The following is a 132,503-nucleotide window of genomic DNA, read 5'->3' on the forward strand; positions in this document are numbered from 1 at the left end:
TAACGGAATCCCTATTCATTTTGGAACTTTGTAGTTTTCCCCCACCAGTGGTAAGAGACTCAAAGATTGAATCAGCTCCTTGAAGTCTGAATTCTTATGCAAGTGTAAATGCTAAGATTAGCTAAGGTAGCAAAATAAAATAACTCTTGTTTTTCCCCACCAGTGGTAAGAGACAGAGTATAATATTAAAGCAAAATATTCCTTAATAAAAAAAAAGTGCGTGCGTCTGATTAAAAGAGCAGTTTGGCTAATCGAGCAACTGCAATAATTTCGGCGACGGTAAAAAATTAAAAAAAGTTCGTGCGTCTGATTAAAAGAGCAGTTTGGCTAATCGAGCAACTGCTGTAACTATCAAAGTTGTAGAGGAAGTAAAAGAGATATGGAATCAATGAATACCTATTCACGAACAATTGATCCAGTCTGCTCCAAATTTCGATCATGATTATTTCAGAAATAAAATACATGAAGAAGCATTAACGATAGTTGCCAAAGTTATAGCCACAGGAGAGTCAGAAAAAAAAAGCACTAGTAAGTCGGAGGCAAACAGGTCAGAGATAGTTGATGATAGCACAGGAAAGTCGCGCGGGAATGCGACCTCCAGTATTTTCCAAACAATAGTCACATAGAACGTCTAAATAATATGAATGATCTGAGCGTACTTATGGACCATAAGTTGAATTTAAACACCCATATATTCCCACCGCATTCAACCGACGCGTCCGCGAGCCGCCGTGTGCAGACGTGTTTTTTAATGCACTCAGCTAAATTTGGTGTAAAAAAAAAAGACCACGTTTGCAAAAATTGTGTAGGGCTCTCAGTCGCCTCATAGACGCCTATTTACATCAATATATTAAATAATAAGTTGCAACAACAAAGTGCGTAATTTTTGAAAAAGCAATGTTCACCAATTCTGGACCAAGCTCTCCCGATCCCCACCAGCAACAGCCACAAGAACTAATTGTACAACAACAACGTGAGCGTCGACTCTCGGTCCAACGCAACAACGCGCACTTTTCTGTAATGTCGCCGACCCCACTGAATGCTATCGTAAACAATAACACCGAAAGTGCAAGCCACTTAGCAATCAACAGCAATTTACCGTGAAGAGAGCAGTGTGCTTCTCCATCAATATCGACAACTGGGTCACCGATTGCACCGACTAGCACCGTCAGCTCGTTGACAGCAACTACTGCAACGTCTGCCGAAGTATTGACCTGCCTCAAGCCGTCAACGACAAGTCGCCCAGAGTCAGCCACAAGAATAAACGCAACGCCTTCTGTCCAAACTGGAATGGATAGATATATCAAAATAACTAAGCGGAAGCTAAGTTCGCAAAAGAAAAAAAATGGCAATACGCCGGAAATAACCAAACCAAATAAACGAATGGCACTGCTAACCGGGAATCATTTTAAAATTCTTGCCGATCAGCAATCATTCGTGGAGCCAACTGCAGCGCCCTGAAGCTAGTAGAAACAGCAGTACCAACTAAAAAGCAGTAAAGGGCTCCAGGTTGTGTTAAAGGGGATCGAGCCATCGGGTCCAACTCAAGAAATAGCAGACGCATTGGCCAAAAAAACTTTGCGGTTAAGTCTGTTGTCAACATCATCAACAGGAACAAAATCGCACAGCCGCTCTTTAAAATCGAGCTCCAACCAGATGCAAAGCGGTCGAATCCAAATGAAGTGCACCCAATCTACAACCTTCAGCTTCTCTTGCACAGAAGAATCACCGTAGAGGAGCCCCATAAAAGATACCAACCACCGCAGTGTAAAAACTGCCAGGAATACAACCTCACCTCTAACAATTGCAATCTTAGGTCAGTGTGTGTTGGCTGCGGCGAACATCATAAAGATGGCATTTGCACCAAGGACACAAACAACTTCGCACTAAGACTATACAGTAACTGTGAAGGGAACCAAACGGTCGACTACAGAGGATGTCCCGTCTTAAATCTTAAATCACACCTCAACGGGCGCAAACCCCCAGCTGGACCAAATATCACCTTCAACGCCTTCAAAACTACATCGAAGGTATTCTTCGCCAAGGCTGTTAGATCATCTAACATGCCTGCTACAACCAGTCCTAGTGTATCCTTCGCTAGTGTGCTCCGAACTGGACAGACGGAGCCCGCGAAGGAGACCCCGTCACTCCACCATCTGCAGAATCCGCAACCTAGCGCACCAGAACTTGGCCAGCAAACTCCAAGTGGCTTAGAGGCCCTATTGATCTCACTGAATCAAAACATGACCGCATTCATGGCGTTCATGCAAAACTGAATGCAGGACAGTTCCTGCATCAGTATGCGGAATCAAAACCTGCTTATCCAGAAGCTTATCGAGAATAATGTCTATGTCTTTGGAATGCTAACGGCATCTCCAAGCACAAAAATAAACTGCAACTATTCCTAGTGTTTAAGAATAAACATCGTGTTCATCTGAAATGGCTTCATGAAATCAGATTGAACAAAGAAAAATACAAAACTTAAAACAAAAATAAGTCATTCATATGTCAATTATTGCTTAATTCCAAAAACAAAACATGCATCCACACTCTGTGGAAAATACTTAAGATTGTAACAGCGGCGCGGTTTCAAGTAGCCGACGCTGAGCATGAAATATAAACAATTTTTAACCCCCGAAACGTGGGTCAGTAGAAAAAGTATTTTTAAGAACAATTGTCGCCTCTTAGAGTCTAAGAAATCATTTACATACACAAGACGTTCGTTAATAAAACCAGTTCATATTTTCAATTCAACGAATGAAGATTGGGTTATTTTCTTTCTAACGGAATCCCTATTCATTTTGGAACTTTGTAGTTTTCCCCCACCAGTGGTAAGAGACTCAAAGATTGAATCAGCTCCTTGAAGTCTGAATTCTTATGCAAGTGTAAATGCTAAGATTAGCTAAGGTAGCAAAATAAAATAACTCTTGTTTTTCCCCACCAGTGGTAAGAGACAGAGTATAATATTAAAGCAAAATATTCCTTAATAAAAAAAAGTGCGTGCGTCTGATTAAAAGAGCAGTTTGGCTAATCGAGCAACTGCAATAATTTCGGCGACGGTAAAAAATTAAAAAAAGTTCGTGCGTCTGATTAAAAGAGCAGTTTGGCTAATCGAGCAACTGCTGTAACTAGCAAAGTTGTAGAGGAAGTAAAAGAGATATGGAATCAATGAATACCTATTCACGAAAAATTGATCCAGTCTGCTCCAAATTTCGATCATGATTATTTCAGAAATAAAATACATGAAGAAGCATTAACGATAGTTGCCAAAGTAATAGCCACAGGAGAGTCAGAAAAAAAAGCACTAGTAAGTCGGAGGCAAACAGGTCAGAGATAGTTGATGATAGCACAGGAGAGTCGCGCGGGAATGCGACCTCCAGTATTTTCCAAACAATAGTCACATAGAACGTCTAAATAATATGAATGATCTGAGCGTACTTATGGACCATAAGTTGAATTTAAACACCCATATATTCCCACCGCATTCAACCGACGCGTCCGCGAGCCGCCGTGTGCAGACGTGTTTTTTAATGCACTCAGCTAAATTTGGTGTAAAAAAAAAAGACCACGTTTGCAAAAATTGTGTAGGGCTCTCAGTCGCCTCATAGACGCCTATTTACATCAATATATTAAATAATAAGTTGCAACAACAAAGTGCGTAATTTTTGAAAAAGCAATGTTCACCAATTCGGGACCAAGCTCTCCCGATCCACACCAGCAACAGCCACAAGAACTAATTGTACAACAACAACGTGAGCGTCGACTCTCGGTCCAACGCAACAACGCGCACTTTTCTGTAATGTCGCCGACCCCACTGAATGCTATCGTAAACAATAACACCGAAAGTGCAAGCCACTTAGCAATCAACAGCAATTTACCGTGAAGAGAGCAGTGTGCTTCTCCATCAATATCGACAACTGGGTCACCGATTGCACCGACTAGCACCGTCAGCTCGTTGACAGCAACTACTGCAACGTCTGCCGAAGTATTGACCTGCCTCAAGCCGTCAACGACAAGTCGCCCAGAGTCAGCCACAAGAATAAACGCAACGCCTTCTGTCCAAACTGGAATGGATAGATATATCAAAATAACTAAGCGGAAGCTAAGTTCGCAAAAGAAAAAAAATGGCAATACGCCGGAAATAACCAAACCAAATAAACGAATGGCACTGCTAACCGGGAATCATTTTAAAATTCTTGCCGATCAGCAATCATTCGTGGAGCCAACTGCAGCGCCCTGAAGCTAGTAGAAACAGCAGTACCAACTAAAAAGCAGTAAAGGGCTCCAGGTTGTGTTAAAGGGGATCGAGCCATCGGGTCCAACTCAAGAAATAGCAGACGCATTGGCCAAAAAAACTTTGCGGTTAAGTCTGTTGTCAACATCATCAACAGGAACAAAATCGCACAGCCGCTCTTTAAAATCGAGCTCCAACCAGATGCAAAGCTGTCGAAGCCAAATAAAGTGCACCCAATCTACAACCTTCAGCTTCTCTTGCACAGAAGAATCACCGTAGAGGAGCCCCATAAAAGATACCAACCACCGCAGTGTAAAAACTGCCAGGAATACAACCTCACCTCTAACAATTGCAATCTTAGGTCAGTGTGTGTTGGCTGCGGCGAACATCATAAAGATGGCATTTGCACCAAGGACACAAACAACTTCGCACTAAGACTATGCAGTAACTGTGAAGGGAACCACACGGTCGACTACAGAGGATGTCCCGTCTTAAATCTTAAATCACACCTCAACGGGCGCAAACCCCCAGCTGGACCAAATATCACCTTCAACGCCTTCAAAACTACATCGAAGGTATTCTTCGCCAAGGCTGTTAGATCATCTAACATGCCTGCTACAACCAGTCCTAGTGTATCCTTCGCTAGTGTGCTCCGAACTGAACAGACGGAGCCCGCGAAGGAGACTCCGTCACTCCACCATCTACAGAATCCGCAACCTAGCGCACCAGAACTTGGCCAGCAAACTCCAAGTGGCTTAGAGGCCCTATTGATCTCACTGAAACAAAACATGACCGCATTTATGGCGTTCATGCAAAACTGAATGCAGGAACTGATGCGGAATCAAAACCTGCTTATCCAGAAGCTTATCGAGAATAATGTCTATGTCTTTGGAATGCTAACGGCATCTCCAAGCACAAAAATAAACTGCAACTATTCCTAGTGTTTAAGAATAAACATCGTGTTCATCTGAAATGGCTTCATGAAATCAGATTGAACAAAGAAATATACAAAACTTAAAACAAAAATAAGTCATTCATATGTCAATTATTGCTTAATTCCAAAAACAAAACATGCATCCACACTCTGTGGAAAATACTTAAGATTGTAACAGCGGCGCGGTTTCAAGTAGCCGACGCTGAGCATGAAATATAAACAATTTTTAACCCCCGAAACGTGGGTCAGTAGAATAAGTATTTTTAAGAACAATTGTCGCCTCTTAGAGTCTAAGAAATCATTTACATACACAAGACGTTCGTTAATAAAACCAGTTCATATTTTCAATTCAACGAATGAAGATTGGGTTATTTTCTTTCTAACGGAATCCCTATTCATTTTGGTCCTTCGAGAAAAAAAGGAACTTTGTAGTTTTCCCCCACCAGTGGTAAGAGACTCAAAGATTGAATCAGCTCCTTGAAGTCTGAATTCTTATGCAAGTGTATTTGCTAAGATTAGCTAAGGTAGCAAAGTAAAATAACTCTTGTTTTTCCCCACCAGTGGTAAGAGACAGAGTATAATATTAAAGCAAAATATTCCTTAAATAAAAAAAAAGTGCGTGCGTCTGATTAAAAGAGCAGTTTGGCTAATCGAGCAACTGCAATAATTTCGGCGACGGTAAAAAATTAAAAAAAGTTCGTGCGTCTGATTAAAAGAGCAGTTTGGCTAATCGAGCAACTGCTGTAACTAGCAAAGTTGTAGAGGAAGTAAAAGAGATATGGAATCAATGAATACCTATTCACGAAAAATTGATCCAGTCTGCTCCAAATTTCGATCATGATTATTTCAGAAATAAAATACATGATAGAAAAAGCATTAACGAAACAGGTCAGAGATAGTTGATGATAACACAGGAAAGTCGCGCGGGAATGCGACCTCCAGTATTTTCCAAACAATAGTCACATAGAACGTCTAAATAATATGAATGATCTGAGCGTACTTATGGACCATAAGTTGAATTTAAACACCCATATATTCCCACCGCATTCAACCGACGCGTCCGCGAGCCGCCGTGTGCAGACGTGTTTTTTAATGCACTCAGCTAAATTTGGTGTAAAAAAAAAAGACCACGTTTGCAAAAATTGTGTAGGGCTCTCAATCGCCTCATAGACGCCTATTTACATCAATATATTAAATAATAAGTTGCAACAACAAAGTGCGTAATTTTTGAAAAAGCAATGTTCACCAATTCGGGACCAAGCTCTCCCGATCCCCACCAGCAACAGCCACAAGAACTAATTGTACAACAACAACGTGAGCGTCGACTCTCGGTCCAACGCAACAACGCGCACTTTTCTGTAATGTCGCCGACCCCACTGAATGCTATCGTAAACAATAACACCGAAAGTGCAAGCCACTTAGCAATCAACAGCAATTTACCGTGAAGAGAGCAGTGTGCTTCTCCATCAATATCGACAACTGGGTCACCGATTGCACCGACTAGCACCGTCAGCTCGTTGACAGCAACTACTGCAACGTCTGCCGAAGTATTGACCTGCCTCAAGCCGTCAACGACAAGTCGCCCAGAGTCAGCCACAAGAATAAACGCAACGCCTTCTGTCCAAACTGGAATGGATAGATATATCAAAATAACTAAGCGGAAGCTAAGTTCGCAAAAAAGAAAAAAATGGCAATACGCCGGAAATAACCAAACCAAATAAACGAATGGCACTGCTAACCGGGAATCATTTTAAAATTCTTGCCGATCAGCAATCATTCGTGGAGCCAACTGCAGCGCCCTGAAGCTAGTAGAAACAGCAGTACCAACTAAAAAGCAGTAAAGGGCTCCAGGTTGTGTTAAAGGGGATCGAGCCATCGGGTCCAACTCAAGAAATAGCAGACGCATTGGCCAAAAAAACTTTGCGGTTAAGTCTGTTGTCAACATCATCAACAGGAACAAAATCGCACAGCCGCTCTTTAAAATCGAGCTCCAACCAGATGCAAAGCTGTCGAAGCCAAATAAAGTGCACCCAATCTACAACCTTCAGCTTCTCTTGCACAGAAGAATCACCGTAGAGGAGCCCCATAAATGATACCAACCACCGCAGTGTAAAAACTGGCAGGAATACAACCTCACCTCTAACAATTGCAATCTTAGGTCAGTGTGTGTTGGCTGCGGCGAACATCATAAAGATGGCATTTGCACCAAGGACACAAACAACTTCGCACTAAGACTATACAGTAACTGTGAAGGGAACCAAACGGTCGACTACAGAGGATGTCCCGTCTTAAATCTTAAATCACACCTCAACGGGCGCAAACCCCCAGCTGGACCAAATATCACCTTCAACGCCTTCAAAACTACATCGAAGGTATTCTTCGCCAAGGCTGTTAGATCATCTAACATGCCTGCTACAACCAGTCCGAGTGTATCCTTCGCTAGTGTGCTCCGAACTGGACAGACGGAGCCCGCGAAGGAGACCCCGTCACTCCACCATCTGCAGAATCCGCAACCTAGCGCACCAGAACTTGGCCAGCAAACTCCAAGTGGCTTAGAGGCCCTATTGATCTCACTGAATCAAAACATGACCGCATTTATGGCGTTCATGCAAAACTGAATGCAGGAACTGATGCGGAATCAAAACCTGCTTATCCAGAAGCTTATCGAGAATAATGTCTATGTCTTTGGAATGCTAACGGCATCTCCAAGCACAAAAATAAACTGCAACTATTCCTAGTGTTTAAGAATAAACATCGTGTTCATCTGAAATGGCTTCATGAAATCAGATTGAACAAAGAAATATACAAAACTTAAAACAAAAATAAGTCATTCATATGTCAATTATTGCTTAATTCCAAAAACAAAACATGCATCCACACTCTGTGGAAAATACTTAAGATTGTAACAGCGGCGCGGTTTCAAGTAGCCGACGCTGAGCATGAAATATAAACAATTTTTAACCCCCGAAACGTGGGTCAGTAGAATAAGTATTTTTAAGAACAATTGTCGCCTCTTAGAGTCTAAGAAATCATTTACATACACAAGACGTTCGTTAATAAAACCAGTTCATATTTTCAATTCAACGAATGAAGATTGGGTTATTTTCTTTCTAACGGAATCCCTATTCATTTTGGAACTTTGTAGTTTTCCCCCACCAGTGGTAAGAGACTCAAAGATTGAATCAGCTCCTTGAAGTCTGAATTCTTATGCAAGTGTAAATGCTAAGATTAGCTAAGGTAGCAAAATAAAAATAACTCTTGTTTTTCCCCACCAGTGGTAAGAGACAGAGTATAATATTAAAGCAAAATATTCCTTAATAAAAAAAAAGTGCGTGCGTCTGATTAAAAGAGCAGTTTGGCTAATCGAGCAACTGCAATAATTTCGGCGACGGTAAAAAATTAAAAAAAGTTCGTGCGTCTGATTAAAAGAGCAGTTTGGCTAATCGAGCAACTGCTGTAACTAGCAAAGTTGTAGAGGAAGAGATATGGAATCAATGAATACCTATTCACGAAAAATTGATCCAGTCTGCTCCAAATTTCGATCATGATTATTTCAGAAATAAAATACATGAAGAAGCATTAACGATAGTTGCCAAAGTTATAGCCACAGGAGAGTCAGAAAAAAAAGCACTAGTAAGTCGGAGGCAAACAGGTCAGAGATAGTTGATGATAGCACAGGAGAGTCGCGTGGGAATGCGACCTCCAGTATTTTCCAAACAATAGTCACATAGAACGTCTAAATAATATGAATGATCTGAGCGTACTTATGGACCATAAGTTGAATTTAAACACCCATATATTCCCACCGCATTCAACCGACGCGTCCGCGAGCCGCCGTGTGCAGACGTGTTTTTTAATGCACTCAGCTAAATTTGGTGTAAAAAAAAAAAGACCACGTTTGCAAAAATTGTGTAGGGCTCTCAGTCGCCTCATAGACGCCTATTTACATCAATATATTAAATAATAAGTTGCAACAACAAAGTGCGTAATTTTTGAAAAAGCAATGTTCACCAATTCTGGACCAAGCTCTCCCGATCCCCACCAGCAACAGCCACAAGAACTAATTGTACAACAACAACGTGAGCGTCGACTCTCGGTCCAACGCAACAACGCGCACTTTTCTGTAATGTCGCCGACCCCACTGAATGCTATCGTAAACAATAACACCGAAAGTGCAAGCCACTTAGCAATCAAAAGCAATTTACCGTGAAGAGAGCAGTGTGCTTCTCCATCAATATCGACAACTGGGTCACCGATTGCACCGACTAGCACCGTCAGCTCGTTGACAGCAACTACTGCAACGTCTGCCGAAGTATTGACCTGCCTCAAGCCGTCAACGACAAGTCGCCCAGAGTCAGCCACAAGAATAAACGCAACGCCTTCTGTCCAAACTGGAATTGATAGATATATCAAAATAACTAAGCGGAAGCTAAGTTCGCAAAAGAAAAAAAATGGCAATACGCCGGAAATAACCAAACCAAATAAACGAATGGCACTGCTAACCGGGAATCATTTTAAAATTCTTGCCGATCAGCAATTATTCGTGGAGCCAACTGCAGCGCCCTGAAGCTAGTAGAAACAGCAGTACCAACTAAAAAGCAGTAAAGGGCTCCAGGTTGTGTTAAAGGGGATCGAGCCATCGGGTCCAACTCAAGAAATAGCAGACGCATTGGCCAAAAAAACTTTGCGGTTAAGTCTGTTGTCAACATCATCAACAGGAACAAAATCGCACAGCCGCTCTTTAAAATCGAGCTCCAACCAGATGCAAAGCGGTCGAAGCCAAATAAAGTGCACCCAATCTACAACCTTCAGCTTCTCTTGCACAGAAGAATCACCGTAGAGGAGCCCCATAAAAGATACCAACCACCGCAGTGTAAAAACTGCCAGGAATACAACCTCACCTCTAACAATTGCAATCTTAGGTCAGTGTGTGTTGGCTGCGGCGAACATCATAAAGATGGCATTTGCACCAAGGACACAAACAACTTCGCACTAAGACTATACAGTAACTGTGAAGGGAACCAAACGGTCGACTACAGAGGATGTCCCGTCTTAAATCTTAAATCACACCTCAACGGGCGCAAACCCCCAGCTGGACCAAATATCACCTTCAACGCCTTCAAAACTACATCGAAGGTATTCTTCGCCAAGGCTGTTAGATCATCTAACATGCCTGCTACAACCAGTCCTAGTGTATCCTTCGCTAGTGTGCTCCGAACTGGACAGACGGAGCCCGCGAAGGAGACCCCGTCACTCCACCATCTGCAGAATCCGCAACCTAGCGCACCAGAACTTGGCCAGCAAACTCCAAGTGGCTTAGAGGCCCTATTGATCTCACTGAATCAAAACATGACCGCATTTATGGCGTTCATGCAAAACTGAATGCAGGAACTGATGCGGAATCAAAACCTGCTTATCCAGAAGCTTATCGAGAATAATGTCTATGTCTTTGGAATGCTAACGGCATCTCCAAGCACAAAAATAAACTGCAACTATTCCTAGTGTTTAAGAATAAACATCGTGTTCATCTGAAATGGCTTCATGAAATCAGATTGAACAAAGAAATATACAAAACTTAAAACAAAAATAAGTCATTCATATGTCAATTATTGCTTAATTCCAAAAACAAAACATGCATCCACACTCTGTGGAAAATACTTAAGATTGTAACAGCGGCGCGGTTTCAAGTAGCCGACGCTGAGCATGAAATATAAACAATTTTTAACCGCCGAAACGTGGGTCAGTAGAATAAGTATTTTTAAGAACAATTGTCGCCTCTTAGAGTCTAAGAAATCATTTACATACACAAGACGTTCGTTAATAAAACCAGTTCATATTTTCAATTCAACGAATGAAGATTGGGTTATTTTCTTTCTAACGGAATCCCTATTCATTTTGGAACTTTGTAGTTTTCCCCCACCAGTGGTAAGAGACTCAAAGATTGAATCAGCTCCTTGAAGTCTGAATTCTTATGCAAGTGTAAATGCTAAGATTAGCTAAGGTAGCAAAATAAAATAACTCTTGTTTTCCCCCACCAGTGGTAAGAGACAGAGTATATATAAATAATAATAAAAGAGCAGTTTGGCTAATCGAGCAACTGCTGTAACTAGCAAAGTTGTAGAGGAAGTAAAAGAGATATGGAATCAATGAATACCTATTCACGAAAAATTGATCCAGTCTGCTCCAAACTTCGATCATGATTATTTCAGAAATAAAATACATGAAGAAGCATTAACGACAGTTGCCAAAGTAATAGCCACAGGAGAGTCAGAAAAAAAAAGCACTAGTAAGTCGGAGGCAAACAGGTCAGAGATAGTTGATGATAGCACAGGAGAGTCGCGCGGGAATGCGACCTCCAGTATTTTTCAAACAATAGTCACATAGAACGTCTAAATAATATGAATGATCTGAGCGTACTTATGGACCATAAGTTGAATTTAAACACCCATATATTCCCACCGCATTCAACCGACGCGTCCGCGAGCCGCCGTGTGCAGACGTGTTTTTTAATGCACTCAGCTAAATTTGGTGTAAAAAAAAAAAGACCACGTTTGCAAAAATTGTGTAGGGCTCTCAGTCGCCTCATAGACGCCTATTTACATCAATATATTAAATAATAAGTTGCAACAACAAAGTGCGTAATTTTTGAAAAAGCAATGTTCACCAATTCTGGACCAAGCTCTCCCGATCCCCACCAGCAACAGCCACAAGAACTAATTGTACAACAACAACGTGAGCGTCGACTCTCGGTCCAACGCAACAACGCGCACTTTTCTGTAATGTCGCCGACCCCACTGAATGCTATCGTAAACAATAACACCGAAAGTGCAAGCCACTTAGCAATCAACAGCAATTTACCGTGAAGAGAGCAGTGTGCTTCTCCATCAATATCGACAACTGGGTCACCGATTGCACCGACTAGCACCGTCAGCTCGTTGACAGCAACTACTGCAACGTCTGCCGAAGTATTGACCTGCCTCAAGCCGTCAACGACAAGTCGCCCAGAGTCAGCCACAAGAATAAACGCAACGCCTTCTGTCCAAACTGGAATGGATAGATATATCAAAATAACTAAGCGGAAGCTAAGATCGCAAAAAGAAAAAAAATGGCAATACGCCGGAAATAACCAAACCAAATAAACGAATGGCACTGCTAACCGGGAATCATTTTAAAATTCTTGCCGATCAGCAATCATTCGTGGAGCCAACTGCAGCGCCCTGAAGCTAGTCGAAACAGCAGTACCAACTAAAAAGCAGTAAAGGGCTCCAGGTTGTGTTAAAGGGGATCGAGCCATCGGGTCCAACTCAAGAAATAGCAGACGCATTGGCCAAAAAAACTTTGCGGTTAAGTCTGTTGTCAACATCATCAACAGGAACAAAATCGCACAGCCGCTCTTTAAAATCGAGCTCCAACCAGATGCAAAGCGGTCGAAGCCAAATAAAGTGCACCCAATCTACAACCTTCAGCTTCTCTTGCACAGAAGAATCACCGTAGAGGAGCCCCATAAAAGATACCAACCACCGCAGTGTAAAAACTGGCAGGAATACAACCTCACCTCTAACAATTGCAATCTTAGGTCAGTGTGTGTTGGCTGCGGCGAACATCATAAAGATGGCATTTGCACCAAGGACACAAACAACTTCGCACTAAGACTATGCAGTAACTGTGAAGGGAACCACACGGTCGACTACAGAGGATGTCCCGTCTTAAATCTTAAATCACACCTCAACGGGCGCAAACCCCCAGCTGGACCAAATATCACCTTCAACGCCTTCAAAACTACATCGAAGGTATTCTTCGCCAAGGCTGTTAGATCATCTAACATGCCTGCTACAACCAGTCCTAGTGTATCCTTCGCTAGTGTGCTCCGAACTGGACAGACGGAGCCCGCGAAGGAGACCCCGTCACTCCACCATCTACAGAATCCGCAACCTAGCGCACCAGAACTTGGCCAGCAAACTCCAAGTGGCTTAGAGGCCCTATTGATCTCACTGAATCAAAACATGACCGCATTTATGGCGTTCATGCAAAACTGAATGCAGGACAGTTCCTGCATCAGTATGCGGAATCAAAACCTGCTTATCCAGAAGCTTATCGAGAATAATGTCTATGTCTTTGGAATGCTAACGGCATCTCCAAGCACAAAAATAAACTGCAACTATTCCTAGTGTTTAAGAATAAACATCGTGTTCATCTGAAATGGCTTCATGAAATCAGATTGAACAAAGAAATATACAAAACTTAAAACAAAAATAAGTCATTCATATGTCAATTATTGCTTAATTCCAAAAACAAAACATGCATCCACACTCTGTGGAAAATACTTAAGATTGTAACAGCGGCGCGGTTTCAAGTAGCCGACGCTGAGCATGAAATATAAACAACCCCGAAACGTGGGTCAGTAGAATAAGTATTTTTAAGAACAATTGTCGCCTCTTAGAGTCTAAGAAATCATTTACATACACAAGACGTTCGTTAATAAAACCAGTTCATATTTTCAATTCAACGAATGAAGATTGGGTTATTTTCTTTCTAACGGAATCCCTATTCATTTTGGAACTTTGTAGTTTTCCCCCACCAGTGGTAAGAGACTCAAAGATTGAATCAGCTCCTTGAAGTCTGAATTCTTATGCAAGTGTAAATGCTAAGATTAGCTAAGGTAGCAAAATAAAATAACTCTTGTTTTCCCCCACCAGTGGTAAGAGACAGAGTATATATAAATAATAATAAAAGAGCAGTTTGGCTAATCGAGCAACTGCTGTAACTAGCAAAGTTGTAGAGGAAGTAAAAGAGATATGGAATCAATGAATACCTATTCACAAAAAATTGATCCAGTCTGCTCCAAACTTCGATCATGATTATTTCAGAAATAAAATACATGAAGAAGCACGACAGTTGCCAAAGTAATAGCCACAGGAGAGTCAGAAAAAAAAAGCACTAGTAAGTCGGAGGCAAACAGGTCAGAGATAGTTGATGATAGCACAGGAGAGTCGCGCGGGAATGCGACCTCCAGTATTTTTCAAACAATAGTCACATAGAACGTCTAAATAATATGAATGATCTGAGCGTACTTATGGACCATAAGTTGAATTTAAACACCCATATATTCCCACCGCATTCAACCGACGCGTCCGCGAGCCGCCGTGTGCAGACGTGTTTTTTAATGCACTCAGCTAAATTTGGTGTAAAAAAAAAAGACCACGTTTGCAAAAATTGTGTAGGGCTCTCAGTCGCCTCATAGACGCCTATTTACATCAATATATTAAATAATAAGTTGCAACAACAAAGTGCGTAATTTTTGAAAAAGCAATGTTCACCAATTCGGGACCAAGCTCTCCCGATCCCCACCAGCAACAGCCACAAGAACTAATTGTACAACAACAACGTGAGCGTCGACTCTCGGTCCAACGCAACAACGCGCACTTTTCTGTAATGTCGCCGACCCCACTGAATGCTATCGTAAACAATAACACCGAAAGTGCAAGCCACTTAGCAATCAACAGCAATTTACCGTGAAGAGAGCAGTGTGCTTCTCCATCAATATCGACAACTGGGTCACCGATTGCACCGACTAGCACCGTCAGCTCGTTGACAGCAACTACTGCAACGTCTGCCGAAGTATTGACCTGCCTCAAGCCGTCAACGACAAGTCGCCCAGAGTCAGCCACAAGAATAAACGCAACGCCTTCTGTCCAAACTGGAATGGATAGATATATCAAAATAACTAAGCGGAAGCTAAGTTCGCAAAAGAAAAAAAATGGCAATACGCCGGAAATAACCAAACCAAATAAACGAATGGCACTGCTAACCGGGAATCATTTTAAAATTCTTGCCGATCAGCAATCATTCGTGGAGCCAACTGCAGCGCCCTGAAGCTAGTAGAAACAGCAGTACCAACTAAAAAGCAGTAAAGGGCTCCAGGTTGTGTTAAAGGGGATCGAGCCATCGGGTCCAACTCAAGAAATAGCAGACGCATTGGCCAAAAAAACTTTGCGGTTAAGTCTGTTGTCAACATCATCAACAGGAACAAAATCGCACAGCCGCTCTTTAAAATCGAGCTCCAACCAGATGCAAAGCGGTCGAAGCCAAATAAAGTGCACCCAATCTACAACCTTCAGCTTCTCTTGCACAGAAGAATCACCGTAGAGGAGCCCCATAAAAGATACCAACCACCGCAGTGTAAAAACTGCCAGGAATACAACCTCACCTCTAACAATTGCAATCTTAGGTCAGTGTGTTGGCTGCGGCGAACATCATAAAGATGGCATTTGCACCAAGGACACAAACAACTTCGCACTAAGACTATGCAGTAACTGTGAAGGGAACCACACGGTCGACTACAGAGGATGTCCCGTCTTAAATCTTAAATCACACCTCAACGGGCGCAAACCCCCAGCTAAACCAAATATCACCTTCAACGCCTTCAAAACTACATCGAAGGTATTCTTCGCCAAGGCTGTTAGATCATCTAACCTGCCTGCTACAACCAGTCCTAGTGTATCCTTCGCTAGTGTGCTCCGAACTGGACAGACGGAGCCCGCGAAGGAGACTCCGTCACTCCACCATCTACAGAATCCGCAACCTAGCGCACCAGAACTTGGCCAGCAAACTCCAAGTGGCTTAGAGGCCCTATTGATCTCACTGAATCAAAACATGACCGCATTTATGGCGTTCATGCAAAACTGAATGCAGGACAGTTCCTGCATCAGTATGCGGAATCAAAACCTGCTTATCCAGAAGCTTATCGAGAATAATGTCTATGTCTTTGGAATGCTAACGGCATCTCCAAGCACAAAAATAAACTGCAACTATTCCTAGTGTTTAAGAATAAACATCGTGTTCATCTGAAATGGCTTCATGAAATCAGATTGAACAAAGAAATATACAAAACTTAAAACAAAAATAAGTCATTCATATGTCAATTATTGCTTAATTCCAAAAACAAAACATGCATCCACACTCTGTGGAAAATACTTAAGATTGTAACAGCGGCGCGGTTTCAAGTAGCCGACGCTGAGCATGAAATATAAACAATTTTTAACCCCCGAAACGTGGGTCAGTAGAATAAGTATTTTTAAGAACAATTGTCGCCTCTTAGAGTCTAAGAAATCATTTACATACACAAGACGTTCGTTAATAAAACCAGTTCATATTTTCAATTCAACGAATGAAGATTGGGTTATTTTCTTTCTAACGGAATCCCTATTCATTTTGGAACTTTGTAGTTTTCCCCCACCAGTGGTAAGAGACAGAGTATAATATTAAAGCAAAATATTCCTTAATAAAAAAAAAGTGCGTGCGTCTGATTAAAAGAGCAGTTTGGCTAATCGAGCAACTGTAATAATTTCGGCGACGGTAAAAAATTAAAAAAAGTTCGTGCGTCTGATTAAAAGAGCAGTTTGGCTAATCGAGCAACTGCTGTAACTAGCAAAGTTGTAGAGGAAGTAAAAGAGATATGGAATCAATGAATACCTATTCACGAAAAATTGATCCAGTCTGCTCCAAATTTCGATCATGATTATTTCAGAAAAAAAATACATGAAGAAGCATTAACGATAGTTGCCAAAGTTATAGCCACAGGAGAGTCAAAAAAAAGCACTAGTAAGTCGGAGGCAAACAGGTCAGAGATAGTTGATGATAGCACAGGAGAGTCGCGTGGGAATGCGACCTCCAGTATTTTCCAAACAATAGTCACATAGAACGTCTAAATAATATGAATGATCTGAGCGTACTTATGGACCATAAGTTGAATTTAAACACCCATATATTCCCACCGCATTTAAGCGACGCGTCCGCTCTCAGCTAAATTTGGTGTAAAAAAAAAAGACCACGTTTGCAAAAATTGTGTAGGGCTCTCAGTCGCCTCATAGACGCCTATTTACATCAACGCCTTCTGCCCAAACTGGAATGGATAGATATATCAAAATAACTAGGCGGAAGCTAAGTTCGCAAAAAAAAAAAAATGGCAATACGCCGGAAATAACCAAACCAAATAAACGAATGGCACTGCTAACCGGGAATCATTTTAAAATTCTTGCCGATCAGCAATCATAAAAACAGCAGTACCAACTAAAAAGCAGTAAAGGGCTCCAGGTTGTGTTAAAGGGGATCGAGCCATCGGGTCCAACTCAAGAAATAGCAGACGCATTGGCCAAAAAAACTTTGCGGTTAAGTCTGTTGTCAACATCATCAACAGGAACAAAATCGCACAACCGCTCTTTAAAATCGAGCTCCAACCAGATGCAAAGCGGTCGAAGCCAAATAAAGTGCACCCAATCTACAACCTTCAGCTTCTCTTGCACAGAAGAGTCACCGTAGAGGAGCCCCATAAAAGATACCAACCACCGCAGTGTAAAAACTGCCAGGAATACAACCTCACCTCTAACAATTGCAATCTTAGGTCAGTGTGTGTTGGCTGCGGCGAACATCATAAAGATGGCATTTGCACCAAGGACACAAACAACTTCGCACTAAGACTATACAGTAACTGTGAAGGGAACCACACGGTCGACTACAGAGGATGTCCCGTCTTAAATCTTAAATCACACCTCAACGGGCGCAAACCCCCAGCTGGACCAAATATCACCTTCAACGCCTTCAAAACTACATCGAAGGTATACTTCGCCAAGGCTGTTAGATCATCTAACATGCCTGCTACAACCAGTCCTAGTGTATCCTTCGCTAGTGTGCTCCGAACTGGACAGACGGAGCCCGCGAAGGAGACCCCGTCACTCCACCATCTACAGAATCCGCCACCTAGCGCACCAGAACTTGGCCAGCAAACTCCAAGTGGCTTAGAGGCCCTATTGATCTCACTGAATCAAAACATGACCGCATTTATGGCGTTCATGCAAAACTGAATGCAGGAACTGATGCGGAATCAAAACCTGCTTATCCAGAAGCTTATCGAGAATAATGTCTATGTCTTTGGAATGCTAACGGCATCTCCAAGCACAAAAATAAACTGCAACTATTCCTAGTGTTTAAGAATAAACATCGTGTTCATCTGAAATGGCTTCATGAAATCAGATTGAACAAAGAAATATACAAAACTTAAAACAAAAATAAGTCATTCATATGTCAATTATTGCTTAATTCCAAAAACAAAACATGCATCCACACTCTGTGGAAAATACTTAAGATTGTAACAGCGGCGCGGTTTCAAGTAGCCGACGCTGAGCATGAAATATAAAAAATTTTTAACCCCCGAAACGTGGGTCAGTAGAATAAGTATTTTTAAGAACAATTGTCGCCTCTTAGAGTCTAAGAAATCATTTACATACACAAGACGTTCGTTAATAAAACCAGTTCATATTTTCAATTCAACGAATGAAGATTGGGTTATTTTCTTTCTAACGGAATCCCTATTCATTTTGGAACTTTGTAGTTTTCCCCCACCAGTGGTAAGAGACTCAAAGATTGAATCAGCTCCTTGAAGTCTGAATTCTTATGCAAGTGTAAATGCTAAGATTAGCTAAGGTAGCAAAATAAAATAACTCTTGTTTTTCCCCACCAGTGGTAAGAGACAGAGTATATATAAATAATAATAAAAGAGCAGTTTGCGCTAATCGAGCAACTGCTGTAACTAGCAAAGTTGTAGAGGAAGTAAAAGAGAAAAATTGATCCAGTCTGCTCCAAACTTCGATCATGATTATTTCAGAAATAAAATACATGAAGAAGCATTAACGACAGTTGCCAAAGTAATAGCCACAGGAGAGTCAGAAAAAAAAGCACTAGTAAGTCGGAGGCAAACAGGTCAGAGATAGTTGATGATAGCACAGGAGAGTCGCGCGGGAATGCGACCTCCAGTATTTTTCAAACAATAGTCACATAGAACGTCTAAATAATATGAATGATCTGAGCGTACTTATGGACCATAAGTTGAATTTAAACACCCATATATTCCCACCGCATTCAACCGACGCGTCCGCGAGCCTCCGTGTGCAGACGTGTTTTTTAATGCACTCAGCTAAATTTGGTGTAAAAAAATTGTGTAGGGCTCTCAGTCGCCTCATAGACGCCTATTTACATCAATATATTAAATAATAAGTTGCAACAACAAAGTGCGTAATTTTTGAAAAAGCAATGTTCACCAATTCGGGACCAAGCTCTCCCGATCCCCACCAGCAACAGCCACAAGAACTAATTGTACAACAACAACGTGAGCGTCGACTCTCGGTCCAACGCAACAACGCGCACTTTTCTGTAATGTCGCCGACCCCACTGAATGCTATCGTAAACAATAACACCGAAAGTGCAAGCCACTTAGCAATCAACAGCAATTTACCGTGAAGAGAGCAGTGTGCTTCTCCATCAATATCGACAACTGGGTCACCGATTGCACCGACTAGCACCGTCAGCTCGTTGACAGCAACTACTGCAACGTCTGCCGAAGTATTGACCTGCCTCAAGCCGTCAACGACAAGTCGCCCAGAGTCAGCCACAAGAATAAACGCAACGCCTTCTGTCCAAACTGGAATGGATAGATATATCAAAATAACTAAGCGGAAGCTAAGTTCGCAAAAAAGAAAAAAATGGCAATACGCCGGAAATAACCAAACCAAATAAACGAATGGCACTGCTAACCGGGAATCATTTTAAAATTCTTGCCGATCAGCAATCATTCGTGGAGCCAACTGCAGCGCCTTGAAGCTAGTCGAAACAGCAGTACCAACTAAAAAGCAGTAAAGGGCTCCAGGTTGTGTTAAAGGGGATCGAGCCATCGGGTCCAACTCAAGAAATAGCAGACGCATTGGCCAAAAAAACTTTGCGGTTAAGTCTGTTGTCAACATCATCAACAGGAACAAAATCGCACAGCCGCTCTTTAAAATCGAGCTCCAACCAGATGCAAAGCGGTCGAAGCCAAATAAAGTGCACCCAATCTACAACCTTCAGCTTCTCTTGCACAGAAGAATCACCGTAGAGGAGCCCCATAAAAGATACCAACCACCGCAGTGTAAAAACTGCCAGGAATACAACCTCACCTCTAACAATTGCAATCTTAGGTCAGTGTGTGTTGGCTGCGGCGAACATCATAAAGATGGCATTTGCACCAAGGACACAAACAACTTCGCACTAAGACTATGCAGTAACTGTGAAGGGAACCACACGGTCGACTACAGAGGATGTCCCGTCTTAAATCTTAAATCACACCTCAACGGGCGCAAACCCCCAGCTAAACCAAATATCACCTTCAACGCCTTCAAAACTACATCGAAGGTATTCTTCGCCAAGGCTGTTAGATCATCTAACCTGCCTGCTACAACCAGTCCTAGTGTATCCTTCGCTAGTGTGCTCCGAACTGGACAGACGGAGCCCGCGAAGGAGACTCCGTCACTCCACCATCTACAGAATCCGCAACCTAGCGCACCAGAACTTGGCCAGCAAACTCCAAGTGGCTTAGAGGCCCTATTGATCTCACTGAATCAAAACATGACCGCATTTATGGCGTTCATGCAAAACTGAATGCAGGACAGTTCCTGCATCAGTATGCGGAATCAAAACCTGCTTATCCAGAAGCTTATCGAGAATAATGTCTATGTCTTTGGAATGCTAACGGCATCTCCAAGCACAAAAATAAACTGCAACTATTCCTAGTGTTTAAGAATAAACATCGTGTTCATCTGAAATGGCTTCATGAAATCAGATTGAACAAAGAAATATACAAAACTTAAAACAAAAATAAGTCATTCATATGTCAATTATTGCTTAATTCCAAAAACAAAACATGCATCCACACTCTGTGGAAAATACTTAAGATTGTAACAGCGGCGCGGTTTCAAGTAGCCGACGCTGAGCATGAAATATAAAAATTTTTAACCCCCGAAACGTGGGTCAGTAGAATAAGTATTTTTAAGAACAATTGTCGCCTCTTAGAGTCTAAGAAATCATTTACATACACAAGACGTTCGTTAATAAAACCAGTTCATATTTTCAATTCAACGAATGAAGATTGGGTTATTTTCTTTCTAACGGAATCCCTATTCATTTTGGAACTTTGTAGTTTTCCCCCACCAGTGGTAAGAGACTCAAAGATTGAATCAGCTCCTTGAAGTCTGAATTCTTATGCAAGTGTAAATGCTAAGATTAGCTAAGGTAGCAAAATAAAATAACTCTTGTTTTCCCCCACCAGTGGTAAGAGACAGAGTATATATAAATAATAATAAAAGAGCAGTTTGGCTAATCGAGCAACTGCTGTAACTAGCAAAGTTGTAGAGGAAGTAAAAGAGAAAAATTGATCCAGTCTGCTCCAAACTTCGATCATGATTATTTCAGAAATAAAATACATGAAGAAGCATTAACGACAGTTGCCAAAGTAATAGCCACAGGAGAGTCAGAAAAAAAAAGCACTAGTAAGTCGGAGGCAAACAGGTCAGAGATAGTTGATGATAGCACAGGAGAGTCGCGCGGGAATGCGACCTCCAGTATTTTTCAAACAATAGTCACATAGAACGTCTAAATAATATGAATGATCTGAGCGTACTTATGGACCATAAGTTGAATTTAAACACCCATATATTCCCACCGCATTCAACCGACGCGTCCGCGAGCCTCCGTGTGCAGACGTGTTTTTTAATGCACTCAGCTAAATTTGGTGTAAAAAATTGTGTAGGGCTCTCAGTCGCCTCATAGACGCCTATTTACATCAATATATTAAATAATAAGTTGCAACAACAAAGTGCGTAATTTTTGAAAAAGCAATGTTCACCAATTCGGGACCAAGCTCTCCCGATCCCCACCAGCAACAGCCACAAGAACTAATTGTACAACAACAACGTGAGCGTCGACTCTCGGTCCAACGCAACAACGCGCACTTTTCTGTAATGTCGCCGACCCCACTGAATGCTATCGTAAACAATAACACCGAAAGTGCAAGCCACTTAGCAATCAACAGCAATTTACCGTGAAGAGAGCAGTGTGCTTCTCCATCAATATCGACAACTGGGTCACCGATTGCACCGACTAGCACCGTCAGCTCGTTGACAGCAACTACTGCAACGTCTGCCGAAGTATTGACCTGCCTCAAGCCGTCAACGACAAGTCGCCCAGAGTCAGCCACAAGAATAAACGCAACGCCTTCTGTCCAAACTGGAATGGATAGATATATCAAAATAACTAAGCGGAAGCTAAGTTCGCAAAAAGAAAAAAAATGGCAATACGCCGGAAATAACCAAACCAAATAAACGAATGGCACTGCTAACCGGGAATCATTTTAAAATTCTTGCCGATCAGCAATCATTCGTGGAGCCAACTGCAGCGCCTTGAAGCTAGTCGAAACAGCAGTACCAACTAAAAAGCAGTAAAGGGCTCCAGGTTGTGTTAAAGGGGATCGAGCCATCGGGTCCAACTCAAGAAATAGCAGACGCATTGGCCAAAAAAACTTTGCGGTTAAGTCTGTTGTCAACATCATCAACAGGAACAAAATCGCACAGCCGCTCTTTAAAATCGAGCTCCAACCAGATGCAAAGCGGTCGAAGCCAAATAAAGTGCACCCAATCTACAACCTTCAGCTTCTCTTGCACAGAAGAATCACCGTAGAGGAGCCCCATAAAAGATACCAACCACCGCAGTGTAAAAACTGCCAGGAATACAACCTCACCTCTAACAATTGCAATCTTAGGTCAGTGTGTGTTGGCTGCGGCGAACATCATAAAGATGGCATTTGCACCAAGGACACAAACAACTTCGCACTAAGACTATGCAGTAACTGTGAAGGGAACCACACGGTCGACTACAGAGGATGTCCCGTCTTAAATCTTAAATCACACCTCAACGGGCGCAAACCCCCAGCTAAACCAAATATCACCTTCAACGCCTTCAAAACTACATCGAAGGTATTCTTCGCCAAGGCTGTTAGATCATCTAACCTGCCTGCTACAACCAGTCCTAGTGTATCCTTCGCTAGTGTGCTCCGAACTGGACAGACGGAGCCCGCGAAGGAGACTCCGTCACTCCACCATCTACAGAATCCGCAACCTAGCGCACCAGAACTTGGCCAGCAAACTCCAAGTGGCTTAGAGGCCCTATTGATCTCACTGAATCAAAACATGACCGCATTTATGGCGTTCATGCAAAACTGAATGCAGGACAGTTCCTGCATCAGTATGCGGAATCAAAACCTGCTTATCCAGAAGCTTATCGAGAATAATGTCTATGTCTTTGGAATGCTAACGGCATCTCCAAGCACAAAAATAAACTGCAACTATTCCTAGTGTTTAAGAATAAACATCGTGTTCATCTGAAATGGCTTCATGAAATCAGATTGAACAAAGAAATATACAAAACTTAAAACAAAAATAAGTCATTCATATGTCAATTATTGCTTAATTCCAAAAACAAAACATGCATCCACACTCTGTGGAAAATACTTAAGATTGTAACAGCGGCGCGGTTTCAAGTAGCCGACGCTGAGCATGAAATATAAACAATTTTTAACCCCCGAAACGTGGGTCAGTAGAATAAGTATTTTTAAGAACAATTGTCGCCTCTTAGAGTCTAAGAAATCATTTACATACACAAGACGTTCGTTAATAAAACCAGTTCATATTTTCAATTCAACGAATGAAGATTGGGTTATTTTCTTTCTAACGGAATCCCTATTCATTTTGGTCCTTCGAGAAAAAAGGAACTTTGTAGTTTTCCCCCACCAGTGGTAAGAGACTCAAAGATTGAATCAGCTCCTTGAAGTCTGAATTCTTATGCAAGTGTAAATGCTAAGATTAGCTAAGGTAGCAAAATAAAATAACTCTTGTTTTCCCCACCAGTGGTAAGAGACAGAGTATAATATTAAAGCAAAATATTCCTTAATAAAAAAAAAGTGCGTGCGTCTGATTAAAAGAGCAGTTTGGCTAATCGAGCAACTGCAATAATTTCTGCGACGGTAAAAAATTAAAAAAAGTTCGTGCGTCTGATTAAAAGAGCAGTTTGGCTAATCGAGCAACTGCTGTAACTAGCAAAGTTGTAGAGGAAGTAAAAGAGATATGGAATCAATGAATACCTATTCACGAAAAATTGATCCAGTCTGCTCCAAATTTCGATCATGATTATTTCAGAAAAAAAAATACATGAAGAAGCATTAACGATAGTTGCCAAAGTTATAGCCACAGGAGAGTCAGAAAAAAAGCACTAGTAAGTCGGAGGCAAACAGGTCAGAGATAGTTGATGATAGCACAGGAGAGTCGCGTGGGAATGCGACCTCCAGTATTTTCCAAACAATAGTCACATAGAACGTCTAAATAATATGAATGATCTGAGCGTACTTATGGACCATAAGTTGAATTTAAACACCCATATATTCCCACCGCATTTAAGCGACGCGTCCGCGAGCCGCCGTGTGCAGACGTGTTTTTTAATGCACTCAGCTAAATTTGGTGTAAAAAAAAAAAGACCACGTTTGCAAAAATTGTGTAGGGCTCTCAGTCGCCTCATAGACGCCTATTTACATCAATATATTAAATAATAAGTTGCAAAGTGCGTAATTTTTGAAAAAGCAATGTTCACCAATTCGGGACCAAGCTCTCCCGATCCCCACCAGCAACAGCCACAAGAACTAATTGTACAACAACAACGTGAGCGTCGACTCTCGGTCCAACGCAACAACGCGCACTTTTCTGTAATGTAGCCGACCCCACTGAATGCTATCGTAAACAATAACACCGAAAGTGCAAGCCACTTAGCAATCAACAGCAATTTACCGTGAAGAGAGCAGTGTGCTTCTCCATCAATATCGACAACTGGGTCACCGATTGCACCGACTAGCACCGTCAGCTCGTTGACAGCAACTACTGCATCGTCTGCCGAAGTATTGACCTGCCTCAAGCCGTCAACGACAAGTCGCCCAGAGTCAGCCACAAGAATAAACGCAACGCCTTCTGTCCAAACTGGAATGGATAGATATATCAAAATAACTAAGCGGAAGCTAAGTTCGCAAAAAAAAAAAAAAATGGCAATACGCCGGAAATAACCAAACCAAATAAACGAATGGCACTGCTAACCGGGAATCATTTTAAAATTCTTGCCGATCAGCAATCATTCGTGGAGCCAACTGCAGCGCCCTGAAGCTAGTAAAAACAGCAGTACCAACTAAAAAGCAGTAAAGGGCTCCAGGTTGTGTTAAAGGGGATCGAGCCATCGGGTCCAACTCAAGAAATAGCAGACGCATTGGCCAAAAAAACTTTGCGGTTAAGTCTGTTGTCAACATCATCAACAGGAACAAAATCGCACAACCGCTCTTTAAAATCGAGCTCCAACCAGATGCAAAGCGGTCGAAGCCAAATAAAGTGCACCCAATCTACAACCTTCAGCTTCTCTTGCACAGAAGAGTCACCGTAGAGGAGCCCCATAAAAGATACCAACCACCGCAGTGTAAAAACTGCCAGGAATACAACCTGACCTCTAACAATTGCAATCTTAGGTCAGTGTGTGTTGGCTGCGGCGAACATCATAAAGATGGCATTTGCACCAAGGACACAAACAACTTCGCACTAAGACTATACAGTAACTGTGAAGGGAACCACACGGTCGACTACAGAGGATGTCCCGTCTTAAATCTTAAATCACACCTCAACGGGCGCAAACCCCCAGCTGGACCAAATATCACCTTCAACGCCTTCAAAACTACATCGAAGGTATTCTTCGCCAAGGCTGTTAGATCATCTAACATGCCTGCTACAACCAGTCCTAGTGTATCCTTCGCTAGTGTGCTCCGAACTGGACAGACGGAGCCCGCGAAGGAGACCCCGTCACTCCAACATCTACAGAATCCGCAACCTAGCGCACCAGAACTTGGCCAGCAAACTCCAAGTGGCTTAGAGGCCCTATTGATCTCACTGAATCAAAACATGACCGCATTTATGGCGTTCATGCAAAACTGAATGCAGGACAGTTCCTGCATCAGTATGCGGAATCAAAACCTGCTTATCCAGAAGCTTATCGAGAATAATGTCTATGTCTTTGGAATGCTAACGGCATCTCCAAGCACAAAAATAAACTGCAACTATTCCTAGTGTTTAAGAATAAACATCGTGTTCATCTGAAATGGCTTCATGAAATCAGATTGAACAAAGAAATATACAAAACTTAAAACAAAAATAAGTCATTCATATGTCAATTATTGCTTAATTCCAAAAACAAAACATGGATCCACACTCTGTGGAAAATACTTAAGATTGTAACAGCGGCGCGGTTTCAAGTAGCCGACGCTGAGCATGAAATATAAACAATTTTTAACCCCCGAAACGTGGGTCAGTAGAATAAGTATTTTTAAGAACAATTGTCGCCTCTTAGAGTCTAAGAAATCATTTACATACACAAGACGTTCGTTAATAAAACCAGTTCAGATTTTCAATTCAACGAATGAAGATTGGGTTATTTTCTTTCTAACGGAATCCCTATTCATTTTGGTCCTTCGAGAAAAAAGGAACTTTGTAGTTTTCCCCCACCAGTGGTAAGAGACTCAAAGATTGAATCAGCTCCTTGAAGTCTGAATTCTTATGCAAGTGTAAATGCTAAGATTAGCTAAGGTAGCAAAATAAAATAACTCTTGTTTTCCCCCACCAGTGGTAAGAGACAGAGTATAATATTAAAGCAAAATATTCCTTAATAAAAAAAAAGTGCGTCTGATTAAAAGAGCAGTTTGGCTAATCGAGCAACTGCAATAATTTCGGCGACGGTAAAAAATTAAAAAAAGTTCCTGCGTCTGATTAAAAGAGCAGTTTGGCTAATCGAGCAACTGCTGTAACTAGCAAAGTTGTAGAGGAAGTAAAAGAGATATGGAATCAATGAATACCTATTCACGAAAAATTGATCCAGTCTGCTCCAAATTTCGATCATGATTATTTCAGAAATAAAATACATGAAGAAGCATTAACGATAGTTGCCAAAGTTATAGCCACAGGAGAGTCAGAAAAAAAAAGCACTAGTAAGTCGGAGGCAAACAGGTCAGAGATAGTTGATGATAGCACAGGAGAGTCGCGTGGGAATGCGACCTCCAGTATTTTCCAAACAATAGTCACATAGAACGTCTAAATAATATGAATGATCTGAGCGTACTGTGCAGACCTGTTTTTTAATGCACTCAGCAAAATTTGGTGTAAAAAAAAAAGACCACGTTTGCAAAAATTGTGTAGGGCTCTCAGTCGCCTCATAGATGCCTATTTACATCAATATATTAAATAAGAAGTTGCAACAACAAAGTGCGTAATTTTTGAAAAAGCAATGTTCACCAATTCGGGACCAAGCTCTCCCGATCCCCACCAGCAACAGCCACAAGAACTAATTGTACAACAACAACGTGAGCGTCGACTCTCGGTCCAACGCAACAACGCGCACTTTTCTGTAATGTCGCCGACCCCACTTAATGCTATCGTAAACAATAACACCGAAAGTGCAAGCCACTTAGCAATCAACAGCAATTTACCGTGAAGAGAGCAGTGTGCTTCTCCATCAATATCGACAACTGGGTCACCGATTGCACCGACTAGCACCGTCAGCTCGTTGACAGCAACTACTGCAACGTCTGCCGAAGTATTGACCTGCCTCAAGCCGTCAACGACAAGTCGCCCAGAGTCAGCCACAAGAATAAACGCAACGCCTTCTGTCCAAACTGGAATGGATAGATATATCAAAATAACTAAGCGGAAGCTAAGTTCGCAAAAGAAAAAAAATGGCAATACGCCGGAAATAACCAAACCAAATAAACGAATGGCACTGCTAACCGGGAATCATTTTAAAATTCTTGCCGATCAGCAATCATTCGTGGAGCCAACTGCAGCGCCCTGAAGCTAGTAGAAACAGCAGTACCAACTAAAAAGCAGTAAAGGGCTCCAGGTTGTGTTAAAGGGGATCGAGCCATCGGGTCCAACTCAAGAAATAGCTGACGCATTGGCCAAAAAAACTTTGCGGTTAAGTCTGTTGTCAACATCATCAACAGGAACAAAATCGCACAGCCGCTCTTTAAAATCGAGCTCCAACCAGATGCAAAGCGGTCGAAGCCAAATAAAGTGCACCCAATCTACAACCTTCAGCTTCTCTTGCACAGAAGAATAACCGTAGAGGAGCCCCATAAAAGATACCAACCACCGCAGTGTAAAAACTGCCAGGAATACAACCTCACCTCTAACAATTGCAATCTTAGGTCAGTGTGTGTTGGCTGCGGCGAACATCATAAAGATGGCATTTGCACCAAGGACACAAACAACTTCGCACTAAGACTATACAGTAACTGTGAAGGGAACCACACGGTCGACTACAGAGGATGTCCCGTCTTAAATCTTGAATCACAGCTCCTTGAAGTCTGAATTCTTATGCAAGTGTAAATGCTAAGATTAGCTAAGGTAGCAAAATAAAATAACTCTTGTTTTCCCCCACCAGTGGTAAGAGACAGAGTATAATATTAAAGCAAAATATTCCTTAATAAAAAAAAAAGTGCGTCTGATTAAAAGAGCAGTTTGGCTAATCGAGCAACTGCTGTAACTAGCAAAGTTGTAGAGGAAGTAAAAGAGATATGGAATCAATGAATACCTATTCACGAAAAATTTATCCAGTCTGCTCCAAATTTCGATCATGATTATTTCAGAAATAAAATACATGAAGAAGCATTAACGATAGTTGCCAAAGTTATAGCCACAGGAGAGTCAGAAAAAAAAAGCACTAGTAAGTCGGAGGCAAACAGGTCAGAGATAGTTGATGATAGCACAGGAGAGTCGCGTGGGAATGCGACCTCCAGTATTTTCCAAACAAAAGTCACATAGAACGTCTAAATAATATGAATGATCTGAGCGTACTGTGCAGACCTGTTTTTTAATGCACTCAGCAAAATTTGGTGTAAAAAAAAAAAGACCACGTTTGCAAAAATTGTGTAGGGCTCTCAGTCGCCTCATAGATGCCTATTTACATCAATATATTAAATAATAAGTTGCAACAACAAAGTGCGTAATTTTTGAAAAAGCAATGTTTACCAATTCGGGACCAAGCTCTCCCGATCCCCACCAGCAACAGCCACAAGAACTAATTGTACAACAACAACGTGAGCGTCGACTCTCGGTCCAACGCAACAACGCGCACTTTTCTGTAATGTCGCCGACCCCACTTAATGCTATCGTAAACAATAACACCGAAAGTGCAAGCCACTTAGCAATCAACAGCAATTTACCGTGAAGAGAGCAGTGTGCTTCTCCATCAATATCGACAACTGGGTCACCGATTGCACCGACTAGCACCGTCAGCTCGTTGACAGCAACTACTGCAACGTCTGCCGAAGTATTGACCTGCCTCAAGCCGTCAACGACAAGTCGCCCAGAGTCAGCCACAAGAATAAACGCAACGCCTTCTGTCCAAACTGGAATGGATAGATATATCAAAATAACTAAGCGGAAGCTAAGTTCGCAAAAGAAAAAAAATGGCAATACGCCGGAAATAACCAAACCAAATAAACGAATGGCACTGCTAACCGGGAATCATTTTAAAATTCTTGCCGATCAGCAATCATTCGTGAAGCCAACTGCAGCGCCCTGAAGCTAGTAGAAACAGCAGTACCAACTAAAAAGCAGTAAAGGGCTCCAGGTTGTGTTAAAGGGGATCGAGCCATCGGGTCCAACTCAAGAAATAGCTGACGCATTGGCCAAAAAAACTTTGCGGTTAAGTCTGTTGTCAACATCATCAACAGGAACAAAATCGCACAGCCGCTCTTTAAAATCGAGCTCCAACCAGATGCAAAGCGGTCGAAGCCAAATAAAGTGCACCCAATCTACAACCTTCAGCTTCTCTTGCACAGAAGAATAACCGTAGAGGAGCCCCATAAAAGATACCAACCACCGCAGTGTAAAAACTGCCAGGAATACAACCTCACCTCTAACAATTGCAATCTTAGGTCAGTGTGTGTTGGCTGCGGCGAACATCATAAAGATGGCATTTGCACCAAGGACACAAACAACTTCGCACTAAGACTATACAGTAACTGTGAAGGGAACCACACGGTCGACTACAGAGGATGTCCCGTCTTAAATCTTGAATCACACCTCAACGGGCGCAAACCCCCAGCTGGACCAAATATCACCTTCAACGCCTTCCAAACTACATCGAAGGTATTCTTCGCCAAGGCTGTTAGATCATCTAACATGCCTGCTACAACCAGTCCTAGTGTATCCTTCGCTAGTGTGCTCCGAACTGGACAGACGGAGCCCGCGAAGGAGACCCCGTCACTCCACCATCTACAGAATCCGCAACCTAGCGCACCAGAACTTGGCCAGCAAACTCCAAGTGGCTTAGAGGCCCTATTGATCTCACTGAATCAAAACATGACCGCATTTATGGCGTTCATGCAAAACTGAATGCAGGAACTGATGCGGAATCAAAACCTGCTTATCCAGAAGCTTATCGAGAATAAATAAGCCAAAAATAAGTCATTCATATGTCAATTATTGCTTAATTCCAAAAACAAAACATGCATCCACACTCTGTGGAAAATACTTAAGATTGTAACAGCGGCGCGGTTTCAAGTAGCCGACGCTGAGCATGAAATATAAACAATTTTTAACCCCCGAAACGTGGGTCAGTAGAATAAGTATTTTTAAGAACAATTGTCGCCTCTTAGAGTCAAAGAAATCATTTTCATACACAAGACGTTCGTTAATAAAACCAGTTCATATTTTGAATTCAACGAATGAAGATTGGGTTATTTTCTTTCTAACGGAATCCCTATTCATTTTGGTCCTTCGAGAAAAAAGGAACTTTGTAGTTTTCCCCCACCAGTGGTAAGAGACTCAAAGATTGAATCAGCTCCTTGAAGTCTGAATTCTTATGCAAGTGTAAATGCTAAGATTAGCTAAGGTAGCAAAATAAAATAACTCTTGTTTTTCCCCACCAGTGGTAAGAGACAGAGTATAATATTAAAGCAAAATATTCCTTAATAAAAAAAAAGTGCGTCTGATTAAAAGAGCAGTTTGGCTAATCGAGCAACTGCAATAATTTCGGCGACGGTAAAAAATTAAAAAAAGTTCGTGCGTCTGATTAAAAGAGCAGTTTGGCTAATCGAGCAACTGCTGTAACTAGCAAAGTTGTAGAGGAAGTAAAAGAGATATGGAATCAATGAATACCTATTCACGAAAAATTGATCCAGTCTGCTCCAAATTTCGATCATGATTATTTCAGAAATAAAATACATGAAGAAGCATTAACGATAGTTGCCAAAGTGTTAGCCACAGGAGAGTCAGAAAAAAAAGCACTAGTAAGTCGGAGGCAAACAGGTCAGAGATAGTTGATGATAGCACAGGAGAGTCGCGCGGGAATGCGTCCTCCAGTATTTTCCAAACAATAGTCACATAGAACGTCTAAATAATATGAATGATCTGAGCGTTCTTATGGACCATAAGTTGAATTTAAACACCCATATATTCCCACCGCATTCAACCGACGCGTCCGCGAGCCGCCGTGTGCAGACGTGTTTTTTAATGCACTCAGCTAAATTTGGTGAAAAAAAAAAGACCACGTTTGCAAAAATTGTGTAGGGCTCACAGTCGCCTCATAGACGCCTATTTACATCAATATATTAAATAATAAGTTGCAACAACAAAGTGCGTAATTTTTGAAAAAGCAATGTTCACCAATTCGGGACCAAGCTCTCCCGATCCCCACCAGCAACAGCCACAAGAACTAATTGTACAACAACAACGTGAGCGTCGACTCTCGGTCCAACGCAACAACGCGCACTTTTCTGTAATGTCGCCGACCCCACTGAATGCTATCGTAAACAATAACACCGAAAGTGCAAGCCACTTAGCAATCAACAGCAATTTACCGTGAAGAGAGCAGTGTGCTTCTCCATCAATATCGACAACTGGGTCACCGATTGCACCGACTAGCACCGTCAGCTCGTTGACAGCAACTACTGCAACGTCTGCCGAAGTATTGACCTGCCTCAAGCCGTCAACGACAAGTCGCCCAGAGTCAGCCACAAGAATAAACGCAACGCCTTCTGTCCAAACTGGAATGGATAGATATATCAAAATAACTAAGCGGAAGCTAAGTTCGCAAAAGAAAAAAAATGGCAATACGCCGGAAATAACCAAACCAAATAAACGAATGGCACTGCTAACCGGGAATCATTTTAAAATTCTTGCCGATCAGCAATCATTCGTGGAGCCAACTGCAGCGCCCTGAAGCTAGTAGAAACAGCAGTACCAACTAAAAAGCAGTAAAGGGCTCCAGGTTGTGTTAAAGGGGATCGAGCCATCGGGTCCAACTCAAGAAATAGCTGACGCATTGGCCAAAAAAACTTTGCGGTTAAGTCTGTTGTCAACATCATCAACAGGAACAAAATCGCACAGCCGCTCTTTAAAATCGAGCTCCAACCAGATGCAAAGCGGTCGAAGCCAAATAAAGTGCACCCAATCTACAACCTTCAGCTTCTCTTGCACAGAAGAATCACCGTAGAGGAGCCCCATAAAAGATACCAACCACCGCAGTGTAAAAACTGCCAGGAATACAACCTCACCTCTAACAATTGCAATCTTAGGTCAGTGTGTGTTGGCTGCGGCGAACATCATAAAGATGGCATTTGCACCAAGGACACAAACAACTTCGCACTAAGACTATGCAGTAACTGTGAAGGGAACCACACGGTCGACTACAGAGGATGTCCCGTCTTAAATCTTAAATCACACCTCAACGGGCGCAAACCCCCAGCTGGATCAAATATGACCTTCAACGCCTTCAAAACTACATCGAAGGTATTCTTCGCCAAGGCTGTTAGATCATCTAACATGCCTGCTACAACCAGTCCTAGTGTATCCTTCGCTAGTGTGCTCCGAACTGGACAGACGGAGCCCGCGAAGGAGACTCCGTCACTCCACCATCTACAGAATCCGCAACCTAGCGCACCAGAACTTGGCCAGCAAACTCCAAGTGGCTGAGAGGCCCTATTGATCTCACTGAATCAAAACATGACCGCATTTATGGCGTTCATGCAAAACTGAATGCAGGAACTGATGCGGAATCAAAACCTGCTTATCCAGAAGCTTATCGAGAATAATGTCTATGTCTTTGGAATGCTAACGGCATCTCCAAGCACAAAAATAAACTGCAACTATTCCTAGTGTTTAAGAATAAACATCGTGTTCATCTGAAATGGCTTCATGAAATCAGATTGAACAAAGAAATATACAAAACTTAAAACAAAAATAAGTCATTCATATGTCAATTATTGCTTAATTCCAAAAACAAAACATGCATCCACACTCTGTGGAAAATACTTAAGATTGTAACAGCGGCGCGGTTTCAAGTAGCCGACGCTGAGCATGAAATATAAACAATTTTTAACCCCCGAAACGTGGGTCAGTAGAATAAGTATTTTTAAGAACAATTGTCGCCTCTTAGAGTCTAAGAAATCATTTACATACACAAGACGTTCGTTAATAAAACCAGTTCATATTTTCAATTCAACGAATGAAGATTGGGTTATTTTCTTTCTAACGGAATCCCTATTCATTTTGGTCCTTCGAGAAAAAAAGGAACTTTGTAGTTTTCCCCCACCAGTGGTAAGAGACTCAAAGATTGAATCAGCTCCTTGAAGTCTGAATTCTTATGCAAGTGTAAATGCTAAGATTAGCTAAGGTAGCAAAATAAAATAACTCTTGTTTTTCCCCACCAGTGGTAAGAGACAGAGTATAATATTAAAGCAAAATATTCCTTAATAAAAAAAAAGTGCGTCTGATTAAAAGAGCAGTTTGGCTAATCGAGCAACTGCAATAATTTCGGCGACGGTAAAAAATTAAAAAAAAGTTCCTGCGTCTGATTAAAAGAGCAGTTTGGCTAATCGAGCAACTGCTGTAACTAGCAAAGTTGTAGAGGAAGTAAAAGAGATATGGAATCAATGAATACCTATTCACGAAAAATTGATCCAGTCTGCTCCAAATTTCGATCATGATTATTTCAGAAATAAAATACATGAAGATGCATTAACGATAGTTGCCAAAGTTATAGCCACAGGAGAGTCAGAAAAAAAAAGCACTAGTAAGTCGGAGGCAAACAGGTCAGAGATAGTTGATGATAGCACAGGAGAGTCGTGGGAATGCGACCTCCAGTATTTTCCAAACAATAGTCACATAGAACGTCTAAATAATATGAATGATCTGAGCGTACTTATGGACCATAAGTTGAATTTAAACACCCATATATTCCCACCGCATTCAACCGACGCGTCCGCGCTCCGCCGTGTGCAGACCTGTTTTTTAATGCACTCAGCAAAATTTGGTGTAAAAAAAAAAAGACCACGTTTGCAAAAATTGTGTAGGGCTTTCAGTCGCCTCATAGATGCCTATTTACATCAATATATTAAATAATAAGTTGCAACAACAAAGTGCGTAATTTTTGAAAAAGCAATGTTCACCAATTCGGGACCAAGCTCTCCCGATCCCCACCAGCAACAGCCACAAGAACTAATTGTACAACAACAACGTAAGCGTCGACTCTCGGTCCAACGCAACAACGCGCACTTTTCTGTAATGTCGCCGACCCCACTGAATGCTATCGTAAACAATAACACCGAAAGTGCAAGCCACTTAGCAATCAACAGCAATTTACCGTGAAGAGAGCAGTGTGCTTCTCCATCAATATCGACAACTGGGTCACCGATTGCACCGACTAGCACCGTCAGCTCGTTGACAGCAACTACTGCAACGTCTGCCGAAGTATTGACCTGCCTCAAGCCGTCAACGACAAGTCGCCCAGAGTCAGCCACAAGAATAAACGCAACGCCTTCTGTCCAAACTGGAATGGATAGATATATCAAAATAACTAAGCGGAAGCTAAGTTCGCAAAAAGAAAAAAATGGCAATACGCCGGAAATAACCAAACCAAATAAACGAATGGCACTGCTAACCGGGAATCATTTTAAAATTCTTGCCGATCAGCAATCATTCGTGGAGCCAACTGCAGCGCCCTGAAGCTAGTAGAAACAGCAGTACCAACTAAAAAGCAGTAAAGGGCTCCAGGTTGTGTTAAAGGGGATCGAGCCATCGGGTCCAACTCAAGAAATAGCTGACGCATTGGCCAAAAAAACTTTGCGGTTAAGTCTGTTGTCAACATCATCAACAGGAACAAAATCGCACAGCCGCTCTTTAAAATCGAGCTCCAACCAGATGCAAAGCGGTCGAAGCCAAATAAAGTGCACCCAATCTACAACCTTCAGCTTCTCTTGCACAGAAGAATCACCGTAGAGGAGCCCCATAAAAGATACCAACCACCGCAGTGTAAAAACTGCCAGGAATACAACCTCACCTCTCACAATTGCAATCTTAGGTCAGTGTGTGTTGGCTGCGGCGAACATCATAAAGATGGCATTTGCACCAAGGACACAAACAACTTCGCACTAAGACTATACAGTAACTGTGAAGGGAACCAAACGGTCGACTACAGAGGATATCCCGTCTTAAATCTTAAATCACACCTCAACGGGCGCAAACCCCCAGCTGGACCAAATATCACCTTCAACGCCTTCAAAACTACATCGAAGGTATTCTTCGCCAAGGCTGTTAGATCATCTAACATGCCTGCTACAACCAGTCCTAGTGTATCCTTCGCTAGTGTGCTCCGAACTGGACAGACGGAGCCCGCGAAGGAGACCCCGTCACTCCACCATCTACAGAATCCGCAACCTAGCGCACCAGAACTTGGCCAGCAAACTCCAAGTGGCTTAGAGGCCCTATTGATCTCACTGAATCAAAACATGACCACATTTATGGCGTTCATGCAAAACTGAATGCAGGAACTGATGCGGAATCAAAACCTGCTTATCCAGAAGCTTATCGAGAATAATGTCTATGTCTTTGGAATGCTAACGGCATCTCCAAGCACAAAAATAAACTGCAACTATTCCTAGTGTTTAAGAATAAACATCGTGTTCATCTAAAATCGCTTCATGAAATCAGATTGAACAAAGAAATATACAAAACTTAAAACAAAAATAAGTCATTCATATGTCAATTATTGCTTAATTCCAAAAACAAAACATGCATCCACACTCTGTGGAAAATACTTAAGATTGTAACAGCGGCGCGGTTTCAAGTAGCCGACGCTGAGCATGAAATATAAACAATTTTTAACCCCCGAAACGTGGGTCAGTAGAATAAGTATTTTTAAGAACAATTGTCGCCTCTTAGAGTCTAAGAAATCATTTACATACACAAGACGTTCGTTAATAAAACCAGTTCATATTTTCAATTCAACGAATGAAGATTGGGTTATTTTCTTTCTAACGGAATCCCTATTCATTTTGGTCCTTCGAGAAAAAAAGGAACTTTGTAGTTTTCCCCCACCAGTGGTAAGAGACTCAAAGATTGAATCAGCTCCTTGAAGTCTGAATTCTTATGCAAGTGTAAATGCTAAGATTAGCTAAGGTAGCAAAATAAAATAACTCTTGTTTTCCCCCACCAGTGGTAAGAGATAGAGTATAATATTAAAGCAAAATATTCCTTAATAAAAAAAAAGTGCGTCTGATTAAAAGAGCAGTTTGGCTAATCGAGCAACTGCTGTAACTAGCAAAGTTGTAGAGGAAGTAAAAGAGATATGGAATCAATGAATACCTATTCACGAAAAATTGATCCAGTCTGCTTCAAATTTCGATCATGATTATTTCAGAAATAAAATACATGAAGATGCATTAACGATAGTTGCCAAAGTTATAGCCACAGGAGAGTCAGAAAAAAAAGCACTAGTAAGTCGGAGGCAAACAGGTCAGAGATAGTTGATGATAGCACAGGAGAGTCGCGTGGGAATGCGACCTCCAGTATTTTCCAAACAATAGTCACATAGAACGTCTAAATAATATGAATGATCTGAGCGTACTTATGGACCATAAGTTGAATTTAAACACCCATATATTCCCACCGCATTCAACCGACGCGTCCGCGCTCTGCCGTGTGCAGACCTGTTTTTTAATGCACTCAGCAAAATTTGGTGTAAAAAAAAAAAGACCACGTTTGCAAAAATTGTGTAGGGCTCTCAGTCGCCTCATAGATGCCTATTTACATCAATATATTAAATAATAAGTTGCAACAACAAAGTGCGTAATATTTGAAAAAGCAATGTTCACCAATTCGGGACCAAGCTCTCCCGATCCCCACCAGCAACAGCCACAAGAACTAATTGTACAACAACAACGTGAGCGTCGACTCTCGGTCCAACGCAACAACGCGCACTTTTCTGTAATGTCGCCGACCCCACTGAATGCTATCGTAAACAATAACACCGAAAGTGCAAGCCACTTAGCAATCAACAGCAATTTACCGTGAAGAGAGCAGTGTGCTTCTCCATCAATATCGACAACTGGGTCACCGATTGCACCGACTAGCACCGTCAGCTCGTTGACAGCAACTACTGCAACGTCTGCCGAAGTATTGACCTGCCTCAAGCCGTCAACGACAAGTCGCCCAGAGTCAGCCACAAGAATAAACGCAACGCCTTCTGTCCAAACTGGAATGGATAGATATATCAAAATAACTAAGCGGAAGCTAAGTTCGCAAAAAAAAAAAAAAATGGCAATACGCCGGAAATAACCAAACCAAATAAACGAATGGCACTGCTAACCGGGAATCATTTTAAAATTCTTGCCGATCAGCAATCATTCGTGGAGCCAACTGCAGCGCCCTGAAGCTAGTAGAAACAGCAGTACCAACTAAAAAGCAGTAAAGGGCTCCAGGTTGTGTTAAAGGGGATCGAGCCATCGGGTCCAACTCAAGAAATAGCAGACGCATTGGCCAAAAAAACTTTGCGGTTAAGTCTGTTGTCAACATCATCAACAGGAACAAAATCGCACAGCCGCTCTTTAAAATCGAGCTCCAACCAGATGCAAAGCGGTCGAAGCCAAATAAAGTGCACCCAATCTACAACCTTCAGCTTCTCTTGCACAGAAGAATAACCGTAGAGGAGCCCCATAAAAGATACCAACCACCGCAGTGTAAAAACTGCCAGGAATACAACCTCACCTCTAACAATTGCAATCTTAGGTCAGTGTGTGTTGGCTGCGGCGAACATCATAAAGATGGCATTTGCACCAAGGACACAAACAACTTCGCACTAAGACTATACAGTAACTGTGAAGGGAACCACACGGTCGACTACAGAGGATGTCCCGTCTTAAATCTTAAATCACACCTCAACGGGCGCAAACCCCCAGCTGGACCAAATATCACCTTCAACGCCTTCAAAACTACATCGAAGGTATTCTTCGCCAAGGCTGTTAGATCATCTAACATGCCTGCTACAACCAGTCCTAGTATATCCTTCGCTAGTGTGCTCCGAACTGGACAGACGGAGCCCGCGAAGGAGACCCCGTCACTCCACCATCTACAGAATCCGCAACCTAGCGCACCAGAACTTGGCCAGCAAACTCCAAGTGGCTTAGAGGCCCTATTGATCTCACTGAATCAAAACATGACCGCATTTATGGCGTTCATGCAAAACTGAATGCAGGAACTGATGCGGAATCAAAACCTGCTTATCCAGAAGCTTATCGAGAACAAATAAGCCAAAAATAAGTCATTCATATGTCAATTATTGCTTAATTCCAAAAACAAAACATGCATCCACACTCTGTGGAAAATACTTAAGATTGTAACAGCGGCGCGGTTTCAAGTAGCCGACGCTGAGCATGAAATATAAACAATTTTTAACCCCCGAAACGTGGGTCAGTAGAATAAGTATTTTTAAGAACAATTGTCGCCTCTTAGAGTCTAAGAAATCATTCACATACACAAGACGTTCGTTAATAAAACCAGTTCATATTTTGAATTCAACGAATGAAGATTGGGTTATTTTCTTTCTAACGGAATCCCTATTCATTTTGGTCCTTCGAGAAAAAAGGAACTTTGTAGTTTTCCCCCACCAGTGGTAAGAGACTCAAAGATTGAATCAGCTCCTTGAAGTCTGAATTCTTATGCAAGTGTAAATGCTAAGATTAGCTAAGGTAGCAAAATAAAATAACTCTTGTTTTCCCCCACCAGTGGTAAGAGACAGAGTATAATATTAAAGCAAAATATTCCTTAATAAAAAAAAAGTGCGTGCGTCTGATTAAAAGAGCAGTTTGGCTAATCGAGCAACTGCAATAATTTCGGCGACGGTAAAAAATTAAAAAAAGTTCCTGCGTCTGATTAAAAGAGCAGTTTGGCTAATCGAGCAACTGCTGTAACTAGCAAAGTTGTAGAGGAAGTAAAAGAGATATGGAATCAATGAATACCTATTCACGAAAAATTGATCCAGTCTGCTCCAAATTTCGATCATGATTATTTCAGAAATAAAATACATGAAGAAGCATTAACGATAGTTGCCAAAGTTATAGCCACAGGAGAGTCAGAAAAAAAAGCACTAGTAAGTCGGAGGCAAACAGGTCAGAGATAGTTGATGATAGCACAGGAGAGTCGTGCGGGAATGCGACCTCCAGTAATGAAAACGCTAAGGTTAACCAGGAAATATTTACGGATAGAGGCCGACAGCTCCAAGAACATTTGGAGGTAGTAGAGTTGAAGTCAACAGGCAATGGGACATGGACCTAAAGAATGGGGGAAATAGCCAAAAAAGTGCAATTGTGTACACGATGCTTTAAGCATTCAAGCAACAAAAGATGCACCAATGAAATTGTCTGCTCATTGTGAAATGAGTATGAAACATTAAGAGGCTTGATTGATAGTGGTTCTCAGAGCACTATTTTATCTGAAGAAGCCGCTCAAATGTTAAAACTACCAAAGATCAAGAAACAAACGGAAATTAGTGGCATATCTTCAACAAAAACTAGAACGTCTAAGTATAAGGTAAATATTGAAATAAGGACGTGTGATTATGAAATAGAATAGATAATAGGAGTAGAAGTCTATACCCATATCTTAAAAGTCGGAGTTGCCAAGATGAATGGCTTGCTAGAACAGAATACTCAGTTTGGCTAGATCGTGTCGGGATGTACCAAATTAAAAGGAGATGAATCTATAGTAGCTACAGCAATAGATGTCACAGATATGGAGCGTTTTTGGGAGATGGAGGCAGAGTAAAAAGATGATACGGAAGCTAACGAATGTGAAAAAAAATTTTAACAAAACGACTCGGATTGATGACTCAGAAAGATATGTAGTAACGGTCCCATTTAAGCAAGAAAAACAACTAGGTGACTCAAAGGCGCAAGCAACTGCGCGGTTTCTTTGGACTTGGGTCATATGGACGAAACTAAGGATGAAGGGGTCTATTATCTGCCCCATCAAGCAGTAGTCAAAGAAACAAATCTGACTACTAAACTAAGAGTTGTATTTGACGCATCCGCGAAGACAACAAATAACAGAAGTCTAAATGACTAATGTGGATCGGGCCACGACTTCAAACATAGTTTTAAAATGGCGAAAATGGCAGTTCGTAGCATCTGTAGATTTCGAGAAAATGTATCGACAGATAAACATTGATCAAGATGTTCAAAAATATTTGCATATTTTGTGGAGAAATTCACCACAGAAAAAATTAAAAAATATAATTTGAATTTAAGTTGAATTTAAACACCCATATATTCCCACCGCATTCAACCGACGCGTCCGCGCTCCGCCGTGTGCAGACCTGTTTTTTAATGCACTCAGCAAAATTTGGTGTAAAAAAAAAAGACCACGTTTGCAAAAATTGTGTAGGGCTCTCAGTCGCCTCATAGATGCCTATTTACATCAATATATTAAATAATAAGTTGCAACAACAAAGTGCGTAATATTTGAAAAAGCAATGTTCACCAATTCGGGACCAAGCTCTCCCGATCCCCACCAGCAACAGCCACAAGAACTAATTGTACAACAACAACGTGAGCGTCGACTCTCGGTCCAACGCAACAACGCGCACTTTTCTGTAATGTCGCCGACCCCACTGAATGCTATCGTAAACAATAACACCGAAAGTGCAAGCCACTTAGCAATCAACAGCAATTTACCGTGAAGAGAGCAGTGTGCTTCTCCATCAATATCGACAACTGGGTCACCGATTGCACAACTGCAACGTCTGCCGAAGTATTGACCTGCCTCAAGCCGTCAACGACAAGTCGCCCAGAGTCAGCCATAAGAATAAACGCAACGCCTTCTGTCCAAACTGGAATGGATAGATATATCAAAATAACTAAGCGGAAGCTAAGTTCGCAAAAAGAAAAAAAATGGCAATACGCCGGAAATAACCAAACCAAATAAACGAATGGCACTGCTAACCGGGAATCATTTTAAAATTCTTGCCGATCAGCAATCATTCGTGGAGCCAACTGCAGCGCCCTGAAGCTAGTAGAAACAGCAGTACCAACTAAAAAGCAGTAAAGGGCTCCAGGTTGTGTTAAAGGGGATCGAGCCATCGGGTCCAACTCAAGAAATAGCAGACGCATTGGCCAAAAAAACTTTGCGGTTAAGTCTGTTGTCAACATCATCAACAGGAACAAAATCGCACAGCCGCTCTTTAAAATCGAGCTCCAACCAGATGCAAAGCGGTCGAAGCCAAATAAAGTGCACCCAATCTACAACCTTCAGCTTCTCTTGCACAGAAGAATAACCGTAGAGGAGCCCCATAAAAGATACCAACCACCGCAGTGTAAAAACTGCCAGGAATACAACTTCACCTCTAACAATTGCAATCTTAGGTCAGTGTGTGTTGGCTGCGGCGAACATCATAAAGATGGCATTTGCACCAAGGACACAAACAACTTCGCACTAAGACTATACAGTAACTGTGAAGGGAACCACACGGTCGACTACAGAGGATGTCCCGTCTTAAATCTTAAATCACACCTCAACGGGCGCAAACCCCCAGCTGGACCAAATATCACCTTCAACGCCTTCAAAACTACATCGAAGGTATTCTTCGCCAAGGCTGTTAGATCATCTAACATGCCTGCTACAACCAGTCCTAGTGTATCCTTCGCTAGTGTGCTCCGAACTGGACAGACGGAGCCCGCGAAGGAGACCCCGTCACTCCACCATCTACAGAATCCGCAACCTAGCGCACCAGAACTTGGCCAGCAAACTCCAAGTGGCTTAGAGGCCCTATTGATCTCACTGAATCAAAACATGACCGCATTTATGGCGTTCATGCAAAACTGAATGCAGGAACTGATGCGGAATCAAAACCTGCTTATCCAGAAGCTTATCGAGAATAAATAAGCCAAAAATAAGTCATTCATATGTCAATTATTGCTTAATTCCAAAAACAAAACATGCATCCACACTCTGTGGAAAATACTTAAGATTGTAACAGCGGCGCGGTTTCAAGTAGCCGACGCTGAGCATGAAATATAAACAATTTTTAACCCCCGAAACGTGGGTCAGTAGAATAAGTATTTTTAAGAACAATTGTCGCCTCTTAGAGTCTAAGAAATCATTTACATACACAAGACGTTCGTTAATAAAACCAGTTCATATTTTGAATTCAACGAATGAAGATTGGGTTATTTTCTTTCTAACGGAATCCCTATTCATTTTGGTCCTTCGAGAAAAAAGGAACTTTGTAGTTTTCCCCCACCAGTGGTAAGAGACTCAAAGATTGAATCAGCTCCTTGAAGTCTGAATTCTTATGTAAGTGTAAATGCTAAGATTAGCTAAGGTAGCAAAATAAAATAACTCTTGTTTTCCCCCACCAGTGGTAAGAGACAGAGTATAATATTAAAGCAAAATATTCCTTAATAAAAAAAAAGTGCGTGCGTCTGATTAAAAGAGCAGTTTGGCTAATCGAGCAACTGCAATAATTTCGGCGACGGTAAAAAATTAAAAAAAGTTCCTGCGTCTGATTAAAAGAGCAGTTTGGCTAATCGAGCAACTGCTGTAACTAGCAAAGTTGTAGAGGAAGTAAAAGAGATATGGAATCAATGAATACCTATTCACGAAAAATTGATCCAGTCTGCTCCAAATTTCGATCATGATTATTTCAGAAATAAAATACATGAAGAAGCATTAACGATAGTTGCCAAAGTTATAGCCACAGGAGAGTCAGAAAAAAAAGCACTAGTAAGTCGGAGGCAAACAGGTCAGAGATAGTTGATGATAGCACAGGAGAGTCGCGCGGGAATGCGACCTCCAGTAATGAAAACGCTAAGGTTAACCAGGAAATATTTATGGATAGAGGCCGACAGCTCCAAGAACATTTGGAGGTAGTAGAGTTGAAGTCAACAGGCAATGGGACATGGACCTAAAGAATGGGGGGAAATAGCCAAAAAAGTGCAATTGTGTACACGATGCTTTAAGCATTCAAGCAACAAAAGATGCACCAATGAAATTGTCTGCTCATTGTGAAATGAGTATGAAACATTAAGAGGCTTGATTGATAGTGGTTCTCAGAGCACTATTTTATCTGAAGAAGCCGCTCAAATGTTAAAACTACCAAAGATCAAGAAACAAACGGAAATTAGTGGCATATCTTCAACAAAAACTAGAACGTCTAAGTATAAGGTAAATATTGAATAGGATAGGATATGAATAATAGGAGTAGAAGTCTATACCCATATCTTAAAAGTCGGAGTTGCCAAGATGAATGGCTTGCTAGAACAGAATACTCAGTTTGGCTAGATCGTGTCGGGATGTACCAAATTAAAAGGAGATGAATCTATAGTAGCTACAGCAATAGATGTCACAGATATGGAGCGTTTTTGGGAGATGGAGGCAGAGTAAAAAGATGATACGGAAGCTAACGAATGTGAAAAAAAATTTTAACAAAACGACTCGGATTGATGACTCAGAAAGATATGTAGTAACGGTCCCATTTAAGCAAGAAAAACAACTAGGTGACTCAAAGGCGCAAGCAACTGCGCGGTTTCTTTGGACTTGGGTCATATGCCCCATCAAGCAGTAGTCAAAGAAACAAATCTGACTACTAAACTAAGAGTTGTATTTGACGCATCCGCGAAGACAACAAATAACAGAAGTCTAAATGACTAATGTGGATCGGGCCACGACTTCAAACATAATTTTAAAATGGCGAAAATGGCAGTTCGTAGCATCTGTAGATATCGAGAAAATGTATCGACAGATAAACATTGATCAAGATGTTCAAAAATATTTGCATATTTTGTGGAGAAATTCACCACAGAAAAAATTAAAAAATATAAATTGACGGGAACGTACAGTACTGCATCAGCACCTTATTTAGCTCCAAGGGTACTTGCAGAGATAGCAAATAGGTGTCAAGATGAAGTGGTTAGAGAAATTATTCGAGATGAATTCTACATGGATGATTTAATGACAGGAGGTAATACTGTACAAGAATCAAAACACAAAGTTCAGCAGGTTTCCAGAGAGCTGGAAAGGGCAGGAATGAATTTGAGAAAATGGATTTCGAATAGATCTGAAATTGTTGAAGAGGTACACTGCGACGAGAACAGAAAGGTAAATAAAGGAGTGGTGTTATCCACACTAGCCAAGATTTATGATCCACTAGGTTGGCTAGCACCAGTAACGGTAATAGGCAAGTTATTCATGCAAAAGTTGTGGCTAGCTGGACAAAATTGGGATCAAAAGTTGTTCGATAACGACACAACAGAATGGAAATCTTTCAATGACAATTTGGTGTATTGGGAAGAAGTCAGATTACCCCGATGGATCAAGACACAGCCTAATATGTGGTTACAGATTCATGGTTTTGCTGACGCTATGATCGGTGAGGCAGTCACCTTAATAGCCAATAAGAACAAAGTTAATCCTATCAAAAAATGAAAAAAGATTTTTGGGCGAAATGGAAAGATGAATATCTATATACTCTCCAGCAAAGAAATAAGTGGCGACGAACCACAGAGAATTTAGAGAATGGACAGGTCGTGCTGATCAAAGATGAAAATTGTCACCCAGCCAGGTGGCCTCTGGGCAAGATTGAGGAAATTCATAAAGGCAGGGACGATAAAGTAAGAGTGGTCAAAACCAAATTGCAAGATGGGTCAATTACAAGGCCTATAAATGAAATCTTACCACTTGTTGTGGTAAAAATCATCCGAAGAAGTTGAGGAGAATCGATATCGGAAAAGTAACAGATTCGGTCATCTATCCAAAGCAGGAACCGTAATGATGTTAGCAATGTTAATGCTGCTTTGTCAACTTTCGAATGCAGCAAGCATTAAAGATAGTCGATCAAAAATTACGGTAAAAGAACTAAACGCAACAGCCGCGTTGTACTTAGATCCAATGGGTGAGGTGGAATTAGTAGCGTCCTCATGGGATCTAGTAGTGTACTATGACATGTCGGCATATTTTGAAATGCTTAATAAAGGCGATAGGTTGGTTCCTAAATTGAGGGATTTATGTCAAAAGTTATATAATTTTGAAGACCAGTGTCATTTCGTATTAGACAACATGGTAAAACGAATAAAGGAAATCGAAGAAAATAATATTTTGTTTATGAGTCAAAAGAAGTCAAGAAGCAAGCGAGCACCGTTTTAATTCATGAATTCACTGTACCATACAGTTTTTAGCATCATGGATGCAGATGACAGAGTATAGATGGAAGATAACATGAGAAGTTTGCTAACAAATCAGTGAAAGTTGAAACAGCTAGAAGAAAGGCAGACATCGAAAGTAGACTCCACGGCAAACATTCTTAAGACAACTATAGATGAAATAAATGTTAACTTTCGCAACATGAACATCCGGATTGAAAATATGACAGAAGTACTAAAAGAAAGCTATTACGTATATAGAGAATCCATCCAAATCTTCATAATTGTAAGACAACTGAGTTCCGTGATTGATGAATTTAAAAAATTCAGACAGGAGTTATAAATCTTTTAATAGACATTAACCATGGTATGTTGAACCCTCACATTTTAAAAACAAACCCGATGAAGTCGGAAATAACAAAAATAAAGGACAAGTTGTCCGAAACATTATTATTACCAGGTAAAAGGTCAGGTACTGAGTTAAACGATATATACACTTTGTTGACGGCCAAGTGTATTTTTATAGACAGAAAACTAATAATAAATGAAAAAATATTACTTTTTGGTAGACATCCATCCTTTCTTTACAATGTTATTCCGCTGCCGGTACGATTAAGCACTAATCAAATGGTAATGATCCATATAGATAGTCATGTCATGTCATGATAATGTCTGAATCAGCTATGCAAAAATGTCGGAACTGGCAGTCGAACAGGAGAACATGTGAAGGAAGTTGGCCATGGAGTAGTGCCAATGACGATACCTGTGAGATGACACCTTTTAAACAGAATACGAAATCGAATTGCTTATACACAACGATTGTGGAAACAAGATCTTATTGGGTAGAATTAGATAGCAGTAGTAGTTGGTTATTCAAAGTTCCACCTAAAACTAAAGCCCGAGTCCAATGCGGTAACGAACAGCAGGAGGTGCTGGAGATACCAGAACAAGGAATTTTGAGCCTCAGATCAGGTTGCAAGCTAGTGCAGAAGATAAGATTTTAGTAACCAATCATAGCGTCCAGTCAGAATTGCACGTAACTATTGAAACTTCGCACGTAGGCGATATTAGTAACATGGCAAATGTAGTATGGAATCCAGTTAAAGCAAACATAGTAAATCATTCGGCAGAATTAGAAAGAATAGGAAGTCAATTAAAATCATTAAAGGAACATCATATTGAATTACTAGGCTTAAACTTCCATCATGTAGCTGGTCATGCTTCTTTAATGTTAGTTAGCTTACTAATAATAATATTAATAATCATAATTTGTTTAAGGCTGATGTCAGAGTGGACGCGATAAGCGATGCGACAATGAGCGAGAAAGCTCTGCATTCAAATTTATATGTAATCGTTGAATGCATGTCAGAGTGCAAGCGAAGCGAGAAGAGAGCCAAAGCGACAAGTTGAAGCGAGTTGCGAGAAAGCGATTCTGATTCTGAAAGATCGTACTTTCTCATTTTGGAGACGGAAATAATTCCGAAAACAATTAAAAAATTCAAACATTTTTGTTGCAAAAAAAAAAAAAAATATATAATTACATAGTTACCTCAAAGTTAGAATAAGTTTTTCACATGGCGCTATGGGATTAACAACAAAATTTGTCCAACACTTTTCCAGTTTTGAGTGAATCTTCGTCAAAATATAATCGAATGTATTGATCGACATTCGAGTATAATTGAAAAATTTGTCAGGATACTGCCTTAAATTTTTATACTAACTATTAAACTCTCCTTTTAAACGGTTTCTATTCAGTGGATGGATCCCGGTGGTTTTTTTTCATTACAACATTTATAACTGCTGCTGACGCAAAAAATTCTTCGGCTGAATCCATGACGACGATGATTGCAACTGAGACTAAAATTAGAACCCTCGCTAGGTTTCTCGCTTTGCTGAAAGCTTTCACTCTGCCATGCCATCGCTTTGCAGATCGCTGCGATAATTATCGCTTGTAGCATCGCATCGCTTATCGCGGCCACTCTGACATCAGCCTAAGACAATTTAATAAAAATAAAGTCAAAATCGTCACATTTGGCGGGCCTTTGCGGAATGTTTAAGAATAAACATCGTTATCATCTGAAATGGCTTCACCAAATCAGATTAAACAAAGAAATATACAAACCATAAAACAAAAATAAGTCATAAAGATTTATATGACAATTATTGCTTAATTCCAAAAACAAAACATACATCCACACTCTGTGGAAAATACTTAAGATTGTAACAGCGGCGCGGTATCAAGTAGGCGACGCTGAGCATGAAATATAAACAATTTTTAACCCCCGAAAAACGTGGGTCAGTAGAATAAGGATTTTTAAGAACAGTTGTCGCCTCTTAGAGTCTAAGTAATAATTTACATACACAAGACGTTTGTTAATAAAATCAGTTCATATTTTGAATTCAACGAATGAAGATCGGGTTATTTTCTTTCTCTCGGAATACCTATTCACCTAGACTCAAGTGAAATAGACGTTTAGCTGATATCGGAAACACATTTAACATCAAAAAATAATTTTCAAATACCAAAATATACCTTCTTCGCAACAAACCATCCAGACGGAAAAGCTCATGGCGGGACTGGTATCCCAATCGAAAACCGTATAAAACACTCGTTCCTCAACAGATTTGAAACACAGAACCTACAGGCAAGATCGCGGAGATCGATTCATTGCTTAATTTTCATTTCGCGAATTCTTCCAATCGCTTTTGTTTTTTTCTTTTGTAAATTTACATAAGTCAAAACTTACAACAATACTTGCATTAGCGGTGTTGTTGTTTTGCTTATCTCTTTTGCTTTTGTCTTAAATTTTACCGTTGTTACTAACTCTCGTGCTCTTGCGTACAAATTGTTGTTGCATGTGTTTAATTTGACGCGCTCTCCCGCTCTTTCCTATTCTTGTTTGATTTGCGCTCTCGTCTTTTGCCTACCTGCGACTCAGTGATACGTGTTTTTGTTTTTGTGTATTCTTGCTTGTTAATTTCTTTAGTTGTGAAGGCATACTCTTCTTTGTTGGTTGTGTGACAATGCGGTTAACGTTAAGTGGGAAGCTTATCGCTTATGAATGAGTCTCCGAAACGTAAAAGAAAGAGTCCTTCGGGTGTTTCTTTGTTGATCCGCCAGCGCCTCTTATCGTTCCCGACCGGCCTCATGCACAGTCCACTCCTTATGTACAGCAATTGATATCGTTTAAGAGCCCGTTTGTGAATGCGAATAGTAAGCAATTACCGGTATCACCTGGGAATGATCTCTTCAAAACGATGCCTATTTTAGTGTCTGATGTGTCCGGGCAATTACCCATTCCAATGGAAATTGCCGATAGTTCTAAAAGTATCGACTTGTCCAACGTTGCTGCTGCGGCTGACGCTTCGGGACCGCGGCCTCTCGTTAGCATACCACCAAAGAAACATATATTTGTTTCTATTCTAGACCCTGTTGTCAAATCTGATGAGGTAATAGCCTATATTCGCTTGCTGTGGAAAAATTAAAATTTTCGTATTCTCGGGACCTTTAAAATTTGTTTTTCTGTCAATGTCTTTGACATTATAAGCATATAATAATTAAGGAATATACTGTAAAAAAGAAAAATCGGAAACCGATTCGCCGATTCTAGGTGCTTTCGTAAGACTAACTTTGCCAGCCTTAATGAAAACATTACTACAACCGATTGGTCTTATCTGTACAATTGTAGAGATATGAACTCAGCTGTTCGTTTCTTCTATGATACTCTGAATTCACTCTTTGATATTTGTGTGCCTCTTGGTAGGCTGGAGCGGCTTAACAAACCTCCCTGGTTTTCTCGAGAGTTGTCCAATTTGAAAAATGTGAAGACTCGATATTATAAGAAGTTTCAAAAAACACGTCGTTCATCAGTTTATGCTCTGTATACAGTCGCTTCAAAATTCATGATGCTTAATACACAATGCTATAAGAATTATCTTCAGCGGTGTAATCTTCAGTTTTCTTCTGACCCTAAACAATTTTATAATTTTGTTAATTCTCAACGTAAGACCTCTGTGCACCCATCTTTTTTGTCTTTTCAAAATAAAAAAGCGAGCACTGATCAGGCAATTGCCTACATGTGTACTCAGGTTCTGTGCAAACACATTATGTAAACCCATTTTAACATTGTTTCTATTGTCTGTTGAATCTTCCTCTTTTCCATCTATTTGCAATGAGTCGTATATTATTCCTCTGCATAAAAATGGCAAAAAGTCCGAAGCCTCTAACTAAAGGGAAATCTCAAAATTGTCCGCTATTCCAAAAGCTTTTGAGAAAATTATAACTTTTCAATCGCAACATTTTTGGAACTCTTTTATTTTGCCATCCCAACATGGGCTTGTAAGGCGTAGATCTACAACCACTAACCTTTTAGAATTTACCTCTATAATAATCAAGGCGTTCAAAAATGCTAAACAAACTGATGTCTTATACACTGAATTCAGTAAAGCCTTTGATTCTGTTAATCATACTTTATTACTTTCTTAACTGAACGACATTGGGTTTCCACCTATTTTCCTTTCTTGGGTTCGAGAATATTTAAGAAACAGAAAACACTTTTTAAGTTTTTTTTTTCCAATTCCATTCCTGTGACTTCTGGTGTACCTCAAGGTAGTCATCTTGGCCCTTTGCTTTTCACATTATTCATTAACGATCTTCCATCAGTCATTGTTCATTCGCGCGTGTTTATGTATGCTGACGATGTCAAGCGTTGTCTTACTCATTGTTCGTGGAGGGGCGGAAGGATCCAAATAAATTACAAGTGGTTTTCGGGTGCCAAATTTTTTCTGGGTGAGCGAGGGATGAATTAATAACGCGCGATAACTTCGGTTAAAAAACTTATGCTTTATTAAATGCACAGGTGGCCGACACACACGAAATGTTTCGGGTTAAAAGTATACAAATTTCGAGATAGAAAATTCTGAAGAGAAGGAACGGGTGTTCGGGTGAAAAACTCGGATTAGATTGAATATGGCGATTTACAGGAGAACCCTTCGTCACCCTCCTCAGTATGACCGAATTCGGTTTTGGGAAAAACCCTACCCCTCACTCTCTGCTGTTCACCCGGTGGCGTGAACATACCGCCCCCCTTGCAACAAGTTGCAATTGCCTCGCTGGACATGTCTAAGGATGGGAGATGGCAGCGTTCTGGTTCGCCAAGACACGGGTGGAGATGGAGGGGGAACTTTGGATGCAGATGGAGTAGGCGGCACGATGGCTGAAGACCTCTGGATAGAAGCCCGAATGAAAGGCGGGTGCTTTTCGGGTCTTTGCTCTTTGGGTTGGATGTACGCGACAGAGCTGTCGATGTGCAAGAGCGTGTGGTGTTGCTTGCCACATCGATGGCATCCTGCTGTGCTCCTGCAGGAACCATTGGAATGCTCATGAGCCAAACAGTTCGGGCAGTATCCGTTGCTTAAGATTACCCGTAGCCTGTCGTCAGCTCGTAGTCCTCGAAACTGTCGGCACTGACGGAGCGCGTGTGCCCCTTGACAAACGCGGCACCTGAAGCAATTGCAACTGCGTTCTAAATCGGATGATGCTGCTGTCCTTAGAGACATTTTCGGGCTGCTGGAGGAGGTGGACCGAGACCTTCTGGATTTTCCAGTAACGGATCCACATAGAACCCATCCGAACATCGTCTCGATCCCCACGAAAGAATCACCAACATTCTTGATGATTCGTTTCCCAAGGATAGTGGGAAGGAGCGTGGCTCCAAGCACCAAATCCACAGGAGCTCTTTGGTGAAATAGCGGATCAGCGAGCGGAAGGTCAAGCGAATCCAGCTTCACCTTATTCGGGACGGCGCGGGACGGAAGTGCTTCAGCTACACTAGGCAGCACAACGGCGACTGCTTGGAATTGTCGCAGCGGTTCGACAGGAGGAGAAATCTGTAGGCGGCACACTTTGTCGCCGATACCAGCATCGCATTGCCCAATGCCGCGAATGCTAGTTGATACTTTGCAGCTTGGAGGATTAATCAATTCAAACATTCTTTGGGAAATAAAGGACGCTTCGGATCCCATATCAATTAAAGCGCGGATTTGAAGCTGCTTGCCACGATGATGAATAGTTACCCTTGCAGTACCCAGGAGGCCAGTGTTGCGAGTGGAGGCGAAGTAACTTCCCACGTTTACATGAGGGCTGCTGGAAGAATCGGAGGACGCAGGATTCGGAATTATACAAGCATCAGGTGCTGAGCTCTCTTGCACTTGAGCGGAAAAGGCCTGAGCTCGTGCCGTAGGTTTTCGTCTTACAGATGGAAAGGTCTGACCACTAGAGTTTGGTTGAAGGACACCTGTGGCCTCTAGTACACGGTGGCGATCAGTTAGGAATCGATTCAGGTCGTACCAGGATAAGACGGCGGTCTTATTTGGAACGGACTGTTCCCACAACAGAAGGGTGGATTTGGGCATTTTGCTCGTACAGATTGCTATGAGAAGGATATCCCAATTGTCTGTACAAGCCCCGGAAAGCTCAAGACCGGTTAAGCAACCTTGAATTGGCTTGGCTCATAATCAATAATCGATTATTTTCGTATCGCGCAGTGAGGTTATCCCACGCGGAATGGAACCCTTCATTGGTCAAGGGTGACCTAGAAACAATGGCTCTGGCTTCACCGCGAGTTTTGCAACTTAAGTGGTAAAGTTTCTTCACTTGTGTTAGGCTTGGATTATGGATAAAAATCGCGGTAAACAAATCACGGAATGTAGGCCAAGCCAGTTGAAGATTTCGACTTCGCACGGGGGAACTGTGTGGCTTTGGTGGGTGGAATCGACGGAGAGCCTGACTGGTGGGGAAGCCATTTTCGCGGACAACTGCTCGATTCGCTCTCCAAACAAAGTCCCGCCTCGCACATATACCATATAACAATATTCATGTTTAGCTTTAATTGTAGCTATGTGCTTCGGACTATCTTCGTTCTTTTGAGCCGTCAAGGCTTTATAGCATCGTGAAAACTCTGCCTCGACTTTTGTCCAAAGTGACTTAAGCTGGTCTAAGTGTATTTTAACGGAGACGAGTGGCACATCGTCAGCTAAAGCCTGGGACTCGCGAGTCTCGAACGCCGTTAATGCCTCGCACACGGCAACAAAGTCTGAAAGAGACATCGTAGAGTGTTCTCTGAGCTATTACGAATCGAATGGAAACAAATAACTTCGTGGAATTAGAGCTCTCAAGCGAGGATATCGAAACGAAGCCGTAAGTGGACTGTATAATTGAAGTATAGAGGAGGAGTGAGAAAAAGAAATGACTTCTCTTTCTAATGAACACAATGAATAAGCATAGATATCATAAATAAAATTAGAAGGATTTATAATTGTGTTGTGTGAATAATTATAAGGATATATAATCACTTGGATATTAAAATTTATACAATGTGGAAAAAATGTTTAAATTTATAAGAGTATTTAAAAATATGGAAAAATTGAGACCAGTAGGATTGGGAGTGCCGATAACTTTTCAATGAAGAAAAAAACTCGGAATTAGTTTTCATTAAACGGACAAGATCAATTTCATGGATCTGTGAGGAAAAGATCAAAATGCACCAAGACAAGCCAAAATATTAATTCCATATAAATAAAGTTGTACTTATTTTTCTTTCGAAAATATTTTGCGAATTAAATTCAATCAGTCGATTGAAATATGTTTGCACAATAAGAAAATCACGAAGGAAAAAATGGATGTCGTGACCGAGTCACGGCTTGGCTCAAGTGTCAGCACTGATGAGACTTGAGTGTCAGCACTGATCGAGAGTCAGCTGTTCTGCCGTTGTTTATGTTTTGTGAGTTTAATTAATTGTAAATTGTTTAACAAGGATTTCGATTTCCTACTTTAATTATGTAGGTTTCGAATTATTAAATTGCGGAAAGCCAATCGGAGTGGCTGCAATTAATTTTGTGTGGGTGAATTCAAATTGTATGTGGACATATGTATGTGTGTAAATGTGTGCTTACCGCGGCAAAAGTATTACATGTGTATGTACCTATGTATGTACATACATATGTATGTATGGATGTAAAAATTATTTGACATAAATAATTTATGCCGATGGACTAATGATCAGCCCGTGGAGTGTGCTGTACACTTTAAGTAAAGGTAAGTGGTACTTTATAAATTCTCGATTATTAAGCACCTCTTCTTGCAGGTTAGAAAACAGCTGGTTTTACATGTAGGAATGTATATGTGTGTATATACATACATATGTATGTATTGCTATGCAATTGGACTTTTGGACAATCAGAATTTCGAAGAATGGAAAAAAATGCACTTCATAAACACAAAAATGATCGGGAAATACCATGTAACCCTTGGAACAGGTCAGGTATGTACATACAAGTATACAAAAGTGTGTAGGTCGCTATGGAAGAGCGGGAAACCTCACACTTTTATAAGTTTGTAATGGAATATAATGTGAATGAGATTTTAATAAGAAATGTTGTACTTATCAGGAATTCCGCCGATGCAAGCTGGAATAGCGGAAGGATATCCGGCTCGAAGGACCAATGTTCGTGGAGGGGCGGAAGGATCCAAATAAATTACAAGTGGTTTGCGGGTGCCAATTTCTTCTGGGTGAGCGAGGGATGAATTAATAACGCGCTATAACTTCGGTTAAAAAACTTATGCTTTATTAAATGCACAGGTGGCCGACACACACGAAATGTTTCGGGTTAAAAGTATACAAATTTCGAGATAGAAAATTCTGAAGAGAAGGAACGGGTGTTCGGGTGAAAAACTCGGATTAGATTGAATATGGCGATTTACAGGAGAACCCTTCGTCACCCTCCTCAGTATGACCGAATTCGGTTTTGGGAAAAACCCTACCCCTCACTCTCTGCTGTTTACCCGGTTGCGTGAACACTCATAAAGATACAGATTTATTTAGTCGGCTACAAGCTGATCTTAAAAACTTTCAATCCTGGTGCCAGTTTAATCTATTAAATCTGAACACTACCAAATGTAAGGTAATGACTTTTTTTCGTAACTCTCCTCAATGGGCCAATAATTTTCTAAACAATATTCCTTTAGAACGTCTAAATTATATGAATGATTTGGGCGTACTTATGTACCATAAGTTGAATTTTAACAATCATATTTCCACCACGGTCGCGAAGGCCATGAGTGTCCTGGGTGTGATCAAAAGATGGTCAAGAGAATTTGACGACCAATACAGAACTAAAGTTCTTTTTACTTCGCTTGTCCGTCCTATTTTAGAGTATGGATCTTGCATTTGGTCACCTCAATATGAATCGCAACAGATTAGACTTGAATCCGTTTAAAAGCAGTTCTTGCTATTTGCTCTTCGTGGCTTAAGCTGGGATCGCAATGTCAATTTGCCTTCGTATTCTAGTAGACTTCTCTTGATTAACCTTCCGTCTCTAACTAACCGTAGAATTATGCTTGGTATAATTTTTATGCACAAGCTCCTAATTGGTGATATCGACTCGCCTGAGTTATTGGCTCAGGTTAATCTGTCGGTACCATGTAGACGGAGTAGACATCCTATTATACCTTTAGCCCTTAGTCGTTGTTCTTCTAACTATGCCATGCATGAACCTTTTTAGAGTCCTCTGCTCTGATTACAACCTTCTTTTTCCTGTAATCGGCTCAGAGTTTTCAATTAATATACTTAAAACATCTATCCTATCCCATTTAGTTAATAGATAGCTATAGTATTATTTGTTTGTCTGTTTTTTTTATTGTCCACGCGATTCGTGCCGTGCGTTATACGACTGCAGCTCTCGGTCGGTCATGTGGGAGGTGGGCAGTTATCTGCTTGGGCTCGCGCTTAACAGGCTTTGTCCTGGTGTCGTAGAGGCCACTTGAACGTACTGCGCATAGTACCGTCAACGTCCGCTAAAAGATTTAACTTCCGATCACTCTCCAGTGCTATTCACACTATTACCAAGACCTCAAGTACTTGATCACCCATATAGGCTTACAAACAACAAAACAAATTGGTTTAAATTTAAAATGTACATGAGTGCCCACATTGTGCGTCTCTGCACTTGCGTCGATGCTGGGAGCTGCAGCAAGTGTATTTACTCCACATGCCTCTACTTACACTAAACCTGTTGGCAGGCCTACAAACCGGCGAATAGTAAAAAGAGAATGGCAGATAACTCGCTTACCAGCAGCAAAACTTCGCCTAAGGCATGCCAATCGCACCTTTTTCCAAAGAGTTAAGATAAGAGGAATGCAGGGCACAAAAAATATACATAGAAAATCTCAGTCCAACCAGCACTAAACATCCTCTCTGGAAAGCCCATCCAACTTTAAGCGCTCCTACAGAGACAATTTCACCGATAAATGACGAAGAGAGGGCATCTGTATTTGCTACACATCTTAAAATGGTTTTCCAGCCAAATTCAACATCAAACTCATTTGTACTTCCCCCTTCGAGCACATAAACGGATAGTGAGTACTCGGAACTCCAATCGGATGAGATCACTGCAGTTATTAAAAACCACTTAAAGCCGAACAAAGCCCCTGGCCATGACCTAATCACACCGAAAATGATCCTAGAACTCCCTATCATCGCCATACAATACATATGCAAACTGTTCAACGCTATAATAAGAATTGGCTACTTCCCCAGAGCATGGAAAAGGTCCACTATCATCATGATTCCTAAAGTGGGAAAGAACAAAACCCAGCCATCATCCTATAGGCCAATTAGTTTGCTGCCATGTCTTTCGAAGCTTTTTAAAAATGTCCTGCAGATGGTAGAGAAATTGCTAGCAAGCTGGCGTACACGGGTCAGCGAGCAGAAATGCAAACATGTTACATTTACGCTTAACAGAAGGAACTGTCCAGCTCTAATGCTAAACAACGTACCAATTCCTCAAGCCGTGGATGTCATTTACCTTGGCATCCACCTAGACAGAAGACTAACTTGGCGCAAGCACATTGAAGCAAAAAACTCACAGCTTAAACTGAAGGGTAACGACATATCTCCGCCGTTAGAAAAACTACATATCTGCGCGCGGAGATATGTGGAGGAGAATTGAGTTTCGCACGTACCATTCTGCTTCTGTAATGCGACGAAGCGCTTTGTTCTGCGCGGTTCGGACCTTTTTTACAGTAGATGTGGAGTAGGAAGGGCAAAAGTAAATGTTGGTACCACAATCGCCGTGTAAATTTTTACTTTATTTGGGAGCATCCAGTCCAGCATTTTGAGTATTCTGTTTTTTCCAATTTAATCTTCTGTCTATAGTGACGCCCAAATTTGTGGCATTGCTGGCAGTCGTAACTGTTTCATTGTTTAATGTTAGTGCAGGGCAGCTTAATCTTCTGAGGGTAAATGTGGTTTGAATTGACTTGGTGGTATTTATAGAGATGCAACATCGTTTGGTTCGTGCATGGACGTCATGTATATATGTTTGAAGGGCCTCCGTCGCATCTTGTGAGTCGTATGCACTGGTGAGAATAGCCGTGTCATCAGCATACATGGAGTAGGCATATCGCCTGTGAACAGTTTGTATAAAACAGGGCTTCTGCGCAGATCGGTTTTAAGGATAGGAATGCTTTTCTAATAACCACATTAAATCTTCTAATAAATAAAACGGAGGTGGAAAAACTTTTCGTATTTTTTGAAGAAGTCCAGAGTGCCATACTCGTTCAAGGACTTGTTTATCGTATCATATCGTGGTATGATGAACAACCCTGTGTACGTTTTCAAGAGTACCATGCTAATTCCTGAAGCCAAATAGCTGTATTCTTTCGAATACTTTGGAGAGCACATGCAGCAGGCTATTTGGCCGGTAGGAACCAATTTCGTCCTCAGGTTTGCCAGGTTTAGGAATCATTACAATCACAGCACGCTTCTAGACCGCTGGAAAGTGCCGAATGTGAAATATAGCATTGCACAGGACCACAAGAAAGGCCATAACTGTGTCAGGTATAGTCTTAAGCACTCTTCCATCGATAAGATCGGGACCCGTCGCTTTCTTGTAATTCACACGTCTAATTTGCTCTAAAATCTCTGCCTTAGTACATGAGAGTGTAAACTTTAATTCGACTCCTCTATGTCTACTTGGTCTGCAACAAGGGCTGGGGAAAAGTGCAGCCTAATCCGTGACATCTAGGAGCCAAGCACCAGTAGCATTTCCAATTTGAATGGCGACGCTGAGGTTGCTTACGTAGTTTACGGGTAAGCCGCCAGAGTTGGTACTCTGATCTGTCTGCCGAATCCGCTTGTTTCAGTGAAGCATTAACTCGCTGTTGGCGCACCTCTGCCAATTGTTCCTTTAAGCGTCAGCGTCAAACATTAAGTATTTGCTTGTAGAAGGGAATCCTTAGTCTTATCTTTTGCCAGCAGGGTTTTGATGTGGTCAGGAAGATTGCCTTGGTTATTTAACGGATAGTTGAGTATGGGATGGGTAGCGGGTGAAGCAGCAGCAGCATCATCCTGAATACTTTTTTGAAGCAGTTCAGCGGCAAAGTCAATATCAGCTGTTGCTCGATTTCTGGATGCAAGGAGTTGTTAAGAGCTGTGGTAGATGATCTGATCGGTGTCATGCAGTTCACGGATGAGTAGAAATTCATCTACAATATCACGATTAAGTGCGAAATCAACAGCAGAAGGGTTTCTCGTGGTGTCCCGCGCAGAAAGTTGGACCTTGAATCTGCATAACTGTATACCACGGGCATTATTTTGTGAATCACACCAAAAAAAGTGTCTGGCATTCCAATCACCTCCAATTAAGCTTTTAGGTCATTAAGTATGCCCTCAAGATCATGTTGGGAAATATTAATGTTTGGGGTAAGACAGATGGCGCCAATTTAAATTGAGCCCATGTTGGAGTTTACAGTAGGAATGCGCCACCATGGTGATTTGCTCCCCCCTCCGTGAGCCAAAAATTTTTAACTGAGCGCACTCAAAAGTAGTTTAAAGAAAGCACTTAATTCTGGGGCCTTTTTACGAAGGCCATTTGCGTCCCAATTTCCAATATTTTATAAAGTTTTGAAATGGTATCTACTGTAATCTTGTGGGATTGCTCTTTTACCAGAGCACTTAAGGCATTCAGCTGCATTTTCTGGTTTTCGATCTGTTTTTGCTGATTATGTCGCATAGTTTCCCACCAGTTGCTCGGACTACTGGGCGGTTCCTTAGGTGGTATGCCTATTGTTGCCTGGGCATATGGTCTGCTGAACTGGTCTTCTGAACTGGGTTCACTTTAATTGTTTCCTAGAACAGCTGTATGGTTGGAAATTGGGTATTATGTGTTATTCCTGTTGTGATGAAGGAACTCTTGATAAATAGAAGCATCCTTTGTAGTGAGCCGAGTGGTTCTCATTGCTTATGCTTCGAGTTAATTGGCCCTTCAGGGCAGTCAGTTGTCATATGACCAAAATTTCCACAACTAGCACAACGAGTTATTTCACGACATTGCATAGAATAATTAAATTCCCTAAGAGCTTTAACAGTGCAACGTTGGTTGGATAAGACGCGAATGTCGTATATCTTTTTATTGTTGGCCTGTTGAGCCAAGTCCACAAAGAATATATGAGAATGAGAATATGAGACTTTTTCGAAAGTCCCGTTTTCTTTAACGTACATTTTTATGGTGTCAGTGTCAACACTGTCTACGTCAGAATCAGCGATGTCATTGTCATCTTGTTGTTCGGCAAAGCTATTTCTTTTATCAGCTGCTGCCCTTGAAGTACAGGCGATGTCATCCAAATGTATTACTTTTTTGGCTTGTCGAAGGTCGGGGCTTGGTGTCTTGCGTCTCTTGCGTGCAACTTGCCAGGTGTTAGTGGAACACACAAATAATACTAAGGAAACAAATTGTTAATGGACATATTACAACTAAAAGGCAGAACCCTCATTGCAAATAACAAGAAATGGCGATGATAAAAAAGGTTTGCTAAATGTTTTTACAAATACTTGCCACCGAAATGATTTATCAACAAACTGTCCGATCAAGTCAAAACAAGCAAAAAGGGCAGAAACGAGTACTTCAAAGCCTATTTTCAAAATGGGAGAGTCCTGAAACCAACCCAGGTATGCCGAAGTTGCGGTGGAACCGGGCACTGGCCCACAAAATGGCCAATCAGCGACTCAACTTCTGCTGGCAGTGTGGTAAAAAAAAAAAGAATGAAGGAATGCTGTTGAACTTCGGGAAACGAGCGCTGTTTCCTATGAGGGACGATCATGGACCAAGCCAACAAGCTCCTCACCACTAATAGGACAACTAAAAGAGGAAAAGGATCAATTGTCGGCAGTAGTCGAGGTAGTACGAATACAAACGAAGAAGCCATGAGCAGCTTCATAAGCAAACAGATGGTGGAAACTCTGAGAGGCAAAGGAAAATGGGAAAACACTTGACATACGTGAGATTCGAAAACGAGGAAATTAACATGCGATTTCTTTTCATGCCGGAAGAATGGATGCACTACTGCTAGGTAGAATTTCCCAAGGATCCGAGGCCACAGAGTGCACATAACGACAGGAAGTGGACCCAGAAGCACGAGCAGCAGGAAATACAAAAGTTGAGTTGAATTAATTGGGAACCATCAAAGGTGGGGATACATCGCATAACAATAACGGATGATATCCCAATAAAACAAAAGTATTACCCGAAAAATGCTAAGATGCAAAGCAAAAGTCCATGAACTTTTAAACTTGCGTTGCATAGAACCATCACAAAGCCCATATAAAAATATAAAAAGACAGGCAAGTAAAGATTATATGTGGATTTTAAACAGATCAATGCAAAATCCATTAAGGATCCATACCCCGCATCGACTATATGCTACATCAACTCTGTGAGGCAAGGGAGAAGCTTGGATATGAAGGAAGGCTACTGGCCTATTCCACTAGAGAAAAAAGCAGAAAAAGCGGACAAAATCACTGCGTTTCCCGTTACCGAGAATGGATTGTTTCAATGGAAGGTAAAGCCTTTCGTTCTGCATTCTGCATCGGCAAACTTTAAACGAACACTGAAGGTAATTGCCCAGAAATGATGACAAACGCGTTTGCGTACCAAAATGTCATTGCAAAACAGTTGAAGACCATATAAAGCACTGAGAAGTGTCAGTTCTTCATGAAAGAACTGAAGTTTTTAAGAACATCTGGTGCCAGAAGACAGGACTGGAACGGATCTAGACAAGCTAAACATTGTTCATCTAGTCAGCCATTACACAGTGCTTAAATGGGGCTGGTGGCCAATAATACGTCCCGTTAAGATAGAGCGCTGAAATTTTGTTCTGTGTATTAAAGATGAATTTGGATAGTAAACAGTCAATATTTGTGATAGAGAAACTCGCCTACTGCCTCCGCTCCCGCCATAAATCATTTAATAAAAGATTCGTGGCTTTTGTTTTCCAATCTTATATAACAGCAAATGTAATTTTATTATAAGATAATAAAAATTACAAAAATAAGAAAAAAATTTTAACATACATTATCCAATTTTGGGAGATTTCTTTGACCTGTTTTCTGGCCTGTATTTGTCAGTATATACTGCAGGTTTTTTTGAGAGCTCTCCAATCGAAACCAAACCGTGGTATATTACCATTATTATTTTTATGGTATATTACCATTATTATTTTTTTAACATACCAGATGCATCTCCTTGGATTAAAGCACCCGATTTTCTAGGACTGTCTGACGATAAATGGCCAGAGCAAAATGGAATATCTGAGAACATCTCACAGGAAATCGAATTGAAAAAGAATGTATTCACCATAGTAAAGCCCGCGGTGTGCTGTACGCCCAAAGGTTGTTCGGGACAGCCTCTACCACAAACTCTAACCCCCGATAATATACATGTGGCAAAATCTCTTTTATACAGGCATGCCCAATCAGGGACGTACTCAAATGAAATTAACCCGCTCAAAGACAAATCAGTAGTGGAAAAATCAAGCTCATTAATTACTTTAAGTGTGTACCTGGACTCAAAAAACATGAACCGCGTGAAGGGCAAGTCAGCAGCCCAAGACTCAGCAGAATTGCCTTTTTATCAGAAAACATTTTCACGAAAAATCTCAACATATATTTCACGAGTGTACCATTAACCTTATTAGAAGCGAATATTATATGCGACGCCTAAGAGTCCTGTATAAAACCGTCCAAAATGCATGCCAACATGCTGTGGAAATCTAGCCTCAAGTGCAACAATATACGGGAGTCGACTATTACGGACCCATAAAAGTCAACATAGGAAGACACAAAAAAAGCGCTGAGGTCGCCTACAAACTCGATCTGAGCTCATGCATAAAGTGCCTAAAAACCTTTATGGCACTACGTGGCACACCAAGAAAAATCTTCACCGACAACGGAACAAATTCAAAGCTATAAACTCTGGTCTTTTTACGTTTGTTGCTTAAGATACAGCTGACGATGATGAAATTACACCCAACCACTTGCTTTTTGTTCAAAGGGTGGCTAAAAACCAGTGGTACGTAATACAGCCTACCGAGGTTACGACTACATTATATGCAATTGTTTGCTGATCGCTTTAAGAAAAGATGGCTGCAGGAATATGCACCAATCGGAGATGTCGTTATTGCCGTGATCGATAATTTGCCGAAGAACCTGTCGCCGAAAGGCCGCATTACTGATGGTCATAACTGCAAAAGATAGTCAAGTTCGCACAGCCACCATATGGACACCAAGCGAAACCATGCAACGCCCCTTTTCAAAAATTTATGTTCTTAATGTGGGACATAAGGAAAACGAACATCCAGAGTTCACGCACGGGATGGGTAATGTTACCACATTCATTACAAATTGAAATACTAATCGTCGACCCGAAAATAAAAGTGGTAGCCCTGGATAGGATGGATGCCCAGAAAAAACAAGTGTCAACCAATCCAGAGTTTTTTGACAACTTTTTTAAAGCGGATCGGATAAATAATAATAATAACGGAACTGCCTTTCAGTATTACTTCATAGCGGGGCAGAAGCCACCACGTCCGTGTTCAAAGTCTAGTATGCTTGGGATTAACGGTAGATGTGAAACAGCGATTCCCACTGTCACCATCCACCATCTCTTAACAGATGATTTTAAAGCTGCCATAGGCAGACTTGTTGCAAAGTGCAGCGAAAAAATTAAAGAACTTTTCATTTCTGCAAGTGTTTTAACTTAAAAAAATTGAACCTGCACTTTCTATATTGTATATATGTAAATTTTGTATTCTAAAAAAATAGTAGAATCAAATATGTGAACAATTCACTTTATTTGTTGCTATCGTACATAAAACAAACGCAAATAGTTTTATGACCGAAAGTTCGATGTCGTCAATGATACCTTACAAAATCAATCTTTGACATATTAAAACTTTAAAACGAACATTCATGCATCTCTTTCCTAATAGTGGTAACTTATAATTTTTTTGATATTTGAGGACTTCAAATAGCCAACTATGTTTAACCCACATATATTCAATATATTGTCTGAACGTTAAGAAATTAACGCTTATAAGTTCGACGGCAACGAAATAGATCTTTAACTAATTAAACGAACATTCTGCCCAGATTGCCCAGAAATTTTCGGGCCGTTGCATAATTTTTTTATCTCAAGCAAAACCTTTTGCACCATCCCCAAAGCGATAGTGAATGGTCGCAAGTGGGAATCAGGCCTAATAGTTAATATGTGGTAATATTACTATTTCCTTAAAAAAAATTTCTATTTACATGGGAGTATTCTATTTTATATTTTATAATCGTGTAGGGTTTTCCAATACAACAAATATTTAGTTTCGCGATACTGGAAATTTGTTAAGGAAATCATACTCGGCCGATAACACAGGTTCTGGAAACTTTTGTCATATTCAGTAGACAAAAATAGCTTAAGTACACAAGAACTGTCTTACAAAAATACATGCGGTTATTAAACCTTCTATTCTATGTATTTTTGTTATAAAATCGGTCTATGCTCGAGTCTTTGTCCATCACAAACGCAGAATTCTTTCCGGATAAAAACATGTGTATAGGATTTTTATTTATTGGCTTATTTGTTTGAATTGTCCCGGCCTTGGTTTAAAAACTTTCGTTGTCTTTAACTACTCGAACCCAAAGCAGAATAAACATCGCAGATTCGGAAACTAGTTTTCTCAGCCTAACTGTGTTGATATATCAGAAACAAAGCAAGGATTAATTGGAGAAATCTATAGCTTTGAAGTCTATACAGTTTTGAAACAATATGTATGTACATATGTACATACATACATATGTAGACCTGATATCTAGAATCATTTTAGAGACGGGGGGATTGTTATAGTGTACAGTGAATGTCTTTTTTTTATACCCTTGCAAACGGTATTATAAAATTGGTTAGATGTTTGTAACGCACAGAAGGAGACGTTTCCGACCCCATAAAGTACATATACAAATTCTTGAACAGCATGAGAAGCTGAGTCGATATAGCCATGTCCATCATATATGTATGTAGCTCTAGAAGAAACATTTTCAAAAAAATTTCATAAAAATTGGGGTATCCCCATGAAACTTGCTAATGTAGTAGTATTGGATATAAAACATGAGTTCCCAAAATATCAATGGGATCGGATAAATAGAACACAAATTACAGTCAATATAAATCGGGTCAATCGCTACCGGCAGCGCTGCTTGCTGCCTACTACGTCATCATCAAATCAACAGAGCACATGCATACAACACAGACTCAACGCTACATAAACTGTATGTGTATGCGTGTGTTACTTTGCTCACGGAATGAGGGAAGAAGAAGAACAAATTGTAGTATGAAGAGTACAATTTTTTGTTAATTTTGAAGTGTCATTGAAAAAATGTTAAATTCTATATATACAAATTTCTATCCGAGGCTCTATGAAAAAAAGGGTTTGCGGTGAGCACGATGCAGGGTTACAGGATCATCCGAACAAAAAAAGTTTAATTGCTTCTAAAAGCTAAAAGATATCCGCTGGGAGTGACGAAGCGTTTTTTTCAAAAACATTTTTTATTTTGCACGTTTTAAAGTAAAAAAACCCGCTTTGTGAAGACCTGCTTATTTCCGTGTTGAATTTTTGTGAAAAATTGGAAAACGATTGAAGTTGGAGCGCTATAGCTGACGAGACGAGTTCATATAGCCATGTCCGTCCGTCAGCCTGGATCAACGCAAACTCCTTCTAGACTGTTAGAGCTACAGAGTTCAACAGGTTGTATATCTCGGATACAGCCGGATCGGACCACAATATCATATAGCTCCCACACAAACACAAAAGTCACAAACAGTGACTTTTCTTAATAACTTCCTTACTTTCTGAGCTAATGTCGTAAAACCTAATATTATAGAGGTTATTACGCCTATAAATGGGCCAAACTGTGTCAAATTTGATCAAGATCGGGTGACTATATCATATAGCTCTCATAGGAACGATCGGTCGAAATCAGTGACTTGGATCAATATCTTACAAGGGGAACTTCAGGTATGCGAATCACCGATTTGGATGAATTTTGGATATGTTGTAGAATACCCCGTCATTTGAAGCTGTGTGGAATATTTCGGCGCACTATTCTATATTTTACTGAAAAATCGCGTTTAAAGTTATAGCTTCGGTGACTTTTAGGTAAAACGCCGAGTGGTCTTCAAGCAGTACGGCGGTGTAAGGGGTAGAGTTCCTGCCTAAAAGTCAAGAAATGCTGGTTCAAGCCCCGCCCGGAACTTGTTAGTCTTGGGTTTTCATTCTTTTTTTTTACATTTTAATAATTATTTTTTTTAATAGCAGAATAGGATAATATTAATGATTTTTCAATGGATTCATTTATTATGCCTTTACAAAAACATTAATGTAGAAATATAGACCATTACATACGTAAAATAGACGTATTAATTTCTGCCTCTACTTTTTTTGTTGTGATATAAATCATAAAAACATGAAATACACTCATGATGAATATAATAGGTACACCCCTTAAAATTAAATTTTTAAATTTAAATGCACCTTTCTTTATTCAACATTTGTGTATTGTTAACCTTAATTTGGAAAAGAAAAATTATTTCAATGAAAAGTTACAACAAAAAATATGAAATTTCACAATTTCGTGCTTGATGAAAATAATAGGTACACTTTAATTCACTAAGTCATATTTAATTTTTTTTGTTTTCAAATCACTGAAAATCTATTTTCGTTTCATTATGTGATTAATACGAAATGTATCCACCTTTATTTTATCATTACTTTTCCCATCCGATTGAGGATACTCTTAATTAAAGCTTGGCAGGACTCTATCGAAATCTTCTTCGACGCACTTTCCCAATTGCCGATTGTTGGCACTTTTTTCTGTTCCCGACTGATTCTATAATCCACTCCACAAGTTATCGATGAGATTCAGATCCGGAGACTAAGTGGGCTAGGTGAGAACGACAACTACATTGATCTCTAACCAAGTTTTTTAAATTTTTGAGGTGTGTTTTACGTCGTTATCCTGTTGATAAACCCAGCGCTGGGACATTTTTTCCTCTGAATATGCTAGCATAATATTTTCTAAGACATCCCTGTAGTCAGCTGCTCCCATCATGTCAGATATTAGGAATATTGGACAGTGTTCATACCAGGATTTCTTCACTTTCAGGCAGGAACTCTATCCCTTACACCGCCGTGCTGCGTTTTACCTATAACTCACCGAATCTATAACTTTAAACGCGATTTTTCATGAAAATATAGAATAGTGCGCCGAAATATTTCACACAGCTTCAAATGACGGGGTATTCTACAACATATCCAAAATTCATCCAAATCGGTGATTCGCATACCTGAAGTTCCCCTTGTTAGTTATTTCCTATGCTAAGATTGTACGTGTTCTTTCGCAAACTTTAGTATTTTTAGAAAAAACTTTTTTACACTTTGATGGCTATAAGTAAGACAAGGGTTACCAAAAAAGTTGCAAGGGTGTACAAACTTTGACGCGGTCGAAGTTAGCCACAGCCCTCTGTTTTTTTGTCAAAAAAATTTTTGTGCTGAAATCGGATAAAAATTAAACATGATGCAAAACCACTCCATATATATAGAGAAAATTAAAATTTAATCAAAAAACTTTGTTTGAGCGGGGCTTCAGGTCATTCTTACTGATTTATTTGTAAGATTTTAAATTCTAGGCAGCACAAAAGGTGATCAGGTTGTCTGTATAGCTATTTCAAGAACCATCAAGTTCTATCATCAGCAGACTTCGCTAAAGAATCCACAATTGTAATGGCCATACCATATCTTTAACGCTAAAAGTAGTTGAGAATTCAAACTACATGAAGCGAAAAAAAGAACGGCAAAGCTTGCAACTGCAGATTCCACCTTTTTTTTTTTTTGTGTGCATACCCATGGGCGCCAGCTGAATTAGTGTAAAGGGCTTCGCCTTAACCAACTAATCGTCGCGCCCAAATATTTTGTAATTGTACTATATGCAAAAAATAGGGTTTTTTTACAGCAAGTGTAAAACGGCGGGCCTTTCGTTTTTGGTATTTGTCTAGATTTCGACCTTATTGATGTTAATCAAAAATTAAAATTTATATACATATTTAAAATAACTTTAGGGGTATGAAGAACAAAAAATAAGCATGTATGTCCAATAATTGGTTCCAAAATGAAAACATCAAAAAGCGAAAAAGAAGTGCTTTCTTTCATTAATCTTTGAAAGTCTCTAATGTTTGGTATGTCCTTCATTGCCAGCCAGGCGACGACTCGAAATCGACGATACGAGGGTGGTTAAGTCGTAATATTGGGATATTTTTTGCCACTCCTCATTTAAACATCAAATAAATCTGTGTTTGACATAGGGCGTCGTTTCGCTACCCTTTTCTTTAGCAATACCCACAAATTCTTAGTCTTTTTTCAGTTATAATATCTTACACCAAAGGCTTTATTCTGGCAATATAAGAAGAGTACTGGTGGACATTGAGTACTTTTCTCATAGTCTTAGTCTCATCAGGATTATTTTTCTTCACTTTTTCAATTTGGGAATCTTGTGTAATGACCTGGTTTCACTTTTATTCATAATGTGTAGACGGACACGTCAGTGTCTATTCGTTGCATTTTTAAAATTGATTTTATTCTCAAAATTATTGTTTGCTTATATTTATGTGAATATGTTTATGTAGATTAGTGGTGTTCTTATTTTCATAAATTCGAATTTTACCAAGTGTCGCGTATTTTTTTTCCTTTTAGTATGACAGGCTAGTTTAATTGAATGTAGTTGACTCAGTCAATGGTATGCCCTATAACACCAAAGCTGCAAATACAAGGATTTTCTCAGGAACAGCAGTTTTATTAGAAAAAAAGTTTGCCGCCACCATATGTACGAAATCATATTGCGAAGCGTATTTGAACTAAATCTATGCTCCACATCTGCAGCAGAAGTTCCGATATTTGAAAGGTTTTTAAAATCATGGCCAAATTTGAAAAACGTGCAATTTGAAAGTGGCGCTGCAGATGAAACAATTCATGTCCAAATTTCTGGAACAGAACGCCAGGACTTCACGAAATTTTGCCTTGGTGAACTACAGAAATGTCAGAGCCGAGAAGATAATAAAGAATTGCTTCAGCTAGCATTAATCTTTCTTGGTGTAATACAATATACTTTTCGTACTTCTGGACCAACTAGCCATGCCCGCTGGATATTTCTTAAAGATATTTTTATTTAGACATTAATTTCGACTGACAAAAAAGGGAACGGTATTGAAGCTCCTTTCCATTATCTGAACCATGTAAAAAATTGTTTAAAATATGCAAATACTGATGCGGAAACCTCGGCTTTAGTATTGAAAAAAAAATCATTTATGGTACCTTGCCGAAGATTTAATAGCTCTGGCGACTTTTGATTCCAATGTCTCCTCCGAAGAAAAAATTCGAAAGGTTAGCAATCTTAACTCAAAGGAACCAAATGTTCAGCAGAAAAATAATAGGCATTACTCTAATATGGTGGACTTTCAAAAATACTCCCTGTCTGACTTTGTGTCATAAAAAACAAAGAATTTTTTGAGAAAGCTAAGGTACCACAAACATTTTTTGAACTGGATGCATCGAACTGGAAGCAAACAATTAAATTTAAGGTTTAATATACTGCCATGATCTTCTTGTGGTAAATGTTATGGCCGAAAGAGGAGTCAAATTTATGCAGGAGTACAACAGACTTCTCACAAACAATGAGGAAGAAAAGCAATTATTTCTTTAAGTTGTTGAAGCTTCTAAATACCCCACTGTAAAAAAAGTGATCTAGTCAGTGATAATAATAAAAATTGAAGTTAAAAATATTAATTAAGAAACATTTTTTCTATGCTTCATTTCTTTTTGTAAAATAACATCAACAGTGTTAACAAGGTACTGACATTTTATTTCATAGCATGCCCTCTCGTTTACTCTTATGACATTTGTATGCCCGGCACTTAAATATTAATAAATATATACTAAAATATATAAACTATGTACATACATCAATGTATGTAAATTAATGATTTCGCCTCGTTTGTTTTCGTTATTTTTACACGCTTTCTTTGCGTGTTGTGCCTTTTAAGTTCTCTTTGATACTGATCGGGCCACGTGGATGCGGAGTGACAACTTTCAATCGGGGACGTGAGTTTTATGCAGATTGGTTGATATAACCATGTGAACTGCTCAACCAGCATGAATTGTTGTTTATCTATTATCTATTATTTTTTATTTATTATTTTTTTTATTTGATATTGTCTTTGTGTACAACTCTTCCCTTAACCTTGATCCTAAGTCTTCTTCAATTACAGCTTCTGTATATAGAGGCGTTAGTTTGTTACCGAGTCTCATATTGGATTTCACCATAACTTTATCTCCTGTTTTATATTTACGATCAACAGTGTTCCTATTATGATTTATTAATTCAGTTTCTTGAGCTTTCTTTACTTGATTTATAGTCGCATTAATTTTTTTATCGTATGAGTTAAAAAAGTCAATAGGTTTCCTTCCGGTTCCGAAGGAATACTTCGATTGTACTCAATAGTGGCTAGCAATATTATGTCTGTTGTGAGCTCGATTCCTCTCTCTAGCTTTAGGCATCTGCCGGGCTCGTTATCAAAATAAATTGTTTTTGTTCGGGGAAATACATTTAACAGCTGCAGAAGGTGTATTTTTACATCCAAAATTGTATGAGAAGTTATCTTTTGTATTACTTCAAATTTAGATTCTATCCACACATGTCAAAAAATAAGTTGAGTCCGTAGAGTAGATGTCAACATGCAAAAGCTATCCGACATAAGTTGGAAAAAAAATGAAGCAAGTAAGTCGACTCGTCGACTTCGGTATACCATACACCAGGTGAAACAAATATTTCAAATTTCGAAAACCAAATGTACATATGTCTATTAAATTGTTTTACATGCTTCATACTATGTGCTATCTCGCACACTCTACAAACACACGAGCACTCTAGCGCCGCCACTAGCCAACGCCAATTCTGGCCTTGTGGACCGCTTTGTAAAATATGTTCATACGCATATTTTGCATGTTTCTAGTCCGATTTCAATAAAATTAGTTTTGTGGTAGTTTGGTAGAAATAGATAAGATTAATTAGACTGCCGAGTTTAAATCGATAGTCAAAAAACTACAGGAGGAAATCGGTTTTATCTTAATTATGGAGGCGGAAGTGGGCGTGGCAAAATATGAAAATATATATACTCTGCGCGCATACTAAGCCAGTATACATACTAAATTTGGTGACTATCTTTGTTAGTTTTTGATAAAATCAGTTTTGTTTAATTTTCGGGGGGCGGAAGTGGGCGTGTAAAATTTTTTAAATATTCAATATATGCGCGTCTATAAAGCTAGTCTGCATACCAAATTTAATGTCGGTAGCTATCATAGTTTTTAAGGAAATCAGTTTTATGTAAATTCCGGGGGCGGAAGGGGGCGTGGAAAAAAGTTTGAACAATTAGTTTCTGCGCGCTAACTAAACGAGTATATAAACCAAATTTGATGTCTCTCGCTATTATCCTTTTTAAGAAAAACAGTTTTATGTGATTCCTGGGGGCGTAAGGGGGCGTGGCAAAAAGTTTGAACAATTGGTTTCTGCGCGCTAACTAAACGGGTATAAAAACTAATTTTGATGTCTCTAGCTGTTATATTTTTTAAGAAAAATAGTTTTTTGTGATTTACATATACATTTACATAATACACGAGTACACATACCAAATTTGGTGGCTCTAGCTCTTATAGTCTCAGAGATCTGCGTGTTCATACAGACGGACGGACGGACAGACGGACATGGCTAGATCGACTCGGCTGTTTATCCTGATCAAGAATATATATACTTTATAGGGTCGGAGAAGCTTCTTTCTGTCTGTTACATACACTTTGGCGACTTTAATATACCATTTCGCCCTATGGGTGCATGGTATAATAATCGCGAAGAATTTGTTTTATGTTTTCTTGAGAAGATCTATGAGCTCTATAATAATAATAATTTCTAGTTGTTCGTTTGGGTTAAAAATATCGGTTACCATTATTTCAGTGTGTCGGAAAACTGTTTTAGGGAAAAGCTCCACCAAACGGTGCTGAATTTTGCCAAGCACAGACAATTCACACTTAGTTGCATTAACTACACCTAACTTCACGCAGTCCTGCACAGTGTTAATTAAGTTTTGAAAATCAGTAAATCCGATCAGGTGTCTTAATTTCTTGCCAATCAAAATAGTGTTTTTCTTAAAGTGAGATTTTCCATGTTCGAAAATTATTTGGTTGGCGTAACAGTTGACCGGTCTAGTATTTTAATACGACTCCTCATTATGAATTGTTGCAGCGTCCGAATTTTGATCTTCCTCGGTATAATTTTAATATTGGCGAGACAAAGCGTCAGTAATAGAGAAGTGTTGCATCGTATTCTTCTATAATCGCGTTCCATCTTTGGATGTTAGAATTCGGATTTTGATCTGATATGGCATAAGTAAGAGGCTTATGATCCGTATAAATTTTAAGGCCTTTTACACCGCAAAGGTAATTTCTTAATGATTTGAGAGCCCAAACGATTACGAGCAACTCTTTCTCGTTGGTCGCATAATGCTCTTCTACTTTTTGTAGGGTTCTCGAGATCATCGTGATGGGAAGGCCATCTTGAGATATAGAAGCGTTTGAAGAAGCGTCTGTCGTAAGTTCAAATGGTTTTCAAAAATTTGGATAAGAGAACATTACCTCCTCTGAGATCAAAATCTGTTTTAATTTACTGAACGCCTCGCGCTTATTCCCTTCTAACGAAATTACAATTTTTTTTTGACTGCGACGCTGGAACACTTACATTTTCCCCTCTTAGAATATTTGTTAAGGGCTTAGATATTTTTGAGTAATCCCTTATAAATAGTCTGTAGTAACCGGACAAGCCCAAGAATGAGCGAAGCGATTTTAGAGAGCGTGCTTCCGGAAAAGTTTTGATTGCTTCCACTTTCTTGGGACAGGTTGTAATTCCACTGCGACTGACTATAAATCCCAAATACTTGACCGCTAACAGAAAAAGCATTTTTTTCTTGATTCCGCTCTACTAGCTCGATTTGGTGAAATCCAGATTTTAGATCAAGTGTTGAAAAATAATTAGAACCGCCCAGATTGGATACAATGACTTCGATGTTTGGAATAGGATACGAATTCTCAATTGTTTTTGCATTTAATTTTCTAAAATCTATAACCAACCGTTTCTTCCTAAATCCGTTTTCATCGTATCCTTTCTTATCTTTCTTGTTGTTCTATGGGGATCTCGATGGCCCAATAATCCCATTGTCGAGCAGTAATTGTATTTCATTATTGACAAACGACCTAACACTCTTAGGGTACGGATATAATTTAGAATGTGTTGGCTCTTCGTCTCGTGTTCGGATTGTTGCAACAATATTAGTGTTGTAGGGCAGCCTCTCATTAGTAATGAGACTCACATCTTGGCCTACCAAAAACTGAATACGTTCACTGCCAGAATCATGAGTAATTATTTTAGTTTTGAAAATTAGAGTCGCATTAACATTTTTAATAGATCAATCCCCATAACACCATCGAAAGATGCGAGATTCGGGAGAATAAAAAAAGTCTGAAGTTACACCGCACAAGTTAATTTTACATTTATGAGTTACAGAGGTAGTTCCATGAATGGATTTTACAGAAAATACCTTATCGACTTGCCGTATACCCTTAAGCATAGGTAATGGTTTAATATAACTTCTCGATGCTCCCGTATCGATCAGCAACTTTATTTCTTTCCCCCTACATATCTAGATATCCATGGCAGGAGGGAACTACCCCTAAAAAAATTAATCTCGTCATCTATCCCTGCAACCTCTTGTTCTCCACGCTCGTTGTATGCTGCGTCAGAATCAGGAATCTCTTCGTTAAGATGATTAATTCGAGTAGTCTCAGAGCTTTGAGGATCAGGCGGGTTAAAAACCCACTGTTGAGATTCAAGGTTTGCCCGATTGGCCTCAGCTTAAGTACGAGGTATTTTGTCTGAAACGTGACGTGGAAGGGTCAACATCCATCTGTTCGCATTGGTTACCTTCTTGCAATACTCGGTTGTCAGTGACGGTCCTATTGGTCTGTACTACAGCATTGGCATCACTACTTAAATTTGGTTGTTTACTAGAAAAATAAGGATTGCGATGACCTGGAGCTAAATCTGAGTTAATTATTTGTTGTGTTGGTTCCCTGTCCCTTACAGGTGTTTCAGCACTACCTTTTGCGAAATGCGAAGCAAAAGTACAACGCTCATGATTTGCTCCGACCACCCGCTGAGACTCATACCGCTCTACGCTTTCATCGCCATTCCGCTTGATACACCCATTTTTAACCACTCGCTTTTTGTCCCAAGGTAAATCTACCAGAGTCCATGTCTTATTTGCCAACAGAACCTCATATTCTTTATTCATAGCAGTCTTCCAGAATGAAGATTGCCTTCTTTTCATCGCTTCTTCAAATGTCTGTGGCAAATCCAGTTCCTTTACATGTAACTTGTTTACACGATTATACATTGCGCAAACCCCGCACATTAGGTTTTTCCTTCCAGTCCATGCCTCATAAGGCGTCATACCAACTAAAGTCGCGGTTGGTGATCTGTTTCGAATGTAACACGCTGTCATTATTGCCTCTACCCAGAGAAACTCCGCCATATAAGCGTGTAAAAGCAAACATCTTGCCATCTCAACAAGCGTCCGGTTTGCTCGTTCAGCCACTCCATTCTGTTAAGGGCTATATGAAACCGTAAACTGACGCACAATTCCTTGATCCTTTAAGTACGCATCAAAACGCCTATTGATGAATTCTCTGCCTTTGTCACTTCTTATTGCCTTCAACTTTTGTCCAGTTTGTAAGTCCAGTTGTAAATTCCACGAATTTCTCGAATACTTCATCCTTTGATTTTAGACAATAAATAAATATTCGTCTCGACATGTCGTCTATGAATGTCAAGAAATATGAAGAGCCGCCTAGAGAACGTTGCTGAAAAGGCCCACATACATCGGTATGTACCAATTCCTAATTCGGACGCCGACGGGAAAGGTTGAGTATGAATCTTGCTTCTTATACAAGTCACACATGGCATCACCTCAGAGAAATCCACATTTGACTTTTCATTTGACTTTTCTTGAAACTTTGGGCAGTCCCTCTTATAGTGACCTCGCTGCCCACAACTATAGCACTCTATATCCGCCAGGGACTTCTTTTTACGAATTGGATATTTTCGCACATTTGCCTGTTGCTCTTCTGGGGTTGTTACTCCTCCTTCTTCCAGCAACTTAATCCAGAGTTTGTCCAACGAAGGCAGACTATCACGTGTCTCCATCGCAATAACGAAGTTTTCATATTTCTTTGGCAAACTTGAATGTAATATGATCACCGCTAGTTGCCCAATGTAGAGAAGAACATATTGAGATAGTCAAGCAACTTTTTATGTAGCGACACCCTCCGAACGGGTCCGCTTGGCTCATACGTTTCCTTGAGCTTTTCTTATGTTTCCTTTGCTGTAGCTCATTTGAACGGACCAGGAATCATAATTCCCCTCCTCCAACTTTTCTATTTGGTAAAACGAACTCATTTTTACCACGCGCCTTATGCCGTGTATCTTTTCACACAATTACTATCCGCCAACTGCGAAATATTTACATTAACTTTTAAACAAATCCTCCCGCCCACACTCGCGTGTACCTGGGCCCATAACCTATTGAAGATCGAGTGGGTTGTGTTAAATTAAAAGTTTATCTTTATTAGTATCCATACACTTTCGAAGACGGAAAAGGAAGGAAGCCAGAATCTTCAGAGTTACAGAGTACCTTATATCGATAACTTATAGCTTAGTACAATCGATATAACTAGGGGTAACAAATAATACAGGGCTGCAAACAGAAACATATGGTATTTTCAACATCTATAAGCCGTCATATACCCCAATAACAGTGCATACTAACAGCTGAATTTGACTGTAGTTTGAAAAGGAAATGGTTTAAAATTTTTTTTTAGTCTAATGGCTAACATGAATCAATTTATATATTGAACCTCATAAGAACTTTTTTCCGCACTACAAAAAAAAAAAATTGTTGATTACAATTGCTTAATATAATCGTCCATCTATTTCACTCCTCAGCATAGTATTTTAAGTTGCTGAATTCCGACTTGCTTAATTTGAATTTGAATGTAAACTATCTTTTTCTCTTTCATAATTTCCTCTTTATGATAAATGGTCACACTTTCTTTGGCTGATGCAACATCAAGCTTCATGGTGAATTAATAACACTATGCAACAAATTGAAGGGTATTGAAATCAAACCGAACCGGGCCTTTTTTTCTGAAGGTACATGTATTGAATAGCAAACCCCTGTTTGGGGTTTTCAAAGTTAGCTCTTTTTTTTATAGCGAGTTGAAAATTTTCATTTTGGGGGTATTTTTTTGTTTGGAAAATTGGAGTCCACTTGTCGCTGAAAATTCACTTTCTTCACCACCATTTGGACCAATTTAGTCGACAGCTATCGACTGAATCAGATGAAAAGGAAGAGCGGTACCATTTGCTATTTGAATTAAGGTATCAGAGAAAACGAGAAATATTTCAATTCGAAGAAGATGAAAATCAAAATGAAGAATTGCAGGAAGATGAAGGCGATGGAATGGAGTTCTCTACTGACGAATCGCATTACTTTGATCTTGATAAAGGAAATGAACAACAACCAAAAAAAAATTGGTTTCTAATTTGCCATATTTAAAAATATATTTGTTGTTTTAAATTAATCTTGATAATCTTCTTTCAAAAAATAGTTATAAATTAAAAATACTTCCAAAACTACTCTAAAAAATCAGAGAAGCTAACATCGGCTATGCCGAAGTTTGTATACCCTTGCAGTCCTTGGTAATAATAATTTTACATGTTCAAATTTTGTTTTCATCAATATACAAACAAAACAATTTTACTCTCATATTATCACATATGTAAATTTCATAGCATACTCGATTTTTATAAAAATGTTTCTTCTAGTTCTTCTAGATCTATATGATATAGTGGTCCGATCCTTATGGTTTTCATACTTTTTTTTTCCGGGTAATAAAAACCACCGAAAAAAATTTCAGCCCGATAGCTTCTAGACAGCTGAGTAAAACGCGTACGCACAGACGGACGGAAAGACGGACATGGCTATATCAACTCAGCTTCTCATGCTGATCAAGAATATATATACTTTATGGGGTCGGAAACGTCTCCTTCTGTGCGTTACAAACATCTGATCAATTTTATAATACCCTCTGCAAGGGTATAAATAGGGCATAATTGTAAATTTTTCTAGAACTATAGCTGAAAATCTCATTTTGGGTTATATAACATTCATTAAAACGAATTGTTTTAACCATTAAAAATATTTTTACAATAAATGAGGATGATTTAGTTTGTACGCATGAAGAAGAAATCGATATATAAGTCATATTTAGCTCATATGATAAACTAAACCAGAGGGCCGGGGCTAACTTCGACCGCGTCCAAGTTTGTATACCCTTGCAACTTTTTTGGTAGGTCTTTCCTTACCTATTAGCCCTCAATGTGCAAGAACGTTTTATCTATAAGGGCTTATGTTTGCGAAAGAATGGCCTACAATCATAGGACATAACGAAGATATTGATCATAGTCACTGTTTTCCACCGATCGTTCCTATGGGAGCTATATGATATATTCACCCGATCTTTATCAAATTCGACACAGTCATTAACAGATATATTAACTTAAGAAATGTTTAATTGGAAAGCAATCGCGTTAAAAGTAACGAAGTTATTTACAAAAGTCACTGTTTTCGACCGATCGTTCCTATGGGAGCTATATGATATAGTCACCCGATCTTGATCAAATTTGGCACAGCAGTTTATAGGCGTAATAAACGATAATAGCACAGAAAATAACGAAGTTATTGAGAAAAGTCACTGTTCGTGACTTTGGGGTTTGTATGGGAGCTATATGATATCGTGGTCCGAGCCGGCTGAATCCGAGATACACCCCCTGCAGTATATACAAGCCTACGTGCAAAATTTCAGCTCTGTAGCTCTTACGGTCTAGGAGGAGTTTGCGTTGATCCAGACGGACGGACGGACGAACGGACATGGCTATTTGAACTCGTCTCGTCGTGCTGATCAAGAATATATATTCTTTGTAGGGTCGGAGATGCTTCGTTCTATGCGTTGCACACTTCTGACCAAAAAGGGGGAAAAATAATAGAGGAAAAAAGATAATATTGTTAGTATTAAAACACACAACACAAAACCTTGTCACAAGCGCGATGTGAACGGCCGCGAGCGCTATCAAAAGAGAAAACACAAATTCTTGTGAAGAGACCAACAACACCACACAAACAAAAACAAACTGAAAACTGTAAAATAAGAGCGCGGGTGGGAGCAGAAAAAAAAAAAATCAAAAGCAAAATGTGTGAATTTGATGTCGATAAAAATTGGTTGAATTAGTTTAATATTATTAACACCACGAAAGATTTTAAAACAGTAGTTGAGCGAGAGCGAAAAAAAAGTGTGACAATATACCCTATTAGTGCATCTGATTCGGTGAAGCCACTTTAGATGAATACATGTTTAATCTAGACATGCAGTTTAAATAATATAAAAATAAAGCACGTGAGTTTATTGCAATGAAATATTATTTGAGACTATAAAAGATAAAGCCACCAAACTGCTTGTAAACTCGTGTAGTCTGCGCGCAGTTATCGGTTATTTAAAAACACGAACCTTTTGTGTTTTTAAAGATTTCGATGTTTTTAATATAGAAAATTTATTTGACATTTTCCAAAAGTCGTAGCAATGACAGAACAATAAATCTTTTTTATCCCGCCCTGTTGACATGTTCACTGTTTAAAAAATTCTACGAAATGATATTTGGAGAACATTGTTTATTTAGTTTGTAATCAAACCGGTTTGTGACGGGCGAACATATTTGACAAACGAATTCGTATGTAGATACACAGCATAGACTTAAGTGTACTTAACCAGCTTTTGTCAATCGTATGTCAAAAATCTAAAAACTAAATATATTAAAACCTTTCTGAAAACCAATATTATTCAAATAGGACTTAGATTTGTTGAAGAAAGAAAACAAAGTCTATTGCACTGCGCAGAATCTGCTGCGTTCTTTTTGGATTATCGTAAAGGAGATTGTCTTAAATAAAAAATGAACAATTCGTTGAACGAATGTCTGGACTTGCCGGATCTTTTGGGTACAAACTGGCCCTCTCATGTAGGTGGGGTTGCTACAATCTTAAACAAAAGCCCATTTGGAACTGAGCGGAATGATGGGGTAAATTCACTGAATATCTCTCCTAGCGCGACACTAAATCAAGAATCTTTGCGTAAGTATATGAAAAAAAAAAATGTGTTCACCTAACGGTAAGTTGTAATAAATAAACTTATAAACGTTGAACTTTTGAAACGAAAAGGATTGTAATAATGATAATTTGCAATTTATAGTTGTAAAAAGTTTTTTAAAACTAATAATCTCTTAAGGAAAGGGTAAACGAATTTAAATTAAAGACTGTGGGACAGGACCGTACATTGCATACCGTCTCAAGAATCTTTAACTTTGTTCCTAATTGGATTGGTATTAGACTGAAAATTTGAATTTTTTCAACATTATTTTATGCATCAACTTATGTTATGTTTTTATTACCAAAAACAATTTTAATATTGTTGTTTAAACACAATATAATATCTATTGGACATTTCTTCACATATGTGCATTCACAAAAACTATTTTTGAGACCGTTTGAAAATTTCTGTCCCACAGTGCGATGGTGCGAAGAGCTAAACGTGCAGCTCAATTACTTATTAACACTGAAATAACGAAAAAATGTAATTATTCCCCTTTTATTAAACAACTTGACAAACCATGTCAATAAGTGTGTAAAATATCAAAGAAGCTAACATCGGCTATGCCGAAGTTTATATACCCTTGCAGTCCTTGGCAATAATAATTTTACATGTTCAAAATTTGTTTCCTGCAACTCAATTCATCAATATACAAACAAAACATTGTTACTCTTTTTACCACAATTTGTTCCTTTTTTTCCCTCATTCCCTAAGCAAAGAAACGCACGCATACACATACAGTTCATGTAGCGTTGCGTCTGTGTGTGTATGCATGTGCTCTGTTGATGACGTATGACGTAGTAGACAGGAAACAGCGCTGCCGGCAGAGCTGGGAGCAGAGCAGAGATTATTATATTGACTGTAACTTGTGTTATATTTATCCGATCAGATTTCAAATTCTAGGAGCTGGGGTTTTACATCAAATATTATCACATATGTAAATTTCATAGCGATACTCCAATTTTTATAAAAAGAAAGATTGTTCTGAAGCTGTATGATATAGTAGTCCGATCCCGATAATTCTCATACTTGATCTGCTCCAGTTAATAAGAAAGCACAGAAAAATTTCAGCCCGATAGCTCTTAAGATGGCTGAGTAAAACGCATACGCACGGACGGACAGACGGACATGGCTATATCGACTTAGCTTCTCATGCTGATCAAGAATATATATACTTTATGGGGTCGGAAACGTCTCCTTCTGTGCGTTACAAACATCTGACCAATTTTATAATACCCTCTGCAAGGGTATAAATATTTAAAAAAACAGTTATGTTTGTGGCTTTTTTTAGAAAGAGAATATACAGAAAACGTTACAGTATCTTTTAAAAACACCACTCTATAGTCACGAAATATTACAATGAATGAGATGGTACAGAATTGGCATCCGAAAAAAACAACAAGATTTATTCTTTATTAATTATATTTTATATCACAGGCTTTTTATTTATTAAATATGTTTAACAGCTTTTACTATTACGGTTGTCTTCTTGGATCGTAGCCTATCGAATGCCTCTCACTCTCCGTTCATCTGTCTGTCCCTTTTCTCTTCATTCAGTGTTAATCAACGTTTATACTGCTCTGCCACATCAGTGTTGGTAATTCCACCTGACTTATCGGTGGTCGTTATAGTTTAAACTAGTTGTCCTACTTTAACTCGGCTATTCTGACAGTTGAATCTCCTGATCCCATTCAGCTACTTACATTATAACATTTCTGAAACTTAAACTACATATATACAATTATCGTGATGCAGTTGAATTTTGTTCTTTAAAGAAAACTTTAAGCATTACAATAGTTCTTATCTTCTATTATTTGACCTCTTTTTTCCACCCAGTGTCTCAAGCTCTGCGCACTCCAAATACCTTGATAAGGATTGCGTAAAACCTGGATATCGTCGACGTTTTTAAGCAAAAATTTATCATTTCTATAAAGAAAAGGTATAAACCTTTTCGACTACGTAAGATCCTTTATGTATAGGTATCAATTTCATCGACACTGCATTATCAAAATTCTTTACCATCACGAAATCTCCTTTCCTATATTGTGTTGGCACATTCTTAGATTTGTTGTAGTATTTTTCATTTTTCCTGATTTCGGGGAAAAAGCTGTACATTTTAAGTATTTTTCGATTTAACTAATGCATTTATCCTCAACGTTTTTGAACTAATAGCTTTTTGAAATCGTATGATATGCAAAACCTGATTCTGCATATCTTTAACAAAATAAAACAATAACCTAATGTGAGGGTCAACGAATTACAGTCCGTCAATATCTTAAACTGTTTGCCTTGCAAATAAATTCGAAATATACGAAGTGCATCAGTAATTGCTTAAGCTTGTAATTCGAAACTGTGATATTTTGATTCCGTTTCCGTTGATCGAAAAATAAAATATATGATGCACTTTACCGTCAACTTTCTTTTGATTAGACAAGTCCCACTTGCATCACAATGCAACTCTGTCTCATGCTTATAATCATAATGTGTTAATACAAACGCTTGCGCTAGCTTCTCTTTAAGAGTTAAAAAACACTCTAGCTCTGCCTCCATCTGCGTATAATGGCTTAGCTATTATCAAGAAATCCTTAATGAGTCTTCGTAAGTATTATCATAACCCTAGAAAGATTTGCACCGTTTGGGTCCACTATCGTAAGCTCTAATAATTTAACTCGAAATATTGAATCCTAAATATTTGACTTTCGATTGTAAAAATTCACATTTGTCTAACCGTAACTGCAAATTATTTTGTACCAATCCCGCAAAAACTTCTTTCAAAACTTTAAGATGCTCCTCCATATCTAGACTTACTATCATTATATCCTTCATAAAATTTCTCTTCGCCTCCTATGTACGTCTTAATTCACCATGTCACTTTCAGAGTTTTTCGTTCACCAGGCTTAACATATCTTACATAGTCATCGTTCTCTACTCGGCGCACTTTTCTTTTGAGACATCGGTAATGAAGTGAACATCAAGGTCATATCTATAACATGAACCGGGTGGTCTCTTCGCTTTATCGCATCCTTGGCCATGTGTCCTCGTGCGTTGCAGTTGTAACAGCGCCAGTCCTTTCCATCAGCGTTCTTCTTAATGATTCGTGGTTTCACCATATCAGCTGGAGATTTTATGTTTGGCAACTGGAAATTAACAAACGCCTTTAGCAACTGCATCGGATCCGTGAAACAACGTATGCGTGCCTGATTTCGCAAAATATCCGACGGGATGCCTTCAAAAAGTTGTTCCAACAGCTCCTCTGTATACAAATTTATATTTTGGGCGAAAGTCATCTTCGCTTTGAAATAAATGTCAACTTTTGCTGGCGTTGCCATATGCGTTGTTCAAAGGTTCGTCGCAAGGTTCGCACAGCTGCTCAAAAGGTTCGATCATACGTGTTCGGTTCGCTTGAATCCAACGTTTTGCGGCACTCTTTAGTTTTGCCACAAACAAAATGCGCATACAACTCTCTTTCGAAAACCTGCGTAATTGTCCCCTTTGTGTCTGGGCGCCTCTGTTGTCGCCTGAGCTTCTGGCGCTACTTCGGTAGCACCGTCGTATCGCGCTTGTGCTTGAAGTCACACGCGGTTGGCGTTGGCTTGTAATTTTCGCAAATTGTCGCGACGGCGTCACTTCGCTCGTCTGGCAGAAGTTCTTGCTGCAAATCTGGGTGTTCGTTGTTACTGTTGTTTCCAGCTAGATTTGCGTTTTGGCAACTCTGCATCATTGGATTGGTTTAAGCTTCCTCCGATTCTGGGCCACTATCATCAGTTACCGGCGGTGCACAGCCCATTAACGGGACCCGGTTAAGTCGCGCCACTAAAACAGTTGTCGGCAGTCCCAAGACGGCTAACCAATTTTTTATTTGAACCGTGCGAAAACTATTGATATTCACTTCATCCATGGCGTGTATCTCGAACCACTTCTGAATTTGTGTATTTGTCCACGCGATTTATGTCGTGCGTTATACGGCTTCACCCCTGGGTCTGTCGGGTGGGAGGTGGGCAGCTATCTGCTTAGCTTTGTCCTTTGTAGGGGCCACTTAAACGTACTGCGCATAGTATCGTCAACATCCGCTAAAAAAAAAAAGAAAAATACATTTGCGACTGTTGATGTTCAAATACCCTAAAATTATAGAAAATATTATATATCATTTTACTTTGTCCATTTAAAAAACAAAAAAAAACAAAAAATTACAATAAATATATATATCATTTCGCTATTATTATGGGGTCTCAGCAAAATTGTAGACCCAAAGGCCTCTTAGAAAAAATCAGGCTTCTTTTAAAAACCCATTACAACAGCCTTTCGAAATCTCATCAAATAGCACCTCTAGCCTTATACAACATTAACATTAAAACGACATAAAAAAACATACAAACAAGTCTCTGGCTTAAACACTAGTATTACTTTACATAGTTCAGAAGAAAAGTGACGCAACCAGTGGTAGAGCTCATAAATACAGCCACCAGGCTTTTACTTTACTTTGATGGTGACATCAAAAATCTACCGGGATTTTTTGGAGCGCTTCCCGCACTTAACACTATAAAAGAAACACACGAAGCCATAGACATCGGGTAATACCCTAAACTCTGAAACGACGATTGATGAAGTAATCCAAAAACTGTCAACAACGTTTAGGGGTGAATCAGTATATCTATTAATAGCTAAAATTATAAACTTGTAAAGAAATCCCAATAACTGTGTTTTCATACACAAAAGAGTTTATTATATCGGATGGTCTTCCAAACGACCAAGCCACGAGCAAAGTTGCAGTAAATGCTATGATACGTCATACTAATGGAATCAGGAAACTGTGATTCAGCTAATAAAGCCATCGCAAGATTCACCACTCTTTCGATAGAATCAGGCTCCACATACAATTTTCAAAATAATAATATTCATTCATATTTTAGAAGTTAGAAGCAAATGAAAAAAACATCCTTTTCGAAAACAGTGGCAACTTTGATGAAAAACTTCCGCAAAAAATTTTGTAAGAAACCATCGTGATAACTTAAAAAACTAATAATGCAGTTCGATTCGCAGGACCCGAAATAGGGTGAAACCATCGAATTTTGCCATGTCTTTTTTTCGACTATCACAGTGATATTTTTCTTTTCTTGACCTTACTTTGGGTTTTCACCAAATTGAATTAGATGAAGACTCCAGAGACGTCATGCAGTTTGGCAGTTGCGTCGTCCGCTGGTTTGGTCAACTGTAGGAGTGGTTCTCCGGCTGCGTCGAACGGCACATACTTGAATTGCTGGATTCCGGCGCCTGTGTGGACTGACTTCAGTACCGTCGCGTAATTAGCTGGGTTTTTGCATTTCACCATGATGACGTCGGGTCTCTTCTTTTAAATGGGTCTCGGCTTGCTCTTGACCTTGTGCTATTGGTCCTGGGGATACTGGTGGCTTCTTTTTCCTCCTCCTGTCGTTCTTATTTGCCGTCGGTGGGTCTTCCGTCCTGGTTTCCTTTCTTTTCGCCTCTTGCGCGTTGCGCATGCAAGGCATGGTCCAGCCTTCACCGGATATTCCTGCATCTGCTCTAGTACCTGTTGATGAATGGATTTCAGCTTAAGGTGTGCCTCCTTCATCCATTGTGTTGTGTTGCGCGTCGGTGGATCCTTTTTATTAACCGAGCCATCTAGGGTTTTGCCCAGTTCGGCCATCAGCGTGTTTAGTGCCTGCGGTGGTCCTTTTAGTTTCTTCGGTGAGGTCCCACTTTCGGTATTACAAGGGCTTGCTTCCCTTACCCGTTTGGGTGTTTCTTATCCGCAACCAGATGAAACGAGTATTCCTCTAACGGCTGGCGGGCCCGAGTGAAGAGCCCGTGGCGGTGTCCTGGCGATCTTGCTTCTTTTGGCGAAAGGATTGGCTCCATTTGTCCACAGTCCATGCTTTTTACTGCTGCTGTTGCTGCTTGTAGCTATGTCCGCTGTATCGGCCAAGTTTGCCACCGGTGCAGTAGTGGTGGTGATAACGGTTGTAGGTCCGCGCCCCTGCCATGGCTTGTACCATGGGTGAATTTCCACAACTATGTCTGCCACCTGGAGTACTCGACGTTTTTCCAGCCATTTTCGGCTCTGCTATCGATCGACGGGTATCAACACTAGTTACCAGCTGATTAATTACAATCGGCAAAGTAATAAGCGCTAAGAAGTCGAACGATAGGGAAAATGTCATTCTCGTTCCAAACAGGACTTCAAAAGGTGACATTTTCGTTGATGAATGCATCGTTGTGTTAATAGCCTTCTGTACTTGAGAAACCCCTTTATACCATTTCGACGGTTCATCTGCTGATATTTTTCCGATAATAGACAGAATACAACTGTTAACTCGTTCGATTTGGCCATTGCCCCTTGCTACTCCTGTGGTTGACAGTACATGCTCTACATCGTTTGATCGAAGGAATTCCTTAAAATCGTTTGATGTGAAAGCCACCCCTCTGTCGCTTATGATCCTCTCGGGAAATTCAAAAATGTCTGTCCATTCGTTGGATCTTTTAATTACTTCTTCTTGACCTGTGGACTTCGTGAAGAGAGTAGTTAGTCAGACATCTACTAAGGTGAATAGGAAAAAAGTTTCTGGTCCGACGTGAGGGAACACAAAAATACAGCGTATCTAGTAAATTGGTAGAAATGACTTCGCCGTTGACTAGTTTATGTAGAAAGAGAATGCCAAAAACAAGCCTACGGTTATAAAGTGAAGGAAGATTAATAAGAAGAAGTCTGTCAGAATAAGAAGGTAGGCGAAGACCCGGGTCCCAATTTAGACCGCGTAGCGCAAACTTAAGGAATTGCTTCTGTACCGATTCAATACTACGCTGGTGAACATCATATTGCGGGTTCCACACTGGCGAGCAATATTCTAGAGTAGGGCGAACTAACGAAGTGTATAAAACCTTTGTTACATAGGGATCATCAAATTCTTTAGCCCAACGTTTAATGAAGCCGAGAAGGCTGCTTGCTCTGTTGACAATTGAAGAAATATGAACATTAAATGAAAGTTTAGGGTCAAACATAACGCCTAAGTCTTTGAATGATGGAACACAATCTAACAGAACAGACTTAATAGAGTAATGAGCTAGGAGCGGAGACAAACGACTGAAAGTCATAAAAGAACACTTAGAGGCATTAAGGTGTAATTTATTAACGTGGCACCAATCACAGAACGCATCGAGATCTGATTGCAAGTACTGTTGGAAAGAAGGATCATTATAGGAATAACAAATCTTGACGTCATCCGCAAACATGAGCACGCGTGAAAGAGCCAAGGCCAAAGGCAAATCATTTATAAACAATGTAAATAATAGTTGGCCCAGATGACTGCCTTGGGGTACACCTGACGTAACTCGAACAGTTTTAGATATCGAGGAACGAAAAGACACCTTTTGGGTTCTGCCAATAAGATACGACTTTAACCAACCCAATAATTTTGGTGAAAAACCCATGATGTTAAGTTTCGCGAGATGCAAAGATTGATCAACCGTATCAAAAGCCTTACTGAAGTCAGTATAAATAACATCAGTTTGGCACTTTTTACGGAAGCCATGGTGTACAAGGGTAGTCAATTCTAAAAGGTTTGTAAGCGACGAACGACCTTTCATGAAACCATGCTGACAAGGAGAAATAGTGGATCTGGATAGATTGATCAACCGTATCAAAAGCCTTACTGAAGTCAGTATAAATAACATCAGTTTGGCACTTTTTACGGAAGCCATGGTGTACAAGGGTAGTCAATTCTAAAAGGTTTGTAAGCGTCGAACGACCTTTCATGAAACCATGCTGACAAGGAGAAATAGTGGATCTGGATAGATGTTGAAGAGAAGACGTAATAATTTTCTCAAACAGTTTAGGTATTGCCGAAAGTTTGGCAATGCCACGGTATTTGGAAACATCCGATTTGCTACCCTTTTTAAAAAGCGGAATAATAAATGACTCCTTCCAAATATCAGGAAATCTACAAGTCTCACTCGATATAAAGAATAACCGAGCTAAAGGCTTAGATAGGGAAATAGAACACATTTTAAGGATGCAACTAGGTATATCATCAGGCCCGGGACCGAAGGAAGACTTCATAGATGACAAGCTAGAGAGAATACAGTCTTCAGTAATACTGGGAAAAAACATACAATTTAAATGTGGGATTGAAAAGGGATAGGGTGTGGGATCCGAAACAGTAGTAGAATATGTCGACTGAAAAAATTTAGCAAACGGATCTGCAATATCTAAATCATTATTAGCAGACTGGTCGTTAAGTCTGAAGGTGGAAGGTAGGACATTAGAGCGTCTTTTGGAATTGACAAAGTTTTTTTAAAATTTTTTTGGGGTTATTATAAAATTCAGCCTTACAGCGAACGAGATAATTGTTGTAGCATTGAGTATTTAAAAGACAAAATTGAGATTTGGCTATACAATAATTTGCATAGCCAAGTCGCGAACCAGTTTTTTTTAAATATTTAAAAATATCTCGATTTAATGTTACGAAGATTAGAGAGCCTACGTGTGAACCAGACTGGCGAGCTGGAGACGGTAGAGACATTCACATAAGGAACGCATTTATCAATTAGAGAATTAAGAGCAGAATAGAAAAACTTCACTGCACAATCTATATCGCAGCACTCAAATAGAAACGACCAATCAAAAGAGAAAATAAGGCTGTTAAGAAGATTGAAATTTGTTTTACCAAAACATCTACGACGAGAATTTGAGATGTTTTTAAATAAATTAGTAACGGAATTGTAAGAAATAGTAACTTCAATGGTAGGATGATAAGGATCTTCAGGTTTCACTAGTGGCTGTGTTTGCGATACAGCACTAACAGTGGGATCAGAGACAAAAACAAGATCAAGGATTCTTTTAGAACAGTTAAGGAAAGAATTCAACTGATATAGTGGACATTCAAGTAGGCTATTAAGAAAAACATGTTGAGATGAAGGAATTAAGAAAGATAGATTATCATCAACAAGCCAAGAAATATTAGGCAAGTTAAAATCACCTAAAACTATAAGAACATCACGATCTTTAAGACGACCAAAAATAGTTCGTAAAGCATCAGCATGGTGCACGTAGATCATGATATCAGAAGCTGGAGGAATATGTGAACAAAAGATATATAGGCTTAAGTTAGAACATGTAACTTCGACGCAAATAAACTCAACACCTAAGGGGAGATCAATCGGCACCACACTTGAAGACAGATTCGAGTTTACAGCAATGAGTACTCCACCGCCACGACGACCAACACGATCAAGCCTATAAGAAATAAAATTATTAGAAAGAATTTCATTATCTAAAACAGAGGAGTTAAGCCAAGTTTCAGAGAAAGCTAATATGTCAGCTGAAAAGGTTTGGCTATCACAGAAAAGGTTCGACAGCTTGGTAAGAAGTCCTCTTACATTTTGATAATGAATGCAAAGACTAGACGTTATTAGTTTTTTGAAGCAGAAGATAAAGTAGGAAGGTGGACAGGCAACGGACGAGAGCGCTTATTGGGCGCAAACTCGTGTACAACTAGGCCCTCTGGCCATGATTTAGGGTCAACCATAGCTGAGAAGTACTCATTTGGTACTGTAATTTTAAAAGAGGAGATTTCGCGAGGCCTAGAAAACTTAAACTTTTGAATTAAAACCTTAGCAGGGCAAATATTACCAATGTAAGCTGCCACAGACGACTCAGAAGTATCTGGAGCAAGCCTAGAAATAAATAATTGTTTGCGATGAGGCACTACAGTTAGTGGAGGAGGAGGAGCATTGGGATCCGCAAGTGATTGAGAGCCGGCATGATCCCGTGATTGATCAGAGTTCCCGTGAGGGATAGATTGAGGTACACCAGGGCTTCTAATGGGTACTTCAATCTGAAAAGAAGAGCATAAAGAGGGACAAGAAGATGGTGTAGGCGAAAGTAAAATCGGAGATGAAGTAATAGAGAGAGCTGGCGACTGCTTACGAGGCAACTCAAGGGTACATTTCTTGTGCAATAGACGTGATTTTACGATTGTTTTTCTCAATATGATAAAATTTTTTTACATGCTCGAATACACCATATTGCCCTTTTAATTCTTTTAGCGATTTACAATTGTACATTGAGAACTTGAATTCGCTTTTAATATTAAGCCCATCAACTATGTACCGTATAACCGCCGCGCACCACCGGAAATTTCACAACTGTACAACTTTTATTTGGATGTTTTGTACCAACTTTTACAAAATCAACCGCAACTTTACAACTTTATTGTTTTTTAAATTCCAGCACAACCACCTGGGTCTGTCGGGTGGGAGGTGGGCAGCTATCTGCTTAGCTTTGTCCTTTGTAGGGGCTACTTAAACGTACTGCGCATAGTATCGTCAACATCCGCTAAAAAAAAAAGAAAAATACATTTGCGACTGTTGATGTTCAAATACCCTAAAATTATAGAAAATATTATATATCATTTTACTTTGTCCATTTAAAAAACAAAAAAACAAAAAATTACAATAAATATATATATCATTTCGCTATTATTATGGGGTCTCAGCAAAATTGTAGACCCAAAGCCCTCTTAGAAAAAATCAGGCTTCTTTTAAAAACCCATTACAACAGCCTTTCGAAATCTCATCAAATAGCACCTCTAGCCTTATACAACATTAACATTAAAACGACATAAAAAAACATACAAACAAGTCTCTGACTTAAACACTAGTATTACTTTACATAGTTCAGAAGAAAAGTGACGCAACCAGTGGTAGAGCTCATAAATACAGCCACCAGGCTTTTACTTTACTTTGATGGTGACATCAAAAATCTACCGGGATTTTTTGGAGCGCTTTCCGCACTTAACACTATAAAAGAAACACACGAAGCCATAGACATCGGGTAATACCCTAAACTCTGAAACGACGATTGATGAAGTAATCCAAAAACTGTCAACAACGTTTAGGGGTGAATCAGTATATCTATTAATAGCTAAAATTATAAACTTGTAAAGAAATCCCAATAACTGTGTTTTCATACACAAAAGAGTTTATTATATCGGATGGTCTTCCAAACGACCAAGCCACGAGCAAAGTTGCAGTAAATGCTATGATACGTCATACTAATGGAATCAGGAAACTGTGATTCAGCTAATAAAGCCATCGCAAGATTCACCACTCTTTCGATAGAATCAGGCTCCACATACAATTTTCAAAATAATAATATTCATTCATATTTTAGAAGTTAGAAGCAAATGAAAAAAACATCCTTTTCGAAAACAGTGGCAACTTTGATGAAAAACTTCCGCAAAAAATTTTGTAAGAAACCATCGTGATAACTTAAAAAACTAATAATGCAGTTCGATTCGCAGGACCCGAAATAGGGTGAAACCATCGAATTTTGCCATGTCTTTTTTTCGACTATCACAGTGATATTTTTCTTTTCTTGACCTTACTTTGGGTTTTCACCAAATTGAATTAGATGAAGACTCCAGAGACGTCATGCAGTTTGGCAGTTGCGTCGTCCGCTGGTTTGGTCAACTGTAGGAGTGGTTCTCCGGCTGCGTCGAACGGCACATACTTGAATTGCTGGATTCCGGCGCCTGTGTGGACTGACTTCAGTACCGTCGCGTAATTAGCTGGGTTTTTGCATTTCACCATGATGACGTCGGGTCTCTTCTTTTAAATGGGTCTCGGCTTGCTCTTGACCTTGTGCTATTGGTCCTGGGGATACTGGTGGCTTCTTTTTCCTCCTCCTGTCGTTCTTATTTGCCGTCGGTGGGTCTTCCGTCCTGGTTTCCTTTCTTTTCGCCTCTTGCGCGTTGCGCATGCAAGGCATGGTCCAGCCTTCACCGGATATTCCTGCATCTGCTCTAGTACCTGTTGATGAATGGATTTCAGCTTAAGGTGTGCCTCCTTCATCCATTGTGTTGTGTTGCGCGTCGGTAGATCCTTTTTATTAACCGAGCCATCTAGGGTTTTGCCCAGTTCGGCCATCAGCGTGTTTAGTGCCTGCGGTGGTCCTTTTAGTTTCTTCGGTGAGGTCCCACTTTCGGTATTACAAGGGCTTGCTTCCCTTACCCGTTTGGGTGTTTCTTATCCGCAACCAGATGAATTTCCACAACTATGTCTGCCACCTGGAGTACTCGACGTTTTTCCAGCCATTTTCGGCTCTGCTATCGATCGACGGGTATCAACACTAGTTACCAGCTGATTAATTACAATCGGCAAAGTAATAAGCGCTAAGAAGTCGAACGATAGGGAAAATGTCATTCTCGTTCCAAACAGGACTTCAAAAGGTGACATCGTTGTGTTAATAGCCTTTTGTACTTAAGAAAAAAGTACATTTCGACGGTTCATCTGCTGATATTTTTCCGATAATAGACAGAATACAACTGTTAACTCGTTCGATTTGGCCATTGCCCCTTGCTACTCCTGTTGCTCTACATCGTTTGATCGAAGGAATTCCTTAAAATCGTTTGATGTGAAAGCCACCCCTCTGTCGCTTATGATCCTCTCGGGAAATTCAAAAATGTCTGTCCATTCGTTGAGTCTTTTAATTACTTCTTCTTGACCTGTAGACTTCGTTGGAAACAACCATACAAATTTCGAAAAACCATCTACCATTGCCAAAATGAATTTGTACTGCTTGGAGGTGCTGTCCATGGGTCCTAAATGATCCAAATGTAAAGTATGTAGCGGTGTGTCTTCTTTGATTATACATACAATGCAAATATTCTTCTTTTTTACCCAGCTGTCTAAATGTCCAACCTCGTGCGATCGTTGTATTATCTCGCGTTCCATTAGCTTGGTACTACCAATAACTCATTACGTTCATACTTCATACTCATATACTTCTTTGAATAGCAAACCACCTTTCACGTTGAAGTTCTTATATGGCTGCTGCTTTAGTACCTCTATAATTGCGATAATATGATCATCTGTCTGCTGTGCCTTCTTTAAACGCGCTGTTATTTCATCTTTTACTACTAAGCACGACCGCGAGTAACGGCTTAAACAGTCCACGTGCTGCATCTTAACTGCTGATCGGTGCTCCACGTTCAAATTGAAATCTTTTAGATACAATATCCATTGCGCAACTACCCTTGGGATGTCCAGCTTTGTCGTAGTTTGCTTAAATGCAATGCAGTCTGTCACCTATTTCACCTGGATCCCTAGCAAATAATGTCGAAATTTTTGTAATGCCATATATGCTGCGTTGACTTCAAGAATGTAGCTATGCTTCTTCGAATCTGCTTCAGATGCTTTTTTACTCCAAAAATAGATAAATGCAAATTATTGTCAAATAGCTGAAGTAGTACCGCTCCAAAAACGTCTTTTGAAGCATCCGTGTGCAACCCGGTTGGTGCCTCGTGAGAATAGAAGTGTAACACTGGTTCACTTATTATCGCCGTCTTCAATTGCTGCAACGCCTGAAGCTCGCTTGGACCCATAATAAACTTGACATCTTTTTTCAGCAACTTGGTAAGGGGTCGTGCTATCTGCGCATACTGAGGAATAAACTTTCTAAAGAATCCGGTTAAACCAAGAAATGCCTGAATTGATTTGACATTTGTGGGTATTCCGAAACGACTGATCGCCATCGTCTTATCTTTACCGGGCCAAATCTTTCCATCTTCAATTTCGTGACCTAGAAAGCTTATGCGTTTTTGCAAAAAAACTTTCCCCATTTTATTTTTAATTTAAATACCAATTTTAATACCAATTTGGTTTTGTTTAGACACTCGTTTGCTGACTTAGCATATACTATAATGTCATCCATATATAATTGCATTATATAGGTACTTGTTACGAATAAATGAAGCAGAAGAATTACGAAATCCAAATGGCGCTTTATTAAACTCTTATAATCCTTTTCTAGTAACAAACGCTGTATATGATTTGCTAGATTTCTCTATGGGCACATGGAAGAATCCATTTTCTAAATCCATAATCGTATAAAAGCTTGCTGCCTCCAATCTATCAATCACTTCATCCATTAAAGGAACTGGAAAGCAGTCTTCCAAGACCATGCTATTTAGCTTCCTGTAGTCTACACAAACCCGCAAAGTATTGTCTTTCTTCATTACAACTACAACTCTGCTAGCAACATTCGAAGTGAATTTGCGCACTATTCCGTTTTCTTCCCACTCATAAACTTGATTTTTAACCGCTTCCGCTTCTGGTGCTAACAAACGACTGGGTGACTGCCTAAATGGGATTATTGCGCCATCTGGTACAATTTTTAACTCAATAGGACAATGTACCTTCTCTGCATCATTCGGATGATAGCTATCCTGTATCAACGCCTCGACTTGCTTTTGATATTGCGGAGGAGCCGAATAACTACATGAGATGTCAAAAACATTGCACCAATTGTCAGCATATTCTTCTTGCGATTTGGTGTATTCACCCAGGCTCATAAATGTATTTCCACGCTCATCGATCGATACTCTAAGCTTCTCCACGAAGTCGTATCCCAAAATAACGTCACAGTCCATAGTGTTGCTCTCCACTACCAAGAATTTTCGCTGCGTCTTTAGGTTATCTACGATAATTTCTGACTCGAAAAGCTTTTTGCTTTTGTTTGGCTTTTGCCTAGGCCGCAGAGCATTAAGCAACTTTCTTTTAAATCAATCTTACCCAAGTATTTTAGAAAAGAGTTCTTTACAATAGTGACATCTGAGTCCGTATCGATCAAACCGTCAACATTTATGCCATTCAACAACACCGACTTGACCCGTTTTTGAAGATTTATTTTACGAACAGCTGATAACTTTCTGGGGCAATTAGTTGAAATATGTCCACTTTCATTACAACTAAAACATTTTCTATCCGCACTGTTACAGTCTTTACGCTTGTGCTCACTGGAACCGCAATTAAAACAATATTCTTTCTTTTTAATGTTATCCACTTTTGTAATAGACGTGATTTTACGATTGTTTTTCTCAATATGATAAAATTTTTTTACATGCTCGAATACACCATATTGCCCTTTTAATTCTTTTAGCGATTTACAATTGTACATTGAGAACTTGAATTCGCTTTTAATATTAAGCCCATCAACTATGTACCGTATAACCGCCGCGCACCACCGGAAATTTCACAACTGTAGAACTTTTATTTGGATGTTTTGTACCAACTTTTACAAAATCAACCGCAACTTTACAACTTTATTGTTTTTTAAATTCCAGCACAACCACATTTACATTTAAGAACTTTCTCCACACACAAAACCGGCAAGCCCCCAAATGTGAAGTTAACATTATATTTGTAATAGTTTATTGTACATAATATTAACTGAAATGTTTAAATTGAGGTGTAGTACATATATTTCTTTGAGAATAAAAATAAATTTCACAACTGCCGAACGCTATCGTAACCTGTTTATATCTTGCCCGTTCTCGACGACGACTGCCCTTCGACTCTCGACTCTCTCTCTTAGATGCCTCTCACTCCCAGCTGCTACACGCCTCATCAAAATAGGGGTAATCTGGGATCAGCGTGCCCATCTCGTCTCTACATACATATGTGGGTTAACTCACGATTTATCCAACGGGCAGGGATTTGCTGTACAATTTAAAATTTGCCGTGGTGCAACAAAAAAAAGTAGTATCCAAACCAAAGTGCTACGCCATACTTTGCCTACAGATGAAACAAGAAAAGCCAGGGAATTGAGTCATTTAATCACCAGACTATTTTAGCCTGGCCAATGGCGATGAATATTAATGAAATGGAATGGTTGATTAAAAAATCCGAGGCTCGATGGTGTTTTGGTTATTGAAAGATGTCTCTTTTTGTTCCAACAAAGAAAACATCAGAGATTGGGCTGGGGTACAATAAAATAAATTGTCCCAAAGTAAATGAAAAGTCCAAGGCTGATCGAAAGCCAAAAGTTCCTTTGTCGACGCCACGCGAAATATAAATTTTAACTGAAATACAACAGGGTTCAATTTCTAATATTTTCACTAAATTTAATGTTATATCACATCATTCTTTGAATATTCACTAATATTTTTATTCACTTTATTCAGTCACTGTACACTCTTTAAAAATGATGTAATATACGCGTGGATTCACAATATATATATTAAGGTGAATATTAGTATCCACGTCTTTTCGCAATCAAAGTAACAAATTAAATGAAAAAGCCTGTACCTAAATTTTATTTCTAAGCGAACGCAATGCATGCGAACGAACTCTAACGGATCTTTTCCATGCTCTCTTCTTTGCTTACGCTTTGTATTCGCTGTACGAAATGAGAGTAAGAATCGTACCAAGTGAAGGCATGTGCCTATTGCGCAAAGGGGATTTTCGTTCATTCTTGCAAACAAGAAACAAATATTATTTTGCGAAATGCAATTAAAAGTTTTATATTGAACTGGAAAAGGACTTCTATATCTCATCTTCACTTTTTGATAATTATAATTGGGCGCTTATATCTTTCAAATTATACACACCGAAATATTTACTCTGCTCGTTAACTAATTCATAAAAAGACGAACTGACCTTCCTCAACACCTTAGCTGGAATGAAGACTGGTGCTAACTCGCTACTAAATCTTTTTGGGGCTGAATTCTGTGTAAAATTTCGAGCATGAACTGTGTCACCGACTGTCAGTTGTCTGCTTCTGCTACGCAGATTGTAACTACGATACGACGAACTATCCTAAGCCCTTTGCCGAGCTACCTCCAATGCATCGAATTTTGCAGTCAATAAATTCAATTTCCGCAAACAGACAAACGGCACAACAGACAAACAAATAATACTATAGCTATCTATTAACTAATAGCGTTTGGATTGTGTTGCTGCTTGTTTGTTGTGTGGGACATTATGTTCCTCACGCTCCCTCCCTTCTTCAGGAGGGATTTCCGTTCGTGGTGGCGGATGATGATGATATCACCTCTTCTTGGCCCGCTCTGTGTGGAATGTACCTGTATACTTGACTATTTCTGTGGTTTTCTGTGAATAGTTTTTTTCTGCTGGATTTAATTCTTTTGACAGATATGACAGCACCCTCTCGCCATCCTCTGTGTTTTGTACCAGTATGGCCCCTAATCCCATGTTACTTGCACCCGTCTGTAGCACGAACATTTTTGTGAAATCTGGACACGCCAATACTGGGCCACTCGTCAGTCTTTGCTTTACTGAATCGAATGCTGCCTGATGCTCCTTGTTCCAGTGCCACTTTGTTTTTTTTCTTGAGCAGTGCGTTTAATGGGTGTGTTAATGTTGCAAAACTCGGTACGAATCGTCTGTACCAAGCGGCCACTCCTAGATACTGGCGTAATTCCTTTGTGCAAGTTGGCGGATCTAACTGAGTTATTGCGGCCACCTTGTCTGGGTCCGTTACAATACCGTTTTCTGTCTCCCAGTGGCCTAGAAACTTTAGCTCTTTTCTGAAGAATTGGCACTTCTCAGCATTAATTCTTAAATTTGCTTCTTTCAATCTCCTGTACACTTCTCGTAGATGTTTCATGTTTCGGTTGTTTTGCTCACTATCACAATGTCATCTTGGTATGCGAATGCGTTTGGTATAATTTCCAAGTCATTGGCCCAGCGTACGCTGGAAAGTTGCTGATGCAGAATGTAACCCGAATGGCATCACTTTCCATTAAAATAACCTTTTTGTTGGAACTGTGAATGCTGTCATTGGTATGATTTTTTCTTCCAATGGAATCTGCCAGTATCCATCCTTCAGATCTAAGCTGCTTATGAATTTTGCTTCGCGTAGCTGATTTAAGATATAGTCGATGCGTGGCATTAGGTATGCATCCCTTATAGATTTTGCGTTAATCTGTCTGAAAACTATGCATAATCTCCATTTGCCTATCTGTTTCTTCTTCACCATCACTATGGGTGAGCTATATGGCCTTTGTGATGGTTCTATGGATCCCAATGTCAACAGTTCATCGACCTTTGAGTTGATTTCTCCTTGTGTCTTAGGATTTTTCGGGTAATATCTTTGATTTATTGGGATATCATCCTTCATCGTTATGCGATGTATCCCCACCTTAATTTTTCCCAATTCCTCCATTCGCCTTACTGTCGGTATTCGTATTTTGTGGTCTCCACACGATATTACTGTGTTCATGATCCTGAGGAAATTCCACCCCAAGATCAGTGCATCCATTCCCTCTGGCATGACGAGGAATGGCATGTGAATTTCCTTATTCCCGAATGTCGCTTATTCTGTCCATTGCTCTTCAATGTCTCGCACCTTTCCATCTGCCATGTACACCTGCTTGTGGGTGTTCTCCCATTCCCCTTTATTTCTCACTGTTCCAACATCTGCTTGCTTATGAAGCTACTCGTAGCTTCCGAATCCATTGTCGCCTTCATCTGAATTCCTGCATGTCCACCATATAGTCTTTGAAGTACTCATTTTTGCTTTGTTTGCGAGCTTTCACTTGATCAGCCAATTTGTTGTTGAAACCCTCAACAAACTCCTTCCATGATCGCCACTGCTTATTGTTTGCGAAGTACCATTTAGGTGCTCTGTCTTTCAGTAGTTCTGGCATTGCTCTTGGAATCATGTCCAGCTCGATGCCATACATATCTGCTGACCACTCGATGTGTTCTATGAACTCTAGCGGTCTGGAATTGCCATCGAATCTATAAGTCCTCTCCCTCACTTGTTTTGCCACCTTAGCGTATTCGGTGGTCCTGTATGTTGTATGTAGTGCCGCTTTCTTGGGGTCTATTGTTTGTCTCCTTATGTCCCCCTTTGTCTGGGTGCTATCTGGGCTCCTTCGCTTCCCTATCTTGGTGGTAAATATGAAGGAATTACTTGTGTGGCGATATTTATTTTCTGGAACTCCTCAGCCTCCTTGTCTACACCATTTTCGTTTCAGGATTATTTATAGATCCTGGAATTTTGTCAAGTATGGATATATCCTTCGGGTGCCTTCCAATGTGCTACCTGCTAGGGTGTTCTGGTCCTATTCTAAGGTCTTGTTGGTTGTCTGATACTTGAGAGGTATATCCATCGTAAGGCCTTCTCAGTTTTTTTATTGTACTTCTCCTCGATTTTCCTTTTACCAGGACGTTCCGTTTTTCATCTTGCTTGAGCTTGTAAGGTTACTCGTAAGGCCTTAAAACTTCTTGGTCATCACGACTTGTTGACTTGATGATTTCCTTGATGGGTGTTGCCTTTATATAGGCATTTTCCCACGGCCTCAGGAATTGATTAGTGTAGTACCGTTATACAGCTGGTACTTTTCCATCGGCCCTCTGCTTTTACCCACGCATTTCTTGTTGCTATGCGTGGTGAAAGTCCCCTAGACAAATCTCTTGGCGCGTGATATGTCAGCAGGCTTTCCCTTTGTCAGGCTGCGCGCCCATCCTTTTCTTGTCCGTTTTCTATGGCTCGTCCTGGAGCCCTTGCATTAGCGTTTTAGTCGCTTTGGGCACGGTGTTCTGGTCCTATTCTAAGGACTCTTTTTGTTGCTCTATTCATAACTTGAGTGATTACTCGTAAGGCCTTCCTAGTCATTGTATTTCTCCTCGATCCTTTTCACAGGACTTGTTTTTCCCTATGCTGAGCCTTTAAGGTTACCCATAAGGCCTTGAAAACTCCCTTGTATCGATCACGATTTTTTGAGCTTGTTGTCTCCTTGATTTGTCTTGCCTTTATATAGGAAGCTCTCGGCTTCAGGAATTGATTGGTGTAGTACAACTATACAGCTGGTACTTTTCCATCGCTAATTTACTTACGTCTATATTTGTTGCTATGCGTGGTGAAAATTTTGTAAAATTCCTGGCGCGGATGTGTCCACTTTTTTGTGGCTGCGCGCCCATCCATCACTTGTTCTTTGCTTTCTCCCTTGCCTGCATAGCGTCTCTGTCTATTCTACTAAATCCACTAGCATTCATCCACCAGATAGAGGGGCTTCCCAAATGCTTATTTCTCCCTCTTCGACTTGTATATTCCCCCTTACATACCCACAACGTCCGTTAATCTTCTCGCATCATTGATTCACTCTCTTCCCCCTCTTCGACTTATATATTCCCCGCACATACCCACAAGCATAGCCCTCACTTGCGTTTGTATCGTGCGCGATGCACCCCGCACCCGTCTCGTGGACTTGCTTGGCCACCACTTTTACTCTCATTGAGCTTCGGTTTCGCACGATCTTCATTACGCTCGGCTCTGATGCGTAGTGCAGTCAGAGAGCACCTGCATTAGCCACTGGTACTCTCTCCCGTTCACGCATAGTGTACGTGTGTCTGCTCACCCACATCTCGCTCCATGGGCCCCACGCATGCTAGATGATTTGGGTCTCATTTTGAGGCCAATGCCCTCAAGCTTCGTCTCACCCGCGCTTTCGTTATGGGTGTTGCCGATTTTCTGGGGTACGCCTCCCACGCGTCTTCCCGCTTCGATCGGCCATACTTGTGTTTCGTCGTATATTCTTCGCTTCGATTGAGTTCAACCGTGCGTGTATGTATATGTGATATAGATTATGCGCCGGTCTGGTTCACACGTAGACTGTCTAATCTCCGTAACATTAAATAGAGATATTTAAAAAGGTTAAAAAAAACTGGTTCGGGACTCGACTATGCAAATTATTGTGTAGCGAAATCTTAATTTGGCTTTTACACATCCTATCCTTTCTCAATCCCACACTTAAATTGTATGTTTTTTACTATTACTGAAGACTGTATTATCTCTAGGTTATCGTCTATGAACTTTTCCTTCGTACCTGGGTCTGATAATGTACCTAGTTGTATCCTTAAAATGTGTTCGATTTCCCGATCCAAGCATTTATCTCGGTTATATCGAGTGAGACTTGTAGCTTTCCTGATGTTTGGAAGGAGTCTTTTATTATTCCGCTTTTTGAAAAGGGCAACAAATCGGATATTTCTAAGTACCGTGGCATTGACAAACTATCCGCAATACCTAAGTTTTTGAAAAAACACCTATCCAGATCCACTATTTCTCCTTGTCAGCACGGCTTCATGAAAGGTAGTTTGTCGCTTACCAAACTTTTAGAATTGACTACCCTTGTACACCACGGCTTCCGTAAAAAGTGTCAAACTGATGTAATTTATACCTACTTTAGTAAGGCTTTCGATACGGTTGATGATTCTATGCTTCTTACGAAACTTAACATTCTGGGCTTTTCCACGAAAGCAACGGCTTGTTCAAAATCGTATCTTATTGGCAGAACCCAAAAGATGTCTTTTCGTTCCTCAATATCTAAAACTGTTCGAGTTACCTCAGGTGTCCCCCAAGGCAGTCATCTGGGCCCACTGTTACTTACCCTGTTTATTAATGATTTGCCCTTGGTTTTGGCTCATTCACGCGTGCTCATGTTTGCAGATGACGTCAAGATTTGTTATTCCTATAATGATCCTTCTTTACAACAGCACTTGCAACCAGCTCTCGATGCGTTCTGTGATTGGTGCCACGTTAATAAATTACACCTTGATGCCTTTAAGTGTTCTTTTATGACTTTCAGTCGTTTGTCTCCGCTATTAGCTCATTACTCTATTAAGTCTGTTCTGTTAGATTGTGTACCATCATTCAAAGACTTAGGCGTTATGTTTGACCATAAGAATGGGCCAAAGAATTTGATGACCCCTATGTAACGAAGGTTTTGTAAACTTCGTAAGTTCGCCATACTCTAGAATATTGCTCGCCAGTGTGGAACCCGCAATATGATGTTCACCAGCGTAGTATTGAATTGAACTAATTTACTAATTTACTGGTCCCTCACGTCGGACCGGAAACTTTTTTCCTGTTCACCTTAGTAGATGTCTGACTAAATACTCTCTTCACGAACCTTTGCGTGTTCTTTGCCAATCTTTTAACAACCTTTCTCACCTAATTTCTCCTCATCTTTCTGTCACTTCTCTTCGCGCTATACTTTTTAATCATCTATAGCGAAAACCCTGAAAATATTCTGGACTCGGATTGGCTACAACTCATCCCTGACCACATTGGCTGTGAAACGGGGCATAGCTGGCACCTTGTGCAAATAAAACACCTCCACCGGGTCGGGAATGTTTAGTTGTGTATAAAGCTAAGCTACCTTCTTCAATTAATTGTTATCTGTATTTTAGCCTAAACTTTTTCGTCGACTGCTGTGTGAGTTGACGTAAATAAATAAATGAATAGAAATATAAAATATATACATATGTATGTAATGGATTTATTTGTATATGGACAAATAGAGAGATTTAAAGTTAGATCAGTTTACAAAAACAAATAGTATCAATAGGGCGAGTTCACAAATTAGCGTTAATTAAATACAACATTTTATGTTCCACTTATAACGACCTTATTCTTCAACTTAATTGTACCGACGACTTTCGACTTCTCTCGCTAACAAGTAGTGGCGCTAGGGTGCTCATGTGGTCAAAAAATAGCCAAGTTATAAATATAAACATTGGCTGGTGGGGGCTTTAGAGTCCTCATATGCTAGAGTGGGCGAGATACTGAGTTCTGCTTGTAAAAACATTTGAATAGAATTTTTTATAAATATGTCGGGGCGTCAGCACTTCTATTTGGTTCACTCATGTTTTACGCTTTCGTACTTCTCTCTATTACTTGTATTGTTTTTAGCACTTTTACTTTACTCCAAACATTCCAAAGCAATATTCAAGTATCATTCTGTAGCCGCTGTAAAGGTAACTTCCAGGGCTATAACTGACACACCTGTTAATCAATTGGAACAAGGCTTCGACTTATTAGACACTTAACGAACTCTATCCGACAAATACATAAATACATTTGTTATTATAAATTTAAAATATGTTTGTTTAATTTTTATTATTGATATGTCTGCACCTGTAGCTAATAACAAGGTAAACACGTTACCTGTTTTTTTCATTTTTATTTTTATGAAAATACAAAGACTAAGATGGAAACTTTTATTTAAATATATGAAGGGATTTACTGGTTTTTGCCATTTTCATTATTGAAATTATTTCTGGCATTACGTCGATTAAAATCTTGCTTCCTTGGTTGCTGCCTCGTGAATTTCCACGATAGTGCCTTCTGTTGTTGTTCGTTACAACGGGTACTTTGCTAATTACCTCTTCAGTGGTACGTGATCATTGTTGTTCTTGTTTCTTCTGTGCAGTTTTTCATAAACTTCATTATTTATTCGGTCATGTCATGGACAATGTCTGCCAATATTCGCGTTATACATACACCTGTGGGGTGAAATGTATAAAATGTATATTAAAGTCACCAAAAGGTCGCAGAAGGAAGCTTTTCCTTTAGCGTTGACGATACACCAGGACAAAGCCTGTTACGCGCGAGCCCAAGTAGTTAGCTGCTCACCTCCCACCCGACCCACAAATACACAATAGAAAAAAACAGAAAAACAAATAACACTATAACTATCTATGAAATAAATAGGAAAGCATAGATGTTTTAAGTATATTAATAGAAGACTCTGAGCAGATTACAGGGAATAGAAGGTTGTAATCAGAGCAGAGGACCCTAAAAGGTTCATGCATAGCATAGTTAGAAGAACAACGACTAAGGGATAAAGGTATTAAAGGATGTCTACTCCGTCTACATGGTACCGACAGATTCACCTAAGCTAATAACTCAGGCGAGTCGATATCACCAATTAGGAGCTTGTGCATAAAAATGACACCAAGCATAATTCTACGGTTAGTTAGGGATGGAAGGTTAATCAAGAGAAGTCTACTAGAATACGAAGGCAATTGACATTGCGATCCCAGCTTAAGCCATGAAGAGCAAATAACAAGAACTGCTTTTGAACGGATTCAAGTCTAATCTGGTGCGACTCATATTGAGGTGACCAAATGCAAGATCCATACTCTAAAATAGGACGGACAAGCGAAGTAAAAAGAACTTTAATTGTATAGGGGTCATCCAATTCTTTTGACCATCTTTTAATGAAACCCAGGACATTCATGGCCTTTGCGACCGTGGTGGAAATATGGGTGTTAAAATTTAACTTATGGTCCATAAGTACGCCCAAATCATTCATATTATTTAGACGTTCTAAAGGGCTATTGTTTAGAAAATAAGTGACCAGTTGAGGAGAGTTACGGAAAAAAGTCATTACCTTACATTTGGTAGTGTTAAGATTTAGTAAATAAAACTGGCACCTGGATTGAGAGTTTTTAAGATCAGTATGTAGCCGACTAAATGAATCTGTATCTTTATGAGTAAGACAAAGTTTGACATCGTCAGCATACATAAGTACACGCGTATGAACAATGACTGATGGAAGATCTTTAATGAATAGTGTGAAGAGCAGAGGGCCAAGATGACTACCTTGAGGTACACCAGAAGTCACAGGAATGGAAGCGGAAAAAGAAGACTAAAAAAGTACCTTCTGTTATCTATTTGTTAAATATTCTCGAACCCAAGAAAGGAAAAGGGGGGAAACCCAATGTCGCTCAGCTTAGGAAGTAATAGGGTATGATTAACGGAATCAAAGGCTTTGCTAAAGTCAGTGTATATTACATCAGTTTGTTTATTATTTTTGAACCCCTTGATAATTATTGATGTAAATTCTAAAAGGTTAGTGGTTGTAGATCTACGTTTCACAAACCCATGTTGGGATGGCGAAATAATAGAGCTGCAAAAATGTTGCAATTGAGAAGTTATAATTTTCTTAAAAGCTTTCGGAATAGCGGACAATTTTGAGATACCCCTATATATATACCCCATTTTTAAGCAGAGGAATGATATACGACTCATTGCAAATAGATGGAAAAGATGAAGATTCGACAGACAATAGAAACAATGTTAAAATGGGTTTACATAATGTGTTTGCACAGAACCTGAGTACACATCCAGGTAGGCAATTGCCTGATCAGGGCTCGCTTTTTTATTTTGAAAAGACAAAAAAGATGGGTGCACAGAGGTCTTACGTTTAGAATTAAGATAATTCTTATAACATTGAGTATTAAGCATCATAAACTTTGAACGAGCGACTGTTACAGAGCATAATCTGATGAACGACGTGTTTTTTGAAACTTCTTATATTATCGTGTCTTCACATTTTTCAAATTGGATAACTCACGAGAGAACCAGGGAGGTTTGTTAAGCCGCTCCAGCCTACCAAGAGGCACACAAATATCAAAGAGTGAATTCAGAGTATCATAGAAAAAACGAACAGCTGAGTTCATATCTCTACAATTGTACAGATAAGACCAATCGGTAGTAGCAATGTTTTCATTAAGGCTGGCAAAGTCAGTCTTACGAAAGCACCTAGTTGGAGGAAACTCATTTGAACCAAGTAATGGTGAAAGCAAGGGCAGATCAATTTTGCAATTTAATGTAGGATGAAATTTGTCTTCGGGAAGAACAAATGGTTCGATCCTAGAAACATTACAATAGAAAGAGTCCAATACAAAAATAAGATCTAACGATTTTCCATTAGAATTTAGGACAGGATTGACTTGGGATAAAGATAAGCCTAGAGGCCATCAATAAAGTCATGTGACATAGAGGGCAGCAACATGGTACATTCATCTGTTAGTGACTATGCTGAAATGGGTAAATTAAAATCACCTACAACTATGAGCATGTCAATCCGGTCACCTCTGAATATAGAAAAGTTTGAGGAAAAAACTGATGCATCAGCAATATCGGGTCTTAGCCACGTCTCTGGAAAAGCTAGAATGTTATGTTCAAAAGAAAGACTATCTACATATAGATTAGAAAGTTAAGATTTCAGTCCTTTAACATTCTGGTAACCCAGGTTATGGGACGAAGCTAGTTTTTAGACACACCAGAAGATGCTGATGTGGCAGGAAACACTAATTTTAAAGGACGATATGTCCCGAGAATAGGAAAATTTAAATTTTTTCACCGCAATATTCGAGACGTTAACTTTGTTCCGAATATAGGCTATTACATCCTCAGATGTGATAACAGGGTCTAGCCTAGAAACAAATAGCCGTGGTCCCGAAGCGTCAGCCGCAGCAGCTACGTTGGACAAGTCACCCACTGCAGCAGTCAACTTGTTTACGGGGCCCTAGATACTTTTAGAACTATCGGAAATTTCCATTGGAATGGGTAATTGCCCAGACACATCGGACACTACAATAGGCATCTTTTTTTAAGAGATCATTCCCAGGTGATACCGGTAATTCCTTACTAATCGCATTTACAACCGGGCTCAACAGATAAAGAAACACCACAAGGACTGGTTCTTTTACGTTTTGCAGACGATAAGCGATAAGCTTCTAAACAGAGTCTCCACCGCAGTGAACTCATCTTGGAGTTAAAACCAGCCCTCAAAGTGTCAAAACTATCTCTAGACCGCGTTGTCACACAGCCAACAAAGAATATAATCATGGGAGTCAACAGCGTTAGTTATTACTTTTAGAGCAGACAACCATTTTATGAAAGATTTAATTTAATTTATAAAAGGAAAAAAATAAAATTTTATTGGTATAAAATCTGTGTATAAGAATATACTGACTAGCTCTGACACAAGGGTTAATGTGCATAGTAAGCCTTCACAACTAAAGAGTAAAAAGTTCAAGTGATAATCTGTAGTATCCATACCAAAATCATTCAACACAAAGAGCTCAACTTGTGACACCTTGTTGCAAGTATAAACAATCAAATATGTACGTAATAAAACATAAGTGTGCACTTGAATATGTTTATGTGTATACATTAATATATTCACATAAACATACTCACATATATATGCACATATGTATATACATATATTCATATGATGGTGGATAACGAATAATTTTTTTTTTTTTTTAAATATATTCATATGAGCAGCAATGCACAGGCGTAACATGAGCTAGGGCCAAGCCAGCGCGTGAACGCTGACAATGCGATTTGATGCAAGCGCCCTAAATAATATGTACATATGTATGTATGTACTGACACTGTCCCTCTCTTTTGCAGCTGTCGCCTAAGTCGCAGCATAAGAATATCTATGTAACAATAGGTTAAGCCAAAGAATACACAAAACTGAACTGACGTTCATTCATTCAATATTCATAACAGTGGAACCCGGTCATTACAAAACACAAAAACACGTATCACTGAGACGCGGGTAGGCAAAAGACGAGAGCGCAATCAAACAAAAATAGGAAAGAGCGAAGAGAGCGCGTCAAATTGAACACATGGAACAACAATTTGTACTCAAGAGCGCGATAGTTTGTTACAACGGTAAAATGTTAGACACAAAAGCAAAGGAGATAAACAAAACAATAACACCGCGAATGCAAGTTTAGTAGTAAGTTTAATTTTTATTGAAATCGTTAGAGCAATCGCGAATTGAATGTCCACGTCCGTCTGTCCGTCCGTATGAACCAGCAAATCTCGGAGACTATAAAAGATAGAGTCACCTAGTTTGGTATGTAGGTTCGTGTAGTATGTAAGCTGGCAATTAAAAAAAAAGGTTAATCTCAAAGACTTCTAGCTAGAGACTCCATATTTGGTATGAATATTTCTTTCCGCTCCGTAATTTAAATTCATAAATTCGATTATCTCCTTTAATTTTCTACCTCGTGCAATCAAATTTGGCACTCTTAAATTACTATATACTAACATTCGGCAAAATACCAAATTTGATCAAAATCTGACTAAAAATAAATTTTGAGCTTGTAAAAAGCATGTGAACAGATTTTTTTCAAAATACGTAAATGCATTTGTTAATTTAAGTCATAATCAAAATAGACTTGTCCATTCAAAAGCAGTTCTTGCCATTTGCTTTTGTTAGCTTAAGCTGGGATCGCAAGGTCAATTTGCTTTCCTATAGGGTGAAATGGTCTATTAAAGTCGCCAAAATGTATGTAACAGGCAGAAGAAAGCTTCTCCGACCCTATTAAGTATATATATTCTTGATCAGGATCAACAGCCGAGTCGATCTAGCCATGTCCGTCTGACCGTCCGTCCGTCCGTCTGTATGAACACGCAGATCTCAGAGGCTATAAGAGCTAGAGCCACCAAATTTGGTGTGTATACTCGTGTAGTATGTAAATGTATAGAGTTAATTGGATTTTGGCCACGCCCACTTACGCCTCCAGGAATCACACAAAACTATTTTTCTTAAAAGGTATAACAGCTAGAGACATCAAATTTGGTTTATATACTCGTTTTTGATTTTCTTGATTTTCTTAAAAACTATGACAGCTACCGACATTAAATTTGGTATGTAGACTAGCTTAATAGAAGCGCAGATATTGGCTATTTAAAAATTTTGTCACCCCCACCTCCGCCCCCGCAAATTAAACAAAATTGGATTTATCAAAAACAAACAAAGCTAAAGTCACCAAATTTAGTATGTACACTGGCTTAGTATGCGCGCCGAGTATACATCTTTTCATATTTTGCCACGCCCACTTCCGCCTCCATAATTTAAAAAAAAAAACCGATTTCCTTCTGTAGTTTTTTGACTATCGCATTCAAATTCGGCAGACTAATTAATCTTATCTATTTCTACCAAACTACCTGGTGTATGGTATACCCAAGTCGGCGAGTCGACTTACTTACTTCATTTTAATTAACCCTTCCTCCTTAATTATTTTTATACCCTTGCAAAAAGGGTATATTAATTTTGGTCAGAAGTGTGCAACGCATAGAACGAAGCATTTCCGACCATACAAAGTATATATATTCTTGATCAGCACGACGAGACGAGTTCAACTAGCCTTGTCCGTCCGTCCGTCTGGATCAACGCAAACTCCTCCTAGACCGTAAGAGCTACAGAGCTGAAATTTTGCACCTGCTTGTATATACTGCAGGCGTTGTATATCTCGGATTCAGCCGGATCGGACCACTATATCATAAAGCTCCCATACAAACCCCAAAGTCACGAACAGTGACTTTTCTCAATAACTTCGTTATTTTCTGTGTAATTATCGTGAAACTTAATATTAGAGAGTTTATTACGCTTATAAACGACTGTGCTAAATTTGATCAAGATCGGATGACTATATCATATAGCCCCCATAAGAACGATCGGTCGAAAACAGTGACTTTTGTAAATAACTTCGTTACTTTTAACGCGATTGCTTTCAAATTTAACATTTGTTAGTTTAGTATATCTGTCAATGACTGTGACAAGTTTGATCAAGATCGGATGACTATATCATATAGCTCCCATAGAAACGGTCGGGCGAAAACAGTGACTTTTGTAAATAACTTCGTTACTTTTAACGTGATTGTTTTCAAATTAAACATTTCTTAATTTAATATATCTGTTAATGACTGTGTTGAATTTGATAAAGATCGGGTGACTATATCATATAGCTCCCATAGGAACGATCGGTGGAAAACAGTCACTTTGATCAATATCTTCGTTATTTCCTACGATTGTAGGCCATTCTTTCGCAAACATAAGCCTTTTTAGATAAAACGTTCTTCCACATTGCTGGCTAATAGGTAAGGAAAGAGTTACCAATAAGTTGCAAGGGTATACAAACTTTGACGCTGGTCGAAGTTAGCCCCGGCCCTCTGGTTAGAATTATGCTTGCTGTGAAAATTATGTACAATGTCATATGTCGGTACCACTAGTCGGTGGCTCATTGGAGACCTACTAAAACTAGAATTCTATTGTGTTCGAACCCCAACGTAGGTGAAGTTTCCCCCCGATGAAGCAATACTGAAAGGTAATTCCATCGGGAATAATGGAAACGATTGTGGATAACAAATTTTTTTTTTTTTTTTTATGTCGGTATCATGTAGACGAAGTAGACATTAGAGATAGGACGCATTACGCGGTTTGTAATATGTTCCATATTTTTTGGACATTGAGCTGGCTGTCAAAAAATTGACCCGCCCTTGTGTACATATATTGTAGTTTATTTCTTTATTTACAAATTTTTATAGTCAATATAGACCGGCTTTAATCTTTTCAGCGAGTTTGAGCTCGAGAGCGATTATTTTATCTACTAAACACGTCATTACTCTAATGAGCAAATCCAAGCAAGCACTCGGTTTACTTTCATAAACTTACAGATGGAACGATCCGTCAAAAACAGAGACTTTTAACAATAACTTAATTACTTTTCTTAGTTTACCAAAGCTTTAATGACTGTGCTAAATTTGATTTAGATCGGGAGAGTATATCATATAGCTAAATCAGTCGAAAACAGAGACTTTTATTTACTTTAACTTCCCTACATCTCATGCGATTGTCAAAAAATAATAATTAACAGTTTAGTATACATATTTAGCTGTCATATAGTCTGATGAAAAAATAGCAGTTATGTACATTCGCCGTATGGCTTCAGCCTAAAATTATAGGCCGTTTTTTTGCGAACATTACACGTTTTAAATGAAACGTTTTTTTTTTTTTTATTTTGACGGCTAAAGGTACGGGAATAGTAACAGCAAGAGTATAAACTTACAAGGATATAGAGTCTTAAGTCTATACTTGGCCTTTTTACTGACGTCGCAATTAATTTTAAATTCGTGCAAATTGCACGCATTTTTTTTTTTTTTAAATATAGATGATCCAAATCTGCTTGGTAAAAATGCAAATGAAATACCCGGAACTACTCTTACGGTTGGTTCTCTCGTTGAAGTAGCTGATTCTCAACTATCTGATGAGCTATATGGTGTCATTCGATGGATTGGACTACCTTCGGAATCATCTAACAACATACTCATCGGAATAGAACTTGAAGATGACGTAGTAAATTTGAAACATCTTTCGACCTCCAATGGAAGCTATGATGGGATTCGGTAAATCAATAATTAATTTGCGAAACATGTATTACCCAATTTAGCTAGACAATGAAAAATAAATTGTTTAACATTTTACTTAACTCTAATCTAAATAAGCTGACCCTACTGTTTTTTTATTATATAGGTAGATTTTTAATTAAAACCATTATTTTTAGGTTATTTGAGTGCAATGAAGGACGTGCTTTGTTTGTTCCGCCCAGCAAGTGTAACATAGACCGACGATTTATTGACATAGATAGCAGCCCTTTGGAAAACAAGATTACTAATAATCAGTCAATAATGTTTGGCATCATGGATTGCCCATATGTTTTGGGTTCTGTTCCGCCTTTGAGTGAGTTGCTTCAAATACGTTTAAATTAATTTTCACTTGTTGACGAAGACGGACGAATTTTTTGTGCTGTTCAATTTTTTTTTAGCGATAAAGAACTTTTTTTTCTTTTAATTTTTAACTTAACAGATTTTTTTAAAATTTAATATTCATTTCGCCTCTACCTTGTAACTGACTGTTGCACTATTGAGTACATATTGTTTTTGCATGTGTTCAATTTGAAGCGCTATCCCGGTTTCTTTTTTTTTTTTACCATACACTCATAGGGTGAAATGGTATATTAAAGTCGCCAAAATGTATGTAACAGGCAGAAGGAAGCTTCTCCGACCCTATAAAGTATATGTATATATTCTTGATCAGCATTAACAGCCGAGTCAATCTAGCCATGTCCGTCTGTGCGTCCGTCCGTCCGTCCGTCTGTACGAACATGCAGATCTCAGAGGCTATAAGAGCTAGTGTAGTATGTAAATGTATAGAGTTAATTGGAATTTTGGCAACGCCCCCAGGAATCACATAAAACTATGTTTTTTTTAAAAAGTATCACAGCAAGAGACATCAAATTTGCTTTATATATCCGTTTAGTTAGCGCGCAGAAACTAATTGTTCAAACTTTTTGCCACGACCCCTTCCGCCCCCGGAAATTACATAAAACTGATTTTCTTAAAAACTATGACAGCTACCGACATTAAATTTCGAATGTAGACTAGCTTAATAGACGCGCAGATATTGGCAAATTAAACAAACTTGGTTTTATCAAAAACTAAAAAAGCTAATTCACCAAATTTAGTATGTACACTGGCTTAGTATGTGCGCAGAGTATACAGTATTTCATATTTTGCCACGCCCACTTCGGCCTCCATAATGAAAAAAAAAAAACGATTTCCTCCTGTAGTTTTTTGACTATCGCAATCAAATTCGGCAGTCTAATTAACCTTATCTATTTCTACCAAACTACCAAATCAATGAAATCGGACTAGAAACATGAAAAATATGCGTATGAACGTATTTTACTAAGCGGTCCACAAGGCCAGAATTGGCCGTTGGCTGGTGGCGGCGCTAGAGTGCTCGTGTGTTTGTAGAGTGCGCGAGATAGCACATAGTATGAAGCATGTAAAAACAATTTCATAGACATACATTTGGTTTTCGAAATTTGAAATATTTGTTTCACATGGTGTATGGTATACCCAAGTCGGCGAGACGACTTACTTACTTCATTTTATTTCCTACTGTTTTCATTAAGTTAGACGTTTTATAAATTGGTTATAGACTTCAAAATTAATTGCTCAGTCTCCATAGTGGAGTACCGTTTTCCTTTGACTAAAGTGATTCCTTTGACTATAGTGATTTCTTTGACTATTTATTTATTTATTTGTACAGTGTTAGCTTATACATAGATAAATCTATAGCTACAGGAGGGACAGCCATAGCTGCTAAGGCTTTCGGCTGGTTTATGTTTAGATCTTCATTCTTTTTAATACAATTCATATTCATATAGTTTTTGCTTAGTCTAGATTATATTATTTTGTATGTTAGCTTATTTTATAAGAGGTTAATAATATTGGTTAGATTGAGGTATTTTATAAGTTCTTTTAGATTTTCAGGGGTTGGGTTGGATAGAAGTAGGGTAAGGTTTTGGTTTGGGATATGGTTTCGAAAGGTTTGAAACACCGTACATGTGTTTATGATATGTTCTTTATTCGTAATAGAGTTTGTGTCGCAGAATTTACAGTGTTTGGTGGGATTATTTTAAAGGAATCGGTGTTGTTCGTAGCCTTATGAGTTTTATTTGGGTTTTTCTAGGTATTTGGCAAATTTCTAGTTTTTTAAGATAGTCATCAACATTGTATTTGTTATGTCTGTTTATCTCTTGATACCTGCATGAAGTCTGTTGAATTAGTAGTGTATTTAGGTTGGAAAAGTGTGTTTTAATGTATCTGTTTATGTCTGTTTTGTTATAATTGGGATGCGTAAAGAGGGGTGATATAGTCGACGTTTTTGCTACTTCGTCAGCAAATTCGTTGCCCTTTATACCAACATGGCTAGGGACCCATAGGAGCATGGTTTTACGCTGTTGTTTTATTAGTGTTTTTCGAATTATGTCTGGGTAATATGTAAATATTTTGAATAGCCTTAATAGCGAGTCGCAACAAATGCATATCTTTGCCTTTTATCTTATTGGCTATTATGGTTGCTTCGAATATGGCAATGATTTCTGCCGAAAATACCGATGGGTATAGTGGCTGAATTCCCAATTTAAGAGTCTCTTTTTCTGTCGATATTGAAAACCCTGTTATACCGTTTTTCAGAAAACCGTCGGTGTATATAAATGTGTATGTGCAAATTGCTTAGTGTAGTGATTTCATTGCTCCTTTAAGGCTGTTAAGTGCTGATGCGAATTCTAAGAAACCTATCTCTTGTTCCATAAATTTGGCAGAGTTGTGTGGTGGGCTATAGGTGTGGGTAGTATTTGCTTTTGTTTTGATTCTACGAATGTAGAGGTCAATAGTTGGTCCTCTGATTGTCTGTGGTTCGCAAAGGATGTTGCTATTTCTCCTGCGTCTGAATTCAGTGTATTTGTGGTCGTGTCCTGAATGCAGTGAATTTGGAAAGATTTGTGGAGTCCGTTAAGTTTTCTTATTTTATTCCATATTATTTCGGTGGTAAATTTAGGGGAAATGTCAGAGGTAAATTCTTGTAAACTTCGAAAATGAGCATTAAGTTTTTTATATCTGATGATGTTCTCTGTAGTCATGTCTCGATTAAGGGCTTTCCATGCTAGTATTTTTATTTCCCTACTGGCAGCTATTTCCTTGTTCCACCAAGGTACGTTATATGGACGTTTGGGTGGTTTACAGAGAGGGATACTTTTGTATGCACTTTGGAGGATAATTTTGTTGATGTTACTGGCTTCCTTATTAACATTTGGGGATATTGTTGTTATATTGTTAAGCTCGTCTGTCATTCTTTCAAATTTTTCCAATTTGCTTGTTTTGTTAAAAATCTTTGTGTATATCATGTGTGAGTTTTGTTTTGATCGCATGAGAACATTTTTATGGTGATAGGGGAAGTGATCACTTTCTTCAAAAGTGTCGCTGATGCTGAAGTCGCAGTTTATTTTAAATTCTGCTGAGCAGAATGCAAGGTCTATGTGCGTAAATGTGTTGTGAGTAGAGAAGTGTGTGGGTTGACCATTGTTTAGGATAATGTTGTTGTGGTCGTTAATAAATTTGGCTAAAATTTTACCCCTTTTTCGTCCTTCAGAATAATTCCAATCTTTAGGGCGAGGTTCGGCACAACAAATTTTAATTTGTGCCACAGTGAAATCACGACACAATAATTAATGTATATATAAATGTATGTTGGAATTTATTTCTATGTTTCTGGGTTTCTTTTGGTTAAATGTTTATACAAATCATGACACAATAATTCATATATATATAACTGCTTCAGACTTTTGGTTGAACGTTTAGACGCGATTTTACACTGACTCGGGTTGATACTCGTATTGACTGTGTACTTGTTGTAATTGTATTTAGATTTTGTTGTTGTTTTAAAGAGTCTATAAGGTTACTCCTAAGGCCTTATAACTCGATGACTTGCTCGCACTTGTTGATCGCTAGGCGCCAAATATTCTTAAGGTTACTCGTAAGGCCAAAAGGTATTTGTTGCTTCGCTTGCTGATCAGGACTCGATGACTTGATTGATTGATCCCGACTCGACGACTTGATAAATGTCCTGACTTGCTGCTCGCCTATATAGGCCTCCTGGGCCTCCAGAATCACTTGGTGTGATACCGCTATACAGGCGGTGATTTTCCATCGGCCCATCGCTTTCATCCACGCTGTTGCTATGCGTGGTGAAAGTCCCATACAAGTCCTTTGCGCAGCCGCATCCACTTTCTGGCTGCTGCGCGCCCATTAAATTCCTGTCCTTGTTCCTCCAGCTTTGCCCAAATAGCGCCTCTGTTGCTATGCGGGCTTCCATCCTTTTCTAGTTTAGTTCCTCTGCTCTGGTCCCATGTCCTTCTCCTTATGGGCTTGTTCTCTCGAATTTGTTTGCATGGTTGCTCTTCTATATGGCCGTTCACTTTATGTTAGCAACATATTGATTTTTGTTTATTTGGCCGTTTACTTTATGTGAGCATCATATGGATATTTGTAAATTTGGATTTAGTTCAATTTACTTCGATATTAACTCAAATCATTTGTCTACGTCATCCATACGTTATTCGCCTCGTAAACAGGGCTTCCCCAATACCCCATTCCCCCTTTCTTTGGCTTGCACATACCCCCTTTGCCCATCGAACTTGTTCGACGATATTGGCTTTGCTTGATATGCACACAGCCCCCCCCCCACTATCACCCGTTGAACATGCTTCGCCATCACTTTGGCTCTTCTTTGTCTCTCTACTTGTTTAGCCTCATAGAGCGCGCTTCATCCACCGGTACCCGCTCTCAATTAGCACACGCATAGTGTCGGTGTGCTGCGACTGTATTGCTGCATTCTCAGCTCTCCATGCATACCCTCTCTTAATCGGTCCATGCCCTCTTGTGATTGGAGCATCGAGGCCCGCTCTCTTGTGCGTATGCTCTCCAGCCGTTGATTTTTGTGCTTTCTGCCTCCCACGCATCTTCCCGCTGTGACGAAATTGCTGGTTTGGTCGTATGTGGTCCGATCGAACTTGTTGTATTGTAACGAAGTGTTGCGTGTGTTAATTGCAGCAACATGTTGCGAAGCATGATCTTTGGCAACATGTTGCCGGGCATCATGCATCGTTGGTTTTATATTGCATTGGTTTTACATGTTGTTGTGTGGGACATTATTGTCAAATATATGTTCCTCACACTTCCCCCTTATTCTGGAGCGAATTGCCCCCTTTTTTTTTTTTGTGTCTTATGGTTTCTTTTTCTATTGGTGGTTTTTTTTTTTTTTTAGTTATAGTTTAGACTCAGGTCAAATCTTTTTGTTGGCCTTTCGGCATCTTTTTTCATGTTGGCGATTACTGAGTATCTTTTCTATATTTTTTTGGCGGATTAGGGCATCTTTTCCTCTGTATTTTTCCCTTTGGCCCGTTCCGCATCTTTTATTTCCCCCTTTGTTGATTGAATATCGTTGTTTACGATATTGTGTTTAGTCGACATTCTATGTTGCGTGTTGTTTGCAACATTGTTGCTTGGCTCCGTTCTCGTTGTTGGGTACATGTCGACTGGTATTTGATACTTTGTTGCTTGGATATATTTCTTGTTGCTGGACACCTGTTGCCTGCTGTTCTGTATTTAAATCCTCTGTTTGTTGTTTTAGTTGGCTAATGTGTGCTTGTCTAGTTTTTCCTGTGCCTTCATGTTGTAGCTTGCATATGACTGGGGATATGAACCCTTGAACCTTGTATGGCCCTCCAAATTTGGGTGCTAATTTTGCAGCAAATCCTTCTGCTGCGTTTGACAGGTGATGCTCCTTTGCCCATACCGTAGATCCAATCGCCGGTCTCCATTCGCGCCGTCTCAGATTATAATGACGTGCCTGATCTTGTGCCGCAGTCTCCATGTTCCTTCTGATGAGTTCGAAAAGTTCTTTCAACTGGTTAGCTTTTTCCTCTGTTGTTGTCTGCTCCTTTCCTGTGCCATTTGTGACGCTGTCATATATGGCTCCCGGCATTCTAGGTTCTCGGCCTTGCACCCCATATGCTGGCGTAAATCCAGTTGCTTGAGATTGGCTTGTATTTATCGCCAATGTAATTTCTGGCCAGCACTCGTCCCAATTCCGTTGGTTGTCTCCTGCATATTGGGCGATCATTGTTTTGACAGTTCTATTTACTCTTTCGGTTGGGTTTTCCTGAGGCGTATATGGCGCTGTTAATTGGTGGCTGCTTCCCCATCCTTCTAGCAATTTCTTGAAGATCCTGCTCGTGAATTGGACTCCATTATCCGTTATCACTATTTTTGGTGTCCCGAATCTTGATAAAATCCTTTCTCTGAAGGCCTTTACTAAGTTCTCCGCCGTTGCCTTCCGCATGGGTATGATTTCTGTCCATTTCGAGAAACGGTCTATAATCACCAGCAGCATCGAATTTCCGTGTTTTGATCTGGGCAATGGTCTAACGAAGTCCGCGCATACTGTTGCCCATGGTTCCTCCGGTACTTGCGTTAGTAATTTCCTTGCCGCTTGTTGTTGATTGGGTTTGAATTGTAGACATGTCATGCAAATTCCGACGAAGATTCTGATGTCTCTTTGCATTACCGGCCAGTAGTATCTTGCGGCGGTCCTAGCAATTGTTCACCGACTGCCCGTATGCCCGGCCGTCGCTGACGAGTGGTTTTCTTCCATTATTTGTTGTCGTAGACTCTTTGGCACACATTTTTCCAGGCCACCACTTCCTCTTGTCCAGCTCTGTGTGGTATGTTTCTGTATAGTTGGCTGTTTTCCATCACATAGTCTGCATATTTCTGTGGCTGTTGCTTGATTTTTGTCATCATATCCTGAATCCATTCACACTCCTTATTGGCTTGTCGTAGTCTAGCGCCGTTGTCTGTTATTCGATTGCATCTCTCCATTGGTTGCCTCGACAGCGCGTCTGCTACTATGTTCAGCTTGCCTATCAATATGATGTTCACCAACGTAGTATTAAATCCGTAAGAAGGCAATTCCTCATGTTCGAGTTACACAGTCTTAATTGGCTCCCGAGTCTTTGCCCACCTTCTGATTCTGGCAGGATTCTTCTTATAAGTTTTTCTTTACTTTGCCATCGTAGGGCCTGTATTTGGCAGTTCGAGCCTGTTTTACATTATCAATTATCCAGTTTTAGAGTCTAAGGCATGGTATGGCTATAGCAAATATGGAGTAGTTTAACAAAATCTATTAAGAATAAAACTTGGTGATGCTTGAAATCGCTTTTCAAACACAGCAGATTCTGTCCACCTTTTTTGTGCTGCTTTTAAAATAATCGTTTTTCGAAATTGACCCCGGCTTAAATGCAATGTTTGATTTAATTTTTCATTTTGTTTTTTTTTTTTTACTTTTTATTAATATGGCAGTGCAATGCACATATACTTCCTTCCCTAAAATATATGAATGAACTTCAAACTCTGCCTATGTCTCTTTCCATTTGTTATGGCCGGGGGTGTTGTTTTCGTTTATGCTTATCGATAAGTCGGGGAATTCTACATAGTGTTGTATAATGGAGACCGAAAGGTAGGGAATTTTTCTCCTCAAACGGGTAAGGGAGCGGGTAACAAATGAGAAGACCGCTAGCCAGGATTTTCAAAACTGAGAGAGAGGATTTCGGAGTTGGGACTGTTCCTGATTGGGATAGTCAAGACAGATAAAGGTCAAATAATACCAAAAAAAAGTTATGTGAGAATTAAAAAAAAATTTAATATAGTGAATTATTCCAAGAGGGAAGCCAAATCCGGGGTATATGCCCATACGGGATTGGCCGAGATAGAGGGATAAGTGAATCTTTCATATTCAGGGCCTGCCCAGGGAGTTAGTCCTAATCTTATCCTGACCTTCGGGATTCTCCGTACAAGGCAACCAAATCGGCAATGGTCGGAGGCCAGGCCGCATAATCCAGGGCCTGGCCAAGCTTTTTATTTCTACCCATGATTAAGAAGATTCTCCATGGCCTCGTGACCACCACATATGAGACCGAAAAGAGAATGGTAAAACAGACAGGGGAGTACAAGTTTAAAATAAATCGTGTTGCCGCCGAAATCCACTGACTGCCCAGCAGACCCGACGCAGCCACCAATGGGTTAACCCATATCACTCATTCTCTTTCATTTTCATACTTATACTTAAGCGCCAGCCTACGTGCTGGGAAATTAACCGTTGCATCTTGCGCTTTAAGCTTACATGTTAGGTTCTATGCTTGTTACTAAGCGGCGGACAGAACAGTTTGGTTACAACCGCGAGTAAGGGCGATTAATTTATAGCGGCTCAACTACCGACTCGCTCGCTCACCATACACACACCCACTTAGCCTACCATTAGCATAAGAAAACACGTGGAAGAAATAAATGAAGTATCACGTGAAAAGTGAAGTGTTTCTTGTGGGCCCGCTAAAACATCGAACCTTAGCGCCAAACTCAACAATTCTATAAATTACGCCAGGAATTAATTCTATAATTAATTCTAATTATTAATTCTATAATTCTATATATTAATCTAACAGTGGTAAACCACTAAAGGAACCGAAAAAGTTAATTATTTAACTCAACTCGACGGGTCAACCCACGGTTCTACAAGTAAATCATATAGAGGTTAACCTCGATGATTGCATAACCAATCACTAAATTGTGATACATATGTACATAACCTCAACGGTCAACCGTTTACGACCTACATAGGTCACGTAACTAATCAACGTCGCTTAAAAGTATAAACTCATTGGTAAACCATGGCAACAAAAGACTTATCATGTGGACTCACAGGTTACATGCAGAACTGACCGCATGGTGCAATGCAATCGATGATGTTCCTGGTATCATTTCGACTGCGCTGGAGTAATAGACGAGAAATCTGAGAACAGCTGGAACTGCGACTGCGTCAACGTGTCAACGGAAGTCATCACAACCATATTGAGCAACGCATTGCAGAACCTCGGAAATACCACACGAGCAGGTGAACCTCAGGCTACTTCGTCACCAGCAAAACCAACGGGGCCGCTACAAGAACCGGATCGGGACTTTGGACTATGCCGTCCAAAAATATTCCAGGACACAGCTAGGACAGCTGTTCCTATTTTTACTTCTGCCAAACAAAAAGCGATGGTCACACACTCAGCTGTGCGTGACACGTGGCATTACGATCACGAGGCACCGCAGCTGCCGTTCCTAACCTCAAACAACACGCGTGCTACGACACGCGAACAACCGCACCTAAGTGCTACGCCGATGGCACCCTGGAATTTTACGAATACTCAAAACAGGGCTGCATCGTACTATCCAGAAAATAAAGTGCGAATGGACGTAGACCTAAACACAGCAATGCCAAGCGCAGCACAACTTGCAGCCCGTCAAGCGATACCGAAAGAGCTTCCAACATTCGATGGCAATCCTCAGAACTGGCCTCTATTCTACAGTAGTTTTCAGACAAGCACGGAAATCGCTGGGTATACGAATGCAGAAAATCTTATGCCGCTGCAAGCTAGCCTGAAGGGAAAAGCACGTGAGTTAGTTCAATCCAAACTCCTTTTACCAGCAATGGTCCCTGAAATCATACAAACATTACGTATGTGTTTCGGTCGGCCAGAGCATATTTTGCACAACTTACTGGAAAAAACGCGGCAACTACCCGCAATAAAAGATAAGCTTGAACCACTTATCGAATACGCACTGTGTGTACGAAACATCTACTCAACGATGGAAGCATGTGGACTCACAGGTTACATGCAGAACCCAATGCTCGTACAAGAGCTACTAGAGAAACTCCCCACACAACTGAAGCTGCAGTGGGCAATGTTTCCCAAAGACACTAAGATACCATCAATGGAATCTTTTAGCAAATGGATCTACGACATAGCTGAAGCAGCAAGCCAGGTAACATCACCGCTTTACCATAAGAAGAGCGGAAGCCTAAATCATCACACAGAGGCACCTGAAGAGCAGGTCAAGGAAATTACGTGCGTCGTATGTAACGAACCTGGGCACAAAATACACAGCTGCCCATCGTTCAAAGCCACGCCAAATCAACAAAAGATTTCTTTTCTGAAAAATCACAAGCTCTGCCAACAATGCCTAAACCGTCATCACCAAAAGTGCCAACGTGAGAAGGTTTGCGGCATACGAGGCTGCCGAAGCAAACATCACCCATTGATCCACGAGATGCAGCCAATACCAGAGGCTGCGAAATCCAGCAGCCCAAACAGGCCAGCTATGGTCACCAACGTGCATACGCCGGAGGGCAAGCACACCCAGCGATCCAGAGAGTCTGGCTCAACATATTTCCGCGTCATTCCAATACAAATCATCAATAAAACGAAAGTCACTAACACTTTTGCATTTCTAGATGAGGGATCGGCACTAACGCTCATCGACAACAAGGTCTTTAAGCAGCTCGGCTTAAAAGGCGTTCCAGATCCACTGTGCCTAAAATGGACCAACGATACAACACGCGAAGAAAATGCATCGGAACGTGTCACGCTTAAGGTTGCCAATCCACATAATGGCAATCAATTCTACTTGGAAGTGGTTCACAGTGTAGATACCCTGGATCTACCTGTACAGTCTATCGACATAAGGGCTCTCGCCAAAGAATTCCCCCACCTAGCGGGACTACCGATAGCATCATACACCAACGCACGCCCAAGCATCCTAATCGGCACAAATAACTGGAACCTTGCCGTACCCCTTAAAATCAAAGAGGGGGCATGGCACCAACCAATAGCGTCAAAGACGCGACTGGGATGGGCACTACAAAGCTCCACGCGATCAAGGGCTACTAGAGCTAATGTGAGCGTTCACATGTGTGGATGCAGGGACGCAGACGCTAAGCTACATGAGATCATCAAACAAGCGTTCTCATTAGACGCTACCACAGCAAAACCGCTATCATCACCAGAAGAAACTCAAGCTTTAACCAAACTTGAATCTACTACCTCCCTTAAGAATGGAAGGTACGAGGTCGGCCTAATGTGGAAAGACCCTGAAGTTTCATTACCCGATAGCTACGCAAACGCACTAAAACGGCTTAAATGCCTACAAAAGCAATTTTCCCGACAACCACAGTTGAAGGAGCAAATCACCAAACAAATCGAGAACCTCGTCGAAAAGGGCTATGCTCGCATGCTGATGCCGGAGGAAATAGCTGCACCAAACAGACGGACATGGTATCTACCAACCTTCATAACTAAAAATCCAAATAAACCAGAGAAGGTCCGGCTTGTATGGGACGCAGCCCATGACTATATCTGGAGTGGCCCAGATCTCCTCAACTCCCTGTTTGACCTCTTGCTCTCATTCCGAGTGGGACGAGTGGCGATCTGTGGCGATATTGCCGAGATGTTCCATCAGATCCGAGTGAAACCAGCAGACACCCATGCGCAAAGGTTTCTGTGGTCCGACAGCAAATCCGAGAGGCAAGAGCCTAACGTCTATGTTATGGAAGCGCTTACTTTCGGAATCAATTGCGCACCCTGCATTGCACACTTTATTCGCGACAAAAATGCAGATCGATTCTGCCAACAGTACCCTCAAGCAGCACAAGCCGTCAAGGACTACCACTACGTGGATGATTTTATATACAGTGGCGACGACTACGTGGAAGTCGGAAACATCGCAACTCAAGTCAGAGATATCCATGCAGCAGGTGGTTTCCACATACGCAATTGGTCTTCGAACTCTAAGGAGGTCCTTCGAATACTAAAGAGCGATTCGCTGCTCCCCGAAGCTGTCGAAATTACCGCCACGGAAAAGGTACTCGGCTTATACTGGGTGCCGAACTCCGACGTATTCACATTCATCTGCAAGTTCGCCAGGTTGAAGCGCAACGTTTTGGACAGCGACAAAACACCAACCAAACGCGAGCTCTTGCAAGTACTTATGTCAATGTACGACCCACTCGGCTTCATCTCATGCTTTACAATAGAGCTCAAAATCCTACTGCAAGAAGTCTGGAGAAGCGGCATTGGCTGGGACACTGGTTTGCCCGACGCATTGTTACCCAAATGGATACGATGGAAACGGATCCTTACAACAATCGCCGGATTGACCATCCCGAGATGTTACTTCGACAGCAGCGATCAAGTCCATGATGTCCAGTTACACACGTTCGTTGACGCCAGCGAATTGGCATACGCAGCAGTCTGCTACCTTCGGATACGCCAGGGGAAAAGAACCTACCTCAGCTTCGTGGTCTCCAAGGCGAAAGTGGCACCGTTGAGTCCACTATCTATACCAAGGATGGAACTGCAGGCCGCAGTGATCGGAGCAAAGCTGAGTAACCGAATCCAACGCAATCCAAGTTTGTCAATTAATTCGAGTTGTTATTGGTCCGACTCAAAGACTGTTCTCAAATGGCTTCGTATGGATCCACGAAAGTTTCAGCAATTCGTCATGCACCGCGTTGGCGAAATACTGGAATTCACAAACGTTAGCCAATGGAACTGGGTTCCAACCAATCTTAACCCTGCAGATCTTGCTACTAAAACACACAACGCCAATAAACATGAAACTTGGCTACACGGTCCGGACTATTTGCTGCAGGATCAACACGAGTGGCCAAAATGCGATGATTTGGGGCCACCAAACAATGCTGAAGTCAGGCACAACATACTCTTCATCGACAATGCGCCGATGGAGCTAAAACTTAACGCGGAATATTTTTCCGACTGGCGCAGGCTATATCGAGCTTTAGCGCGCTTTATTCTCTATATTGAGAAACTGAAAGCAAAACAAGCAAAGGCATCGCCACCTACAGAGGTGTCTTACGAGATGATTCAGCAGGCACGCACACTCCTACTGCGGCATGCGCAGTCATCTGAATTCAACCCAGAAATTCGCAACTTAACGAGAGGTAAACCTTTAAAAACAAATTCTAAACTCATATGTTTAAATATCTTCCTAGACGAAAACCAGCTCCTACGTACCCGAGGGCGAGCAGAAAACCTACACGGACAAAACCAAATACTGCTCCCATATGGGCACCACATTACTCGGCTCATAGTGAACTGGTATCATCAGGAAATGCACCACACATCCCATGAGACGTGTATTAACAGGATTCGCGGCATGTTTTACATACCACGCCTACGAGTCTTATACAAAGCCATGCGGAAGTCTTGCCAACGCTGTAAAAATGAGAGCGCCATGCCTGATCCACCGCAAATGGCTCCCTTGCCCATTGCCAGGCTGGCTGCCTACCAACGTCCCTTCACTTACGTCGGTATCGACTACTTCGGGCCCTTCTTGGTCGCTGTAGGACGACGAAGCGAAAAAAGATGGGGAGTTATTTTCACCTGCCTAACCATACGGGCGGTGCATATAGAACTGGCGTGCTCTCTGGACACTGCATCGTGCATAATGTGCATCCGAAACTTCATCAATCGGCGCGGGACCCCAAGAGAAATTTACAGCGACAATGGCACTAACTTCAAAGCTGCCGAAAAGATTATCTGTGACAAAGCGCAGACGATCAACTTCAACGCCGTGCAACCGGCGTTCGATGACATCAAATGGAAATTTAATCCACCAGCCGCTCCTCATATGGGGGGAGCATGGGAGCGACTTGTTCGTTCCGTCAAGACTGTACTCTACGCAATCTGCCCAGCGAGAAAATTCACCAGTGAGGGCCTACAAAGTGCACTATGGGAAGTGGAATTTATCCTAAACTCCAGACCCCTTACTTTTGTCTCTCTGGACAGCAAAGACGACGAGGCTATCACCCCTAATCATCTACTACTAGGATCAGCAAGCGGCTATAAAACAGTCTTCAAAACCACACACACCGTACAGCACACGTGGCAAGCTGTTCAAGAATTCGCCGATCAATTCTGGCGACGATGGGTACGCGAATACGTTCCAGATTTAGCCAGGCGAGGAAAATGGTTTACGAAGAGACCACCAATAGCAGCTGGAGACGTCGTTGTAATATTGGACGAGACTCTGCCCCGAAATAGATGGCCGAAAGGTATAGTCGAGCAAACAATCCTGGCCAAAGACAACCAGGTGCGTCGAGTGATCATCAGAACCGCCAATGGGACTCTTCAACGGCCCGTGGCTAAAGTAGCTGTATTAGACGTCGGCTGTAATGGAGCAAAGCAATCCCATGAAGAGAGCAGCTTTACTGGGGGGGGAATGTTGCCGCCGAAATCCACTGACTGCCCAGCAGACCCGACGCAGCCACCAATGGGTTAACCCATATCACTCATTCTCTTTCATTTTCATACTTATACTTAAGCGCCAGCCTACGTGCTGGGAAATTAACCGTTGCATCTTGCGCTTTAAGCTTACATGTTAGGTTCTATGCTTGTTACTAAGCGGCGGACAGAACAGTTTGGTTACAACCGCGAGTAAGGGCGATTAATTTATAGCGGCTCAACTACCGACTCGCTCGCTCACCATACACACACCCACTTAGCCTACCATTAGCATAAGAAAACACGTGGAAGAAATAAATGAAGTATCACGTGAAAAGTGAAGTGTTTCTTGTGGGCCCGCTAAAACATCGAACCTTAGCGCCAAACTCAACAAATCGGTATATATATATATATATATATATATACACACAGACAATTTATTCTTTAAATCGTTCATACATATTTTCCAATCCATATAACATTATTTATTTATTTATTCAATTTATTTATTTATCTAATCATCAAAATAAGTTTTTTTTGTCTGCCAATATCGAGTCTCAATATTGTAATATCGTTTGTTTTTCTATTATAATTAATCATATCCTTGTGAAACGTGCCCGCGGTCAGATCTTTTGTTTTAAGGTATTCGTCCAGCAAAAACTCCAGTAGCTGTACTCTGTGCATAGTCCTTACCATAAAAAGAGAGCACTTTTTTATAGGTAGGTCCCCTATGGTCAGGTTGGCGTCTGAAAAGCAAAGAAGAAATTATCAATAACTTATTTTTTTTTTTTTTTTTTTTGTTGCCCGAGTACAAAGGGCCATTGGAGACAGAACGATGTCTCGGGGAGCGCGTAAAATTTTAATTAATTAAATTGCCATACCATTATATGAAATTATTATAAACGATTGTGAAAATATGAAGGATATTGAGTAGTTTGGTTTACCGGGAAAGGGGGGACGGTGAGGTGTTTATATGGGGCAGTAGGATACCAAAACTGTCAGGAAGGGCGGGTATGCCGGGAACAAATGAAAACCCGGCAGGAGGATGAGCTCTTTGGGAGATTCTCATCGTACACGAGACTAGTACGGATTCTGGCTTGGGTGCTACGATTTAAGAGAAAACTAGACGCTCAATAATTCTGCCACAGGGGAGCCACGTGACGAAACTGCTAATCACACATTATCACAACAAATGGAAGCATCAAAATGAAAATACTATCATCGCTGAAATACGTCGGAAGTTTTGGATTCCTCATTTACGCCAAGAGTTACGCCGGACGTTATGAACATTCTTCATATGCCGTATGGAGAGAGCTCGCCCAGCACCTACCGTGATGGGACAACTGCCCTCGGACAGAGTGACTCCCTTTGCTCGTCCATTTTCTTACACTGGATTGACTACATGGGGCCGTTTGCAGTGGTTAGGGGAAGAGGAACAGAGAAGCGATGGATATGCATTTTTACTTGTTTGACTGTATGCGCCATACACTTGGAGTTGGCTGATAACGGGACAAACCTAGGCTGTTAGAGTTTGAATTGAAATGTAATTTAATATAATTAAGCTATAATTTAGCTATAAACACATATGATTGTTAGTGTTGTAAGACACAGTGTTGGAACACACTAGAAGGGCTAGTGTAGAAAGCGGTCACTTGATATCGAGCCGTGGAGAGAAAAGCGTGAGTAAAATGCGCTATTATTATATTTCTTAGGAAATAAAACTCACTCACTCTCTACTCATCAACTCCTCAACAATTTGGATGAAATTGGTACCAAGGGCGCTTGGAGAGGGTCAGGAGTTATTATATGCTAAGGGGTCCACGGCGCCGTGGGTCGAGTCAACAATTGGTAATATATGCCCTGCTATGGTTTTAATTCACAAGTTTAATTTACAGTACCAAATGAGTGTTTCTCAGCTATGGTTGACCCAAAATTTTGACCAGAGCGCCTAGTTGTACACGAGTTTGCGCCCAATGAGCGCTCCCGTCCGTTGCCTTTCCACCTTCCTAATTCATCTTTTGCTTCAAAAAACCAATAGTCTTTGCATTCATTATCAACATATAAGAGGACTTCTTACCAAGCTTTCAAAACTGTTCTGTGATAGCCAAACCTTTTCGGGTGACATATTAGCTATCTCTAAAACTTTACTTAACTCCTCTGTTTTGGATAATGAAATTCTTTCAAATAACTTTATTTCTTAAAGGCTTGATCGTGTTGGTCGTTGTGGCGGTGGAGTACTCATTGCTGTCAACTCGAATCTGTGTTCAAGTGTTTTCTACTTTGCTCTTAATTCTCTAATTGATAAATGCGTTCCTTATGTGAATATCTCTACCATCTCCAGTGCGCCAGTCTGGTACACACGTAGGCTCTCTAATCTCCGTAACATTAAATCGAGATATTTTAAAAGATTTAAAAAAACCTGGTTCGCGACTTGACTATGCAAATTATTGCGTAGCCTAATCCCAATTTTGTCTTTTAAATACTCAATGCTACAATAATTATATCGTTCGCTGTAAGGTTGAATTTTATAAGAACCCCAAAAGATTTTACAACTTTGTCAATTGCAAATGACGCTTTAATTTACTACCTTCTACCTTCAGACTTAATGACCTGACTGCTAATAATGATTCAGAAATTGCAGATGTGTTTGCTAATTTCTTTCAGTCGACTTATTCTACTACTGTTTCGGATCCCACACGCTATCCCTTTTCAATCCCACATTTAAATTGTATGTTTTTTCCCAGTATTACTGAAGATTGTATTATCTCTAGCTTGTCATCTATGACGTCTTCCTTTGTTCCCGGGCCTGATAATATACCTAGTTGCATCCTTAAAATGTATTCTATTTCCCTATCTAAGCCTTTATCTCGGTTATTCTTTATATCGAGTGAGACTTGTAGCTTTCCTGATATTTGGAAGGAGTCTTTTATTATTCCGGTTTTTATAAAGGGTAGCAAATTGGATGTTTCTAACTACCGTGGCATTGCCAAACTTTCGGCAATACCTAAGCTGTTTAAAAAATTATTACGTCTTCCCTTCAACATCTATCCAGATCCACTATTTCTCCTTGTCAGCATGGCTTCATGAAAGGTCGTTCGTCGCTTACCAACTTGGGCCCACTGTTATTTACATTGTTTATAAATGATTTGCCTTTGGCCTTGGCTCATTCACGCGTGCTCATGTTCCTATAATGATCCTTCTTTCCAACAGTACTTGCAATCAGATCTCGATGCGTTCTGTGATTGGTGCCATGTTAATAAATTGCACTTTAATGCCTCTAAGTGTTCTTTTATGACTTTCAGTCCTATATCGATCGTTCTTTCCAACAGTACTTGCAATCAGATCTCGATGCGTACTATGATTGGTGCCACGTTAATAAATTGAACCTTAATGCCTCTAAGTGTTCTTTTATGACTTTCAGTCGTTTGTCTCCGCTCTTAGCTCATTACTCTATTAAGTCTGTTCTGTTAAATTGTGTACCATCAATCAAAGACTATGTTTGACCCAAAACTTTCATTTAATGTTCATATTTCTTCAATTGTCAATAGAGCATGCAGCCTTCTTGGCTTCATTCAACGAATTTGATGATCCCTATATAACAAAGGTTTTATACACTTCGTTAGTTCGCCCTACTCTAGAATATTGCTCGCCAATGTGGAACCCGCAATATGATGTTCACCAGCGTAGTATTGAATCGGTACAGAAGCAATTCCTTAAGTTTGCGCTACGCTGTCTAAATTGGGACCCGAGTCTTCGCCTACCTTCTTATTCTGACAGACTTCTTCTTATTAATCTTTCTTCACTTTATAACCGTAGGCTTATAAACTTTTTTCCTATTCACCTTAGTAGATGTCTGACTGACTACTCTCTTCACGAACCTTTTCGTGTTCTTTGCTAATCTTTTGACATCCTTTCTTACCTCATCTCTCCTCATCTTTCTGTCACTTCTCTTCGCGCTATTATTTTTTTGTATAATCTACAACGAAACCGGGCCGGGCATGTTTTGTTCTGTATAAGGCATAGCTTACTATCTTTAATTAATTGTTAACTGTTTATTAGCTTAAGCTTTTTCGTCGACTGCCATGTTAGTTTAACACAGTTCAAACAACAACACAGTACCATGGAGTCACTATTGCATATCCATCATTACGCTTCAGATGCTCTTTCCCCCAAAAGTCATGTAACCATCCTGGCTACTGGTTTTGAAAGAGCTTTTGATCGCGTTGGTGTGCACACCGAACTGGATCAACTTTCCCGGTGGGCGGTAGGTCCTAAGGTCCTTCTACATAGTGAAGGCTTTCATGACCAAGCGATACATGCGTGTTAGAGTTAATAATACCTTAACTAATTCCTATAAATTACACAACGGCATTCCTCAAAGATCACCAATCTCAGTGGTATGGTTAATAATTGCCTTACACTCCCTAGATATAATAATACTAAAGCACAAAAATATACAACTCTCAGTTTACGCGGATGATGCTATAATATTCAGCAATTGAAAAAATACAATGTTACTATTTCTTACTTTTAAACAAATACTCATGAATATGGTTGAATGAGGTAATTTCTCTCTTGCCTTAAACAAATGTAAATTATTGCAAATTCATAAAAAACATCGTTGTACATATCCAACTCTAACGGTAAATAACATAACATTAGAATTTAGATCTAGTACACTTACGTTTAAGTAACACTGGGTTAATCTTAGAGCGCCTTAGCCAGCGCCCTATTTTCATTAAGTTTCTTGGGTCTAAGCATTCTTTTGTCCATTCAACATCACTAATTCATGCCACAAGAGCCGTAATACTGGCGAAAATCGACTATGGGCTGGCAATCTATGGATGGTGTGCGCCAAACATCAAATCGTTCTCCCCGCATACCGTCCAGTAGTACGGCGTAGCATTGGCGCCTTCCCCTCAACTCCGACGAAATGACTTTTAGCGGATGCTGGGTTTCCTGCGACAGTCTTTCTACCCCCAATGCAGTTAATAACATCTATAACCAAACTAGCGAAATTCAACATCTTTGCAGAAAACACGTTACTAAAAACTCTTTTGGTTGTTCTTTTTTACAAATTGTGACCTCTTGGTCACATGGGCGTAAAAGGTAATGAGCTTTCAAATTTAGCGCCCAAACATGCAGGATAATCTCCTTTCCCAACTGTCAGCCCTTGTGTCAGAGAAGACTTATGGCGCAACATTAAACAATTTAACCCAAGCAAGGAACCAGTCCGATATCCACTTTAATTGCACAGAAGACATTGTAATATCATCACCCGCCTCAAAACTGGTCACACCGTCCTAACCCACGGCCATCTGCTAAATGGAAAAGCTAAGCCCAGATGCGTGAAATGCGGGGAAGAATTATCAACCAGACACATATTGCGCACAATTAATAAATTTTGATTAAATTTCTTACGGTTTTATTTCGTTATGTGCGATAAGGAACTTCGTTGTAATGAAATACACAAAACACTAAAATACATAACAAAACTAATTAATTTGCCAAATTTTGCAAATAAAACACAAAGGTTACAAGCTTCACACACCTGCGAAAGCGTAAACGAACTAAGCACAATTAGTAATTGAGAGAAACAATAAATATTGATAAAAAAAATTAGGAGCTATCAAAAACACGACCGTAACTTTAGAGAGCAGAAGCTTTTTGACGCAAAACTTTCGTTCAATCCATATTTATTTTCATTTGTCAATACAGCATGTAGTCTCCTTGGGAATAAGGATTTTATGTTTTAATTTAATTCGATCATCTCAAGAATATTGCTCGCCAGTGTGGGACTCTCAATATGATGTTCACCAACGTAGTATTAAATCCGTAAGCAAGCAATTCCTCATGGTCGAGTTACGCAGTCTTAATTGGCACCCGAGTCTTTGCCCACCTTCTGATTCTGGCAGGATTCTTCTTATAAGTCTTTCTTTACTTTGCCATCGTAGGGCCTGTATTTGGCAGTTCGAGCCTGTTTTACATTATCAATTATCCAGTTTTAGAGTCTAAGGCATGGTATGGCTATAGCAAATATGGAGTAGTTTAACAAAATCTATTAAGAATAAAACTTGGTGATGCTTGAAATCGCTTTTCAAACACAGCAGATTCTGTCCACCTTTTTTGTGCTGCTTTTAAAATAATCGTTTTTCGAAATTGACCCCGGCTTAAATGCAATGTTTGATTTAATTTTTCATTTTGTTTTTTTTTTTTTTTTACTTTTTATTAATATGGCAGTGCAATGCACATATACTTCCTTCCCTAAAATATATGAATGAACTTCAAACTCTGCCTATGTCTCTTTCCATTTGTTATGGCCGGGGTGTTGTTTTCGTTTATGCTTATCGATAAGTCGGGGAATTCTACATAGTGTTGTATAATGGAGACCGAAAGGTAGGGAATTTTTCTCCTCAAACGGGTAAGGGAGCGGGTAACAAATGAGAAGACCGCTAGCCAGGATTTTCAAAACTGAGAGAGAGGATTTCGGAGTTGGGACTGTTACTGATTGGGATAGTCAAGACAGATAAAGGTCAAATCGGTCGAAAAAGTTCTCGAGAGTGGTTGGTTAGGGCGAGGGCCTAGAAAGAAAAAAGTAAAAGGAAATAATACCCAAAAAAAAGTTATGTGAGAATTAAAAAAAAATTTAATATAGTGAATTATTCCAAAAGGGAAGCCAAATCCGGGGTATATGCCCATACGGGATTGGCCGAGATAGAGGGGTAAGTGAATCTTTCATATTCAGGGCCTGCCCAGGGGAGTTAGTCCTAATCTTATCCTGACCTTCGGGATTCTCCGTACAAGCCAACCAAATCGGCAATGGTCGGAGGCCAGGCCGCATAATCCAGGGCCTGGCCAAGCTTTTTATTTCTACCCATGGCCTCGTGACCACCACATATGAGACCGAAACGAGAATGGTAAAACAGACAGGGGAGTACAAGTTTAAAATAAAATAATATATATATAATATATATATATATATATATATATATATATATATTGTGAAAAAAACGAGAATGGTAAAACAGACAGGGGAGTACAAGTTTAAAATAAAAAAAAATATATATATATATATATATATATATATATATATATATATACACAGACAATTTATTCTTTAAATCGTTCATTCATATTTTCCAATCCATATAACATTATTTATTTATTTATTCAATTTATTTATTTATCTAATCATCAAAATAAGTTTTTTTGTCTGCCAATATCGAGTCTCAATATTGTAATATCGTTTGTTTTTCTATTATAATTAATCATATCCTTGTGAAACGTGCCCGCGGTCAGATCTTTTGTTTTAAGGTATTCGTCCAGCAAAAACTCCAGTAGCTGTACTCTGTGCATAGTCCTTACCATAAAAAGAGAGCACTTTTTTATAGGTAGGTCCCCTATGGTCAGGTTGGCGTCTGAAAAGCAAAGAAGAAATTATCAATAACTTAATTTTTTTGTTTTTTTTTTTTTTTTTGTTGCCCGAGTACAAAGGGCCATTGGAGACAGAACGATGTCTCGGGGAGCGCGTAAAATTTTAATTAATTAAATTGCCATACCATTATATGAAATTATTATAAACGATTGTGAAAATATGAAGGATATTGAGTAGTTTGGTTTACCGGGAAAGGGGGGGACGGTGAGGTGTTTATATGGGGCAGTAGGATACCAAAACTGTCAGGAAGGGCGGGTATGCCGGGATCAAATGAAAACCCGGCAGGAGGATGAGCTCTTTGGGAGATTCTCATCGTACACGAGACTAGTACGGATTCTGGCTTGGGTGCTACGATTTAAGAAAAAAGAAGTTCGTGAAAATTACCTGATATGCTCAGAGATAGATTATGCTGAAGAAGTTCTGTTCAGAAGTGTACAAAAAGGTTCTTATCCAGATATGAATAGTGAGCTCGCCAGGGGTAAACTGATTAATAAGGGAAGTAGTCTTCTGAAACTAACACCGGAGATAGATAATGATGGCTTGTTACGTGTAAGCGGACGCATAGATAAAGCTTGTGCCGTTGATATGGACACTAGACGCCCAATAATTCTGCCACAGGGGAGCCACGTGACGAAACTGCTTATCACACATTATCACAACAAATGGAAGTTTTGGATTCCTCATTTACGCCAAGAGTTACGCAGGACGTTACGAACATGCTTCATATGCCGTATGGAGAGAGCTCGCCCAGCAATTGGAATTGGCTAGGGACTTGACGGCCGACACTTGCCTTAAAGTCATTCATAACTTCATGAGGCGGCGTGGAGTCCCAATAAGAATCAGGTCTGATAACAGGACAAACCTAGTGGGTGCTGACCGAATATTAAGACAAGAATTGTATAAGAAAGTAGCTGCCGGGCTCGCAAGCGAAAAAATCGAGTAGCTTTTTAACTGCCCATTGAATTCACGTGCAGGCGGATGTTGGGCGCTACTACAAGGAAATTTAAAGGAGAATACCCTCTACAGCTTGATATGCGAAGCTGAAAATATTGGTAATTCACGGCCTCTGACGCACATTGCCATAGATAGTCCGACAGGGGATCCTATAAATCCAAATCACTTTCTTTTGGGTACAGCCAACTCCACTCAGACTCCGCATCCGCAAGAAGAGGATTATCACCCTACCATGAAGGATTTGCGGATTAAGCAACAGATGACTCATTCGTTTTGGCGCAAGTGGGTAAACTAATACCTTCCCGATTTGTGTCGCCGCACCAAGTGGTATCATTCGGTACAGCCGCTAGCTCTGGGAGATATCGTCCTTATTTACGACAGCACACAGCATCGAGTTAACTGGCAGAAGGGCAGAATCATCGAAGACCAGCACTGGAGAGTTTCGTCGACCGGCATGCATGTTAGCCAAACTGGATTTTGGTGAATCTAAGATGGACTAGATTCACGGTGGCGGAAAAAGTTGTGAAGAAATGCCAAAAGCTGTTAGAGTTTGAATTGAAATGCGATTTGATAGTGTTAGACTACACATAATTTAGCTATAAACACATATGATTGTTAGTGTTGTAAGACACAGTGTTGGAACACACTAGAAGGGCTAGTGTAGAAAGCGGTCACTTGATATCGAGCCGTGGAGAGAAAAGCGTGAGTAAAATGCGCTATTAGTTTTACGTTGATTTAATTTCTAATATTTCTTAGGAAATAAAACTCACTCACTCTCTACTCATCAACTCAACAATTTGGATGAAGTTGGTACCAGGGGCGCTTGGAGAGGGTCAGGAGTTATTATATGCTAAGGGGTCCACGGAGCCGTGGGTCAAGTCAACAATTGGTAATATATGCCCTGCTAAGGTTTTAATTCACAAGCTTAAGTTTTCTAGGCCTCCCGCAATCTCCTCTTTTAAATTTACAGTACCAAATGAGTGTTTCTCAGCTATGGTTGACCCTAAATTTTGACCAGAGGGCCTAGTT

The 132,503-nt window shown here is 40.0% G+C and overlaps 2 protein-coding genes and 1 long non-coding RNA gene across 4 annotated transcripts; all 3 read left to right on the forward strand.

Moving 5' to 3' along the window:
• The first annotated feature begins 63,163 nt into the window (after window positions 1–63,163).
• LOC137573189 (uncharacterized) lies at window positions 63,164–109,290 on the forward strand. Of its 2 annotated transcripts, XR_011031838.1 has the most exons (5): window positions 63,164–63,174; window positions 63,250–63,327; window positions 78,061–78,339; window positions 108,728–108,962; window positions 109,121–109,290. It is a non-coding gene; the product is annotated as an uncharacterized lncRNA (long non-coding RNA). The 2 variants fall into 2 exon arrangements; XR_011031837.1 differs by lacking the exon at window positions 63,164–63,174 and having other exon boundaries at window positions 63,200–63,327.
• An 8,768-nt stretch (window positions 109,291–118,058) lies between these two features.
• Window positions 118,059–121,953, forward strand: LOC137573168 (uncharacterized). Its single transcript, XM_068285018.1, has 3 exons — window positions 118,059–118,458; window positions 118,675–121,709; window positions 121,855–121,953. Exons 1-3 carry the CDS (start codon window positions 118,059–118,061, stop codon window positions 121,951–121,953), a joined length of 3,534 nt encoding a protein of 1,177 aa, XP_068141119.1.
• A 143-nt stretch (window positions 121,954–122,096) lies between these two features.
• On the forward strand, window positions 122,097–123,143 carry LOC137573177 (uncharacterized). The gene has a single exon (XM_068285032.1). It carries the CDS (start codon window positions 122,097–122,099, stop codon window positions 123,141–123,143), a length of 1,047 nt encoding a protein of 348 aa, XP_068141133.1.
• The last annotated feature ends 9,360 nt before the right edge of the window (window positions 123,144–132,503 follow it).

This window comes from Drosophila tropicalis, unplaced genomic scaffold, assembly GCF_018151085.1.
Source record: "Drosophila tropicalis isolate 14030-0801.00 unplaced genomic scaffold, ASM1815108v1 contig_109, whole genome shotgun sequence".
In the NCBI taxonomy this organism is placed as follows: domain Eukaryota; kingdom Metazoa; phylum Arthropoda; class Insecta; order Diptera; family Drosophilidae; genus Drosophila; species Drosophila tropicalis.

Coding starts and splice junctions, on each gene's coding strand:
- LOC137573168 (XM_068285018.1), top strand. CDS start 118,059: ATGGTCACACACTCAGCTGTGCGTGACACGTGGCATTACGATCACGAG. Junction 118,459..118,674: donor TAGCCTGAAGGGAAAAGCAC/GTGAGTTAGTTC, acceptor GTGGACTCACAG/GTTACATGCAGAACCCAATG. Junction 121,710..121,854: donor AGGCATCGCCACCTACAGAG/GTGTCTTACGAG, acceptor ATATCTTCCTAG/ACGAAAACCAGCTCCTACGT.
- LOC137573177 (XM_068285032.1), top strand. CDS start 122,097: ATGCCTGATCCACCGCAAATGGCTCCCTTGCCCATTGCCAGGCTGGCT.